The following is a 130,069-nucleotide window of genomic DNA, read 5'->3' as shown; positions in this document are numbered from 1 at the left end:
ATCCACCTCGCACACGATTCTTCAAAATCAAATGCATTCAGAGTTTCTGCATCTCTCTCCAATGAGCACAGATCATTGGCGTCCTCTCTCGAATGTGAGAGGCTACGTCAATGGCCAGGGGCCATTTTGTAGCATCAAACCCGTGCAGACATTCACGACCATCATCTGATCAACAAGATAAACTTGCACACAAAGTTGTGGGCATAAATGGATGAGCACCCAATTAAACAAGTATATCAGTTTGTGAGCATTTGCACTTAAACCTGACAGTCTGTAACAGGTGCAACAAAGGAGACACTGCATTTCGACCAACAAAAATGACATGTCATGAGACATTTGCATCACAAAGAAATGAACCGTAATCAATCTAAATCCATAAGTAGCATGGCTAATTAGCTTTTTCAGATATTCAAAGCTATAACTTCACCTTCTAGAGAGGACAATAAACTATCTACACAGCACATAAGCCAGCAAGCTTAATATATCTTCCAATGGAATGGACAGATACTGAAATGCGGATGCAGCTAGCATCTAGGCTTCAGCAATCAATAGGGCCGCTCACTGAAAGATCAGATGCTCGGCGGAAGCTCCAAGCGCAGCCTCCATTACAAGTAATGACACAACATCACAGCACAACAAAGCTTTACAAAGCACGGGCAGATCATGTTCCTTGATTGATCTCATTGAGTCCTGGCAGGTCCCCCAATGGGCAAAGTTTACTGTTTTGTTGGAAGTCTCCTGTGTCTATTGACTGCAATTGGAAGATCTGGTACAAACATAGGCACATAGCATACCAATGGTATTAAGTGCATACCAATATCAGTAAGTGTGAGGTCCCAAAATCAGTACAAGTCCCAGAGATGCTCGACTAATTTACAGATTAAGCACAGATAATTACCTTCAGAAAACAGAATAGACAGATGAAAAGCAATAGATAAATAAATACATGTTATCCACTTCATAATGATAAACATCCTGATGTATATTCATAATAAGAATCGAAATAATCCTCCAACATTATATTCTGCTTGAAGTATCACAGAAACAGTATGTATCAACATCACTGATAAGTGTGTGCAGTGCATTTTGGACCAAACACCATGGCTAGGTACTCTGACACAAAAATATCAGAACAGCAAACAAAACAGGGTCTTCCTGTCCAAGGCCAATACTAGGGCACAGATTCTACCTGACGAAATGTCATTATCTAAATAAGCTGGGGATTGAGGATTTCAGGATGCAGCAACATTAACACTAGCCAGTCTGTGTGGTGATTAGCATAACTTAGCAGCTGTACACAGGTCAGAATGAATGATTTTTTTTTAACATCTTAACTGTTGGCTATGCTGATGGGTGGCTTGGTTGAGCTGTATCAGGTGTACATGCAGATGGTTGTATGTTTCAAAACAAATTTGCCACCTGAGATCAATAGTAAATTGTTCTAGTAAGAATAATAAGGAAGTTAATATGTAACTGTGCCACTCAAAAGTTGACCATGACTGGGAAAACCAATGAAATTAATAAAGAGCAATTAACCGTTCACGCTTATATTTTTCATAACCACCGCCAAGGTTGTGGAAAAGAACTATATATAAATTCGAATAACTAAACTGGCCCATGCAAACATGGTTTCTGATGCTAACTATAAGCAAGGGCAAAGGCAGAAAAGAGCATGACCTTTTAAGACATGAGGCTGAATTTATAACTTTTGTGACGGGTATTTTATCAAAACTCAATGGGGCTCAGGAACTTCACCAAAAATGAGGTACTATAATGCTGAAATGATTAATTGATTATAGAATCACATATAAGTAGTAGTGTTGTATGACTGGCTTAACTATAATGCAGGGCGGCCATTACATGTAAAAGTTTCTGAGGTCTTTGAGAATACCTCCAGGTTCAGTAACCAAATGGATCAGTCTGCAACAAGTCAATGGCTCTCTGGAAGGACCATGCAGTCCCATCGAACCTCTCCACCACAACTGTAGCATCTGCAGACACACACCCTTCTGAAGATAAACGACTTAGTAGAACATCTCTCGAGCAACTACCATCCACTATGACACGCATATCCTCCAGCATTTGAGCTCTTTCCATGACAAACTTTGCAAACGCCAGTTCACTATGCTCGCCTCGCACAGCTTCTAACACCAGCTTCTTTAGATGTGAATAGACACATTCTGTGAAGCCAACTTGATCCCAGAATTCTATGTCAACATTGACTGATGCTTCAGAAGGAACCGACTACATGGCAAGCAAGTTATGGATTAACTCAAACAGGTAAAAGCTCGACCTACAACAAAATGATTAGTGTGGGGTTGTGTACCGTGATATACAAAGCCTCTAGGCATGGGAAGCATTTGAGCAAGGTGGGAACCAACTTCACTTGATCCTCGACTCCAAACTGCACCTTCAATGCCAATGTCCTGAGGGTCCTAACCATTGCGCTTGGCTTCACCTTTGTATCGATCTTCAATGAAAGGAAGAGAATGACACAATGAATATCATCCATCTCAGCAAATGGGGTAAGATGAAATACGCAGTAAACGAAAGGTACCTTGATGACAGTATTACCGATCTTGAGCTGATGCAGTCCAACATCAAAGTAACCAAGAATCTTCAGATTTGGTGCTTTAATGATCTTGATGTGTGTGGCAGCATCAGCAATCGGCTCCACCAGTAGCCGGTCCACGTTGGGGGCGTCATCAAGGTGCACTTCTCTGAGCATTGACTTCCAAATCACCACGCAGCGGAGGCTCTCCGACCAGATGTGGACGTATCTCGGGTAGTCCTGAGTGAGCGCGAACGCGAGGGTCTCGAGCACGGGGCAGCGTGGGATCACGGCGTGGAGGTCGCGGTCCGGCACGGAGGAGTGGAAAATGCCGAGTTCCTGCAGGCTCAGGAGGGCCGGAGCGACGCCGGACGTGTCCGGGAACTGGCAGAGGCCGATCCAGAGGCGGCCGAGGGCCGCGCAGGCCAGGACGTCGGAGGGGACGCGCCACTCGACGGGCCAGGAGGCGTTGACCACGACGAGGAGGTCCTCGACGCCTCTGGCGGCGAGGGAGGCGAACACGGAGGCGACGGCCTCGGGGTCCTGCGAGGCGGCGATGCGCGCGGAGCGGACGGGGCCCGGGTGGGAGGCGAGCGCCGCTGCGGCGGCGTCGGGGGCGAGCCCGCCGGCGCCGTCGTGGAGGACGAGAGGGATGGAGGTCCAGAGGTGGCGCCAGCGGGAGGAGAGCACGGCGGTGCGGGCGGCATCCTTGGTGGGGAGGCGGGAGACAATGTTGCGGAGGATCGCGTCGGGAAGGCGGCCGACGCGGTCCTCCTCCTCGCCGGCGGGGGAGGCCGCGGGGAAGGGGGAGGAGAGGTAGGCGGAGGACGAGACGGCAGGGGAGGGGAGGTAGGAGAGGGCGGCACCGAGGGTCTCGTCCATGGTGGCGGTGGCGGTTTGTGCGGCGGGCGGCGGAGGCGGTGGCCGGATGGGGAGACTTGGGGTTGTGGGGGTTTGCGGGTAGGCTGGGCCCGAGGGGGCGAGGACGAAATGGGCTGGATGCGATCTGGTTATTGGGCTGATAATCTGACGGGCTGACATCCGATTCTGGTCAAGCCAGCCATTGCGCATCTAAATCTAAATCCGTACGAACTCAGTCTCAACAGTAATACCTCAGTCACAAAATATAATAACTTTTTGACTTGGTCAAAATCAAACATTTTTATTTTTAACTAATAATATTTTGAAAATAATTAATGTTAAATAGAAAATATTAAATGTTGCGATAGTTGGTTTTATTATGAATAAATCGATATCAATTTTATGTCGACAACCTTTATAGTTTTTTTACCATCTAGGATCAAATTTTAAAAGAATTGACTAAAAAATCTAAAAATAGATATATTTTAGGACAGTGGTAGTACGAGTTCAGACACGGTAGCAAGCAGAGCACCACCGTTCAGCCAGGGCTTTTGTTCTTGACGAAAAAGAAAAGAACAATTGCAAAGCTGCTCTTATTTTGAGATCAATTACACGTTTGCCCTTTTAACTTTGCATATTTGTCTCTGTTTTTAGTCTTCCAATTACATGATTGTCCGATTTTGCGCGTTTTGAGGGGCAATCATGCAATTAAAAGTTAAAAACAGGGGCAAACCGCAAACATATAAAGTTAAAAAAAATTAGGACAAACGTGCAATTGAACCTCAATATAAGGGGGTCTTGCAAATGACTAAAAAAAGGAGATGCAATTTCAGCTGTCAGCCAGCAAGGGTACCCAGCCGGGCTCAAGTCAAGTAGTCAAGTCGACCCCGGTCGCCGCGCGTGAAGGACACTGGAGCTGGAGAAACCGGCGCCCTTCTAGGACGCAACGATCTAATATAGTTGCACTTGCCTCTCCATTTCTTTTTCTTGACCTGGCCAGGCGACCCGTTGTTCATTGGCACTAGTAAAATGCCGCTACACTACAACCGACAGGCAATTTTGCGATCTGCATCTCTGGTTCTACGGGTGTCGCTAGCTAGTTTACAGTTGTTTTCGTTATCCCCGAGCAGGAAATTGTCGTGAGATTTGGGAAACCGGCGAGCCTGCTGAAGTGGATGGGAAGTCTCCGTTTACTAATCAGTACCGGGGTTCACCTAACCGACCGGTCTTCGGTAACCGCGGGCTCCAGTTCCGGTTTACCGGACCGGTTGCACTGGTTACCGGTAGAAACCGGTCAAATTCAAATTTAAATTCAAAAAACTCAGTTCAACCGGTTCGTACCGGTATACCGACCGGTTAAACCGGTTTACCGGCAGGTTTGACCGGTTTGAATTCAAATCCAAATTTAAAATCGCATGTGTAATCGGTATACCGGCCGGTTAGACCGGTTTACCGGCCGGTTTGACCGGTTTACCAAGTGGGCCTTAATGGGCCGTCTCATTTTTTTTCTTTTCTTTTTTGTTTTAACTTTAAATGCCCGAAAAGTATATTTGAGAAAATTTGACACTATTAGATTCATTGCACCTTGAAGTATTTTTAGGAATTTTTTGGGAATTTTTTATTTTTTGAAATTCAAATTTAAATTTTGAATTTGGGCCGGTTTGGTACCGGAACCGGACCGGACCGGTTTGACCGGTTACCGGTCAAACCGGACCGGTTACTGACGGTTCGGTTAACCCTGATCAGTACTAGCTATCATCACTAGTCTCGGATGAGATGAGGCCGAACCTCTCCATTTAAAAGGAATTGGATCTCGAAAAGCTTAAACCTATATATCATGAACTAGCTAGTTAACAGTTTGGATCAAAGCGGAGAGTGTACGTGCCGATCATCTCTACCAAAACTACGAAATTGAACCCCAACCGGCTCATATGCAAAACGATAAGATCGCACACTTGGAGTTGTAGGAGTGGTTCCCACGAAATTTCACCGCAACCGTAACGGGTACAGTTGCCGTCTCACATGCACGAAGAGCGGCTTCGTCGTCAGCGCGCCCTGGTTGACTTGACGCGTCTTGACCGACCCATGATGCATGGCTCTTCCACGGACCAAGGGGGGAATGGACTGGGCTCCATACTTGCACCAGAAAAGGACAACAACATCAGCCATCTGCTGCGCTCCAGGCAGGTGGCCAACCTCCCGGCCCGCTCGCCGATCATCACCACGAGAGACGATGGCTGACGCGCCCGGCTTTAAACGAAAGTAACGGTAAAATCGGTACGAATATACATTTCTCAAACTCTCATCCGCGAGCTTAAATTCGCATCCGTACCCGTGCCCGTAATCCGCCACGAGCCTCGACTCCCGAACCCGCTATCCGCAGATACTCGCAAGCCCGCGGGCACGTCCATGTACCCGCAATATTTAGGAAATCAACTAATCAAGCACATAATTCCATTTTAACAGCAAGCAAACATATAAGTCCAAGCCAACAAATAAAATATTCTCATATATGATACTACCCACCATCATCTCAAATCCAAGTTGTCACATATTAATACAAATAAAAGCATACAATCATAAAAAGTCATTGTTCAACTCTATTATTAAATATATTTGCAGGTCTGGCGGGTTTCCAGATACAAGTATCGATTTCCAAATCTGTTGTAGACATCCGTTGAGTTTATAGTTGAACCCGCATCCATACCCGCGAACACAAATTTAGACCCATATCCGTGCTCGTTGGATTTGGTATCCGTGGGTACGCGGATATTTCATATCTGTTACCATCTTTAAACGAAACACCAGCAACCTGCAGTCATTCCCCTCACTCGCTGTCATGATGCAGCCCAAAAGCAAGCATGCATGCATGCACACCGGAACATCATGGTTGTGCCTATAGGCTGCCTTCACCGTCGGGGGAAAAGCGAGCGGTGCCGACGCGCACTCTCGGTCCCGAGATAGTTAGATTTGGCCGCATCATGACGTCGCGTACTCGTGCCGCGCACCGAAAGGAGGAGAGCCAACGGAACGGCACAACGTGCTCGGGCGCTCAGCCCGGCCGGTCAGCATTCCTGCATGCGCAAGCCACAAAGTCTAGCGCTTGTATGGAGAACTAGAAATATCGGCGCGCTAACGCCGCGCCTGCAGGTAATGTGCATGTGGTCGTATGACATGTGGGGGTTCGTTGCCTGTAGCGCACAGAGAATCAGACACGGCAAAGTGGTGCTGAGAGTCAGCAGCGGACCAAGGCGGCGGCAAAATTTTGTGCAGGTAGGCACGACATAATGAAGCCTCCGTGAGTGAAGTGTACTCCGTATGCGACTGGTTAGATTGGGCCCGCATTTTGGCATTTGTGGGAGGTCAGTAATAAAAGGCAGGAGCCCATAGGCGGTGCAGCGGAGAAAAATGGCGTACAGGTGGGAGCTGACGGCCATAACAGCACGGACATGCAGTGCACCGTCGTGGCGTAGGAGGCACGCAGCCTCCAAACAGGCCAAAATAATAACCGGACACGGACGACGCACTAGAAGGCCCACGAAACGGAACAGCCCAAAGAAAAATGGAAGAGCCATACAGCGGCAATGACCACACGCGTCGCCCAGGCAGGAACAACACTGAGCAGGCAGGGGACACGCATGCGAATGACGGCTGACACATGCCGCAGGGCCCACACGGTAACAGTAGCTCGGGCCTCCGGAGGGCATGGTTTGATTCAGCGATATAGATAGAGATATATGTTACATTGCAAAACAAAAGGAGAGACAAGTTACCTTGCTGGAAGTTGTAAATCTATGTTATGTAACGTACACATCTGAATAGATCCGCATGCCTCGCAACATTTGACATCCAATTCTCACGTCCTTGAGAATTAACACGTCCTTGAGAATTCACAGCCAGACATGCTAGTAGTTAGTTCCAGATCAATCGTCTCCTTTGTTTACTCCATTTGACTTTTATCTTGGATCGTTTTCTGTTTTTGGCATGGCCGGACGGACGTGATTCCGGGTAACCGGTTAAGTAGTTAAAGTAGTGATAAATCTTGTCAATAAAATAGATCCTATTGAAAGTCCATCGATCCCAATCTCCAGTGAAAATTCAAAATATCTATCCATTTAGAGTCTTCCTTTAATTGAATTAATAAACTGTTAATTCAACTAGCCAGCTACCGGCCTGGCTGACCAAGTCACGATTTACCTGCCTGTGACCAAAACATTAAAATTTCCCGTCTCTGTCACCCTCGCTCGCCGCCGCCCAAGCTCGGCGCGGCGCGGGTGAGAGCGGCGTCAGATCCGTGGCACCCAGGATCAGGGTTTACAAAACCGACCGGTCCGGTCAAACCGCCGACCTCCGGTAGCGGTTTACCGGACTCGTTTGACCGGAAACCGGTGGAAACCGGTTGAATTTAAATCCAAATTCAAAAGCACATGTGTAATCGGTTCCGACCGGTATACCGACCGGTTTGACCGGTTTACCGGTCCGGTCTGACCGGTTACCGGTGTTTTAATCAAAAAATCCGACGGTTTAAAAGTGGTTTCCTGGTTTGACCGGTTTACCGGTCGCCATATGCGGTGGGCCTTAATGGGCCGGCCTATTTTTTTTTTCTTTTTTGATTTAACTTCATATGCCCGCAAACTATACTAAATAAACGAATTTTTGGGAAAATTTGACACCATTAGATTCGTCGCACCTTAAAGTATTTTTAGGAATTTTTTGGGATTTTTCATTTTTTTGAATTCAAATTTGAATTTTGAATTTGGACCGTTTTGGTACCGGCACAAACCAAAACCGGGCCGGACCGGTTTGACCGGTTTGGTTAACCCTGGCCAGGATCGGGTGGTCCTCTTTCACGCGGCAGCAGCAGGCTGTCACTCATGGCGCTGTGCGCAGCAGTGCTTGCTCTTCTTGTGCCCAAAAAATCCAACTGTTTGGCGCCGACGGCGACTTCAGAAAGCCACACGCGATTATTAGATGGATTATTAGATGGTAGATGCAGTATTAGCCTAAACGTCAAACGATGAACGATCGGTCACCCGTCGTTTAGAAAAAAAATCAGTATAGCTATTTAGACGGCCTTTTAAATGGTAAAAAAAATTTGCATGGTCTTACAGGACTAATTGGCCAAAAGTTATTTACACGCTTGTGTAGGCCAAAAGGATTAGCGTTTACACGCCGTGCAAAGGGTGAAACAGCCGTGTAGGCGTACTTGAGTAGATGTTACATACCAGGCGGCAGGTGTACGTGTGTGTGGACTCGGCGGAGAATTCATTCTGAAATCTCTCATACAATATATATTTAAGGAAAAGTCCATTTTTAACCCCTCAACTATTGGGTTTGTCCAACATTAAACCCCAACTACAAAACCAGGCACAATAAACACCCTAAGTTGTAATACCGTGCCACTTTGGCACCTGGGTTCGTTTTCGGTGGTTTTGAGGTGACGTGGTGGCGGTTTTGCACACGTGGCGCTGAGGTGGCCGTCAGGTGGGGCCCGAGGCCCACATGCCATAGTGGGGGGAGAGAGGGAGAGACTCAAAGAGAGGGAGCAAAGCGTGCTGCCTCCTCGCGGGCGCCGCCCCTGTGGCCGACGAGGCCCCGCCGTGCTCGCCGAACGCCGCGCGCCGCCGATGATGGCCGCCGCCTCCCTCCTCGCGGATTTGAGGGCGCAGTGGCGGCGTGCGACGAAGGAGCGAGGCAGAGCAGCGTCTGGCGCGCCTCTTCCTCCCGCCCGGCACCCCGCGCGACAAGATCCATCGGCTCCTGCTCCTCCATGGGGCCGCCTCGTCCCCTGCTCCTCCACTCCTCCCATTCCTCCTGCGGGCATAGGAGCAGGTGGCGTCCGCTCTATCGGGCAGCTACGGTGGCAACAGTGGTGGATCCAAGTCACAGCTATAGGGGGGCTAAAGCCTTCTTCTTCCTCCTCCTCTTCTTCACCCTTCACTTTCTCCTCCTCTAGCTCCCCTTGTTCCAATGGAGGTTGCAGCCCGTAGGGGGGCTGGAACCCCCCAGCCCCCCTGTGGATCCGCCACTGGGTGGCAAGCGCGGCGGCGGTCAGCCGGAGCAGCGCCGGTAGCATGCAGGGGCCCAGCGGCGCGGGCAGCTGGTCCAACGGCAGCAGGGGCCTGGGGCCCAGCGGCGCGGTAGCCTGCAGCACTGCCAGGCGCGGTGGCGCACGGGCGTGTGCAGGACGCGTGGCGGCGGCGCGTACGACGGCGTGCAGGAGGAGGACCAGGTGCGGGCGCGCATGCCTGCACGGGGTTGGAGGCGCGCAACGCTCGGGAGCAGGAGCAGAGGCCGGGCAGACCGGGGAGGAGCTACAGGAGCCGGCCTCGACGGCGGTGGTGCGAGCGTGCGGGCGGCGAACGCGGCGGCGGCGGCAATGGCTCTGCTCTGCTCCTTCTCTCTCTGAGTCTCTCCCTCTGTCCGCCACGTCAGCGCCACGTGTCCAAAACCGCCGCCACGTCAGCGCAAAACCACTGAAAATGAGCACAGGTGCCAAAGTTGCACGGTATTACAACTTAGGGTGTCCATTGTGTCCGGTTTCGTAGTTGGGGGTTAAAGTTGGACAAACCCAATAACTAAGGGGTCAAAAAATGGACTTATTCCTATATTTAACACCCTTTTACAATTTACATGTAGCGCACCTCGCTGCTCATCATCTCCTCTGCCACCCTGCCGACGTCTCCGAGCACGCGGTCGAGTATCCCCAGCATCTCGTCGGGCGCGACGAGCTGCGGGAAGTGGCCCACCGAGTCGATGGTGACCATGGCCGCCGCGGCGCAGCGCGCCGCCAGCATGCGGGCCTGCATGTACCGCCCGACGCACGGCGGCGCGGCGAAGTCGCGGGAGACGTGCACCAGCGTGCACGGCGCGGCCACGTCGTCCAGCGCCCCGCGCTGGTCGCTCAGGAAGATCATGCGCGCCACCCCGTGCGCCGCGCGCGGGTCCATGGCGAAGAAGCTCCGCGCCAGCTGCTCCACCGCCGACGGGTCCGCGCTGCCCACGGCCAGCGGCACGAAGCCCTCCGCCCAGCCGCGGAAGTCCGCCGCGATGCTGCCCAGCATCGCCTCGATGTGGGACTGGTCGAACCCGCCCTCGTAGTCCTCCGAGTTCAGGTACCTGCAGGCAGGTTGATGAATGCCTGGTTATTAAGAAGCGTCCTTTCTTTCGGCGTTGTCGATAAGAATCTAACTAGAGTTTGACTTCTTCTTTCATTTTTTTTTGCCGGCGGCGAGGTTACCTCAAGAGTTGAAAAAACTCGAGATGTCTTTTTTCCAAAAAAAAGCAGAAGAAAAACTAAGCAAGCGGCGTACAACAGCGGTCGGCCGCCGGCGTGAACTGAAGGTCAGGCGAGCGAAGAAGATGGTCACCTCGGGGATGCGCCGACGAGGACGAGATGGGCGAAGAGGTCGGGGCGCTTGACGGACGCAATGCAGCCGACCATGCCGGCCATGGAGTGCCCCACGTACACCGCGCCGCTCAGCTTCATCTCGTCCATGAGCGCCACCAGCTCGTCGGCGAACCTCGAGAACGTGTAGCCCTCCTCGCCGGCGTCAGGGGCGCTCGAGAAGTCCCAGTCGAAGAGGAGCACCTGCACCGCCCTCACATGGTTGATGCATGCACAGATCAGATCGAGACCAATAAGCTTACAATAAGCAGGAGCTTCCTGCCATAGGTGTGGTGTGTGAGAGGCGTCGACGGACGAACCTTGTTCCTCCGTGCCAGGTGTGGTAGCACCATGTCCCAGATGGCCTGGCTACCTCCGTAGCCATGGGAGAGAACCAGGGTCCTCTCGCCAGAGCCTTCGATTCTTGGGTTCAGGTACATGGCCTCTGAACTTCAAAGAAGAGAAGGAGAAGGAGATGGTTGTGGCTATGCTGCCTCGCGTGTTGCTCTTGCTCCTTGCTGCAGTAGTACTCCACTGCCCATATTTATAGAGCGGCCGGCCGGCGCAGCTCTCCAAGTCGTTAAGTGTTAGGCTGTCCGCAGTGGATCCGCTACGCCGACCTCTATCCCATATGCAGTATGAGTTTGGCGCAAAAAACACTGCAGTGGATACGGTAAACACGAACGCTACTATCCCGGACGGCCTCTGACACGCCATATACCGCGTCGTACGGACGAGCCGCTACACTTTGGTGCGCGGGCCCCTCCATCCTTTCCGCGCCTGTCCCCAACCGCCGGTCCTCCTCCGCCACAGAGCTTGGCCACTGGCGCCATGGAGCCGCCGGCGCCATGGCCACGCACAGGAAGGGGCGAGGGAGGGGGAGGAGGGCCACAGCCAGCCCGCCGCCGTCCCAGGGCCCGCCGCACGCTCGCCGCGGCCGCGCCACTCGCTCACCGCTCGTCCCGCGGCCCCGCGACCGCCCCGCGCCGGATCTGGGAGGGAGGGTAGGGAGGGCGCCAAGGGCCGCCGCCGGCGGAGGAGCGCGGCATGGAGGAGCTGTGGGGCGGCGGAGGAGCAGTGGAGGGAGGGAGGAGGGGGGAGGGCTTGCCGCTGACGGCCCCGAGCTCCCCCGCGCCGGCCCGCCCCGCCGTCGAGGCCGAGCGGAGGGAGGAGGCCGCGCCCGCACGCCTAGCCTCCGTGTCGGCCTCCTCCGTGCCGAGGACGGGGAGGGTGGATCAGAGCCGACGCGCGCGCGCCGATGCCGTCCCGCGCGCCGACGTCCGCCCGGCCACGCGCCCAGAGTGGCGCGGTTGTGCCGCTGCGGCCCGCGCTCCATGGCCGCCGCCCCGCCCATGCGCCATGGCCGCCGTCGACGAGGGGGCCGCGGCCAAGCTTGCGGTGAGCTCGGAAGCCCGCCCGCCGCCGTCGTCCTACCCATCCTCCATGGCGCGTGCAAGGGAGGGAGTAGTCCGGCTGCGCACCGTCCGGCCAACGCGCGCAGGACGCCGCATCGGGGAGGGCCGCTGGCGGGGAGGCCTCCGCGCGCCGCCATGTCCACCGCGTCGCCACGCCACGCAAGTAGCGGGGCAGGCCGCCGCGCAGGCTACCGCGTGCCGTGGCCGCCCCGCCCCACCTCCGCCGCGTCGAGCAGGGGGGCGTGGATCCGGCCCACCTCACTGCTGCCTGCGCGCGGCAGCCGGAGGCCGGAGGCCTCTGCTCCTCCCTCCGCCGGTTGAGATCGAGAGAGAGGGGGTGGGGAGGAGGGGCGCAGAGAGAGAGGGTGTGTGGGGGGGGGGGGGCGCCTCCGCCGCCGGCCGTCTTCGGGAGGGCACGCCGCCAGGAGGGCGCAGGGGAGGGGGCAGCACGGGAAGGACGCCGCGGCCGCCGCTCGGAGGGGAGGGGGGCCGCTGGGGAAGAGAGGAGAATGGAGCAGAGAGGGAGGGAGAGGGAGGAGGGGGGGTCGACAGGTTGGTGGGGTGGATAGGATAAAATATGAAATAGTGTATGACATATGGGTCCCGTGTGGTGGTAGTTGGTATAGAGGGAGACATAGAGTATCGATGGGTGCGGAGAAACTGGATGTAAGGTAGAGAATTTCGATGACCAGGATGGAATATTCCTTTTAGAGGATGAATTTAAAGTATGATGAGTGCAGACAGCCTTAGGACATGTAGTGTGGGTCCGGTCCGGACTTAATTTTGGTATATTTATATATTGGCGTCAACAGCACAGAAATTCCAAAATCATTTAGTGATGCGCCATAGTTGTTTGTAACTTTTCTGTTTCAAATCTACTTAGAGCTAGCAGTTGTAACAAAGTGTTGTTTCAAATTGAGTTTAGTTAAAGCGAGAAAGTTCAAGAGCCAAGCTGAAATATTATCACAAGCGGTTCTAGATAAAAATGAACACCTATTATCATAGACAATGACAAATATATAGTTCCTGTCAATGACAATTATATCGGCGATTGGAGAAAAACAATAAAAACCATACACAGTACTATGTGCTAACTTTATTGATGAATTGTGGAAATAAAGCTCCCACAAGAAGTTTAGCACTTAATTAACGAGTGATAAGGCATCCAACTATGACATGCCATTAGTTTTCTGAAATCATGTGGTGGGAAGTTTACATACAGGTATTATGGCCGATAGTAAAGTTTGTGGGGCTCCAAAATTGCCTCCGACAGGACAAAACGAGAGGGGATGTCTGCATGGCCCAAGATGGGATAGTAAACAAACTCTTTTGAACGAACTCTTTCAAAGTGATTTTTTTCCCCTCCAGACAAAGAATGATCACTTCAACTTGCTACAACAACATCTGCTTTCGATCTAGGATCAAATACTTTCTAGCTACATGGAAGGAAATTTATTAGAAGAAAATGACAGATAAGTCTGCCGTGTGGAATTTGTCTAGCACAGCAAAGATGTACGCCTGACTGTCTCCTAGAAGTTTCAGAAGGAGAAACGAAAAAGGATCTGAATTCTTCAGTAGTACAAAATCTAGAATGATGGTGATGCACGAAGAAAATAGCAATATAAAACAATATATTAATAACAAATGAAGGACCATCATGGTTTATCAATACTACATGAATCATGCATGCATGACAAAAAAAAAGACGTATAGAGTTCAAAAAATGTATCCTACAATATCATTTGGTTCAACTAAAACAAGCGCAAGACAGATTTTGTTGAGCTGATATCGACACATTTCTTCTCCTTCAATACTAAAAATATTTCAAATGGCCTAATTAAAAAAGGATACTAATAACAAATGATGACACAAAAAATTATGCATGAATAAGTACTTTATCTTAGACTAACCAACCAAAATGAAAATGACTTTTTGTCACAAAAACCTGATTTGAACAATCTCTCCAGATGAAACCATAGAGATTCCCTGGGCCCATAATTCCTTCTGCAGAAGATATTGTTTATTATTTGTGTGGCTACCCGGCCGAGAGGATCATGGAAAAGTGGTGGTTTGTCGTTTGGCGGGGAAGGTGATGACTGAGGAGTCCAAGTACGATGAACTCATTATATGTTTGGAAAAGGAGTCCACATGGATCATATTCATTCATATATAGCTAACCTTGATTATGCTTAACAATCTCAACTCTCAACCAACAACCTTGCATGATTAATTGCAGCTCTCTCTGCCATGTGAGTTGAAGGATTATTTAACCGGCAACACCCTTAGTCTCGCATTTCAATAGTCATACATCATAGATGGAAATTTTGGGGTCAAATGTCGAGCATGTTACTGAGATTTGGTTGGGTGTAAACGCAATCCCAATGCTATAATTAAGACAGTTTTTATACTTTTTAATCTATACCATTAAAGAGGGGAGTGAGAGGGAAAATGTATGGAACCTGTTCGGATACATGGGATAATTTTTAGCCCCCACCCTAAATTAGCCCTCATGCATCCAAACATGTGGGCTAATTTTGGGCTAAAGTGAATTAGCCCCCCCCCCCCCCCCCCGCAAATCCTTAGCCATGGGCTCCACAAAAAAGATGAGTATGCACGCACACCCAGGCATGGGAATAGGAGAGAGAGGGTGGGCATTAACACATGGATCCAAACAGTCCACTTTGGGCTAATTCTTAGCCTACCAATTCAAAGCTAAATATTAGCCCTCAAAATTAGCCCTGAGCTAATGTTCCAAAGCTGCATATATAAAATCAACAGGATTATGGGAAAGAGACGAGAAAGATAACTGGAAGAGTTTATTTTATAGCCGTGATTAGATTTTTTTTTTGAAAGACAGCCGTAATTAGATATTGTACATTGGGAGTTATAGTTCCTTATGTGTTGTCTATGTGACATGACATGTCATGGGTACTACCATACACTGTTTTCATTGTGACTGCTCTAATGACATCATGAGACCTAAGTAATTTAGTAATCCACGCACACCATGCATGCTACATATATATACTACTTGTGGTACCCAGCTAAACTACCCTCTTACTAATCTTTTGGGTGAAATGTGGTGCATATATTTAATTAAGTTATCGGCTGGGTATCATCCAGAGTCAAAGTGGTACTGTTCCAATGTCAAGCAGGGCTCAGCTTCCATGACAATATTTGGCTCTACAACCTTTTATTTGTATGTTGCAAACATGGGATTGGGGTATAGGCATCCGCCCCATATTTTCTAGGAAGTGAGAATTCAGACTCGGATTGGAATAGCCACTAGAGTACCATAAATGTCCTACGTATGGTTCTACAATAATAGAAACCATATGTACTAGGCAATTATTATTAGAATCTATTGTCCTGGGTATGTACTAGCCCTCCACCAGTACATGTTTCAACTCTCTCGATATTAAGCTATCCATATATGTATAGATGTTTAAGAAAGCTCCTTATATGTAGCCGATATAAATTGTCTCCTCCAAAACTCATGGACTTTAGATATCTCTAGGCGCTATCAAGATCCTTTTTTTCTTATTAGTGTCAAAAGGTCATCAAATATTATTTTCATGGTGATCGAGCACCCTGCATATAACCCCTAGGGATAAATCCAAATATGAAAAGTCCGACAGCAAGAACCAGTGGTTTGTAGATGTGCTCTCCAACAACTTGGATGAATCCCTCTCCCTCCTCGACAATCCGTCCGCACGACATCTCCCTTCTCATCCTCATCATTCACAATGTCTAAGTCAGATGTCGATAACAACCTAACCTCAGTACAATCTCCAAACAAGATTTGCACCAACGACCTTTTGGGGGCATATCCGCATATGTTAACCACTGGCGTTTGCTAATGCAGAAGGTCGTCCAATCAACTGGAGCCGAAAAGGTCACGGATGTCACCACATACCTAATCCCCAAAAGTTAGCTCTAGCCACACACAAATCAAAGAGATTGGTCAGAGAAGTTGCAAGCGATCAGTCCTCTCTCACATGGGGACAGCCTGTTCCGATCAGTCCCTGGCAGATGCCTCCAAAACCCAACTTTTCGCGCATTAAACCGGGGCCGGCTTTCGGTGGTTGTCGCCGTCGGTCGTTGTGGCTCTCGTGACCCACGGGATGGCTTTAATTTTGTGCCACATCACAGTAGTCCCTCTCGATCTGCTGGCGCAGTAGGCCCGGTCTTTGTATGTGGCTCGATCACACATCCAGTGGCCATGGTGATATTTTACAAGAAGATATATGCTTGTGGAATTGTCAATTGTGGTAGCTAGAATGGTAATTAAAGACATCACCCATTAGGTGTCACTTGCATCCGGACGTCCTCCGGTTCTCTGCTTTTATGTGTGAGAACTTTTCTTTAGAAAAATAGCAATAAAATGTGCTCATGTGTTTTATTAGTTATTTGCATATGTCCGCTGATGAGATGAAGAACAACATAGCTGTGAGAGTATCTACGTATAGCTATGGGAGGGCACGGTGACCACGATAAAGACAGGGCCGTGCCGACATAAATCGGGGCCCTGTGCGAAAATCTAAAGCGAGGCTTACTAGACAGGCAACATTACTATCAAGTGCAGGGTTCTGATCAAGTATCTGATTATTAGAGGACACTTGCGATTCTTTTACAATAAATCTATCCATAGCTCCTTTTTGAGATTGAGTTAAATCATCTAGTCTTTGTTTGTTTTTACGTTTTTGGCTGCCGGAATCATATTTTCTAGACCGATTTGCAGATGTCATGATTTCAATCGATCGTTCTAACACAAAAGATTAAAGGACAAAATTATAATTAATCTGTTAAGATTTAAAGGATACAAGTACATGTAGATCAATACAGTTGGCGATTGGAAATTAAAAAGAAGACTATTTACCTTCTCCTTCATCTCTGATCGCCTGACGCCTGTGGGCTGTGGATTGCGGCTCCGCCGCTCCGGCTCTGGCGCTCTGCCTGCCGCGGCCTCGGTGGCGTTGGCGGCGGTGTTTGCAGGTAGGTTGCGGCGCGCCCTGGTCCTGCAGATTGCCGACTTGTCGTCTCCGTCTGCTTGGCCGGAGTCTCGGTCGGCGTCTCCGTCTCATCTGTCGAGCGAAACTGAAGATGAATCGGCAGAATCGCCAAAGTCGGAGCCTCGGAGGGCACTGAACAGGCGGCCGCCGGCCGGCCGAACTTTTTTTTTGTTTTGGGCTGCACGTCGATTGTGTTTGGGCTGGCCGAACCTTTCTTTTTTTTGGGCTGCGCGTCATTTGCGTTTGGGCTGCGCAGGTAGGACCAAAGCAGGTCAGAAGCTCAGAATAAGTTACCTCAACCCATAACTAGTTAATGGGCCATTTCAGATTCTGGGGCCCTAGAAAATTGGGGGCCCTGTGCGGGCGCACGGGCTGCACGCCCCATGGGCCCGGGCCTGGATAAAGATCACAGTGAGCACCACCACCACCAATATTTGAGTTGATGACACACCGCTAATAAGAAGGGCGACGACGAAATAGAGATGTCACAAGCAGGCGCGCGACCCATATCAAACTGCAGATGAATCCAACAATCACAAGCAATGCTTAGACAACATCGTTGGCAAATGTAGTCAAGAAATCTAAGAAACCTGACGCGGTACTGATCCGCCCGCGCATCGTACGTTGCACTTCGCGCGCTATGCAGTTCCAACATCTTCGCCAACAGTCGGGCACCAAGAGCGAAGACGGAGAAGTACTACTCCGATCCCAAATCAAAATGGGCATATCTAGCCATTAAGCTATTAGGTCGTGTTGACCCGAAAGCCCATAGAGTTGTCAGATCTCTTATGGAAACCAAGTTGGACCTCCACCATCCACCAGCACTGGCAGCTGAGGCCTACCCCTCGATTGCGCACGATCTAGTCCCATGGACGACCAACGAAGGGGGATTTGCTGGGGGCATTATTGGATGAAGATCCTTGGCGTGGAAGGAGAGGATGGGAAAGGGTGGAGAAAGGAGGGGATGAGCTGCGAACCACCACCGGTATCAATCATCTTGTTTGGCTTAGATGATTTAGATGGGCTTATAAGCTTATAAGGATCGTGGTTTAAGGAGGAGGTTGAATTGGAACTTTTTTCAAAATCTATTTGGTCCTTATCCTAATTCTAGTGCTGCCCAAACCTAGAATTCAAAACCTAGCTAACAACTAGAGCACACTAGCAAAGTAGTTCTAGGTGGGAAAACACACTAACATGCTCATTTTCCTAGTTGAGATCACATCAAGTATTTACCTAGACAAAAGAGCACACTAGCAAATTCATGTCTTAGTTCAACAAACAAGCAAGTAAAGAGCAATAAAGAGAACAAACTGAAATAAAAGCTTGAATGAAAGAGCAAGGACACAAGACAACCAGATTTTTTCCCGTGGTATCGAGGAGTTGACGCTCCCCCTAGTCCACATTAGAGCACCCATAAAGGGTTGAGCTCCCTTGCATCATGAAGAGCAAGTATCCACTAAGAATGCTCCTTCTCCATCTCCGGAACGGCAAGCTTCACACTGTGTACAAGTCCTTCCTTTTGGGGATCCCACAAACTCCAAGAGCTAACCAAGAGCCTCCAATCACCAAGACCGACTAGGTGCCGTCAAACACCAAGAGTAACAAGCTCCTAAGTCTTTACTTGACCCTGAAAGACCGGGATCGGGTGCTCTAGCCTAAGAGGGGGAGGGGGTGAATTAGGCAACTTAAAACTTCAACCTATGGCTCCAACTAGTTTGCACAATATTAAACTAAAACATACTATCTATATGTGCAACTAAGATTGTTCTAATGTGAAACCCCTATCCCAAAAGAGTTTAGCAACCTATAGCCTTTCCTATCAAGATTCTACTCTATGAAAATAAAGGCACACAAAGAATGCTAGTATGAAATGTGAAAGCTTAAAGAGTGGGATAGGAGGAAGCAAACTCTTGACGCGGGTGTTTATCCCGTGGTTCGGTTAGTCACTAAGGAATACTTACATTCACGTTGTTGAAGCACTCACTAAGAGTATTGCTTCTCGGCAATCAAGTCTCTTCCGGGGACACCGAGTCACCACGGTCACCTTGATCCCGGATTCCACTAAAGTGCTTCTCTACAAAAGATGGGGGTCTCCACGTCCCCCGCACAAAGTCGTCCAACGCCGCTCCACACCAAGTCAGAGGGTCGTTGACGTTGCCGGTGAGCCTCAAAGCTCCATGGGGCCGGCGCTCCAAGATCTTCTTGTGGTTCACTCTAGAACCAGCTCACAAGATACAACACCTTGCAATCTCACTCACTAAAGAGCTATTCTAGCACATACACTCTTAAAGCTAGTGCTAAACCTAAGAATACGATCAATATGAACTTGGGTTGGCTTGGAGATGTTCTTGGGTGTGTTTGAGGCTTGTAGCAACTCCAGCAAACTTCAAATGGCCGGGGGATGGCATATATATATTACTCCAAACCCACAAAGCCGTTTGTAGCCGTTGGGGCTTTCCTGCGCAAAGCACTGGTTAGACCGGTGATGGGGTACTGGTGCAACCGGTCAAACACGGCTTCTGCACTAGCCGTTGGCCTCTGACAGCTGACGTGGCTATCACCGGTTAGACCGGTCTGTTGCACCGGTGCTTCACCGGTTCAACCGGTCCTGAAGGAATCTTCAGCTTCTGCTGTGAATTGCACCGGTGCTTTGCTCTGGTGCACCACCGGTTCAACCGGTGCTGAAGAGACTTCTTCTCGACCACTTGACAGGCTCTCTGAAGGATGGCATGGTGAATGCACTGATGCCTTCAACTTGGAACCACCGGTTCAACCGGTGCAACTTGGGCTCCTTGACTTGGCTCATCTCTGCTTAGACCAATGCACTGGTGCCCTAGCGTCGGTTCATCCGGTGCCAACCGGTTAGACCGGTGCATGGTCACCGGTGCATCCGGTGCCACTGAATTCTGTAGAACTCGTCCAATTCAGCGTTTCTTTGAGTTTTTTCTTCGTGTTTTGCTTTGCTTGGCCTTTTTGCTTCATCCCTGAGATCTATAATTGTTCACTTGACAAACTTATTAGTCCCATTGATTACGTTGTCTCTCAAACACCAAAATCACAAAACTATGGCCTAATGGGGCCATGTTCCTTACAGACCCTCACAAAGCTGGCCCTAACCTCAAGCACACTTGCTACTCTCCATTTGGTTGAATTCTTCTTGATTTGGTTGAATTTCAAGCTCTAGATCTCTTCTCTTAGCACAAGGGTGGCCTCAGGTGTTCAATGTTGCAAAGGCATCTCAAATGACCCGGGGGATCATCTTATATAGGGTGGAGAGGCTCCCCTAGCCGTTACCATCTCGCTGCAAAAAGGAGTAGGAATTGGAACTTCCGGTCACTCTGAAAGCAAAAAGAAGCCGTTGCAGCTCTGACAAAGTAACCGGCTTGCCTCATTGCTTCGACGCGATGTTCCGATGGGGTGTCGGAACTTCCGGTGCTAAAGAGATTTTGAATCCCCAAAAATATGCTATTTGAGTGATGCTCCGGTGCTTTGTCCGATGGGCATCAAAACTTCTGGTGCTGAAGGCATTTTGAAACCCATGAAAACATGCTCTCTGTGTGACACTCCGATGCTGAGTCCGATGCTTGATGTTGGAGGCCATCGGAACTTCTGGTGGTACTGAGATTTTCAATTGTGTTCACAGTGCACTGAAAATTAGCACCATACTAGTGTGTCGAAACTTCCGGTGCAGGGTCATCAGAACTTCCAATGGCCACCGGAACTTCCGGTGCTACTAATACTTTTGATTTCTGCCTCGAATGATTTGGAGTTGATTTTTTCTTTGAGTTTTTCTTCTTCCAAGTGTTGTTTTGGCTTCTTTGGGCTATCTTGAGCTGAACTTGAGTAAGTGTGAAAGATTTCTAAGGCCACTCAATTTGGATCAAGCTACTAACTCATGAGCCCCTGTTAATAGTACGGTCACAAACTAAAAACTAGAAAAATCTGAACTAAATCAAGTGTCCTTCAAAATTTAATCCGTGGCACATTTGATCATGAAAATTGAGGGGTCTCCTTTCGTATTTCATATACGACTTTAACGGTAGATGATAATTCCTTCAAAATACAAGTTAGTCACATATAATTATTATTAATCACCGAAACTTACCATATTGCATCTATCAGCCTAGATGCTTTCAAAATAGTTGCCTGGCACTGTTTCTGTTGTCGCTACTGTATTTTACGAGGGAGAAACCACCACCAGCAGCCGCTTCGGCTGGCTTTCCAGCCCAGCCGATGAGGCGGAATAGGTTCACATCCCTCCCGACAGGTGACGTGGAGGGCATGTATGGAACCTTTTTTCACATTGATTTTGCAATCAAATAATATCATAAGAGGGTACAAATAATTAAATCCAGAACAAAATATTAGGCAATCGATTATCTTTCATACTGAACTGGCTGCTCCCATTCAGAGACATCTGTCGGCAGTGCCGTTAGGAACCCATGGACTACAGTACCACACGAGACACAACACCAGGAGCAGCAGCCAGAGCTAAGCAACGGGTGGAGTCTGTAGCTCTACGCAACGTGCGAACACTTATAGCGACATAGCCCGATGTCCGGTCCCTGCTGGTTGGCCGGTCGCGTGCATATGCATCCGGCCGGGACTCTGGCGCCGTACATGCCAGGCTATTTCAGGAGGCGAGGCGACCTGCGCATCCATCTGCCGTCGCTGTACCAGATGGCCACTGTGTCCTTATCCTCACGCCTGACGCATTCTCTATTGCGCTGCCCTGGCGCCTCTTGAAACAGAGTAGGAATAGCATAAACATATCAAACAAGTTGCGATCACATTTAATTTGTCTGCAAACAGTCTATTTTTTTAGCTTGGAAAAACATTGAATCAGATTCAACATGTGCCAAGTATTTGTGACTAAAAAAGTAATGCCCATGAAACACGACAATGATCATGACGGTTATGCGTTCTAGTCTTCTGGAGGATCCACCTGTCCTTAATTCTCCCGTTGCCCGTCCACAGTGATCAAATGCATTCCCGCACTTCGGAGTCACTCAAGGCCACAACCTATCCACATGCTGCCGCCCACGGATTGCACGGGTGTATAAATAAAAGAAGAGAAGGAAGTTGTATCAGTAGTGTCAATAACATGAATTTTTTTGGTATCTATGCTATTTATTTAAGTAATTTACTTCCAAATATTAATTGAAATTAAAATTTTATTTTTTTAATTTTTTTTCTATAATTTAGCTATTTGTTTGATATTTATCTGAGATGATTTTTACCATATTGCAGTGCCATATATTCACGCATGTGTTCCCGTGCATCACGTTTCGAAATATGATTGCACACTAACGTGTCAGAGTGCACGTAACATACACAACGAATCCATGTCTTCCAATCCAATTCCCTAGCACGCATCTCATATCTCTCGATGTCCTTCTTTCCACAAATTAGCCGGTCGGCGGAGCTGGCCTAAAATTTTAGCGAGGGCAGAGCATAATCGATTTGGCAGAGGCGCAGAGCTGATGCTCGCTCTCCTTCAGCTCGCCTACGACCGTGACCTGCGCCTATCATCTGCTCGCCAGCGTCATTGCGACCAACCTCTCCCACTAATTCCTCCTCCTCCATCAGAGCAGCCGGCGCGCCGTTGTCGCACTTGGGTCCAGACGCCTAGCGTGCCACGCATCTCGAGGCCCGTCGCCGGTCGGCCAGGGTGGTTGCAGAATGCAGCTGCAGCGAGAGACGCGGCGCGGCGTTAGCTGTTGGGGGTTAGGGCTCCGGTGTCCAGCGGAGGCGGTGGGCAGCACCACGGCGGAGCCGCGGATGCGAGTGGCCGAGTGAGAGGAGGCGAGGACCGAATAGTCTATTGGGATAGAGGGTTTGGGATACTGGGCTGACTCAGCTGGGCTTATTAGGCCTATTTTCTACTCTCCCTGTTTGTCCTGTCGTCACAGTCTCACGAAAATGACGGATGCTGCGCCACCGCCGCTCCATTGCTCGTCGGAAGTGAGAAAGATAGAAGGGTCCTAGTGGTGCTACTCTGGCGGTAGGTGGGGCAGCTGCCCCACCCTGCCGTATGGGGAGTTCCGCCTCAGGCACATTACATGCATCCCGCATAAAGCTAGGCATTGGTGCCATCTCCTCTGTTTATTGCTTGACATTGTCATATAGGTCTTCTAGAGGTAGTTATCTAGAACTGATGCTATTCCTTCTATCTAATAACAACAGTGAGCTGCAATCTTAATATCATGCGTGTCATCTTAATAATATCACTCCTCATCTTGGGTACCTAGAAATTTTTTATTTTTCTAATTCCAATAAATTTATTTATTTACTAACCATATTCTTTATGGACTCTTACGGGTCCGATTCTCTCGGCGAACATAGTGGTCTTTTTTAATATTTCTTTATTAATATAATAGATAGATGCGAAACCAAGTTAAGCCGAAGCCGGGTTGGAGCCATACCAACCCCGCAGTCGAGAGAGCAATCAACCAGCTTGAGGTGTTCCTTGGCTTGCTTGCGTTGTGTGAAATTACATAGAGCCACCGATGATGATGCTATGACGACGATTGTTTCACAGAAAAAAGGTTGAAATTAGTAAATTCCTTGTGTCGCATGCACCTCTCTACATGAGAATAAGTAGAATGTGGGGCTTTTTGCAAGAAACCAGCTCGGCCTGGGCTGTGGGCGCCATGTTCGACAGACCTTGACCCACACGTACGATCCCTGCCACTGGCTAGCTACCTGCCAGGTGCCGGTGGTGCTATTTTTAGTATCGACGCCGATCCCGCCTGATTGGGCAAGGGCAAAGTCGGCTCACGACCGCCTCCATCCTCCGCCCCGGTGACCGGCCGGGCCGGCACGGCGGCACCGCTGCCCACGCGGAGTCCACGCGCCCACGCAGCACTGCGCGGACCGCGCCACCGCGCCGATCGCGCTCGCCGGAAAAGGACTCTTTGATTCTCTGATGTTCACGTGCGCCGGGCGTCCATTCCGCGGCTGCGGGCTGCCTGCCCGCGGACGGCAAGCCGCTGGCCGCACGGCGGACCCGCGCATCGGTGGCGGCGTGGGCGCCGGGCGCGTGACGCGATCCTCCGGGCTGTCCAGTCCAGGGAGCCGCGGCAGCGACACGGCGAGAGGGAGTCGATCGACAGCGGCAGGCCAAGGTGCTTACGAGGCCCAGGGTTTACAAAACCGGTGGGAACCGGTCCGGTTTGACCGGTTGTTACCGGTCAAACCGGTCCGGTCCGGTTCTGGTTTGGGCCGGTACCAAACCGGCTCAAATTCAAAATTTAAATTTGAATTCAAAAAAATAAAAAATTTCTAAAAATACTTCAAGGTGCGACGAATCTAATGGTGTCAAATTTTCTCAAAAATTCATTCGTTTAACATACATTTCGGGCATTTAAAGTTAAACCAAAAAAGAAAAGTAAAAAAAATGAGACACCCATTAAGGCCCACTTGGTAAACCGGTCAAACCGGCCGGTAAACTGGTCAAACCGGCCGGTATACCGTTCCAAACCGGTTACACATGCGATTTTAAATTTAGATTTGAATTCAAACCGGTCAAACCGGCCAGTACGAACCGGTTGAACTGAGTTTTTTGAATTTAAATTTGAATTCGACCGGTACCGACCGGTTTCCGGCCAAACCGGACCGGTATACCGGTACCGGACCCCGGCGGTTTGGCCGGTCCGGTCAGTAAATGAAACCCTGGCCAGGCCAGGTGCGGTGATCCAGCCGGTCTGTGCTTGCATTGTCCGCTAGAAGGTAGGCCATGTATACGTGGGGACGAAAGTGAAAGAGAGAGGGAATATAATCGTCTGAGAATTGAGGTGCTACCATGACTAGATGACCTGCATACGCGTGTCGTCATTTCCGTCAAAGATCCATCAGAGTCGAGAGATTCAGAGGTACCTAAGGCTAAGAGGTCGTCTTCTCCGGTGGCCGCCAGTCCACCACCAGGATGGTGACGGCGGCAAGGCAGAGGACAAGAGAGGCTAATGTAGAGTTGTAGACATCACTACAGAAAGCATTTGTAAGAACAGGTAAAATCACATTTTAGAGGTAGATGGCGTACCTGCCTCTACTTTCCGTTGCTAAAAATAGCTGTTTATAAGGACGGATATGTTACCCACCCCCTGAAAATGCATTTACAAGGGCGGTTGAAATCGATTTCTAGAGGCTCCTCAAAATCGATTTCCAGCCTACCAAAAAATTCAACGATTTGAATGTAAATTATTCTAATATATTTTCCATTATTTTTAAAATTTGGATACCTGTAATTTTGTTCTATCAAGCTAGTTCGCGATCGAAATTTTCAGGGGTAGTCACCCCCACCCGTCCCTAGTAATGAGGTGAAGTGAATCGCTTCTACAAATGGATTTTTACGGGCGTCTCAATTGCTACAGTATCTCAGGTCCATTTGTAGAAACGGGTGAAATTTTGATCCGCCCATAAGAAAAAATAGAGACGTTGTTACAAATCAATTTTGTAGTAGTCTAAACTCGAGTTCATGGTTCGCGGGCAACCATAACATTCGCGGTCATTGGAGGGAAGGGGAGCATCGCCATGGCCGAGGGGAGTGAAAGTTCCCGTGTGAGCTTTTGGCCCGACGACCGGATGGGACCGATAGAATAAGTTGCTGACATGAATCGAGCAGTCATCACAGCCATAGAAATCTAGGTGGAAAAAACGCAACATATCATCCGAGGGACCGATAGAAATTCCGTAACTTTTCTCCCTTTTCCGGTTTGAGGTTGGGTCCGTTGCAAAAACTTCTTTTTCTTCTTAATAAAATACATAAAATACTTGCCCAGGCAAGTTCTCGAAAAAAAAAGATGGATGCTTGATGACGAAGCACGGATAAGCCTACCCATGCCCATCGCATAATAGATAGAGAATCAGAACGAAATGCTCGAGACCAAAACCGAAGCGTTCAAAACTAAAATTTTGGTCATAAATTCGATTCAGGTTGTAACTGACCAAATTAAACTGGAGTACAATGCACCACCGATCCTTAGAACGTAGCTCAGGATGTCATTCCGGTCCTCAAATTTTCAAAATGCATATTTATATCCTTAAACTTACAAATCATATCACGTGAGGTCCAAATCACAATTATTTATGCTGAATCAAAATTTATATTATTTATTTAAATTAATAAATAACTATGTATAAAAACAATTCAAACCAATTTCCTGTAAAAATATATTAAAATACAAAATATATGAGAAATAAAACATAAAACAAGAAACTCATATTATCAAATTTGTAATAAAAAAATAGGGACAAATTTTGGAGGAAATATTGGAAAAGGATTATTTTGCTTAAAGGTTTGAAACAAATTTTTGATAAAATAGAAAATATAAGAGTTGAGCGGAAAATTACAAAAATAAAACTTGGACCCACATGGAAGCTCCACATAAGTTAAGCATTTCCACTTTATATTTTAAAAATGATAATTTGAACTTCACATGATACATTAGTAAGTTAGGGCATAAATGTAAATTTAAAAATTTAGGGAACGGAATGATCGAATAAAGTTCGAGGATTGGTAGTGCATTTTACTCGTTAAACTTTAGGCCGTGTTTAGTTCATCGCGAGTGTAAATGCAAAATTTTTTTGCGAAGGAATCTTGCCAATTTGAAGTACTAAATGAAGTCTATTTACAAAATTTTTTGCACAGATGGGTTGTAAATCGCGAGACGAATCTAATGATGCTAATTAATCCATGATTAAGCAATAATTAGCGAATGGTTACTGTAGCATCACTATTGCAAATCATGGATTAAGTAGGTTCGTTAGATTCGTCTCGTGATTTACAGCCCATCCATGCAAAAAGTTTTGTAAATAGACTTCATTTAGTACTTCAAATTAGCAAGATTCATTCGCAAAATTTTGCGTTTTTTGCGTTTACGGGATGGGAACTAAACAGGGCCTTAACCCTTGAAAACTGAAATAGGAAAGTGGCCCATTAGCAAATGTCAGCTTGGGCTCGATAGGTATATAAATCTCACCAAAACTCTAGTGAGGTGAGGGTGTATCCGAGCAACCAATCCTAACAGAGCTGCTGCTGGCTCCTCCCCTCGTCCCCAACTTTTAAAAGAAAAAAAATTCAATTTACTTCTTTTAAATATAGTAAGTCTGAATAACTTTCTAAACTATAATTTGGTTCAATTTACCCACTAAACAATGTCACTTAATTAATTATATCCTATAATATAATTTGTCTTTTTTATTTCTTCATAGACGAGTTGAGTTTTAATTTTAAATTTTGCAGGGTAGTAATAGACATCATAATTTATATTAAAAAATTGTTACAATATTTTCATCATTATTTTTCATCTTATTATTGACTCCAACTATTAATTTTATTAAATATCCTAACCTATCAAAATAATAATATATTTTTCTAACATGTGTTATGGTTGTACTATCATCTTGTAAAATTGTAACTTAAAACTCCACCTATGCATAGAGAAATAAGGACAAATTGTATTATGTGGTAGTTTGAACCAAAAGGGCATAGTTTGGGGGAGGGGATGGGGGGTGTTAAAATGAACCAAACCATAGTTTAGGGGTTATCTGAAATTTAGCCAATATTGACGTGAGTAATTTAGACTTTTTCCTTCTTAAAACAATTCTCCAATGAAATTTGAGAAAATAATTTTGTTTGTGATGGGAATAATGTATTATTGTTAAGCAATTAAAAAGATTATTGGAACAGGCATAAACTTAAAATAACTTCTGATAGTAAGAAAGTGCACGTAACAATTGCTACGCTCGATTATGAAAATTCGTTGTAGTCATGGCATCACGTACCTGTCCATGTTTTAATTCCTCTCGCTATGAAGCTCCATATATGTACTAATATGAATTGTCCCTTCTTTACGGTGAAAAATCATGGGTCAGAGGAAACCTCTTTTTAATTTTATTGTTTGCAACTTAAAAAAAATTCTTGGTTGCAAAACTAGAAAGGTTTATTTTTGTGGTGGAATAAACATGGGTGGTTCGACGAGAAGCTTGATCTAGTGGTTAGTAGATATGCACTCGCCAGCTTGGATGAATGATGAAAATCTCCACCCTCAACAATCCGTTATGCACGGGACATCTCTCCTCACATACATCCTCATCTTTTGCTAGGGCTTCCATTTTTTCTGAGGAAGACACTAGAAATATATCTCATATCTGATTCATATAAAAAAACAATTGGTAGTACAATAAAAGAATAACTTGACGCAAGACGATATAAAGAAATTAAAATTACACTGAAGAGCTCTCTGGTCGCCTTCTTCGTCCGATTGTTCATCGTCCACCGGAGCTTGAATAACACAATGAAAAGTCAATAGGGAAAGGGACACCTGCAAAGCCATCACCACACAATGCTTTGACGACCGCAAAAACCGCTCGCTGCTTACAACAAGATCTAGCAACCGCTGAAAGAACATCGGCTAGAGAGCACCCCAAGCAACACATGCTTGCAATTCTTCACCACCAAAACAGAGGGTTGAAAAAACCGGATCTTGTCGCAGAACAGGTCAAAAAAAGAGGTCGAAGTCGCCACAATAAAAGACAGCCAACCGCAACTCCTGATTGACACACCAACTGCAAAGATCTGGAGAGAATTTTCAGATCTGGCAGAACTAACTCCCACTTGACCATTGTCGGCGCCGGAACGGATGTTGTCGAGGTAGGGAAAGGCCAGAGATACCTTATTTCAAAGCGTCATCGTCGCCACCACCTCGTCGATGTTGCTGGAGAACCGAACCCTAAAGAAATTGAACAAATCTATGAAAAGATGGATCCCTACTCCTCCACCTACCAGCGGCAAGGCCACTGGAGGGGCAAATGAGGGGGACCGAGGGGGGGGGGGGGGCGGTGGGAGGGCCTGCCGGTGACAGCGGAAGTTTTTTTTTGGTTGGGGGAGTTTGTGGGATAGCTCGGTTTTGGTTTTACGGCTTCCCTTTCAAATTGTAGGATGGTTTGGAAAATTTAGATAAATAATTTTTTTTATTATATATCTACTAGATATTGTGTTTATTTAGGTGTATAACAAAAATTATATATCTTGATTTGCCAAACCAACATACAATTTAGGACGGCCCTGCTCTTAAGGATTTTGCACCTCATGATCTCCAAACAAGATTCGCATAGCCAGTCCCAACCGCGAAACTACTCGGTCATTTCCATGGCTGCAATCTCAGCAAGAAACTCTGTTTAGAAGCTACAACATACAACGCATCGAGGCTTCATTTGCGTATGTAATCAATTCTGGCTATCCTTTTCTCTCCCCTTTCACATGCTCTTTCCAGGCTGCGACGACGAGTAGGCACGACAACTCCAGCAAGTGTTAGAAAACTAGGCAATTTTTGGTATATTTTAATTTCAAATGTTATTATCAATTTCATGGTATAAACGAGTGATATTGTGCGAACAAGATATGTGCTCGTGTTCATGTTATTCTCACTAATAAACATGAACAAAGTAATAATCCAGAATAGGTTTAAAATGTACCACAAGCCGGGACCAGTGCCGGTGGCACCGGGTGCGCCGTTCCCATGACTGGACATTGTGTCGGTTAGGGCTATTCGATGTAGCCGAACTTAGTCAATGCAGTGCAGATGACTGTCGGGAAGTAGTTGAGACGATCTTGATGTTCACTTGGGGAACACAAGTACGATCACCAGGAAGTAGAGGACATAGACGTTGGGCCACCAGGAAATAGAGGACGTAGACGTTTGGCCACCAGGAAGTAGAGGACATAGACGTTCAGGGAGCGGGCAGTCGCGTCAAGACACTCTCAAAAAATCTGATTGCCCCGCTATCCCGAGCAGGATCTCAGCGTTGCAGAGGTTTCGGAGGACTGCTCTCGCCAGAACTGTGCTCGCAGCGCTAGCGATGGGAATTGCAGAAAGCAGCTGAGGGAGAAGGGAGAGGTCTCCTAAGTAGGAATACCTGAAGCAAATGCTTGAGTGAGTGAGAATGAGAGGAGGGGCTGGCTTATATAGGTGTGGAGGTGCCTCAGGTTCAATGAACCTGGACGCTCTAATGGGCTTTGATGAGCGACAGTTACTGGTGCCATGAATCACATGAATCTCCATTAACAGCCATGGTTAATTTTGTGTCATCATTCACCTATAACTGTCAACGTTTTATTATCTCAGCATTCAACAGCAAAACATTCTCATCTCAACTCATCCTGTCGCACACGCACCCGCACCGCCCGTCCGGCCGCGCACCGTGCTCGGACGGACCGGTCAGACCGATCGGGCGGCGCCCGAACCCTAGATTGTGATTCTGAGCAATGTACTTGATGAAACCAGTTGATCTCTTAGAGGATAGTTCCTAGGCCTAGTAGAAACTACTTGACCATAGGAATTGAGAAGTTATGCATGGAGCTAAGCGATCGGGTGAAGTGAACTTTTGATACCTTGAGGGAGTGAGGAACTCGTGAAGAAATCCAAAACCGGTCACACCACAGGTCAATTCGCCCCTTTTAGCCTCACCGCAAGTGATGGAGCAATCAAATCGCGAGATAGAACTTCAAATCTCCAATGGAGTGGAGGACGGGAGAGAGAGGGAGCGCACGGGTGAAGGAAGAGTGGGAGAGGTGGTGTCGGTGGCAAAACTGTGAAAAGAATGAATAGTTTTGACAATTTGACCCCGGAGAGGGGTAAATGCTAGTTACTGCCCCAGACCGGTCAGACCGGTCGCACACTGAGTGCGAGAAAGGAAATTCAGAGTGTCCGGAAAAATTTCCAGAGAATCTAGACTCGGTCCAGAGAATCCGGGGAAATTCTCAGAAAATCCGGATTAGGTCCAGAGAATCTGGGCTGAAATCCAGAGTTTCCGGGGAATGATTACGATGAAATTTTCTAGAGATAGATCCTTGATAGAATGGCTAAGCACTTCCAAAATTTATATTTTCTAACCTCATGTGCTAACCATGAAATGAGATAGGAAGAAGAGAATTAATCGAGGAGCATTGTGATAAGGACATTTTCCAAGCATGAGCTCCTTGTTTTTTCCAAGAAAGAGAAGATGTTTCCAATAAATCATGTCCTTGGATGAGAGATGTGAGAAGGATAAAGATCTATGGACTTGGGAAAATCTCACCACATGTGACTAGCCATCAAACAATCAATGAGAACTATAGCCACAAGTAGATTGATATGGTCACGGAAGATCCAAATATTTCAAATTTGACACACAACCTATCATGCTAGTTGAGTTTTTCAAAACATCTATCCTACAACACTCATAGCGTGCAACAAGTCAAGCCACCAACACTAAGCATTTCAGCACCAACCTTAAACAATTTGCACAAGGATGACACTTAGTCACAATTTTGAAGGTTTTAGCTAAACATCTAGGTGGCAAGGTTTCTTGAGCTTGATGCACTCAAATGCACACATTAGCATGAAGATATGGCCTAGATGCTCAAAGGTAAATACATAGATAAGTAGAAATCATACCTTTGCCATTTAGCCACTTAAACTTGTGCATAAGGAATTTAAAAACAACACTAGCTCTCAAGGATGAGAAGTAGTGTGCAATATAGCACAAGTACTCATGATTATGCTTAGTCAATCAATATTTGATCCATGAGATGAATAAGCTCAAATTAACTCACATTGGATCCATAAAAAGCATAATTAGTCACCATGAGAGACTGCAAATTTACTTAAAAGAAAATGTTAATCCCAAAGACACAAATTGTAAAGTTATCTCCCCCTAACTAGGTGCATAAGAGTTTTGAATATCTTTTAGATGCACTTAATCTATATTAAGGGACTAGGAGAGACTACTTTGACAATTTGGTCACAAGACACATAAAAAGATATTTGAGTGGAAGTGTGCTAGATCCTTTTACTGCCTGTTGTACATGACCCCATGAGATGCTTCTTAAATATGTGCACTGAGAAAGAATTTTTGTGGACAACTTCTTCCTTTCTTCTTCTGACTTCATGCAGTTTTCTGGCATAGACCGGTCACACCAGTTAGAACTACAGCAAGTCTCAATTTGTCCATGTCTTGTCCCTTTGAATGATTGACTAGATGAATTTTCTTATCTGCACTAAAACAAGACATTGATCTACATAAGAGCCATTAAACGCATATCACGGCATATAGGGAGTAACTCAAAAGTAAAATGTCTTAGTCACTACCTAGAGTGTCACAAGCTCAACACAAGTGACACACTTGTACCCATAATGAGTCAAGTGACTAATACATATGGAATTTAGAAACGAGTTACCAAGATGACATTGGATGAAGATGTGCAAGATTTATCCTTGAACTTGGCCAATAACTTTAATGTACAACATTCTTTTATAAACCAAGCCCTCCAATGCATCTTCATGTACCTACAACCTTTTAAGCTTTCTTTGGTGCCCAACTCTTGTTGGGCCCTACAATGTTAGCCACAATGGACTTGGGGACCCAAATAGCCCTTATGCTAATATTTGGTGAATTAATCACCTTAGTAGCATAAGTATTCATCTTGTCCTTCCCAAGCTTAGCAAAATCATATTGAACAAGTTTTGAGTTAGGCAAGTTACCGTTTGGGCAATCCTTACTCATATGACCTTTTGCTCGACAAGTGTAGCAAATTTGGTGTTTAAGCTTGACGAAATTGCTCTTGGCTTTATTTTTATGCTTCGGAGCATCACAAGGCTTCTTGGGTGGAAGAGCAGCCTTTATCAGCTTCTTGGTGGTCCTACAGCAGCACTGGCCTGGACTGGTCTGATCGGTCGGGAGTAACCGGTCTGACCGGTCTGATCAGACCTGAACTGCTGAGGACAGCAGTGAACCATATGCGTCTTTTTCCTACAACTAAAGCACACTATGTTTTCTGGAAGCTTTCTTTGACTTCTTGAAAGTCGCTCTTCCTCATCGGGCTTGATTTGACTATTTCTTGCATAATGTCTTTCTCTAGGCATCTATAGTACTTGATGTGTCCTAGAGACTTCTTTCTTGGAATCTTGTGCTTGATGCTCTTTTGATCTTGGTGAGGAGTTGAGCTAGCGAAGTTTGAACCCGTCTCAAGCTTTTTTACCACGGAGTCGCGGTTATCTTGAGATGGTCTCACTTGCTTCTTGCCCTTCAACTTGATCACTTCTTCTTTGAGCCTTTTACTTCATGCACAAGTTCTTCATTTTCTTGTGTACTGATGTTATCACAAGATTCTACAAACACTAACTCAATGCTAGATTGGCTTGCTTGAGAACAACATGGTTCAGTGCAAGTCAAATCAATTTGAACTTGTGAGCATGTGCAAGTGTGAGTTAGAGGTTCATAGGACTTTACCATTGTAACCATAACCTCATGAGCAACTTCAAGTGAAGCATGTGAGTCCACAAGTTTCTCATAGGATTTTTCAAGTTCCGTATGAGTTTCTTGCAAAGCCACATGCTCTCTAGTGAGCTTCTCCAACTCTCCAATGAATCTATATGAGATAAGGAGTTAGTAGATAAGCTCTCTGATTTTCTTACCAAGAAGGCATAGATGATCTTGAGCCTATCAAGCTCTTCTTTGAATTTCATTTTTTGATTAACTCATTGGCTATCTTCTTTCTTGCTTTCGGTGGTCAAGCACTTGTGATCAACATCACTCGAAGATGTTGACTCAGCTGAAGCTTGTGCTTGTCTTGATCGCCTTCGAGAGCACTCCTTGCTCTCTTTGCGCCTTTCTCTGGTCAGACCGGTCTGACCGGTCACGCAGACCGGTCTGACCGGTTCCAACAGGGAACCAGAATACTTTCTCTCTTTTCTTCCTTGATCATCGGAAGTAGTCACAAGAGGATGATTATAGTTTTCTGAAGTAGTATACTCCTCCAGTGACCCTTCATCTTCTTCTTGATCCTCGTCATCACTATCTTCCTTGCATATTGTCTCGAGAAGCTTCCAAAGGCGATATGCATTAAGATGTATCTTTGAAAATTTCTTCTCCTCTTGTATAGAATATGTAAAATCTCTGTCCATATTCTCAAACAAGAGGTCAACAACACGACGATTACACAATAAGCATTCCTTTTCATTATTTGACAATTTTGACAAATTGTTGAAGTTCTTAGGTAGAATGATAGTTTTGATAGCTTGCTCAAAAGAAGGACCCATGGTCCTTAAAACATTAAGAATATGAACAGACCAAGAAAAATAGTTTGATCCATCCATACCAAGGCGCTCAAACGGTACCTCGCAAAATATCAACATCGCGATTCTCCAAGCGGTTAGGCTTCAATCCGGAGACCAAAGCTCTGATACCAATTGAAAGAATCTTGATCACACAATGTCGTAGCCTAGAGGGGGGTGAATAGACTTTTCTTTAAATTTCAACACTTAACCCTGCTGGCGCTGCCTGGACCGATCAGACCGGTCCACCAGACCGGTCAGACCGGTCTACTCATGCAGACAGACCACAATAAGGAAATATCCCCTTCTCGAGCTTGAACCTATACAAAACTTGGAGTGTATTTCTTGCAGAGTATTTCTATCAATTTAAATAGTTTCCTGCACACAAGTAGAGCACACTCAAGTAGATCAAGCAGAAGCACAATTCAAACTCAAGGACTATAATGCAAGGTATGTAAATCAAACCGAAGTAAAGATGATGCAAAGGAGACACGTTAATTTGTTTTACCGAAGTTCGGATTCACCCCGTGCACCCACGTGTGAATCCTACTCTCCGCTGAGGAAGCTTATGGTGACCGCAAAGTCAAACTATTTCCTCCTTCCACTATATGACCATGCGCCCTCGAGGCACACAATCGCTGCTTCAACAAACTTGCCGCTGCACACCACAATCTTGAGAGATAGCCGGCGACGCCTAGCCGTTTAGGAGCCAATGCTCCAAGAGTAACAAATGCTTCAATCGAGTTGGCCGACACAACCGCAAGTGCTCAAAGCTCGGGATGTTTCTCTCCTTCTCAAATGGCTCTCAAGTATTGGATTCACTCAACCCAACTCAAGGATTCAACTTGAATCAAACAACTCTCACAAAGAAATGTTGGGGAGGACTCTCCAAGTGCTCACAAGGCTCTCGAATATGTTCTGAATGGAATAGCATCAGCACTCACGAATGGGTGAAGTCATGGGGTATAAATATCCCTCTCACAAAAACTAGCTATTGCCCTGTCAGTACCAGACCGGCCAGACCGGTCGGTTCAAATAACTAGCCGTTGGGCATTTTCCTGCCTAGACCGGTCCCTCACTGAGTTTTTTTATTGTTAGTTTTCTCTCCGGCTAATCTCACTCGGGACTATTTTGAGCACTTTTGGTGTTTGTCTAAACCCACTGATGTTGCATCCCTCTTGATAGTACGGCAAATCTATACTCAAGTGCACAAATGAAATAAACAATTATCATAGTCATCACTATGAGCTTCACATTATGATCATGCCGACTCTTCTTCGATCAATACCGTGAGGGCATCAACATCTTCAATTCTTTGAGCATACCCGCTTTGAGCTAGTGACTTTGAATCTTCAATTGCATAGAAATGATATCCATCATTGATTCACAAGTCACCTTCTTAAATCAAATAATGACACTCCTCAACATAGAGCTCTCCATGACTCTAGGATCTCCGGCCTTTGGCCCATATCGGTTTCCTTGCTCCCCCCCAAGTTGTCACTTGCGTAGCCTCTTGAAACACGCCTCTCGGTCTTTTACCTTTAGCCTAGCCGTCCATCTTGAACTCATATTGATTTATGCCATGCATGAAATTTTCTTTATCAATTCGAATTCTCAATTCAATCTTATATGCAAGCTTTCCAATTTGAGATGTTATCTTTGCATAAACTCATGTCTAATTCACTTTTGCCTTGCTTGCTTCTCTTATTAATCAATATTTATCACAAATGACAAGTTCTTTCAAACTTGACACTATGCACAAGCATATCATGTATCATTCACAAAATCTTTACTTGTCATCTTGAATCCCATCATAATTTGATCAATCCTTAGCAAATATTAGAGCTTTTTTTATCACCCATGAATACCTTGCTCTATCTTTTCCTTTCTTGTTTTGCTTGTCATGAATATATAATGCCAATGGGATAAACACACTTGCTTGCAATACATAAGTTCTTATTTAATATCAATTTCTCAATTAAATTCCTGCTCATAATCTCATGCAAATAAGTTAGTCCTTTAATCGTGTTGTCAATCAATACTCCAAAATCCACTAGGGGCATAGATGCTTTCATGATTTTTTATGACAATTATGAATGCTACATCTGTACTCCCTCTATTTTTATTTACATATTGTATTAGATTATATTAAATCGAACTTAGCAAATTTTGATCAAATTTATAAAAAAATAATAACATTTATTGTATGATGATTTATTTCATCGAATCCACCATGAAATATATATTGATATTTGGGATGGTACAGTTGTTGCTATATTTTTTATAGATTGATCAAAGTTAGTCAAATATGAATTAGAACAAATTTAATATGATATGTAAATAAAAATGGAGGGAGTACAAGAGCGTGTCTGATCCAAAACGAATGTTGAAGGATTAAATTGACGAATATGAAAGTTGAAGATAAGCGTGACCCTCAAAGAAAAAACAAGAGATCAAATTGCCTAGTTTGCCCTTTAAAAACTACTCAAAAGTCAAAACAGACCCGTGCCTCAGGGCATGTACAACGGTCAGCCGATGCCGTCGTCCTGCATCAAACCCAGCAAAATATGCCTTCTGTCAGCTGATTGAATGCAAAGATAGAGCAGAGTTGTCGCCTCCTTCGTCGACAGCGGGGGCTCGTGCTCCGATGGAAGTCGACGGCACCGAGCGCATGCTGTAGCAATGGAGGCGAGTCGTTGACGGTCACTAGGATCCCGTGTGCAGGCGGGGGCGGGCGCACGCCGAATCTATTTTCGTGGCAAAATCGAGCGCGCGTCCATCTCCCTATATGCCCCTGCCTTCTTCCTCCTCAATCATGAATCATTCCCCACCCATCATGTGGTGCAGTGCAAACCTTAGCATGGGGAAGGATGAGAAATTGGCGGCGGCAATAGCGCAAGAGCTGCTGAAGGCGGTGGTGGCCCGAGAGCGGAGAGCTACTGTAGTGGCGACATGAAGAGGAGGCCCGGCACGGCGAAAGGAAGCGGCAGCAGTGGCTGGGAAGCGCGGCTCCGAGAAGTGATGACCTAGAAAACATTCTACAATAGAAGAGTCACAGGACTTTTCAAGCATGGTAAGAAGTATTGATAGTATGCATTGGCCGTGGAAGAATTGTCCAAAAGCTTGGGATGGCATGTTCACTCGTGGTGACAAAGGAAAACCTACTATGATCCTTGAAGAGGTTGCATCTCAGGATCTTCGTATATGGTATGCATTTTTTGTACCGCAGGGGTCAACAATGATATCAATATTTTGAACAAGAGCATCTCCAAGAGTTTGCCAAATTTTACTTGGCAAATCTTGTGATTTTCCAACTCCCAAAAATATATGCCAAGTAAAAAACAGCTCCTCTCAAATAGTTTCCTATTTTAGACTTGGCAAAAAGAAAAAAACTCATTCGCATCTAGAACCCTGCACTTTTCACAAAACAAGTAAGCCTAGATCTAAAAACTTCCCCTCTGTTCTTCTTGCATCAGGAACCCTGGGAGAGAAACGAAATTGCATTTTCATTCTTCCCAGTGCTGCTGCTCGATGCCGAGGCCCGTACCGCGGCACGCGCGGCAGCCGGGGGCCTGGGACACGCGAGCACGCACTGCAGCCTGGGACACGCGGGCACGCGCCGCAGCCTGGGACACGCGGACTGGGCCATCGATGGTCAGCGGGAAGGAGAAAGACTGCGGATGCGCGGCGGATGTCAGCGCACATATTTGCGCACTGAAGGCCGGTATTTGGCAACTTGCCAAAAGATGCCAAGTCAAATGCAAAACTGTTGGAGGCAAACTTTCTTCAATTTTACAAAAAACTAAAGATGCCAAACCAGTTTAGCAAACTCTTGGAGAACCACTATTCAATGATGCAATAAAAAGAGAAGACCCCTGAATTAATTATAATGTAAATGGAAACCACTATGACACGAGGTCCTATCTTGCCGATGGGATTTGCTCGGAGTGGGCAGTCTTTGTGAAGACAATATCAAAGCCTCAAAAAGAGAAACATAAATTATATGCACAATATCAAAAAGGGGTAAGGAAAGATGTTGAGATGGCATTTGGCATGTTGCAATCCCGTTTTGATATTGTCACCCGTCCGGCACAGTTATAGAAATGGGATGATGTCAACATCGTGCAAGCAGCAAGCTTGCATTATCCTCCATAATATGATAGTCGAAGAGGAAAAAGAGTTGATTAGGATTCCATTGAATTTGAATGAGAATCCAAGTGCAACCATTGTCCTACCACGGGAGTGAGGACAAATGACAACCCTAATCCAAGCTTTGTGGAGGTGCTTCAAAGAAACTCGGCTATTCGGGCTCGATCTACACATAGGCAACTCAAGATGATTTAGTTGAGCACATATGACATCGTTATGGGCGAAGGGAAAATTAGAGCAGCATGTCCAAGGCAGGCGATGGCTTTATTATTATATCATGTCATGTATTCCTATCCATATAAATGTATATTATATATATGATTATTCTAAGAGTCATACTAATTATTTGAAAATATGTGTATTCTTTCATGTATGCAACACAGTGGCTACAAGATCAAATTATGCACTAGATCACCATGATTCATCATATGTCAAAGAGTGAATTAAATACATAGCAGATAGCTAAACAGACAACCTATTATATAAACTGTATGTTTAGCTGTCTGTGTGTGACAAACAGACAGCAGTTGTCTGGACTCTTTACATGTACTTATCTTTGTGGCAATAAAGGTAAACAAGCGAGGGTAATATCGACATTTGATACTATGCGGCGGTGAATTCACTATTCACACGACACCAAAATCGAACTGCCATTATTATCAACAACAAAAAAATCAAACTGCGGCATGGATTTGGAAGAAGCCTTGGAAGTCCTGATCCGACAACCCTAGCCGTCACCGTGGACGGAGCCCTCTCCGCCGCGGATGGGGAGGCCGATGACGGCGTGTACCGCATCAGCGCCCTCCCCGACGACCTCCGCCGGTGCAACGTCTCCCGCCTCCCCGTCAAGGACGCCGTGCGCACCACCGCGCTCTCCACCCGCTGGCGCCGCGTCTGGCACTCCACGCCACTCGTCCTCTACGACACGCACCTCGACCCTGCAGACCCGCGTGCGCCACCGCCGTCGACCGTGTCCTGGTGGAGAAAATTGTTATTATAGGATCCCAAACAAGCAGCTTTGCTAAAATAGGACTCCTAACATTCGTTTTGCTAAAATAGGTCTTGAAACATTTACACTTCGGAATATATGACATCATGACTATTTTAATTCATTTGATAATCCTAAATACATGTATTTTTTCATAATACCCATATTGCCCCTCATCCTTTCGATCGATTCGCCGTCTTGTCGATCGATTCATCTTCCGCGCCGCCTCCCCGACGTCTCGTCTCGCGCGACAGAAACACCGCCCGCCGCCTCTCCTAAATACATGTGTGCATTCAGCAATATTCCCAATTACACGTTTAATAATCTCCTGCAACCAAACAAAAACGAAGCGAAATACGTAACACATCCAGCAGATTCCAAGAACGAACGAGAGCCCTGACCACCGGCCGGGTCGTGTCCATCTCCATCAGCGGCGGTTGACGGCCCTGCAGTGGCGGCGGATCTCCCCACGCTCGCCGGTGAGCACGCCGACGCGCCCCATCTTGCGGACGGCGATCCTAAACTCGCGTGCTATCCGGCTTCACCCTCACCGTGCTGCTGCTCGCCATGGCCTCCCGTGCGAGGCTGTGCGCCGACCAGGACAGGGGCTCCCTGCTCCGGTTTGTGGCAGGGCTATCACGGCCTCACGGGACGGCAACCAGGCAGTGCGCAGGCGGCCGGCCAGGCGGCCAGGCCACGGCCAGCGAGCCGGCCAGGCGCCCAGACCAAGGGCCTTTTAAGGTCAAGGGCAACAGTCATATGAGACCTCCAAACATATATTTAGAATTATCAAATTAATTAAAATAATCATAATGTCATGTATTCCGAAGCACAAATGTTTCAAGACCTATTTTAACGAAGCGAATGTTAGGAGTCCTATTTTAATGAAGCCACTTATTTAAGATTCTATAATAACAATTTTCTCGTCTGGTGGGCCACCCAGGTCCGTTGGATACCGCCCACCTCGCCATGTTTTTCTTCGAAAAACACAAATGTGAGCTCGGCCAGTGGTCTCGGCTCCTTGCCAACCGTGGCATCCGGGATCTCGCCCTCGTCAGTCTACCGGGGCCCACGGATCTGGTGCGCCTCCCCACCAACATCCTTCGATGTGCGGAGCTCGAGCGCCTCGACCTCGGCCTTGTTTGGTTCGCGTTAAGATTTTAGCGTGTTAATGAATAGTGACATTTTGACTTCTAATTACGGTGTCAAATAAAGTCAATTTACAAAACCAACTCCAGAACCCCGCGCTAGTGACTGAAGAATTTAATAAGGCCTTTGACGCGCGATTAGAGGATGGTTACTGTAGCATCACGGTAGCCAATCATCGATTAATTACCGTCATTAGATTTGTCGCGAAAAGTTATACTCATCTCTAAAAAAAATTTATAAATAAATTTCATTTAGTACATCATACATACGAGATTCTCTTGTGCGCTACTATCGTGGAATAGCCAAACAAGGCCCTCGGTTGCTGGATGTTACCGGAAACTGCCGACCTCCCCGACGGCGCGGGCGTCTTCCCCCACCTACGGGAGCTCGCCATGGTCTGACCTTGTTCGACGACCGCGACCTTGACCACATGCTCACCTCCAGCCCTGTCCTCGAGATCCTCAAGCTCTTTGTCAGCATGGTCAAGGCAAAGCATGTCCGCCTCCGCGGCCAAAAGCTCTTGCGTGCTCTTCTTGGAGTCCAAGGCATTCGAGCTCGCGGTGGTGGACGCACCCAACCTGGAGCGGCTCATCATGTGGGAGACGTCTGCTCCTCCTGATAGTGATGGGTCACTTATATATGGAGGTCAAGATTACTGAAGTCTGAAGGTGCTTGGGTACTTGGAGATGTGTGCCCACAATCTTCAAATTGGTAACACAGTTATCAAGGTGACGATCCGATTTTCATGCGAATGGGTCATCAGACTCATAAGCGTGCTTGTTTTTTATTTGTAAAATAAATATGCTTGATTCATGGATTGCATTGCAGGCTGGCACAAATGTGAGCCCAAGATCCTTGGTTCCAAGTGTCAAGATCTTAGCGTTAAAGGTCAATTTGGGTGTCTTCAATGAAATTCAGATGCTGGTCAACTTCCTCAGATGCTTTCCCAATATTGAGACCCTACACGTGGAGGTAACAATATGCATGCTAATTCAGTTATCTGGCAAGTTTCACCATTGCTTCTCACTAATTGAGCACTTTGCCAATTTTGTAGTCTGCTCGTGCTGATGAACCTACCGGAAATGGCTATATTGAGTTCTTTAAGGAGCTCAGTCCTATCGAATGTGTCCAGTCACGCATCAAAATGGTGGTTCTCCATGAAATCTATGGTGACCTAAGTGAGGTTACATTCATTAAGTACATAACCCAGAGGGCAAATGAGCTCAAAAAGATGACACTTGCGCTTCCTGATAAAAGAAGAACTACAGTAGGCAAGATGATATATGTAGTGAAAACTCTAGCTATTACACCATGGGCTAGTGAAACATGTATGGTTTTGCTTATGGCTCCTGAAGCGGAGCATGGTCTGAACTTCCACAGGGCAGCCGCTCTTTCTATTGAAGACCCTTTTCTTGAACATGGCAGGAGCTCTTCCGTTTCATCAATGAGGGAGAACAGAGAGTGCAAAGACCAGTACAAGCAATATGGTGAGGAAACCATTTGAATACACCATGGAAGGTGGCTATATGATATTTCAAGATCCAAGCTTGCTTTTCTGGGAACTAGCCATTGTCAAGCTAGAGAAGTTATCAGCCAAGATGTGTAGCGTAAGCGTTTGACTTTAGCACTGTGATGGTTCACTTAGAGGACCATTCACCATTGTTACTTGTTATGTTAGCTAGATTATCTTGGATATCTTTGTTAACTTTAACTATGTATCTGTGACAATGCTGAAAGATGTGGCATGCGAGACCATATAATTTATCTTCATTAGAATTTCCCTTCTAGATTTTTGTTCCATATGGTGACTGTTAGTCATCTGCAAATTATGCATCCTGATTGGTTATATGTACCTCTGAAGTCAATTCTATAGAAATTCTATTATACATGTGTAGGACAGAAGCTATGTTGTGGAAGAAGGCTCATAGTGATGGTGAGGAAAGTTATACTGGTGATATGATTTTGTTGAGTTCAATTGCATGAGCTTTAACAATTTCGTTAATAGTTAAAATGTAGTGTGTTTGCACCTGGAGGGTGATGAATGTTTGGTATTGTTCGCCTCTCTGTTGCTGTCACTTTATTTCGATATGATGTTTGAGTTTTCCTAATCATACTTTTAGAGAAGGTGCTGCTACCACTTCCACTTGGCAATACGTCTTCTACTGCTTCCAGAATTTTTAGCTAAGCACAGTTGCTGGTGTCTGCTTGATTTTATTTTCAACAAGACTTGGTTGCTGTTGGCTACCCTTTCGGCTGGCATCTGTTTCTACTTCGAGCTAATCTTATTATGTTAGAGAGTATAGGTCCTTGTAGTTTCTTGTGCTTGAACATGCATACTGGCTATTTCAGGTAATCTTTGCTCTGTGCTGCTACTCAAACACTGATGCTCCCCCATTTAGCTTCTCATTTTGTTTTTATTTGATGGACTATTGCCCTTATCCAAAGCTACCGTTTTTCTTGTGTGATCCGTTCACCGTTACGGCAATAGCACGTTAATAAAGTATTTTTGTGACGTGAAAGACTGTTTATGAATTTCTGAACGGAACTGCGACAAAGTTTGTTTTGGCTGCCAGCCTGTCACTGATTAGCAGTACAGCAAGTTGCGGAGAAACGAAATAAGATTATATGATGAGCAACAAGACGGCTAGCTCATAAGTGACGCAACACACACCTTTGTTCTTGAGTAAGCACAACAGGTACAATCTTCAATTGAACCACGGAAACTAGTCAAGTAGAATCACACAACAGGCTGAAAAGAAAAATACAGATAAACACAATCACACAACATGCAACAATACTTTTACTGAAGTTGTTGACATACACGTAACGTAACAATACAAAGCATTTCCGTACCAACTCTGCTCAGCGTACAGTAAATATCCACCGAGAAACTAGCTAGGGACAACACTAATAAGTACTCAACTCAGGAAGTCAGGAGTCACTATTGCAGATTACCAAGTGCAGTCTTTCCAGAGCCGTACCGGCAAATCTGGAGGCCCTGTGCGAAACTATGAACTGGGCTCTAGTGGACTAGTAATAACTACTATAAAAATAACATATACTCCCTCCTTCTCCGTTTATAAGGCATGGTGGAACATGACACGGTCTTCTAAACAACACTTTGACCATTTATTTATCATATATTATATCATTTTTGATTATAAGCTTATAATCATTGTAAACTATATTTGATTATGAATCCAATCATATGAAATTTGCATTATAAAAACAAAAATTTAATAGTCAAATTATTGGTCAAAGATGAGAAGGTTTGAATCTTGATATACGTGTATGCCTTATAAACTGGGAAGGAGGGAGTATGTTATAATATAGTGCATGTAAACAAGATATTTTAAGAATTATCATACCTATTCACTAGTATTTGGTGCAATGCCCTGATCAAGTGTCTGATTAAGAGGAGAAGAAACTTGTGGTTCCTTTCTAATAAATCTTTCCACTGCCCCTTTCTGAGATTGAATTAGTTCATCTACCCTTTGTTTCTTTTGACGCTTTTGATAACCAGATGGATATTTCTAGAAGACATGGCTAACAATAGAAACAACAAAATTAATAGATGCATTTGGAACTAGTAATTAAAAAGCAACATTGTGTCATAGATGTTGGGCGGAACCTAGTGCAGACGTGCAGGCCTGCAGACGAGAGATGTCTGGCCGTCTGGGCGCAGGGCGCCAGGCCACGCGATCGCAGAGCGCCGAGCGGGACGCCTAGGCGCAAGGCGCTGCGTCGCTCAATGCCTGCGACGTCGCCTGGGTGGAACCTGGCAGGGGCGGGCCCATTGAATTCAAAGGTATTCAACTGAATACCCATTATTTTTAGACAAAAATTTGGTATATATATAGAGTATACTCTATGTATATGATTCAAAAAAGCAAAAATAACCCAACAAACCAAACTACTATTGTCTCAATCTCTCTTTCGGCCCAAAAAACTTTAGCAGCCCAACTTCCCTCCACCACCGGCCCACATACCCCCAGAAGGCCCAAAAATAAGTTATCACACTGGTTTCCCCAAGGGCCAATCCCCCTTCCAGTCTCACGACGGAGCTCGATTGCTGGCCCCGTACCAAAGACACAATTACGAGGTCTTAGCACCAAGCATAATTAACAAGCTGCTGACTCCGATTCAATGTTCTAACCGGCAATTCCCATAGCGAGGAGACCGAAGGCAAGATTTTGCTGTTGGAGTCGTGAGCAATGCAAGCCAACCTGGGTGCCTTGTCGATGAGCTCCCTCGCGCCGTAGACGCCGCGGATGATGGACACCGGCTTGGTCTTGCTAACCGCCGTCATGCGCACAGACCCTGGTACGCGACCCACCTGCGCCGCAGCCTGCTGCGCGTGCGACAGCACCGAGTGGAGCGCCGCCGCCGCCACAAACGCTATCTCCGCCCCCGCCACAGCCAACCACGCGGCCTCGACACCTCTGCCTCCGGCGCCACCGCCGCCGTGAGGGGTTGGTAGTGGCCTGGTGCGAGCTGCGCTGCAGCCCGTACAAGAGCCACGTGTCCACCGCCTCCCTAGCCGGTGACGAAGCGCGGGGCATGCACGTTGTCCTCAGTAATGTGTTCGTGGGAGGGCAGGGGCCAGCGGGTAGAGGCGGCAACCTAGCGCGGTGTAGGGCGGCCCGGCGTAGCTGCGTAGGCGGCGCACATCTGCGTAGTGGCATACCAGTATACCGGGTGCCAAAAAAATTTGGCCCTTTAAAAATTTTGAATACCCAAAGCCCAAATCTTGGGCCCGCCCCTGGAACCTGGTGGCTGGTGCAGACGTCGCGACAGGCCTGTGTCGCCACTCGTGTCGGTCCCCGGCGAGCGGTGACGGCGGGGAAGCGGAAAGGACACAGTTTTCTCTTCTGTGATATATTTGGGGCACAGTTTGTTTTCTATTGGGCCAATTTACAACTAAAATAAAGCCTACTATATAACTATACTTGGTATACACGTTATATTTTTGGGACCCTGTGCGGTCGCACGGGCCCAAAAACAGGCCCGAGTCTTTCTAATTGTGACATGTCAAGAAGCATTTAGTCATTGCATGAACTATACACCTCTTCTGATCGACTTAGAACTGTACTCACACTTGTCAGAGTGACACAACATCATACAACATTCTAAGGTGCGCATAGCTAGAATACTGACAAAAAGCAACCGATCAGCTCCACAATATGCTAGAATTAATCATGGGCCATGTCATCACCTTGAGCTTCATCACCAATCAAAGGGATCACTTAAAGACAGATCTGATGCTCTCTGAAAGCACCAAGCACTGTCTCCATCACGGGCGACTGCCAAGAGAGTAGGGCATTCGCTAGCGCGTTGCGCCGTGGTTAGAGATTTCAGCTTGCTGAGCATCTCATCCACTGAGGCTTGATCTCCATTGGCCAACACAACCACTAGCTTCAGCAGCGATTGCGCTCTCTCTAGGACGAACTTGAGGAACGCGAGTTCATAGCGCTCCCCTCTGAACCTGTCAAACACCACCTTGGTGATGTGTGTCTCTAGGCAATCGATGGGGCCAACCTCCTGCCAGAACTTCAAATTGAGCTTGCCAGCAGGTTCATCAGCTTCATGAGACTGCAAAATGAACGTGTGTGTATATGTGGTTCGATTAACAACTGTCATACCAGAGATATCAAAATTACTGAATGAGGATAGGGAGTGAATGGAATCTCACCAGAACATGCAATGTCTCCACATTGGGGAAGCATCTCAGGAAGGCGGGCAGCATCTTGGCTTCCTTTCGGACTCCAAATCGCACCTTCAGGGCCAAGACCTTAACACTTGGAATCATGGTAGATGGGACCATCTTCGTTCCACTCTACCACACAATTATTGAGAACGCAATGCCATGGATTAAATTTCAAGCCAACAATCAAATTGATGTCACAGATGGATAGTGATATGTTATGTAACTACGTATTGGAGGAAGAAACGGAGAAAGAGATACCTCAATTACGGTGCCGCCGATCTGGAGCTGGTGGAGGCCTGGTTCAAGGTAGCCGAGCACCTTGAGCACGGTGGCGTAGCCAATCCTAACCCTGGTGCTGAAGACAGAGTCCGCCGGTTTGCACGGGAACTCCGGCCACAGGATTAAGCGCTGGAGGCACGGGGCGACGACCACGGCGAGCTCATTCGTCAGAGACCTCCACAGGACCAGGCACTGCAGGCTGCGGCTGCGGATCCGGACGTGGCTGGGCACGAAGAAGCTGGCGACGATGGCAAGCTTCTCAAGCACGGGGCTGCAGTCGAGCAGGTGGTCGATGCCCCTGGCGTGGATTCCGACGCTGCAGAGGCCGATCTCCTGGAGGCGGGGGAACACGGCGGGGCCGCACGGGAGGCCGGCGGCGTCCGGGAAGCCCCAGAAGGCGAGGTAGAGGGTCCGGAGGGAGGCGATGCGGAAAACGTCGGGCGGGAGGTGCAGGGCGGGGGGCATGGGGCGGTTGACGAGGACGAGGTCCTCGGCCCCGCCATCGGCGAGGCGGCGGAGCCAGTAGTCGAGCACGCCCAGGCGCGCGGCGAGCTCCATGCTGCAGCAGGTGAGGCGCACGCAGCGAATGGGGCCGCGGTGGGCGCCGATGGCGCGGGAGACGGCGTCGGTGGTGCCGAACCAGTCGAAGCCGCCGCCGCCGGGGAGGGCGCGGAGGAGATCGGAGTCGTCGAGGACGAGCGGCGCGGAGGCCCAGACGCGGCGCCAGCGCCTGGAGAGCGCGGCGGTGCGCGCGGCGTCCTTGGCGGGGAGGCGCGACACGATGTCGGCGAGCACCGCGTCCGGGAGCCGGCTGATGCGGTCCTCGGTGCCGCCGCCGCCGTGGCCGCCGGGGGAGGGGCGGGAGCCACCGGCGGTCGGGTAGGGCGGGGCGGGGAGGCAGGTGAGGACGGCACGCATGACCTCCTCCACCTTGATGAGCGCCATTGCCAAGAGGCAGAGGGGACGGGAGGCGAGCACGGCCGCGGAGAGGAAAGGAGGAGGGTTTTCTGGGGGCAGTGGCAGGTGGGCGCCCGAGTCGGGATCGGAGCTCGCGTGCTGGGGCTGGGGCTGGGGCTGGGCGGCGGTGGCTTCGGCTCGGCCGCTCGGGGCCCTGCCTGGTGGCCGAAATCAAATGGGGAAAGCCAGGTTTCCTCGCAGGCCCACCTGCCAGTTAGACGGAAGACTATGGACACTGATTCGAGTACGGTAGCCAACTGCTAACACTACGACCGTTCGGAATAATCTGATGTCCCCAACAAGAATTTGTAATTTAAACAAAAGCCTAGGGAGTACTAATCTATACTGCTGGCAGTGGCGGAGGTAGAATGAGGGACAGGGGGCTAAATCAATGGAGTTGTTAATTTGCATGAAAATGTAATGATGATTTAAAATTTTTGCTACAGTATTTTAAATGTGATTAGTTGCTCTTAGGGGGCTGGAGCCCCCCAGCCCCCTGTGGATCCGCCGCCGACTGGCGGCACATGTTGATTGTTGCGCACATTTTCGCTCACACCTCGCAGGCACGTTCAGCGGGAAGTGCAGCAAAAGCAGGAATGAGAATCAACCAATGGTAATGCTTGGTAAGTGATAACAATTGTCGGCACATGGTTGATGAGCTTTTTGCCATTTTGCCAGTTCAAAGAACTGGCTTCGCCAGTTTGCCACGTCAAAGAACGGCTTCTCCGATTCACCATGTGAAATGTTGTAACTTTGATTGTCTTGCCATTTTGCTCTAATACTCAGCAAGGCTTACCCGACCAGTGGGTATATCTTAGCCCACACATCTAGACATGCAAGGCTTTTGGCTCGTGGTTAGCTTGCAGAAAACAGCGACTAAAGTAATTCCTCACTTTCCTTATTTTAGCCCAAGTTCTATATAAATTAACATAGTCTAGTGTTTGCATCACCAAATCTAGAGCAAACAAAGTGGAACAATAAGCGATAATTCATATGTCGTCAACATAGGTATAACTATTTTTCCATCACCACACTATGCTGCGACGCAGTGACCAAGGTGCTCATATCCGAGAGCGACTGACGGCGAATCGATTCGATTTAACCTTGCAAGGTGGACCTAACCAACACGGCACACATTAGCCCCGTCGGACCACGCGCACCAACTTTTCCCCTCCCTGTCTCGAACTACAGAACCGCCCCACCTGCATATAGTCAGCCGAGCCCTACGAGAGAACACCAAAAGTAAACTCATGCATCCCAATTCTCCGCGGCCACTCGACTCGCCCTAAGGGGTGGGTAGAAGTTTTGTACTTCTGAAGCAAGGCAGTACTCGGCTTACCGGTTTCGACTACCTCCTACTCTCGGCATGCGGTTAGTATAGTTCAAACATGATCAGCAGGGCCAACAACGGCTCGGTTCTTAACCGACACAAGCGGAACTACACCTCTCCCGCTCTGTCTCAGATTCTATTCTTTCTTTCATTTCAAGACTTTCTGTAAGCATCTAGGCCCTCTAGGTATGTTTCGGTGATTAATGACAACTATTATTGTGACTAATGAGTTTGTGCAGCTTAATGAAACATTATCGCTCATTTGGTCATATGTTAAAGAGGCCCCTCAATTTTATTATTCAAAAAGACGATCTCGGTATTGAACTCAAATATACAACAAGACTAAGGATCTTTCTAGTCCTAAGTGTCGCAAGGTTGAGCAGGACACTTAGATTAGTATAGGTTTTATAGTTTTGTAGAGATCGCACTATTAAGAGGGGTTAAGACCAAGTAACTTGAGCATGGACATGGTTAATCAAAAATGGATGCACACTATGGTCACTCAGGTTCTAAGAAGTTCAAATAAGTGGTTTTCAACTTATATCTAAATAATATTTGGATTTCATTCAAGACTCAAATCAGAAAAGGCAAAATCAGAAAAAGTCTATACACCGGTTTAACCGACGCCTCCAATTTTCTATACGTCGGTTAAACGCAGTTATCAGAGTCTGGACAAGTACTTTCACCGGTTAAACCGACGTTATGGAAGTTGAATACGTCGGTGTAATGGAGCAAAAGCTGAGGCAAAGTCTATACACCGGTTAAACCGACGATGTTTGAAATTAACGTCGGTGCATTAGTCCAGAGAGTTGGTTTTCCCAGGGATTTCAGAAGTTATACTCACCGGTTAAACCAACGTTGGATTTGAGTTAACGTCGGTGCAGTTGTCCAGAGAGTTGATTTTTCAGTTGATCAGTGGACAACTACACTCACTGGTTAAACCGATGATACGTCGGTTATCTGCCCAAGTTGTAACGGCTAGTTTTCCAAATGGGCAGTTTACATTCATCGGTTAAACCGACGCTAGCTATTGGAGGTTCGTCGGATTAACCGGCGTTAAGTACTTTTCTGGCAGCTTTTCTCCAACGGCTCTATTCGTGTGAGCTGCCTATATATACCCCTCCAATGGGTCATTTTGAGCTCTCTTGACACCAGGCAACATTCATACACTCATACTATTGTTGAGAGCCACCTTGAGCTTCATCTTCCATACATTTGTTCATTCAATCATTCAAGAAGCAAGACTAAGGACTTGAGTAGAGAGAAGCTTGTGTGCATCCGTTCTTTGTGATCGGTTCTTGCTCAAGTGAAGGCCCTAGCTTGTTACTCTTGGTGATTGGCAGCACCTAGGCGATCTTGGTGATTGAAGGTATTTCTTCCGGAGCTTGCCAAGGATTGTGGGAGCCTGAAGAAGTTTGTACGTGGCTTGAGCTCCACCACGCCGGGATGGTGAACGGAGACTCTTAGTGAGCGCCCTCGTCTCGGTGACATGGGAGGTGACAAGACTCTTAGTGAGTGTCACAACGTGGATTAGGGGTGTGTGCCAACACATCGACACCACGGGAAAAAAATCCGGTTGTCTCTTGCCCACTCTTTACTTTCAAGCACTTACTTTCATGCAATTATTCATGTGCTTGAACTTAGAGATCATAACTTAGCTCTACCTTACTTAGTTTCATACCTTGTTATATCTTTGGTAGCTTGTGTAGTGTGCTTAGTTAGCCGGTTGGTGAATTGAGCCTTACTAGTATTGCATAGGTTAAGGTTGCTTTATTTTGTCTTAGAAATTTGAAAAAGACCCAATTCACCCCCCTCTTGGTCCATCAATCCTTACAATTGGTATCAGAGCCTCGTTGTTCATTTGGATAATTAGGCTTCACCGCCTAGAGCTATGGCCAAGATGGGTGGTTCGCCGCCTCACTTCGAGGGCAAGAACTTTGCCTATTGGAAAGTTCGCATGGCCGCATATATTGATGCGATTGCCCCCGAAGTATGGTTAGCGACTAAGACTGGGTTCATCGGAAATCCTACTCTCGAACAATTAAAGTGGAATGCAAAAGCTAGAAATGCAATTTTTGAAGCCATTAGTGATGAAGTCTTTGCTAAAGTAAATGGCATGGACTTAGCAAGTGATATTTGGAAAGAGCTAATTGAAATTCATGAAGGCTCCACAAAAGTTCATGAACAAAAATATCACTTGTTTAGAGCTAAGTATGATTCTTTTAAAATGCTAGCTCATGAAAATTGCAATGATATGTATTCCCGCTTGAATGTCATTGTCAAGGACATTAATGCTCTTGAAGTATCTAAAATTGATAGTGGCTCCATCAACCGCAAGATTCTCAAGCTCCTTCTGAAGCCCAAGTACAACATCATCAATGCTATGCTTCAAAAGGAGAATCTTGATACGATAGAAGTGGGAGAGCTTATGGGCGAAATTCGCGCTCATGAAATGGGTATCCTTGGTATGTCCGAAGAGCCAACTACAAGTAAAACAATCGCTCTCAAAACCAAGGCCAACAAGCCTCGCAAGCTCAAGATGATCAAGCAAGAATCAAGCTCAAGCAATGAAGAGGATGATCATCATAAAAGTTAATCCGATGATGAAGATGATGGAGAACTTGCTCTCATGATGAGAAAGTTCACCCGCTTGAGTGACAAGATCAATAAGAAGGGTTACAACTTTGACCCTAAAAGAAGAATGTTCCGGCCAAGGGAAGATGTCAAGTACAAAACATGCTACAATTGTGGAGAAAAAGGCCACATCTCTCCCGATTGCCCCAAGCCGGATAAGAGAAAGAAGGACAACAAGAGCAAGCATCGCCATGATTCAAGCGATGATGATGAAGATGAAAAGAAGAACAAGAACAAGAAACTTAGGAAGAATAAGAGCCATGACAAGAAGACCAAGCTCTTCCCAAAGAAGAAAGGCCACACCAAGAGAAGCTTCTTGGTGGAAAAATAAGAATGGGTGACCGATGTCTCATCAAGTGAAGATTCAAGTGATGAAGAAGACATCGTCACCATCGCTCTCACGAATGAAGAACCATCGCTACCTCCACCTCCCATGTGCCTCATGGCAAAAGGTAACACAAATGTATGTGAGGTGGATAGTGATAGTGATAGTGATGATGAGCTTGACCCTTATGAGTTTACTAACCTCATTAATGAGTATACATCCGTTATCAAGAGGGAAAAGAGCAAAGCCAAGATTCTTGAGAGCACTCATGCCAAGTTAGAGCATGCCCACTCCGACTTGCATGGCAAGTACAATGACTTGCTCAAAAATCACAATGAGTCACTTGTACTTGCTAAGCAAGTTGAAGAGTGCCACAAAAAGCTTAAACAAGAGCATAGGGAGTTGGCTCACAAATATCAAGAACTTGAATTTGCCCATGAAGCTATTGACCCAATTCTTGAAAACTCTTTCAATGAAAATATTGAAAAGGTCAATGCTTCTACTTCATGTGATGACCTACTCATTGATGCAAGTGCTACTAATGTTGTGCCCGAGCTTGCTCCTTCTAGGGAAAAGGAATTGATGGATCAAGTGGCAAGCCTCAAGCGTAGTGTGGAGAAGCTCTCACGAGGAGAATACATCCACAAGGAAATTCTCTTCAACAATGCTCGGGACTATGGCAAGAGAGGTCTTGGTTCATTTCTGGAGCCAAATCAAGGCACTACTCCTTCTCCGGAGATCAAGACTAGCTTCATCAAGGAAGTTGGTTCATATTGCCAACATTGCCAAGTCACCGGGCACCACACTAGGGACTGCACCTTACCATCACGCCCTCTTCCCACTTTACCAAAGAATTACTCATCAATGTTTCAAAATAACTATTTTCTTTTGAGTAAAGTGAAGGGCAAGGTGAAGGCCAAATTCATTGGCAAAATCACTAAGGAGTCAAAGAAGAAGCTCCCCCAAGCAACTTTGAGTCCCAAAAGCTCTTGTCACACATGTGCAAGGCCCAAAGCTTGTTTGGGTTCCAAAAACTCAAAAGTGAATTCTCATGTGTGTAGGTGAACTACAAAGCCGGTGGAAAATATTTTGTACTTGATAGCGGTTGCTCTCAACACATGACCGGCAATGATAGCATGTTCACCTCTCTTGAAAACCCCGGCGATCATGAACATATCACCTATGGTGATAACTCAAGGGGAAAAGTTTTAGGTTTGGGTAGAATAGCAATTTCAAAAGATTTATCTTTTTCTAATGTCTTGTTTGTAGAAGCACTTAGTTTTAATCTTATTTCAATTGCTCAATTATGTGATCTTGGACTAACGTGTACCTTTGACAAGAATGGTGTTGTAGTAACTCTTGAAGAAGACAAGTCATTGGTATTCACGGGGTTTAGGCATGGCAACATTTACTTGGTGGATTTCTCTTCAAAGCAAATAAGCTCCATGACATGCCTCTTCACCAAGTCGTCTCTTGGGTGGCTTTGGCATAGAAGAATTGCTCATATTGGCATGAGCAACCTCAAGAAAGCCCACAAGAGAGGGATGATCACCGGCTTGAAGGATGTCACATTTGACAAGAACAAACTATGTAAAGCATGTCAAGCCAGAAAGCAAGTTGCAACACATCATCCTATCAAGACGATGTTGTCTACCTCCAAGCCGCTCGAGCTACTTCACATGGATCTTTTTGGTCCAACCACATACAAGAGCATTAGTGGTAACCTCTATTGCCTAGTAATCGTTGATGAGTTTTCACGTTATACTTGGGTCATGTTTCTAGGCGATAAGGGTGAAACTCCGGAAGTCTTCAAGACATTTGCAAGAAGAGCTCAAAGGGAGTACAACTCCCCAATTGTGAAGATCCGGAGTGACAACGGCACCGAGTTCAAGAATATGAGGATTGAAGAATGGTACGATGAAGAGGGCATCAAGCATGAGTTCTCTGCCACCTACACGCCTCAACCAAATGGAGTGGTGGAAAAAAAGAACAAGACACTAATCACTCTAACAAGAGCAATGTTGGATGATTATGGCACGTCCGAAAAGTTTTGGGCGGAAGCAATCAATACGGCTTGCCATGCATCCAACCGAGTGTATCCCCACCGACTCCTCAAGAAAACACCATATGAGCTCATCACCGGGAAGAAACCAAATATATCCTACTTTCGAGTCTTTGGTTGCAAATGCTTCATTTATAAGAAGAAAATGCTCGGTAAGTTTGAGAGTAGATGTGATGAAGGATTCTTTCTTGGTTATGCATCAAACTCCAAAGCATATAGAGTATTCAATCAAACCTCCGGGTTAGTTGAAGAAACATGTGATGTGGAGTTTGATGAATCTAATGGCTCCCAAGAGGAGATTGTTGGCTATGACAATGTAGGTGATGAGGAGATTGATGAAGCTTTGAAGAAGATGTCCATTGGGGATATCAAGCCAGAAGAGGTGCATGAAGGCAATGATCAAGGGGGAGGACCTTCCTCATCTACACCAAGCACCTCCATGGCACCCCAAGTGAATGAAGATAAAGAAAAAGATGATCCACAATCTCAAGAAAATGTTCCAACGCCAACACCCCAAGTCCAAGAACAAGAAGAGCAAAATATTCCACCACAAGCACAAGTCACTCATGATCCACCCCAACAAACATCCACGCATGTACCGCTAGTGAAGCATGGTCGTATCTCCAAGGATCATCCAATTGGTCAAATCATTGGTAGTCCTTCCAAGGGAGTAAGAACTCGCTCTAAGCATGCTTCATTTTGCGAACATTACTCGTTTGTTTCTTGTATTGAATCCACTAGCATAGAGGAAGCACTTGAGGACTCGGATTGGGTGATGGCCATGCAAGAAGAATTGAACAACTTCACCCGCAATGAAGTTTGGGTCCTCGAAGCTACTCCGAAAGATAAGAACATCATCAGCACTAAGTGGGTCTTCCGAAACAAGCAAGATGAACATGGGGTGGTGGTACGCAACAAAGCAAGACTTGTGGCAAAAGAGTTTTCTCAAGTCGAAGGTTTGGATTTTGGTGAAACTTTTGCTCCGGTCGCAAGACTTGAAGCTATCCGCATCCTTCTTGCTTACTCTTCACATCATAATATCAAATTGTATCAAATGGATGTGAAAAGTGCATTCTTAAATGGCGTTATTAATGAACTTGTTTATGTTGAGCAACCTCCCGGGTTTGAAGATCTGAGGAATCCTAACCATGTTTATAGGTTGCACAAGGCACTCTATGGGCTCAAACAGGCTCCAAGGGCTTGGTATGAGAGGCTTCGTGACTTCCTAATCATGCAAGGCTTCAAGATCGGGAGGGTGGACACCACATTGTTCACAATAGACGTCAACGGGGATCTTTTCATTTGTCAAATCTATGTTGACGATATTATCTTTGGCTCAACTAATGATTTACTAAGCCATGAGTTTGCTACCATGATGTCTAGGGAATTCGAGATGTCCATGATCGGCGAATTAACCTTCTTCCTTGGTTTTCAAGTCAAACAATTGAAGGAAGGGACATTCATCCATCAAGAAAAATATACTAAAGATATCATGAAGAAGTTCAAGATGGATGAATGCAAGCCGATCAAGACACCCATGGCAACCAATGGGCATCTCGACTTGGATGTGGATGGTAAACCGGTTGATCAATCCATCTATCGTTCTATGATAGGGTCTTTGCTTTACCTTACCGCATCTAGGCCTGATATAATGTTTAGTGTGTGCTTGTGTGCCCGCTTTCAAGCAAACCCAAAGGAATCACACCTCTCGGCTGTGAATAGGATCCTTCGGTATCTCAAGCACACCCCAAGCATAGGCTTGTGGTACCCCAAAGGCGCTAGCTTAGATCTCTTGGGATACTCAGATTCGGATTTTGCCGGAAGCCGTGTGGATCGCAAGAGTACATCCGGGGGTTGCCACTTGCTTGGGTGTTCTCTAGTTTCTTGGTCGAGTATGAAGCAAAATTCCGTGGTTTTGTCCACCGCGGAAGCGGAATATATAGCGGCCGGTGCATGTTGTGCCCAAATCCTATATATGAAGCAAACTCTTTTGGACTTTGGTGTGAAACTAGATAGGATACCACTCCTTTGTGACAATGAAAGTGCCGTAAAAATTGCCAAAAATCCGGTTCAACACTCTCGCACAAAGCACATTGATATTCGCCATCACTTCTTGCGTGATCACGAAGCTAAAGGAGACATATCTCTTCAAGGTGTGAGATCCGAGGAGCAATTGGCGGATATTTTCACAAAACCATTAGACGAGAGTACATTTGTTAGGCTAAGGAATGAGCATAATGTATTAGATGCGGCAAACGTCATGTAAGTTGCCATGTCATATAGAAAAATGCATACATATAGGACACTTGTCTAACCATGGTAAGATAGTGATGAGCATGGGTTTAGCTAGAGGTGGTGGTCCACTTGTTTTCCTCTAGGCTTGTAGAAAGGCTCATCATGAAGAAGCTTCCCGTGGGTTCAAACTTGACAAGTAGAACTTAAATTTTTGTTATGCATTTCTTGTCATATAGATGTGCACTTCATGTTTACTATTCTTTCGCATGTAGTTTTAGCTTGCACCATCATTGCATGCGTAAGGGTCACAAAGGAGATCACTTGATGAAAATGAGACTTGTTTCATATGCAAGATCTTAATTCATGAAAAGTGAAAAGAGCAAAGTGTTAGGTGCGTTATTGCCTAGTGAGCAATGTCATGATGAGTTTGAAGCTCTCTATCTTCAATATTCCTATGACAAGGCTCATACATTTTATTTGGCGCTGTCTCGCTTTGCGGCTTTTCCTTGTGTTCGAAAAGAAAAATTACTAAGCTCTATGCTGTCCTAAATATTTTGAGAGGTAAAGTCGCCTATGCAAGTCCATTAACTTGAGTTTAGTTGAATTTTATAAGTTTATTGGACTTAGCATAGAAGAGTGAGCTGAGTGAAGGTTTTTCGGGCTCACCGGTTAAACCGACGCTTAATGGATCTATACCCATCGGTTTAACCGGCGTTACTAAGTTTCTATCTCAGCTCAGCCAAACCAGGCGTTCAACCGGCGTATGCAAAAGTCATATCATCGGAACAACCGGTGAACACAACTCAGTTCTGACCTAGCAATCAACCGCCGATTTAAGTGTTCAACCGGCGAGTTCAAAATGCATATCCGGAGCTGAGAGACATGGAAAATATTATGAACCGCGGATATTTGAGCAGGAAGTTTCAGGCGATATGCCACCAGCCCACACCGCTCAATGATAGGAAAAGGCCTAACATAGCGAGGGGGCGAGCTTTCCCTTCACTCCGAATCGCTGGACTCCTTTCATTGGAGATACCTGCAAATAGACATGGTCTCCCACTTGGAATGTGATGGATTGACGTTTCTTGTCCGCATAACTTTTCTGTCGAGACTGGGCTATTTTCAAATTCTCCTGTATGAATCGGACTTGTTCTTCTGCCTCACTGACCATCTCAGGGCCGAACACACTTCTTTCTCCGGCTTCTGACCAATTCACTGGAGTTCTACACCTTCGCCCATACAATGCCTCAAAAGGAGCCATTTTGATGCTTTCCTGATAACTGTTGTTATAAGAGAATTCCGCTAGAGGTAGGCATTCATCCTATTTCTTGCTATAAGAGAGTGTAGCGAAAATGGCCTCTCATGCCATATTTCGATATAATGTTTTGGCGATTGATGACACACACAACACTTGCACTAATATATGTGTTAAGATGATCATTATCAGGTTTATAGGTCCAAGGGATGAAAAGATCAAAGACCCTAAAGAAACCAAGTCAAAAAGATCAGAACAGAGACAATTTACTATCACCGATTGAACCGACGATAGGCAAATTGTACTCACCGGTGCAATGGGCTCAGTGGAGACCAAGTCAGCAGAGTGCACCGGTGGAACCGACGACGGGAAAAATGAAGGCGTCGGTGCAATGGACCCAGAAGCTGAGGCTAGGGTTTAGCACCGGTTAAACAGACGATGCTCAAAATTGAGCGTCGGTGCAGTTGTCCAGAGACTCCATTTTTCGGGGGTTTCTGAGCTTGCACTCACCGGTTAAACCGACGGTGATTTAAAGAGCGTCGGTCGATTGATCAAGTAGCCGTTGGAAGACTAACGGCTAGAAGAAGGGAAAGTACACTCACCGGTTGAACCGGTGTTGACAAAACTAGAGCGTCGGTTTAACCGGCGTTAAGGAATTTTGTCAGCCTATCCCAACGGCTCTTTTGGGGTGTGTGGGCTATATATACCCCCAAGGTCAGGTCATTTGAGTGTGCTGGAGTTGCTAAAAGCTTACTACACTTGAAGAACACCTCCAACCACCATAGAGCTTCATTGTACATCATATAGGCTTAAGCACACTTGTGAGAGTGCTTAGTGCTTGATTAGGCTTAGTTCTTGAGAGAACTAGCTTGAGAGAAAGTCTTGCTACGGCAAGCATCTTGTGTACTCGTCGTGTGACCCTCCAACTTGGTGTGGAGCAGCAACGACACTTTGTGCGGGGAAGGAGACCCCTCTTGGTGAGAAGCTCTGATAGTGAAGACGGTGTCGTTGGTGACGCTTTGAGAGAGATGGTGGCAGTGGCCTTGTCTTGGTGACTTGGGGTCACATAGCCTTTGCTTGCCGGGAGCCTTGGTGGCGAACGCAAGACGGTGATCAAGCGAAGAGACTCGGCATCACACTTGTTCGTGTTGGACAAGTGGCCGTGGACGTAGGGAGGGACTTGGTGTCCTAACCGAACCACGTTAAATCGTGTGTCTTGGTGTCTTCACGGGAGTTTGCATACTCTTTCCCTTACCTCTTTACTTACCGTATTATGTTTTTGCATTTACTCTATCTTGCGTGCCTTTACTTTCCTAGTTAGTTTGATTAGGATTGGCTATAGGTTGCAAGTCTTTTAGGGGTAAGTAGAGAGTAGCATAGATAAACCTTAGTCATAACTAGCATGTGTAGGACGTATTAGGTTTATCTCATGCAAATAGATTGAGCCCTAGGATAGAAAGCGATTAGCGACCCTATTCACCCCTCCCCCTAGGGTCGGACACCTTAGTGATCCTTACAGAGAGCACACAGGCTCTAAGCATATCCTCCAGAATTTGATTGATTCGCTCAGTTTGACCATCGGTCTGAGGATGACAGGCTGAGCTGCGAATAAACTGAGTACCCAGAGATGCATGCAACTGTTCCCAGAAACGGGCAACAAACTGTGGGCCTTTGTCAGAAATAATTGTCTTGGGTACACCATGAAGACTCACAATCCGCGCCATATATATCTCAGCATATTGATGAGATGAATAACGTGTCTTGACTGGAAGAAAATGAGCGGACTTAGTGAGGCGGTCAACGATAACCCAAATAGAATCATATCCCTTTGACATGGGAGGCAAACCAACAATGAAGTCCATACTAATATCCTCCCACTTCCACGAAGGAATATCCAAAGGCTGTAGCATACCCACAGGTTTGAGATGACTTGCTTTGACTCTTCGACAGATATCGCACTCGGACACATATTTGGCGACCTCACGCTTCATCCTGGTCCACCAGGACCGCTGCCTGAGATCGTGATACATTTTGTTACTGCCCGGGTGAATGGAATACCTAGAAATGTGAGCCTCATCAAGAATTTGTTTCCGGAGCTCAAAGTTCTTAGGCACTACTAACCGATCTTTGAACCAAAGAACCCCCTCACTATCTCGATGGAAGCATTGCACCTGAGGATCATCCTCACTGAGTCGTTGCCTGATCTTATCCATGCCCACATCATTCCTCTGAGCAGCGATAATCTGATCTCGAAGTGTAGGTGTGAGGGTAATATTAGCAAGTGTGCCCTCAGACACAATAGCCAAGTTCATCTTCTCCATCTCTTGGCACAAGGTTTCATGCAGAACTGTAGCGGACACACAGCTACAACTTGCCTTGCGACTTAAGGCATCGGCTACAACGTTAGCCTTGCCCGGGTGATAATGAATCTCCAAATCATAGTCTTTGATCAATTCTAACCACTGTCTCTGGCGCAAATTTAGCTCGCTCTGTGTAAAAATATACTTGAGACTCTTGTGGTCTGAGTATATATGCACTGGATTGCCCAGAAGGTAATGGTGCCAGATCTTTAATGCATGCACCACTGCTGCTAATTCCAGATCATGAGTAGCATAATTCTCTTCATGCCGTCTGAGGGCTCTGGAGGCATAGGCAATCACTCGCTGATCCTGCATAAGGACGCAGCCTAGGCCCGTACCTGGTGCATTACAACAAGTATTAATGGCCGAATAATATCCGGCGAAGGCAAACAGGGATGAGAACACAGCCGAGACCCGTACCTGATGCATCACAATACACATCAAAAGGCTGGGTGATATCTGGCTGAGCGAGGACAGGGGCAGACGTCAGAAGCCTTCTCAAAGTCCGAAAGGCCTGCTCACATTTGTCGTCCCAACTAAATCTCACCCCTTTCTTGAGTAACTCGGTCATGGGCCTAGCAATTTTAGAGAACTCCGGTACAAACCGGCGATAATAGCCTGCTAGCCCAAGAAAACTCCGGATCTCTGAAATAGACTCTGGAGTCTTCCAACCTAGGACATCCTGAATCTTCCTAGGATCAACAGAAATCCCCTTGTCTGAGATGATGTGGCTCAAGAACTGGACTTCCTTGAGCCAGAAATCACATTTACTGAATTTGGCATATAGCTTGTGTTCCCGCAGGCGCTGAGGCACAATGCGAAGATGTTCTGCATACTCTTCTTCATGCTTGGAAAATATCAGAATGTCGTCAATGAAAATCATGACAAATTTATCTAGCTCAGGCATGAACACCGAGTTCATGAGATACATGAAATGAGAAGGGGCATTGGTTAGCCCGAAAGACATGACCAGATATTCATAAAGCCCATATCTGGTGGAGAAGGCCGTCTTGGGAATATCTTCAGCTCTAATCTTTATCTGATAATAACCCGAGCGGAGATCAATTTTTGAAAATACTCGGGCCCCGAATAGCTAATCAAACAGGATATCAATTCGGGGGAAGTGGATACTTATTCTTTTTCAAAAGTCTATAATCCACACACAACCGGAGGCTTTCGTCTTTCTTTTTCACAAAGAGTGCAGGACAGCCCCAAGGTGACGTGCTAGGACGGATATAACCTTTATCAAGCTGTTCTCGTAATTGTTTCTTTAACTCTGCTAATTCATTAGGTCCGATATGGCCTCCTGGAGATTGGCGCCGTGCCCGGTTGCAGTTCAATAGCAAACTCCACAGCACGGTCAGGTGGCATGCCCGGCAATTCATCCGAAAAAACATCCGGGTATTCACATACCACTAGTATATCCTCTAGCTTCTTGCCCTCGGCGTGGTACACCACATGGGCCAATGGGGTGGAGTTCATAAGACTTAAGGTCATCGAACCATGAATAGGAGAGTTGATGTGCACAGATTGAAAAACTGTGTTAAGAACGACTCTGTGAACTCCCATCCAATTCCTGCCAAGAATAATATCCACCTTCTGGGATGGCAACACTATAAGCTGGGTGGCAAAAATCCTTCCCTGTAACTGCAAGGGTACTTGTCTAACAAGTTGATTAGTAATCAAGTGTCCCCCGGGTGAGTGAATATTATATGGCCTGGATATGCTCTCCACTTCTAATCCCAGTCTGCTTACACATTCCTTGCTAATAAATGTGTGAGATGCCCCAGAATCAAATAGTACAGTAATGGGATGTCCGTTAATAGAAAACGTACCCGACATCACTGGTGCTCCCTCAGGAATATCCTCAAGGGTGGTGTAGTGCACCTGCCCCAGCTTGAAGTGAGCCACTTGCTGTTTCTGGTTCTGCTGGTTCGACTGCTGGCCTTGCTTAGGTGGCATTGGGCAGTTACGGGCGAAGTGTCCCGATTGCCCACAGTTGTAACAAGGGAACAAATTGGGGCGCAACCTCGGCTGCTGCACCTAGACCTTCTGCTCATTCTGCTGAGGGGCAGGAGGCCTGACTGTCCCCTGTGGCTGAGTGTACTGAGGGGGCATGTATCCCCACTATTGCGGTGGCTGGTGCTGAAAGGGGGCACGCTGGGGGCCCGACTGCACCAGGCGGAACCTCTAAGGAGCACTGCTAGAAGACCCCATAGCCGGTGACTTTATCTTCTTTTCCGCTTTATGAGCTAGATGGGCATCCTCCTGAACGGTAGCCCCATTGACTAGCTCACTAAAAGTGTTGAACTTGAACATCGCCAGGCGATCCTGGAGCCTGCTGCTAAGCCCCTGCCTGAAACATGTCTGCTTCTTTTCATCAGTATCCACGTGATAACCGGCGTACATTGAGAGCGTGTTTAAGTTCTGGGCATATTGCATCATATTGTTGTTACCCTGCTTTAGGGCCAGGAACTCGGTGAGCTTCCTGCGGATGACCCCTGCAGGAATATGGTGTGCTCTAAAAGCTTCCTTGAACTCATTCCAAGAAAACCGAGTGCCAGCAGTAAACATAGCCACGTGGTTGTCCCACCACGTACGTGCGGGACTTCTGAGCTGTTGTGCTGCAAAAGATGCCTTGTCGTTGTCATTGTAGGGGTACAGCGTGAACTTGGACTCTATGGTCTTAAGCCAGCTGTCGGCCTCCAACGGCTCATCGGCCTTGTGAAACAGCGGCGGCTGGGTCCCCAAGAACTCCTGGTATTCAGGAACAGGTGGCTGGTGGTGAGGCTCAGGCCGCGGCGCTCTGTCCTGCTGCACGAGCTCATGGAGGAGTGCGATCTGCTCGTCGCGCCAGGTGAGCATGTCCGCAATGGCCTGGGCCAACTCAGGAGGGTTCGGTGGTTCTCCCATTCTGCATTCAACCATGACGAGGTTAGTTCCATCATTCAGATAAATTAAAATAAAACCGATAGTAACTAATCCTTTCTAGTCATGGCACAATACAGAATGTAGGGCTTCAAACAATTCTGAATGATGCTTGCAGGCGGGGCCAGGCGAGCGATCGGCGCAACCAGTTGGTCTGACCGAGCTGCCCTGGTCCTGCCGAAAATGGTATGGCGAACCGTCCGCAGTACATGGGCGGACCGTCCGCTTTACCAAAAATCCAGCTAACCGGACCGTCCGCTGAGATTCTGCGGACCGTCCGCTGTACACAATGTCAACCTAACTCAGTTTCAACTGGTTCTGGGAAATTTTCCTTAATGTCCGGCGGACCGTCCGCTTGTCACAACCGGACTGTCCGCGCAACACATTTGAACTGCCTGACGGTGTTCTCCGGTCCAACCGACATGCTTTCACAACCCATTTGCGCCGCGCCTATAAAACCTTACGACCCGAACGTCACCTACAAAGGTCCTTAAGACCTTAAACTCACCCCCATCAACTTTTACGGAAAAATCTCAAAATCACTATAAAATGAGATGCATGCTCGCCCTACGTTCTTTCTAATAATTTTTTTTTATACTTTTGAAAAACTTTGAAACTAGTCATGCCCGTACCACCCTCGGTGCGTTTCGGCTCTGATACCAGCTGTGACGGAACCGCCAAATTAAAACTCTAATTAAGCATAATGGTCGTCATTTGAACACATCGGGCTCTTTAGCTTAACGGCTTAATTTGGCGATCCTTTCTCAACCCACGTCTCGATCGAAACATCACCGATAGTCCCACGCGAAAGTGGGCGCAGATTTTACAAGCACGACACAAATTTGAAAATACAACAAATATACATAAGACTTCACCTTAAGTTTTACAAACCAAGTTTGAATAAATACAAAATTTACAAACTTTGAATTACTAAAATCCGGGTTCAACTAGAGGAAAGGGCCTACAACTACCAAAAGTGTGCCATAGGGAGATCCCTAACTAAACATCTGGCTCCACCACCTCCCATCCCTCGGCATCCCGGCGGATGAACTTGACGCACCAGGGACAGAAGTCTATGTCTGCGTGTCCTGAAATAATTGTGGCAACAAACCCTGAGTATACTAATACTCAGCAAGGCTTATCCGACCAGTGGGTATATCTTAGCCCACATATCTAGACATACAAAGCTTTTGGCTGGTGGTTAGCTTGCAGAAAATAACGACTAAAGTAATTCCTCACTTTCCTTATTTTAGCCCAAGTTCTATATAAATTAACATAGTTTAGTGTTTGCATCACCAAATCTAGAGCAAAAATTAACATAGTCTAGTGTTTGCATCACCAAATCTAGAGCAAACAAAGTGGATCAATAAGCGATAATTCATATGTCGTCAACATAGGTATAACTATTTTTCCATCACCACACTACGCTGCGACGCAGTGACCAAGGTGCTCATATCCAAGAGCGACTGACGGCGAATCGATTCGATTTAACATTGCAAGGTGGACCTAACCAACACGGCATTAGCCCCGTCGGACCACGCGCACCAACTTTTCCCCTCCCTGTCTCGAACTACAAAACCGCCCCACCTGCATATAGTCAGCCGAGCCCTACGAGAGACCACCAAAAGTAAACTCATGCATCCCAATTCTCCGCAGCCACTCGACTCGCCCTAAGGGGTGGGTAGAAGTTCTGTACTTCCAAAGTAAGACAGTACTCGGCTTACCGGTTTCGACTACCTCCTACTCCCGGCATGCGGTTAGTACAGTTCAAACATGATCAGCAGGGCCAACAATGGCTCGGTCCTTAACCGACACAGGCGGAACTACACCTCTCCCGCCCGGTCTCAGATTCTATTCTTTCTTTCATTTCAAGACTTTCATCCATAAATTAGTAACTCATATCTGGAAACATAAAACTATTCTACATCTCACGAGTAACCAAGAATTACTCGACTTCTACCGAACCCTATCTAGCATAGCATTTCTATCGGCCTATACATACTAGTACAACTCAAGGACATCTAGGGTTCATGCAACTAGAGTTTCAAACAACTCCTAAACGTAATGCATAAGTAATAAATACATATATAGGTGTCATAATTTAAAATTAATAGGATGTGCACCGGGGCTTGCCTTCGGGCTGCTGCACAGAGCTAGGGTCAGACAGGCCTTGGGCCGGGTGCTAATACCTCTCCTCCTGGGCTTGTGCCGGTTGCTCCTGCGGTGCCGCAATCACCTCAAATACGGCGCCCTCAGCTGCGTATGCTACACGTATGCATATGAAATAAATGAGTGCAGCTCAATGATGTAACTATTTTTACTTCAACTGGAATGCCCTACGGACTGTCCGCGCCCAAGTGGTGGACCGCCCGCCGTACCATTCTACCGATCCACCAGAGACAACAACGTCTCTGGAACAATTTCTAATCCTACCTGCGGACTGTCCGGCCCCCCTTGGCGGACCGTCCGTAGTTCACGTATTCAATCCACCAGAGACGGTAACCTCTGGACAAAATCCTAGACTCTACTGCGGACTGTCCGCACCCAAGTGACGGACCATCCGCAGTTCAATCCTGCGCACCCCACCAGAGACATCGTCTCTGGACAAACTTCAAGTTTCAACGGCGGACTGTCCGCTCCCCTATAGCGGACTATCCGTAGTCAATTCTGCTAAACCACCAGAGACAACATCGTCTCTGGACGAAACCTAATCTAACCGGCGGACTGTCCGCGCCTCCCAAGCGGACCGTCCGCGATGCATAACTTTTGACCCGCGCCGCAGGCGGCAGCAAGTGCGGCGGCGACGGCGGCGGCTGTTCACCGGCGCCGGTGACACACCATGAAAGGGGAAAAAGACCTGGGAGCACAAGGAACTCACTACGAATCCATTCCCACGGTCGGTTCGAGCGGAGGACGACCGGAGAAGCGGATCGACGTGGAGCAAAGCTTCAAGCACCTCCATTGGCAACCGGCGGTGGCGGGGGATGATTCCGGCCGTAAGAAGCCGGTCTAGGGGTTGGGGAAGGTGGAGGAGGTGCCGAAGAAGGTTTCCGCGCGAGGAATCGAGGTTTGGTGGCCAGAGTAGGGAGATCGATAGAAGGGGGCGACGACGGCGTGAGCGCTCGAGCTCCGCTCGGCTTTGGACGAAGTGAGGAGGAAGAGAGGAATGACAGGTGGGTCCCACATCCATCCAGATAAATATCTGGGCGATGCCTGGCGGACTGTATGCCAACCCCGAGCGGACTGTCCGCGAGGCAGGTGTTACATTCAACTAGCTAGCTACCGGCCTGCCTGACCAAAACATTAAAATTTCCCCGTCTCTGTCACCCTCGCTCGCCGCCGCCCAAGCTCGGCGCGGCGCGGGCGAGAGCGGCGTCAGACGGCTCATGATCCGTGGCACCCAGGATTATCGGGCGGTCTTCTTTCACGCGGCAGCAGCAGGCTGTCACTCACGCTCTTCTTGTGCCCAAGAAATCTACCTGTTTGGCGCCGACGGCGACTTCAGAAAGCCACACGCGATTATTAGATGGTAGTAGATGCAGTGTTAGCCTAATTAAACGTCAAACGATGAACATTTAGCAAAAAGTAGGTATACACACGACCTTTTAAACGGTCAAAAGAATTTTGCACTGCCTTACACGGCTCTACACGGCTACCTATCGCGTTTACACGCCGTGTAAACGGTGAAATGGCCGTGTAGACGAACAGCGTGTGTGGACTCGGTGGAGAATTCATATATTCTGAAATCTTTCATACAGTATATATTTAACACCCTTTTACAATTTACATGTAGCCCACGTTAATTAGTCTAAAGATCATGCATGCTCACAGCTACATGTACTACAACAATGCTTTGACAATCAGTGCCCCGTTTGCTAGCTTCAGTTGACCAAACCGGCCAATGCAGCAAGTTGGATGACACGAAAGCCAAATGCCCCAAACCAAACACACTAATGTTGTTTCTACGAATTACCAAAGCTGAATGCGCAAAGTAAATGTCGACAGAGACGAAGAAGGCAACCAAACACACACACAAACCGAGGCGAATGGTGGAGCGGCGTAAATATATGGCCTATATATATATATCAAGCGAGGCGAAGCGAACGTCGTGCACGTACACGCACTGTGGCGGCACCGGCGGCTCGCCGGCCATGGGCGTCAAGTCGCCACGTCGATATCGCCCTGCACCTCCGGCGCCGCCTCCTCGAGCCCACGGGAGCGCACCTCGCTGCTCATCATCTCCTCTGCCACCCAGCCGACGTCTCCGAGCACGCGGTCGAGTATCCCCAGCATCTCGTCGGGCGCGACGAGCTGCGGGAAGTGACCCACCGAGTCGATGGTGACCATGGCCGCCGCGGCGCAGCGCGCCCCCAGCATGCGGGCCTGCATGTACCGCCCGACGCACGGCGGCGCGGCGAAGTCGCGGGAGGCATGCACCAGCGTGCACGGCGCGGCCACGTCGTCCAGCACCCCGCGCTGGTCGCTCAGGAAGATCATGCGCGCCAGCCCGTGCGCCGCGCGCGGGTCCATGGCGAAGAAGCTCCGCGCCAGCAGCTCCGCCGCCGACGGGTCCGCGTCGCCGACGATCAGCGGCACGAAGCCCTCCGCCCAGCCGCGGAAGTCCGAGGCGATGCTGGCCAGCAACGCCTCGATGTCGGGCTGGTCGAACCCGCCCTCGTAGTCCTCGGAGTTCATGTACCTGCAGGTTGATTTGAATATGATGCGTCCAAATGTATATTCAAACGGTGTGCCTAGCTAGTTAATTTAGAGCCCGTTTAGTTCCCAAAAATTTTCACCCAAAAATTTTCAACTCCTCTTTGAACACATGTATGAAGCACTAAATGTAATTAAATAACAAAACTAATTACACAGTTTGGATGTACACTACGAGACGAATCTTTTGAGCCTAATTAGGGCATGATTAGCCATAAGTGCTACAGTAACCCACATGTGCTAATGATGCGGTCAAAGGTCTCAAAAGATTCGTATTGCGGTTTCCAAGTGAGTTCTGAAATTAGTTTTTTAATTAGTGTTCGAAAAACCCTCCCGACATCTGGTCAAACACTGATGTGACACCCAAAAATTTTTGTTTTTGGGAACTAAACGCCCCCTTATGCAGCAGAGATGGCTATATAATTGTTTTCTTTTTCATTTTTATAGAACCAGTTGGTCAGTTGGATGTTGACTGAAAAAAGAGTACCCCCCGTGTTAACTTCTAACTTTGAAAATTCAGAAAAAATACATTATATTGATGTCTACAGAGTCAAATTATATTAGCCTCATTAGATCGACCGTGAAATACATCTTGTTAGTGCATTTATTTGGTATTGTAGGTGTTAATATATTTTTCAATAAACTTGATCAAAGTTAGATAAATTTGACTAATTGTGATAAAATTAAAATAATCTAAATTTTTAGAATTAATTAGTATGGAGCATTGTGGTACAAAACATTTTACAAACACAAGTGATAAATACGGAAGACAAAACATTTTTACATACTCGTCCCTAGAAAAGAAAGGACACTAAGATTAATATTAATGACTCATGTTATAAAAGAAACTAAAACATTTATTTATAGAAGAAACGAAATATAACTACTCTGTATAGTAGTAGACATAGAAAAGAGTGTAGTTTTAGGAATAGGCACTAATAATTATCAGTGCACATTTCACACTAACTGCTAGTGTAAAATTTATGCAAAAAACAATCACTATCATGAAACTATGTTATAGACGAGTCCATTATTTAACAAAAATTTATTCGAAGGGTTACAAAAGATACCAGTGGTCAAAGCTAAAGCACTCTGATTTAAGGCAACGTAAAATGATTCTTGATGAAGTATCATAAATGGTTTCTATTATGCTAGGAAATCAACACTTTGACCGCTAATTAGGGTGTCAAACTAAGTCAGTTTACAAAATCAACTTCAGAACCCTTGCGCTAGGAACCCTGAAGAATCTAATGAGGCCTTTGACCGCGTAATTAGAGGATGTTTACTGTAGCATCACTGTAGCCAATCATCGATTAATTACCGTAATTAGATTCGTCGCGAAAAGTTACACCCATCTCTGAAAAGGTTTTGCAAATAAACTTTATTTAGTACTCTATGCATGTAAGATTTTTTTCTCGGCTTGCGTGTGCTAGAATTCCTAAAAGGAATCCAAATAAGACCATAATTCCCATCCGTTGAATGATGCGAGCGCTTTGTTTTCTATATTTACCCCTGTTTAGATTTAGATGCCCATGGCAATGAAATAGGCAGTTTTTTTCATCTAAATTATTGATCATAGGTGACGAGGGTAAGCTTTAATTTTTTTGTTGGTTTCTATGATTGATCAAAACCTTTCTCTACTCCATATACCAGTTGCGGAAATGTTATGATGTGTGAATAGAAGTATAGAACCGGCCGTAGCTATATACGACCAAGAAGAGCCAATCATGTGCGCTCTTCATCTGCTCTTCTTGGTCCTCATTTGCGTTTATAATCCACACATGATCCCAATTCCCATCAATTTCAGGATGATGACTGCTACATTTTTGGATTTATTACGACAGAGAACCGGCAACTAATCCTCACTAATATAAAAAGTTGATGATGACGATGGAAACACAAACAATAAAGAATGACAAAAAATACCTTTCAAAACAACAGAACGGATACTAAATACTAAATATTACCACACGCGTTTCACCTATATATATAGGAACTGTAATAAATCGTAGTATGTACTTCTTGATTTGTTGATACAAAAATAGCAGAACATACAAATGGACCCATCAAAGTCTGAGAGAATGCTTGAGCATCTCCAGTAGATTAATTATCTCTCATACCCTATATATTTTCTCTCTCCATCACCAATAATACTTTTTTCATTTTTGCAGCCAGTGTTGTAGCAAATTACTCAAATGATAGGATATGATGAAGGGAAGAATAATCTACATTTACGCAAGAGGGAGGTGTGTTTTAGCTATCACCAAAAATATTTTGGTATTGATGATAGTGTTGGTAATCTTCTAGAGCACCTTCCGTTACTAAAGGATATGTTTTTGGTATTGGAAGAGCGATTAGTAATCTGCTAGAGATGCTCAACCACGTAACATGGTAAGGCTACCTCAATCCTTAAAAAACAGAGATAAAATAGTACAAAAAAAGGCTAGTTAAAAGCATATTGAAAATTGCATTTATTTGTTACCTGGATTATGAACGCAAGGTGAACAATAAAGTGATTTAGGTTGTTTGAAATTTTCAACGCTCTCTGGATCTTTCTTCTAAGTGGTATATGCTCTTTTCCGGACAAGAGCCTTTGCTAATGGCAATATTACCAAAGACTTCTTTATCAACCATGCATCCCAAAATGTTTTGAAATTTAACTCTTGTGGACAGAGACATGACTGTCAGAAGCCTCCTTTTTTCCGCGTTGTCAATAAGAATCTAAGGCCTCGTTTAGATGCAGGTGTAAAGTTTTTTAAAAGAAATCTTTTCACATTTGAAATATTAAATATAGAATACTTACAAAACTAATTACATAACTCGTCTGTAAACTACGAGACGAATTTATTAAAATTAATTAATCCGTCATTAGTACATATTTACTATAGCAACGGTAGCAATTTAGTATCTAATCATGGCCTAATTAGTCTCATTAGATTCATCTCGTAATTTACAAGGCAAATTGCAATTAATTTTTTATTTCGTCTAGATTTAATACTCTATACATGTGATGCACACATTCAATGTGATAGTTTTGAAATTTTGAATTTTACATCTAAATCAGGACTAACTAGAGTTTGACTTCGAAACCATTTCTTCCTCTTTCCTTTTTTTTTTTGCCTGCGACGTTACCTCAAGAGTTGAACAAACTCGAGATGTTTTTATAAAAAACAAAAAACAAAAACAAAGTAAAAACTAAACAAGCGGCGTACAACAGCGGTCGGCCGCCGGCGTGAACTGAAGGTCAGTCGAAGAAGATGGTCACCTCGGGGATGCGGCGACGAGGACGAGATGCGCGAAGAGGTCGGGGCGCTTGACGGACGCAATGCAGCCGACCATGCCGGCCATGGAGTGCCCTACGTACACCGCGCCGCTCAGCTTCATCTCGTCCATGAGCGCCACCAGCTCGTCGGCGAACCTCGAGAACGTGTAGCAGCTCTCCCCCTCGTCGCCGGCGTCAGGGGCGCTCGACATGTCCCAGTCGAAGAGGAGCACCTGCACCGACCTCACATGGTTGATGCATGCATGCACAGATCAGATCGAGACCAATTAAGCTTACAATAAGCAGCTAGGTAGATGGATCGAACCTTGTTCCTCCGTGCCAGGTGTGGTAGCACCATGTCCCAGATGGCCTGGCTCCCTCCATAGCCATGGGAGAGAACCAGGGTCCTCTCGCCAGAGCCTACGATTCTTGGGTTCAGGTACATGGCCTCTGAAACTTCGAAGAAGAGAGAGGAGATGATTGTGGCTACGCTGCTTCGCGTTGCTCTTGCTCCTTGCTCCTTGCTCCAGCAGTACTCGTCCACTGCCCAGCATTTATAGAGCGGCAGGCGCAGCTCTCCAAGCGTTAGGACATGTAGAGTGGGTCCGGACTTATCTTATTTTTGTTATATTTTATATATTGGCGTCAACAGCACAAAAATTTCAAATAAATCATTTACTGATGCGCCATAGTTGTTTGTAAATTTTCTGTTTCAAATCTACTGGTAGAGCTTGCAGTTGTAACAAAGTGTTGTTTCAAATTGAGTTTAGTTAAAGCGAGAAAGTTCAAGGGCCAAGCTGAAATATTATCACAAGTGGCTCTAGATAAAAATGAACACCTATTATCATAGACAACGAAAAATATATAGTTCCTGTCAACGACAATTGTATCGTTGATTGGCCACAAACAATAAATTTAGTACTTAATTAACGGTGTGATAAGGTCAGTCTCAATGGAGAGTGTCATCGTATAGTTACCAAGACTGTGAACTAGTTAACCGAGGCAGAGAAGTGTCATGCTGATAACACTCCTCTCACATCCATAACACTTCTCCTTCTATCTCTTCTGTCATGTCAGCAAATTTAATGATGATGACACTCCCATTAAAATTGGCCTAAGACATCCAACTATGACATGCCGATGTACTTATATTGATTTCTGTAATCATGTGGTGGGAAGTTTACATACAGTTATTATGGCTGATAGTAAAGTTTGTGGGGCTCCAAAATTGCCTCCAACAGAGGACAACACACGAGAGGGATGTCTGCATGGCCCAAGATGGGCGGGATGGTAAACAACTCTTTTGAACGAACTCTTTCAAAGTGTCCCCCCCCCCCCCACTCCAGTCAAAGAATGATCACTTCAACTCGCTACAATTACATCTGCTTTCGATCTAGGATCAAATAGTTTCTAGCTACATGGAAGGAAATTTGTTATAGAAGAAAATGACAGATAAGTCTGCCGTGCGGAATTTGTCTAGCATGGCAAGGATGTAAGCCTAACTGTCTCCTAGAAATTTCAAAAGGAGAAACGGAAAAGGATCTGAATTCTTCAGTAGTACAAAATCTAGAATGATGGTGATGCACGAAGAAAATAGCAATATAAAACAATATATTAATAAAAAATGAAGGACCATCATGGTTTATCAATACTACATGACTCATGCATGCATGACAACAATAACAAAAAAAAGAGATTTTGTTGAGCTGATATGGACACAAATCTTCTCCTTCAATTAAAAACATTTCAAATGGCCTAATTAAACAAAAAGGATACTAATGACAAATGATGACACCAAAAAGTATGCATGAACAAGTACTTTTATCTTAGACTAATTAACCAACCAAAATGAAAATGACTTTTGTCACACAAAAAAAATCTGATTTGGACAATCTCTCCAGATGAAACCAGAGAGATTCCCTGGGCCCATAATTCCTTTTTCAAAAGAAATTGTTTATTTGTGTGGCTACCGGCTGAGAGGATCATGGTAAAGTGGTGGTTTCTCGTTTAGCGGGGAAGGTGATGAACTCATTATGTGTTTGGAAAAGGAGTCCACATGGATCATTCATTCGTATATTTAGATGGTAAGCTGGATTATGCTTAACAATCTCAACTCTCAGCCAACAACATGATTAATTGCAGTTCTCTCCGCCATGTGAGTTGAAGGATTATTTAACCGGCAACACCCTTTCAATAGTCATATCATAGATGGAAAATTTGGGGTCAAATGTCTACCATGTTACCGAGATTTGGTTGGGTGTAAATGCAATCCCAATGCTATAATTAATTAAGACAGTTTTTATACTTTTTTATGTAATGACACGTAAGACTTTTTGTTGATGTGGCCATACCATTAAAGTGGAGAGTGAGAGGAATAATGTATGGAGTTAGGTCTAAAGTTCAAAAATCTACACATATAAAATCAAGAGGATTATGGGATTAGAGAAAGAGAAGAGAAAGATGACTGGAGGAGTTTATTTTATAGCCGTAATTAGATATTGTACATTGGGAGTTATAGTTGTTTCTTATGTGTTGTCTATGTGATGTCATGGATACTACCGTGCACTGTCTTCATTGTGACCGCTCCTGCTCTAATGACATCATGACCTAAGTAACCTAGTAATCCACGCACCATGCATGCTATATATATATATATATATATATATATATATATATATATATATATATATATATATATATATATATATACACACACACACACACACACACTACATGTGGTACCCAGCTAAACTACCCTGTACTAATCTTTTCGATGAAATGTGCACATATTTATTAAGTTATCGGCTGGGTATCATTCAGAGTCAAAGTGGTACTGTTCCAATGTCAAGCAGGGCTCAGCTTCAATGACAATATTGGTTCTACAACCTTTTGTTTGTATGTTGCAAACATGAGATTGGGGTATAGGCATCCGCCCCATATTTTCTAGGAAGTGAGAATTCAACTCGGATGGGAATAGCACACGGGCTGTGTATGCACTAATTAATTAAGTGGCCACTAGAGAACCATAAATGTTCTACATATTGGTTCTATACAATAATAGAAACCATATCTACTAGGCAATTGTTAGAATATATTGTCATGGCTAACAATGTACTAGCCCTCCACTAGTACATGTTTCAACTCTCTCGATACTAAGCTATCCATATATGTATATATGTTTAAGATAAGAAAGCTCCATATATGTAGCCTATATAAATTGTCCCCTCCAAAACTTATGGACTTCAGATATTTCTAGGCGCCATCAAGATCCTTTTTCTCTTATTAGTGTCGATCAAAAGACCACCAAATATTATTTTCATGGTGATCGATCGACCACACTGCATATGACCCCTAGGGATAAATCCAAATATGAAAAAGTCCGACAGCAAGAACCAGTGGCTTGTAGATGTGCTCTCCAACAACTTGGATGAATCCCTCTCCCTCCTTGACAATCCGTCCGCAGACCTCATCTTTCACAATGTCTAAGTCAGATGTCGATAACAACCTAACCTTAGTATAATCTCCAAACAAGATTTGCACCAACGACCTTTTGGGGCATATGTTAACCACTGGCGTTTGCTAATGCGCAGAAGGTCGTCTAATCAACTGGAGCCGAAAAGGTCACGGATGTCACCACATACCTAATCCCCAAAAGTAAGCTCTAGCCACACACAAATCAAAGAGATTGGTCAGAGAGCTTGCAACCGACCAGTCCTCTTTCACATGGGGACAGCCTGTTCCGATCAGTCCCTGGCAAATGCCTCCAAAACCCAACTTTTCGCGCATTAAATCGGGGCCGGCTTTCGGTCGTTGTCGCCGTCGATCTTTGTGGCTCTCGTGACCCACGGGATGGCGGGTAGTATGTAGCGGCACTGTTCTCTGAACTTGGCTAATTTTTGTGCCACATCACAGTAGTCCCTCTCGATCTGCTGGAGCAGTAGGCCCGGTCTTTGCATGTGGCTCGATCACACATCCAGTGGCCATGGTGATATTGTACAAGAAGATATGCTTGTGGAATTGTCGATTGTGGTAGCTACAACGATATACAAAGAGAGAGGATGAGAAGTTTTATGGGATGTGAGAGTGTTATTACCATGACACTCCTCCGATTCGGTTAACAAGTTCATAGTTTTCGTAACTGTGCGATGACACTCCCCACACGGAGACTAGCCTAAGAGGTATCATGAATGTTTGATTGCTCAAGCGTAATTAGGGATGTGATTGAAGAAGGCGCGCAGATGCTGGATTGAGGTAGAAGTCGTCAATTTGCTTCCTTTCTTTAGTTCATTCATAATTGCTAGTTTTCTTATTTCGGTGCCTGTAGGTCATTTTTCTTTTTCGTCTCTATGTAATTCCCCCCTTTCCGATTTGAGGTCGGATCCGTTGTAAAAACTTCTTTTTTCTTCTTAATGAAATACTTTCCTAGGCAAGATCTAAAAAAAAGGGGATGGATGCTTGATGACGAAGCACAGATAAAAACCTGTCCATGCGCATTGCATAATAGATAGAGAAATTGAACCTGTTGGAGTAATGGGCTTGGCCCATTACTTCTAAAGCATTAAAAGAATTTAAAGCCCACTATTAATGCTAGGGAATCAATGCTTAATTCCGTACCGGGAATTGAGGAGGATCTCAACCGACTTAAAAGGTGGACTTCGTGTACACCACTTGTGAAGCCGGTAAGAGGAGGACGGTGAACCACACGCGCGCGCGCGCTCGCCTCGCCGGGCCTGGCCGTGGCCGAGGCGCGGCGCGGCCGGCCGGACGGGCGGTGCGCGTGCGCGGCCGGACGTGACGTGCAGGTGCCGGTGCGGTGCGACGTGCTGAGAAGGATGTTTTGCAGTAAAGAGTATTAAAACAGAGGGTTAATGTCGTCACTAATGACCGGACATTGAAGGCTCTTTACGACGTCCAGGTTCGTTGAACCTGAGGCACATTAACTGCCGCTCATCAAAGCCATTCATGATGTCCAGGTTCGTTGAACCTGAGGCATATCGTGCCTATATAAACCAGCACCCTCTCCTCTCATCCTCACTCATCTCAAACACTCATCCATGTACTCCTCTTCAGGAGACTTCCCCACCGCTAGCACTGCGCGCACAGGTCTAGCGAGAGCAGGGACTCCGGAACCTCTGCTCGCTGAAGGTCCTGCACGGGACGCGGGCAATTAGGTTTTTGGGGAGCGTCTTGACGCGACTGCTCGCTCCCTGAACGATTCCTTCGTCTACTTCCCGGCGTAACCGCTCGTGCGAACGACTACTTCGTCTACTTCCCGGCGTAACCATTCGTGGGACTGCACTGCGAACATCTTCCTGCATCGACATAGTTCGGCTACTTCGAGCAAGACCAGTCGAATAGCATGTCTATTCCAGCTGGTAACGGCGCAACCGGTGCCTCCGGCACTGGTCCCGCCTTGGGGTACTTACTAAACCTACTCTGGTTTAATTCTTTGTTCATGCTTATTAGTGAGAATAACATGAACACATACACATATCTTGTACACACATTATCACTCATCTATATCATGAAATTGATATTAATATTTGGAATTAAAATATACCGAAAATTGCCTAGATATCTAACAATCCAAAAACCTAATTGTGTTAATAGGCTTTCGGTATCTAGCTTTGCTGCATCAATCAAACCTCCACCTTTTGATGGTTCAAATTACAAACGTTGGCAAGAGCGGCTTATACTGTGGTTAACACTATCGAGAGTGATCCATGTGAAACAGGGTAAGCCTGAACAATTCTCTCCAGAGGAAGGGAGTGCGTTCGATGAGGCTGATATTCTCTTTCGAGGCTTGATCATTAGTGTTCTCGGTGATAACCTGGTGGATTCTTATATCCGGCTGCCAACTGGCAAAGCATTGTGGGATGCTCTTGAGGCTCAATATGGAGTATCTGACGCCGGTGTAAGCATCTAGGCCCTCAAGGTATGTTTCGGTGATTAATGACAACCATTATTGTGACTAATGAGTTTGTGCAACTTAATAGATCATTATCGCTCATTTGGTCATATGTCAAAAGAGGCCCCTCAAATTTCGATCATTCAAAAAGGCGATCTCGGCTTTTAACTTATATTTGTCAAGGCTAAGGATCTTTCTAGTCCTAAGTGTCACAAGGTTGAGAAGGACACTTAGGTTAGTATAGGTTTTATAGTTTTGTAGTGATCGCACTATTAAGAGGGGTTCATGAGTTTGTAGCTTGATCAATCTTAAGTTGGCCCTAGAAATATTACACACTCACTCAAAAACAGCAAAAGATGGTCAACAGAAGTCAACACAACTCTTGGAAGAAGAAACAATCAAAGTCACATTCGAATCCAAGTCAAAACAGCTGAAAACAAAGAAAATCAGTAGCACCGGTTGAACCGGTGCACTAGCATCGGAGCATCCGATGCATGGCGGAAGGACCGATGCCCTGTCGGTCTATCTTCTCTGGATGAAGGCAGACATCAAGTAAAGCACCGGTTGAACCGATGGTCAAGAAGATAAGCACCGGTGCAATGAAAGCCCTTTGTTCCAGAGAGCATGTTTTGATGGATTTCAACCCCCTTTCAGCACCGGTTGAACCGACGGTTCAGAATCAAAGCACCGGTGCAATGAAAGTCCTTTGTTCCAGAGAGCATGTTTGGTGGACTCCAACTTCTCTTCAGCACCGGTTGAACCGACGGTTCAGAATCAAAGCACCGGTGCATTGGATGTACTTTGTTCCAGAACGCTTGTTTGAGTTGATCAGCGAACCTCTTCAGCACCGGTTGAACCGATGCCCCTACGGAGCATGCACCGGTGCAATGACGCAAGCGTGGATACTGTGTCAGAACTTCAACGGCTACTTCTTTGACACAGAGAGACCGGTTGAACCGACGAACACATTTTCTATACCGTCGGTTCTTCCGGTGGTCACGGTTTTTGTGCAGAAAACCTCCAACGGCTATGTGACCTCCTCCACTCTATATAAGGGTACCCCCTGGTTCATTTCAGTTGCCTTTGACACCTTGAAAACCTGAGGCCACCCTTGAGAAGAAGAGATAGAGCTTTGAGCAAAAGAGAGAAGATCTAGTGCTTAGTTTGTGCTTCAACCTTGAAAAACTCATCCATTGCAAGTGTAGCAAGTGTGCTTGAGCTAGGGCCAACTGAGTGTAGGTCAAGTGAAGGCTTAGGAACTTGTTACTCTTGGTGTTTGGCAGCACCTAGACGATCTTGGTGATCGAAGTGTTTCTCGCGGAGCTTGCCAAGGATTGTGGGAGCCCGGAGAAGAAGATTGTACGTGGCTTGAGCTCCACCACGCCGGGATGGTGAACGGAGACTCTTAGTGAGCGCCCAAGTCTCGGTGACATGGGAGGTGACAAGACTCTTAGTGAGTGTCACAACGTGGATTAGGGGTGTGTGCCAACACATCGACACCACGGGAAAAATCCGGTTGTCTCTTGCACTCTCTTTCATTTCAAGCACTTACTTTCATGCTTTCTTTCATGTGCTTGACCTTAGAGATCATAGCTTAGCTCTACCTTGCTTAGTTTCATATCTTTGTTAGCTTGTGTAGTTTGCCTTGTTTAGCCGGTTGGTGAATTGAGCCTTACTAGCCTTGCATAGGTTAAGGTTGTTTTATTGCTTTAGAATTTTGAAAAAGGCCCAATTCACCCCCCCTCTTGGTCCATCGATCCTTACAATTGGTATCAGAGCCTCGTTGCTCATTTGGATCATTAGGCTTCACCGCCTAGAGCTATGGCCAAGATGGGAGGTTCGCCGCCTCACTTCGAGGGCAAGAACTTTGCCTATTGGAAAGTTCGTATGGCCGCATACCTTGATGCGATTGCCCCCGAAGTGTGGTTGGCAACAAAGACCGGGTTCACCGGAACTCCCACCACGGAGCAATTAAAATGGAATGCAAAGGCTAGAAATGCAATTTTCGAAGCCATTAGTGAGGAAGTCTTTGCTAGAGTAAATGGCATGGACTTAGCAAGTGATATATGGAAAGAGCTAATTGAAATTCATGAAGGCTCCACAAAAGTCCGTGAACAAAAATATCACTTGTTTAGAGCAAAATATGATTCTTTTAAAATGCTTGCTCATGAAAATTGCAATGATATGTATTCCCGCTTGAATGTCATTGTCAAGGACATTAATGCTCTTGAAGTTTCCAAAATTGACAGTGGCTCCATCAACCGCAAGATTCTCATGCTCCTTCCGAAGCCCAAGTACAACATTATCAATGCTATGCTTCAAAAGGAGAATCTTGATACAATGGAAGTGGGAGAGCTTGTGGGCGAAATTCGCGCTCATGAAATGAGTATCCTTGGTATGACCGAAGAGCCAACAACAAGCAAGTCAATTGCTCTCAAAACCAAGGCTAACAAATCCCGCAAGCTCAAGATGGTCAAGCAAGAATCAAGCTCAAGCAATGAAGAAGAGGATAATCATGAGAGCTCATCCGATGAAGAAGATGATGGAGAACTTGCTCTCATGATGAGAAAGTTCACACGCTTGAATGACAAGATCAACAAGAAGGGTTTCAACTTTGACCCCAAAAGAAGAATGTTCCGGCCATGGGGAGATGTCAAGAACAAAACTTGCTATAATTGTGGAGAAAAAGGCCACATCTCTCCCGATTGCCCCAAGCCGGACAAAAGGAAGAAGGACAACAAAGTCAAACATCGCCATGATTCAAGTGATGATGAAGAAGATGAGAAGAAGAACAAGAACAAGAAGCTTGGGAAGAAGAAGAGCCATGACAAGAAGACCAAGCTCTTCCCAAAGAAGAAAGGGCACACCAAGAGAAGCTTCTTGGTGGAAAAGCAAGAGTGGGTGACCGATGTCTCATCAAGCGAAGAATCAAGTGATGAAGAAGACATAGTCACCATCGCCCTCACAAATGAAGAACCATCACTACCTCCACCTCCAATGTGCCTCATGGCCAAAGGTAACTCTAAGGTATGTGAGAGTGAAAATGATAGTGATGATGAGCTTGACCCTAATGAGTTTGCTAACCTCATTAATGAGTATACATCCGTCATCAAGAGGGAAAAGGGCAAAGTCAAGATTCTTGAGAGCACTCATGCCAAGTTAGAGCTTGCCCACTCCGACTTGCTTGGCAAGTACAATGACTTGCTCAAAAAGCACAATGAGTCACTTGTACTTGCTAAGCAAGTTGAAGAGAGCCACAAAAAACTTAAACAAGAGCATAGGGAGTTGGCTCACAAATATCAAGAACTTGAATTTGCCTATGAAGCAATTGACCCAAGTCTTGAGAACTTTGCTCATGAAACTATTGAGAAGGTCAATGCTTCTACTTCATGTGATGACCTACTCATTAATGCAAATGCTACTAATGCTTTGCCCAAGCTTGCACCTTCTAGGGAAAAGGAATTGATGGATCAAGTTGCAAGCCTCAAGAGTAGTGTGGAGAAGCTCTCAAGAGGAGAATACATCCACAAGGAGATTCTCTTCAACAATGCCCGTGACTATGGCAAGAGAGGTCTTGGTTCATTTCCGGAGCCAAACATAGCTACTACTCCTTCTCCGGAGATCAAGATTAGCTTCATCAAGGAAGTTGGATCATATTGCCAACATTGCCAAGTCACCGGGCACCACACTAGGGAGTGCACTTTACCATCACGTCCTCTTCCTAAATTACCCAAGAATTACTCTTCAATGTTTGAAAATAACCATTTTCTCTTGAGTAAAGTGAAGGGCAAGGTGAAGGCCAAATTCATTGGCAAACTCACTAAGGAGTCAAAGAAGAAGCTCCCCAAGCAACTTTGGGTCCCAAAAGCTCTTGTCACACATGTGCAAGGCCCAAAGCTTGATTGGGTTCCTAAAACTCAAAAGTGAATTCTCATGTGTGTAGGTGAACTACAAAGCCGGTGGAAAACATTGGGTACTAGATAGCGGTTGCTCTCAACACATGACCGGCAATGATAGCATGTTCACCTCTCTTGAAGACCCCGGCGATCATGAACATGTCACCTATGGTGATAACTCAAGGGGGAAAGTCTTAGGTTTGGGTAGAATAGCTATCTCTAAAGATTTATCTATTTCAAATGTTTTGTTTGTAGAAGCACTTAGTTTTAATCTCATTTCTATTGCTCAATTATGTGATCTTGGACTAACGTGTACCTTTGACAAGAATGGTGTTGTAGTAACTCTTGAAGAAGACAAGTCAATGGTATTCACGGGGTTTAGGCATGGCAACATCTATTTAGTGGACTTTTCTTCAAAGCAAACAAGCACCATGACATGCCTCTTCACCAAGTCTTCTCTTGGGTGGCTTTGGCATAGAAGAATTGCTCATATTGGCATGAGCAACCTCAAGAAAGCCCACAAGAGAGGGATGATCACCGGCTTGAAGGACGTCACCTTTGACAAGAACAAGCTATGTAAAGCATGTCAAGCCGGAAAGCAAGTTGCAACACATCATCCCATCAAGACGATGTTGTCTACCTCCAAGCCGCTCGAGCTACTTCACATGGATCTCTTTGGTCCAACTACATACAAGAGCATTGGTGGTAACCTCTATTGCCTAGTAATCGTTGATGATTTTTCACGTTACACTTGGGTTATGTTTCTAGGCGATAAGGGTGAAACTCCGGAAATCTTCAAGACTTTTGCAAGAAGAGCTCAAAGGGAGTACAACTCCCCAATTGTGAAGATCCGTAGTGACAACGGCACCGAGTTCAAGAACATGAAGATTGAAGAATGGTGCGATGAAGAGGGCATCAAGCATGAGTTTTCCGCCACCTACACGCCTCAACAAAATGGAGTGGTGGAAAGAAAGAACAAGACACTCATCACCCTAGCAAGAGCAATGTTGGATGACTATGGCACGTCCGAGAAGTTTTGGGCGGAAGCAATCAACACGGCGTGTCATGCATCCAACCGAGTGTATCCCCACCGACTCCTCAAGAAAACTCCATATGAGCTCATCACCGGGAAGAAACCAAATATATCATACTTTCGAGTCTTTGGTTGCAAATGCTTCATCTACAAGAAGAAAAGGCTCGGTAAGTTTGAAAGTAGATGTGATGAAGGTTTCTTTCTTGGTTATGCATCAAACTCCAAAGCATATAGAGTATTCAATCAAACCTCCGGGTTAGTTGAAGAAACATGTGATGTGGAGTTTGATGAATCTAATGGCTCCCAAGAGGAGGTTGTTGGCTATGAAAATGTAGGTGATGAAGAGATTGATGAAGCTTTGAAGAATATGTCCATTGGGGATATCAAGCCGGAAGAGGTGCATAAAGGCAATGATCAAGGGGGAGGACCTTCGTCATCTACACCAAGCACCTCCAAGGCACCCCAAGTGGATAAAGATCAAGAAAAAGATGATCCACTACCTCAAGAAGATGTGCCAACACCAACACCCCAAGTCCAAGAACAAGAAGAGCAAAGTGTTCCACAACAAGTACAAGTCACACAAGATCCACCCCAACAACCATCCAAGCAAATACCGCTAGTGAAGCATGGTCGCATCTCCAAGGATCATCCAATTGGTCAAATCATTGGTAGTCCTTCCAAGGGAATAAGAACTCGCTCTAAGCATGCTTCATTTTGTGAACATCACTCGTTTGTTTCTTGTATTGAACCCACTAGCATAGAGGAAGCGCTTGAGGACTCGGATTGGGTGATGGCCATGCAAGAAGAATTGAACAACTTCACCCGCAATGAAGTTTGGGTCCTCGAAGCTCCTCCAAAAGACAAGAACATCATCGGCACCAAGTGGGTCTTTCGAAACAAGCAAGATGAACATGGGGTGGTGATACGCAACAAAGCAAGACTTGTGGCAAAAGGGTTTTCTCAAGTCGAAGGTTTGGATTTTGGTGAAACCTTTGCTCCGGTCGCAAGACTTGAAGCTATCCGTATCCTTCTTGCTTACTCTTCACATCATAACATTAAGTTGTATCAAATGGATGTGAAAAGTGCATTCTTAAATGGCGTTATTAACGAACTTGTTTATGTTGAGCAACCTCCCGGGTTTGAAGATCCGAGGAATCCTAACCATGTTTATAGGTTGCACAAGGCACTCTATGGGCTAAAACAAGCTCCAAGGGCTTGGTATGAGAGGCTTCGTGACTTCCTAATCATGCAAGGCTTCAAGATCGGGAGGGTGGACACCACGTTGTTCACAAAAGACGTCAACGGGGATCTTTTCATTTGTCAAATTTACGTTGACGATATTATCTTTGGCTCAACTAATGATTTACTAAGCCATGAGTTTGCTACCATGATGTCTAGGGAATTCGAGATGTCCATGATTGGCGAATTGACCTTCTTCCTTGGTTTTCAAGTCAAACAAATGAAGGAAGGGACATTCATCCATCAAGAAAAGTATACTAAAGATATCTTGAAGAAGTTCAAGATGGATGAGTGCAAGCCAATCAAGACACCCATGGCAACCAATGGGCATCTCGACTTGGATGTGGACGGTAAACCGGTTGATCAATCCCTCTATCGTTCAATGATAGGGTCTTTGCTTTACCTTACCGCATCTAGGCCCGATATAATGTTTAGTGTGTGCTTGTGTGCCCGCTTTCAAGCTAACCCAAAGGAGTCACACCTTTCGGCTGTGAATAGGATCCTTCGGTATCTCAAGCACACCCCTAGCATAGGCTTGTGGTACCCCAAAGGCGCTAGTTTAGATCTCTTGGGATACTCGGATTCGGATTTTGCCGGAAGCCGTGTGGATCGCAAGAGTACCTCCGGGGGTTGCCACTTGCTTGGGCGTTCTCTAGTTTCTTGGTCAAGTAAGAAGCAAAATTCCGTGGCTTTGTCCACCGCGGAAGCGGAATATATAGCGGCCGGTGCATGTTGTGCCCAAATCCTATATATGAAGCAAACCCTTTTGGACTTTGGTGTGAAACTAGATAGGATCCCGCTCCTTTGTGATAATGAAAGTGCCGTAAAAATTGCCAAAAATCTGGTTCAACACTCTCGCACAAAGCACATTGATATTCGCCATCACTTCTTGCGTGATCACGAAGCCAAAGGAGATATATCTCTACAAGGTGTGAGATCCGAGGAGCAATTGGCGGATATATTCACAAAACCTTTAGACGAGAGTACTTTTGTTAGGCTAAGGAGTGAGCTTAACGTTCTAGATGCTTCTAACGTCATATAAACTGCCTTGTCATATAGATGCATTTCATATGTACATGAGCTAGGGGCTTGTCTAACCTTGTCAAGATAGTGATGAACATGGGTCTTGCATGAGCCGGTGGTCTTGGTTTTGCTCATGGCATGAAGAATGGTTCATCATGAAGAAGCTTGACGAGGGTTCAAACTTGACAAGATAGATTCAAATTTTGCAATGCATGTGCTTGTCATATAGAATGCATCCATGTTTAATTTCACGCTTTGCATTGGCATTGCATCTCGTTAATAGCATCACAAGGGAGCAAATCACACTTCGAGAAAGATATTCATGCTAAATATGATATATCATCTCTACAAGGGTGATAAGATCAATGTTGTGCTTTCATGCCTATTGAGTCACGTTCTATCGAACTTAAAGTTTCTATCTCTAAGTTCATAGGCAAAATGGCTCATACATTTGTTTTTTTTGTGTTTAAACCTCGCTTGGATCTTAATTTGCCTAAGTTAACATAAAAGCTTGCGAGCATTTAGTTTGAGTGTTTGAGGGGTGAGGTTGTCTCTCGAAAATGATCCAAAACTGAGTGTTTATGGCTTTGGCTTTAAGTTTTTGGATCAGAAGTAAAGTTTGTAGTTCAGCAGAAAATTTCTTTAACCACCGGTTAAACCGACGCCTTGCTTTTCATCTCATCGGTTCAACCGGTGCTTAAGTCTTCGTGGCTAGGTTTCTGCAACGCCTCTGGAACATCCTCCGGCCGTTACTCCGATGCATCACCGGTGCTTCCGATGTATGGCGGATGAACCGACGCTTCAGCATCGGTTCAACCGGTGCTACTGCGTGGAGTAAATGGGCCTTGCATAGCCTCTGGACCTTACTCCTGCAGATACACCGACGCCCATCGGGTGTTCCGGTGCCTCAGTGGCGGATCTTCCGATGCCCTTCTGACCACGTTTCAATCTCGTTCAAATCTGGTCAAACTTACACCGGTGATTACACCGACGTTCTTTTCTCCATACCATCGGACCTTCCGGTGCTTAGGGTTGGCGGGCCCGCTCGTTCTGTTTCCTCTTAACTCTTTCCGCGGGCCCACGCGTCAGTCTCACTCACTGTTCTTCTTCCTTCACGCGAAACCGCCGCCCTCACACACGCCCGTACGCCTCTCCGCCGCCGCCACTCCTGCGCCGCCCCTCTGCTGCCGCACGCGCGCCGCACCTGCACCGCTTCGCCGCCGCGCCACAAACCTCGCGCCCGTTCACCGCCTCTCGCGCGCGCCCGAGCCACGCTCGCGCCGTCCTGCTCCGCACCTGCGCCGCCTGTGCGCCGCTGACCCAGCGCCGCCGCCTGTAAAGCCAGCACGCCTTCTCCGCGCGCCGTGCATCCTCCTCTGAATCTCCTCACGAGCAGGGAACCGAGCTCCCGTGCCCCTCCCACCTTGTGCTCATCTGCACTCAAGGTGTTCGACAGTTTGTCTCTAAGACAACTTGTGTTGTTTTTGTCGGTTTTTCCTCATTTGATCTATCAGGGTATGATCTTAACCTCCTCGTCATGTGTTGTGTCACTTCAGTTACACACATGCTCACATATATTACTTATCTTGCACAAATCACACTCTTGCTCAAACACTTCAAGATCTTTATTAGTGTGTTCTTTCCGAGGATATCCACTAGAATTCTTGTTTTAGGCTCATATCCCATCATACTACTTCTATGACAGATGGCAGGAGACAAGAAAGGCAAGAGCAAGATGGTTGTGCAGAAAAAGAAGAAGCGCACCCGTGAGGACCGCGAGCGAGAGCAGGCCGAGGCAGTGGCAGATGCAGCTGACAGGCAGGGCTCACTCAGGATCAGAGAGCCTCAGGCTCAGGGGGAGCCACAGCAGCAGTTACGTCGCTCAGGACGTGCTCAGACAGCTCAGGCCACACCTGAGTCCCGCTCACGTCCACGGACTCGAGGTGGTGGCACTCAGAGGGGAGCAAGTCATGCACCGCAGCAGCACACCGACAGTCAGACTCAGACAGGTGGTCAGGACAGTGGTGAGGAGCTGCCCGAGGTTGAGTTGTTCGATCTCAGGGGTATTCCAGGACCTAGGGTCAAGAGATTGCGTTATGTGACCCCAGAGCAGTGGTTTCCCGAGCAGAGGGATGTCGGAGTTGATCGTCGTTTTTACACTCTGCTTCAGGAGTCTTTTTACCACACCTACTGCCAGTTGGACATCAAGATTAGTGAGCACAAGATGCTCCACTGGGTAGCTATGCGTGTAGCAGCAGGTGGGACTCCAGTGCTTCCTCTCTTTGAGAGATATGTTGGATTGCCTGCTCTACTCAGTGAGAGGTCCAGGTATATTCGAGAGTGGGTTCGAGTCTTCTACGCCACTCTGTTTATTGAGGAGGACCGGCAGTTTATAGACTTCATGTTCCAGGAAAGGCACTATCGTCTGACCCGAGCACGACTGGCTACCTATCTTGGAGTTCAGATTGCCGAGGAGCCACACTTCATACACTATCAGGCTTATGGCAGCACGGTACCTCCTCGACGTCCTCACGAGTCTCACGTTCCATCTGATGAGGAGATCAGTGTTCTGTTTCAGCAGCCTTTCCTGCCTGGCACACCGAGGACTCCGGACAGGCTGACTCCCATGGCACACACTATCCATCTAGCCTTGAGGAAGAGCTTGTTGTTTCGGATTGGATACAACGAGGGGATCACAGCTCTGCAGCAGTGGCTTCTACTTTATATCATGACAGGTCGTGACTTTGACCTAGTCGACTTCTTTATCTGCGAGCTAGAGGATGTGATTCTGGATGGCATGACAGTTCACCGTCGGCATCCGTTTGCTCATTGGATCTGTTGGATTCTGGCTCAGCTAAGTCAGAATGAGCATATGGATGAGCTGGAGCACTCGAGGACACAGTTCAGTTTTTACTCACCAGCTACTCCTCGAGACGGTCGTCGTGGCTCGAGAGGCCAGCGCCGAGCACAGCGGGTTCTGGATGAGCGTTTCTTGGCTGAGGGCAGAGTTGCAGATGATCCGACAGCAGCCGAGGACGCTTCACTAGCAGCTGCAGAAGCCCAGCTCCCACACTACCTGATCACTGACTCAGAGGACTCGGAGGATGACGAGGACTTCATTCCCACTGTTACCGTCCCTCGAGGAGCTCATGATGATGAGGCAGGATCTTCTGGTGCAGCACGAGCCCCCGCTCCTCCAGTCTCCACCGCTCAGGTCACTCAGCCAGATGCACTCGCTGCTATTCTTACTCGGCTCTCAGATCAGCAGGACAGATTTGCAGCAGCTCAGCTGAACATGCAGGCCGAGCAGGCTCGCCAGCAGGAGGCCCAGACTCTAGTACTTGAGGGGATTCGGCAGCAGCAGGAGGCCATGAGGTTACAGCTTCAGCAGCAGTCCCAGATCCAGCAGCAGATGTTTACCTTCTTCTCGGGATGCTTCGGTCAGCTGTACCGACACACTGGACTGCCAGAGCCTCAGCTCCCTACACCCCAGCAGCTCCAGTTCGACCCCACTGCTCCTCCTCCACCTGCTGGCGGATTCATGCAGACACCCTTGTCATCTTTCCCGGTGTCACCACTTCTACCGACCGGGTTGTTTGCCAGTCCTGTTCCTACTGCTGCCCCGGCTCCTGCTCCACAGCCTAGTGTCTGGACAGCCGAGCAGCGTGCAGAGTTTCATAGACAGCAGCAGATCCTACACCAGCTCCAGCACCCCTCGGCTCAGTCACTCACGTTCGACTCTCCTTCTCAGCCCGAGGTGCTCCGTCCGTCCGTCGTGCGCCCCACTCAGCCAGACCTGACTCCCGTCACGTCTGCTCCTCCGACGGACTCCACGATCGTCGCCGCACCAGCTCCTACCGCTACTCCAGCTACTTCTGCTGCTCCGACGACTCCGGTCGAGCAGAAGTCTTCTTCGGTCGACGACGACTGGACAGACGACGACGCCGACGACTCCGCCGCTCAGTTCTCCACCGGACCCAGCCGGAAGACCCCGCCTTCTCCAGCTCAGGATTAGATCGCCTTCCTTTTTGGTGCTTTGTTGCCAAAGGGGGAGAGGTGTTAGGGGGAGGGTAGAGAGTTAGGGGGAGGGTAGAGCTAGAGAGAGAGCTCGTAGTTATCAGGACTTTGATTCTTTGTATCACATTTGGTGTTAATTCATGGATATGTACATTTGTCGCTTGAGTATGCCGCTCTTTGAGACATATCTATGGATTTCGTTTGAGCCGTTGAGCTCTTTGGTCCTGCTTTTGGTTTGCTCGTGTTTTTCCTGCTTTATCTTCTCGCTCTCTCGTTATTTATGGTTGTGTTGTCATCAATCACCAAAAAGGGGGAGATTGTAAGCATCTAGGCCCTCAAGGTATGTTTCGGTGATTAATGACAACCATTATTGTGACTAATGAGTTTGTGCAACTTAATAGATCATTATCGCTCATTTGGTCATATGTCAAAAGAGGCCCCTCAAATTTCGATCATTCAAAAAGGCGATCTCGGCTTTTAACTTATATTTGTCAAGGCTAAGGATCTTTCTAGTCCTAAGTGTCACAAGGTTGAGAAGGACACTTAGGTTAGTATAGGTTTTATAGTTTTGTAGTGATCGCACTATTAAGAGGGGTTCATGAGTTTGTAGCTTGATCAATCTTAAGTTGGCCCTAGAAATATTACACACTCACTCAAAAACAGCAAAAGATGGTCAACAGAAGTCAACACAACTCTTGGAAGAAGAAACAATCAAAGTCACATTCGAATCCAAGTCAAAACAGCTGAAAACAAAGAAAATCAGTAGCACCGGTTGAACCGGTGCACTAGCATCGGAGCATCCGATGCATGGCGGAAGGACCGATGCCCTGTCGGTCTATCTTCTCTGGATGAAGGCAGACATCAAGTAAAGCACCGGTTGAACCGATGGTCAAGAAGATAAGCACCGGTGCAATGAAAGCCCTTTGTTCCAGAGAGCATGTTTTGATGGATTTCAACCCCCTTTCAGCACCGGTTGAACCGACGGTTCAGAATCAAAGCACCGGTGCATTGGATGTACTTTGTTCCAGAACGCTTGTTTGAGTTGATCAGCGAACCTCTTCAGCACCGGTTGAACCGATGCCCCTACGGAGCATGCACCGGTGCAATGACGCAAGCGTGGATACTGTGTCAGAACTTCAACGGCTACTTCTTTGACACAGAGAGACCGGTTGAACCGACGAACACATTTTCTATACCGTCGGTTCTTCCGGTGGTCACGGTTTTTGTGCAGAAAACCTCCAACGGCTATGTGACCTCCTCCACTCTATATAAGGGTACCCCCTGGTTCATTTCAGTTGCCTTTGACACCTTGAAAACCTGAGGCCACCCTTGAGAAGAAGAGATAGAGCTTTGAGCAAAAGAGAGAAGATCTAGTGCTTAGTTTGTGCTTCAACCTTGAAAAACTCATCCATTGCAAGTGTAGCAAGTGTGCTTGAGCTAGGGCCAACTGAGTGTAGGTCAAGTGAAGGCTTAGGAACTTGTTACTCTTGGTGTTTGGCAGCACCTAGACGATCTTGGTGATCGAAGTGTTTCTCGCGGAGCTTGCCAAGGATTGTGGGAGCCCGGAGAAGAAGATTGTACGTGGCTTGAGCTCCACCACGCCGGGATGGTGAACGGAGACTCTTAGTGAGCGCCCAAGTCTCGGTGACATGGGAGGTGACAAGACTCTTAGTGAGTGTCACAACGTGGATTAGGGGTGTGTGCCAACACATCGACACCACGGGAAAAATCCGGTTGTCTCTTGCACTCTCTTTCATTTCAAGCACTTACTTTCATGCTTTCTTTCATGTGCTTGACCTTAGAGATCATAGCTTAGCTCTACCTTGCTTAGTTTCATATCTTTGTTAGCTTGTGTAGTTTGCCTTGTTTAGCCGGTTGGTGAATTGAGCCTTACTAGCCTTGCATAGGTTAAGGTTGTTTTATTGCTTTAGAATTTTGAAAAAGGCCCAATTCACCCCCCCTCTTGGTCCATCGATCCTTACAGCTGGGAGTGAGTTGTATATCATGGAGCAGTTCCTTGAGTACAGGATGGTCGAAGACCGTTCTGTAGTGGAATAGGCTCATGAAATACATACTTTGGCAAAAGATCTCAAAAATTGCAGCAAACAGTCCCCATGTGTGTTACCCAATAAGTTTGTGGCCGGAGGTATAATATCTAAGCTGCCACCTTCTTGGAGGGACTTTGCTACTTCTCTAAAACACAAGAGACAGGAGTTCACAATAGATGGACTCATAGGGACTCTTGATGTTGAGGAGAAGGCGAGAGCAAAGGACATACGTGGGAAAGGAGTTGTTGGTGCTTCAAGTGCCAATCTTGTTCAGAAGAACAACTCCCACAAGAACAAGAAAAAGCCACCGCAGAACCAACCAAAGACTAAGAAGACAACCACTTTTAAGAAGAAGAAGAAGACGGGAGCTTGCTATGTGTGCGCTAGTACGGATCACTTTGCTGCAAAGTGTCCGAACCGCAAAGGCAACGACTCCGCCAACATGGTTATTAGCGAGCTTGGAGGAACTTCGGGGTACGGTAATTTATTACCTACTGTTCTTTCAGTTTTTAGTTCACCCGAGTGGTGGGTTGACACTGGTGCTAATATTCATGTTTGTGCTGATGCTTCTTTGCTCTCTTCTTACCAGACCGGCGGGACTTCCTCCTTGCTGATGGGGAACGGATCACATGCGCGTGTTCTTGGTGTTGGTACGGTAAATCTGAAGTTTACTTCGGGGAAGACCGTGCAGCTGAAGAACGTGCAGCATGTCCCCACCATCAAGAAAAAATTTAGTCAGCGACTCTCTACTGTGTAGAGATGGTTTCAAATTAGTCTTTGAGTCCAATAAATGTATCTTGTCTAAGTTTGGTACTTTTGTTGGAAAAGGTTATGAAAGCGGAGGCTTGTTCCGTCTTTCTTTGTCAGATGTTTGTAATAAAATTGCATATAATGTTATTAACGTTGATGAAACAAATGTTTGGCATTCGAGGCTTTGTCACGTTAATTTTGGTTGTATGATGCGCTTAGCTAATTTGAGCTTAATTCCAAAGTTCACTTTTGTCAAAAATTTTAAGTGTCATGTATGTGTTGAATCAAAACAAACTCGTAAGCCTCATAAGACCGCGGAGGCAAGGAGCTTGGCACCCTTAGAATTAATTCATTCCGATTTGTGCGAAATGAATGGAGTGTTGACAAAAGGTGGTAAAAAATATTTCATGACTTTGATTGATGATAGTACTAGATTTTGTTACATCTATTTGTTGAAGTCAAAAGATGAAGCTTTACACTACTTTAAAATCTATAAAGCTGAAGTAGAAAACCAACTTGAGAGAAAGATCAAAATAGTTAGGTCAGATCGTGGTGGCGAGTATTTCTCAAATTTATTTACTTTATTCTGCGAGGAACATGGTATTATTCATGAAAGGACGCCTCCCTATTCACCTCAGTCAAATGGGGTTGCCGAAAGAAAGAACCGCACTCTAACGGATTTGGTTAACGCCATGTTAGATACAGCGGGACTTTCCAAGGAATGGTGGGGTGAGGCTATATTGACTGCATGTCATGTCCTAAACCGTGTTCCTACAAAGAATAAAGAGATAACTCCATTCGAGGAATGGGAGAAGAAAAGGCCAACACTGTCATACTTACGTACATGGGGTTGTTTGGCAAAAGTGAGTGTGCCAATAACCAAGAAACGTAAGCTTGGACCTAAAACTGTGGATTGTATCTTTCTAGGTTATGCTATTCACAGCGTTGGATATAGATTTTTAATAGTGAAATCTAGAGTACCTGACATGCATGTTGGTACTATAATGGAGTCCAGAGATGCTACATTTTTTGAAAATATTTTCCCCATAAGAGATGAAACAAGTTCATCTAGGCAAGAGTTCATCGAGGATGATGGCTCTGCTGAGCCGATAGAACACAATGAACATACACTTGTAGAAAATCCTGAGGAGGATAACAATGATGCTCCGAGAAAGAGCAAGAGACAAAGGAATGTAAAGTCTTTTGGTGATGATTTCATTGTATACCTCATAGATGATACACCCAGAACCATTGAAGAGGCATATTCATCTCCTGATGCTGACTATTGGAAGGAAGCAGTAAGGAGTGAGATGGATTCTATTATGTCTAATGGAACCTGAGAGGTCGTTGAACGTCCTTATGGATGTAAACCGGTTGGATGCAAGTGGGTGTTCAAGAAAAAGCTTAGGCCTAGATGGTACTATTGAAAAGTACAAGGCTAGGCTTGTGGCCAAGGGTTATACCCAAAAAGAAGGAGAAGATTTCTTTGACACTTATTCACCAGTTGCCCGATTGACCACAATTCGAGTGTTACTTTCCCTGGCAGCCTCTTATGGTCTTCTCGTTCATCAGATGGACGTTAAGACGGCTTTCCTCAATGGAGAGTTAGAAGAGGAGATCTATATGGATCAGCCGGATGTGTTTGTATCAAAGGGTCAAGAAGGAATGGTTTGTAAGTTGTTAAAATCTTTATATGGTCTCAAGCAAGCGCCTAAGCAGTGGCATGAAAAGTTTGATAGAACTTTGACCTCTGCCGGCTTTGTTGTGAACGAAGCTGACAGATGTGTGTACTATCGCTATGGTGGGGCTGAAGGAGTGATTTTGTGCTTGTATGTGGATGACATACTGATCTTTGGCACTAGCCTTAATGTGATTAAGGAAGTCAAAGAGTTTTTATCTCAAAATTTTGAGATGAAGGATCTGGGAGAAGCTGATGTTATCCTTAATATAAAACTGGTAAAAGAGATCAATGGTGGGGTGATTCTTACACAGTCTCACTATGTGGAGAAGGTGTTAAATCGCTTTGGTTATAGCGACTATAAACCTGTCTCAACACCATATGATGCCAGTTTAATTCTTAGAAAGAACAAAAGGATAATGCGAGATCAGCTGAGATATTCTCAGATCATTGGTTCATTAATGTATTTAGCGAGCGCTACAAGACCTGACATCTCGTTTGCTGTAAGCAAACTGAGCCGGTTTGTTTCAAACCCGGGAGATGATCATTGGAAGGCTCTTGAAAGAGTAATGCGCTATCTGAAGGGGACAATGAACTATGGAATTCACTACACCGGGTACCCAAGGGTACTAGAAGGGTATAGTGATTCAAATTGGATTTCTGATGCTGATGAGATAAAGGCCACAAGTGGATATGTGTTTACACTTGGTGGTGGAGCTGTTTCCTGGAAGTCTTGCAAGCAGACCATCTTAACGAGGTCAACTATGAAAGCAGAACTCACAGCATTAGATACCGCCACTGTTGAGGCTGAGTGGCTTCGTGAGCTCCTTATGGACTTGCCGATAGTTGAAAAACCGTTACCGGCAATCCTAATGAACTGTGACAATCAAACAGTAATTGTCAAGGTGAATAGTTCAAAGGATAACATGAAGTCATCTAGACATGTGAAAAGGCGGTTGAAATCTGTCAGAAAATTGAGAAACTCCGGAGTTATAGCCTTGGACTATGTTCAGACAGCTAAAAATCTGGCAGATCAGTTTACAAAGGGTCTTTCACGAAATGTGATAGACAATGCATCTATGGAATTGGGCTTGAAACCCACGTGAGTCATTCTATAGTGGAAACATGTCCTATGTGATCGGAGATCCCGTGAATTAGGATGGTGAAACAAACTAAAGTCTGACTGTGAGAAGAGAACCTTTGTGAAAAGGGCTCATTCCGTGTATAAGGTGCATTTCTCTTCTAATCTGTATGGCAGGTTGGTCTATACCTTAATGTGTGCCAGGTGGTTTCTTTTAAACAAATGAGTTGTTTTCTTGAAACAAAGATGTTGTCCTACAGAACATCTGAAAGAAACACACCTATATGAGTTTGACCACTGGTCATGGTCTATGAGAATTGGGTATTCTCTAGAAACTCATGAAGGGCCTGGAGTATGACTTATAAGCTCCAAACCGCGGGGATGCTTTTGCAGCCTAGTACCAGTGTAGGGCTCTGGTCAAACTTGTTTGCACAAAACTGGCAATTCAAGGCATAGTCCATTGCACAGTTGTGAATAAGTGTAGCCTTTGTCCTAGATGGAAGTTCAACTTAACAGTCTCTGTCGAATACTGGTATATCAATGAGGGAATGAGGGTATTTCTAGTGTGGCTTGAATTTCTTGGTGGGGATTGTTGGAGTAATGGCTTGGCCCATTACTTCTAAAGCATTAAAAGAATTTAAAGCCCACTATTAATGCTAGGGAATCAATGCTTAATTCCGTACCGGGAATTGAGGAGGATCTCAACCGACTTAAAAGGTGGACTTCGTGTACACCACTTGTGAAGCCGGTAAGAGGAGGACGGTGAACCACACGCGCGCGCGCTCGCTCGCCTCGCCGAGCCGGGCCGTGGCCGTGGCCGTGGCCGAGGCCGAGACGAGGCGCGGCGCGGCGCGGCGCGGCCGGCCAGACGGGCGGTGCGGTGCGCGGCCGGACGTGACGTGCAGGTGCCGGTGCGGTGCGGTGCGGTGCGACGTGATGTGCTGAGATGAGAAGGATGTTTTGCAGTAAAGAGTATTAAAACAGAGGGTTAATGTCGTCACTAATGACCGGACATTGAATGCTCTTTACGACGTCCAGGTTCGTTGAACCTGAGGCACATTAACTGCCGCTCATCAAAGCCATTCATGATGTCCAGGTTCGTTGAACCTGAGGCATATCGTGCCTATATAAACCAGCACCCTCTCCTCTCATCCTCACTCATCTCAAGCACTCATCCAGGTACTCCTCTTCAGGAGACCTCTCCCTTCTCCCTCAGCTGCTTTTTGCCTTCCCCACCGCTAGCACTGCGCGCACAGGTCTAGCGAGAGCAGGGCCTCCGGAACCTCTGCTCGCTGAAGGTCCTGCACGGGACGCGGGCAATTAGGTTTTTGGGGAGCGTCTTGACGCGACTGCTCGCTCCCTGAACGACTCCTTCGTCTACTTCCCGGCGTAACCGCTCGTGCGAACGACTACTTCGTCTACTTCCCGGCGTAACCGTTCGTGGGACTGCACTGCGAACATCTTCCTGCATCGACATAGTTCGGCTACTTCGAGCAAGACCAGTCGAATATCATGTCTATTCCAGCTGGTAACGGCGCAACCGGTGCCTCCGGCACTGGTCCCGCCTTGGGGTACTTACTAAACCTACTCTGGTTTAATTCTTTGTTCATGCTTATTAGTGAGAATAACATGAACACATGCACATATCTTGTACACACATTATCACTCATCTATATCATGAAATTGATATTAATATTTGGAATTAAAATATACCGAAAATTGCCTAGATATCTAACAGAACCAAAATGCTGGAGATCAAAACCGAAGTGTTTGGAACCGCAAATTTTGGTCATAAATGCGATCTCAGGTTGTAACTAACCAAATCAAACTTGGTCTTAACCGTGGGAAACCGAAGTGACCGATATATAGGAAAGTGACCCATTAGCAAATGTCAGCTTGCATTGGCTCCGATTGGTATATAATCCCACCAAAACTCCTCCCTTCATCCCCAATTCTTAAAACAATTCTCCAATGAAATTTGAGAAAATAATTTGGTTTGTGGTGGGAATAATGTATTATTATTAAGAAGTTAAAAAGATTATTGGAACAGTGCATAAACTTAAAATAAATTCTGATAGTAAGAAAGTGCATGTAACAATTGTTATGCTAGATTACGAAAATTCGTAGTAGTCATGGCATCATGTACTAGCTCTCTACCGGTCCATGTTTTAGTTTCTCTCACTATTAAGCTCCATATATGTACTAGTATGAACCGTCCCTTCTTTATGTGCAAACCTCTTTTTAATTTTATTGGTTGGAACTTAAAAAAATTCTTGGTTGCAAAACTATAAGGTTTATTCATGGTTGGATAAACATGGATGGTCCGACGAGAAGCTTCTAGTAGTGGTTAGTAGGTATGCACTCGCCAGCTTAGATGAAGAATGAAAATCTCCACCCTCAACAATCCGTCATGCACGGTCTCTCCTCACATACATCCTCATCTTTCGCAGTGCCTACTACTTCTATTTCGAATTGTAGATCGCTTTGAAAAATTTAGATAAATAATTTTTATTATATATGTAGATATAGTATTTATATTTAGGTGTATAACAAAAGTTATGTATCTTGATTTGACGAACCGACCTTCAATTTAGAAAGGAAGGGGTACAACACACCCCTTCGTTCTCTCCTGTTCTTAAGGAGTTTGCACCACATGATCTCCAAACAATATCTGCATGAACGACTTTGCGGCATGAGGTCTAATTACGGCCATGGGAGCCGAAAAGGTCACGGATGGCACTGCATTACCTAATCCCCAAAATAAGCTCTAGCCACACACAGAGAACTTGCCATCGACCAGTCCTCTTTCACGTATGGACAACCTGTTCCTATCAGTCCCTGCCTCCCTGGCGCCTGGCGGATGCCGCGAAATCCCAACTTTTCGCGCAATTAAACAGAGGCCGTCCATGGTCCTTCGGTTGTTTGTCACCGTCGGTCCTTGTGTGGCTCCGCGTGACTGACGTGAGGGGATGGCAAGTAGTAATAGCATTGCTCTCTGGATTCTTTTCTGTGCCACATCACAATTCGCGAGGGAATTCGCGATCCCTCTGGATCTGCTGGATGTGGTACTGGGATACGGGACAGAGTACGCTTGTCGAATTGTGGTGCCTAGAGATGGGCATCGCTAGCATCCGAACGTCCTCGAAGAGCTTGATTAAGAATCTCACACAACACAGGGCACCCACAACAGTTAGCCAGTTTTTGAGGAGTATCATCACCATGATACTCCTCTCACATGTAGCAGAATCGCTTAAATTAAACCGATTTAAGTACACTAACTATCATTTTAATAGCTGAACCGGTCAACACGCATTTAAAATGGTGTAATCTGACAGTTTGTCGGGTCAAGCCCGATTCAACCACTAAATCTCGATCGAAACAATACACCATAAGTATCGCACGATGACGAGCGCAGATGGTACAAGTATGAAACAATTTTACAAGAATACAGAACAATATTAAGATACATTTACATAATAACTTCCAAATTAGGTGCAACTTAGGAAGTAATAGCAGCGGAGAAGAATCTAACATGAGAAAAAATTTATTCAAGAACAAAAAAAAGTCGATATCTGCGAAGACGTGAGGACGTCACATCGAACCCACCAGAAAAAGATATACCTAAAACAAGATCAACAACAAACCTGAGTATACTAATACTTAGTAAGATTTACCTGACTAGTTGTATATACTTAACCGACTTCTAGTATGCAAGACTTTTGACTTTTGACTTTGGAAATTTTTTTTGCTGAAAAGATACTAGCAGTGGATACCAATTAATCATCCAAGAGTATCATAAATATATCTCATATCATCACCATTTCATTATCATTCCAATTCCCTACTACGATGTGACTAAGAGATCAAGATTCTCATATCCGTGAGTTACGGCGAATCAATCCGATTTTATTCCTTGCAAGGTAACCCCAATACACACGACATACGCATGCCCTGTCGAACTGTTCCCTTCGCGAACGCTAACATTTGAACTACCCCGCGACTCTCAAGTACTAGTTCCACCTATACCTCCCAGGGTCGGTCATGAGTTACAGGCTAGCACACGAATAAGACAACAGTATCAAGCTCAATCTACTTTCGCGCACGAAGGTATGTAGGCTTACCGGTTTTGACCACTTCCTACTCCTGGCATGTGGTTAGTACCGTTCGATCTTCGATCAGCACAGCCAACAACGAACGGACCTTAAGCGACATAGGCGGAGCTTTACTTCGGATCCACTTTATATCCTTAACCAAACTCATCTCCACCGGGTTTCCATTTTTGTTTCCTCATTGAATTATTCTCCATCAACTTTGTCATACAAAAATTCAGGTGGTCCTATATCTTACAAGTGAGAGAAAATCACTCGACTTCTACCGGATCCTATTTAAGCATAAAGTACTAACGGGATACACATACTAGTGTATTTAGGGAACCTTTATGGATCATGCATCTAGATTTCATACAACTCCTATAACATAAATGTATCAAGTACATAATAAAATATCAAGTGCATAGATTGAAATAAAGGTCATGCTCCGAGGCTTGCCTTGCTGAAAAGAGTAAGGATGGAAACAGATCAGATACGTATTGAAACGGATTCGGATATCTCGAATACCTATTTTCCTATTTTCTTACCATTTCCATTCCTAGAAAAGAGTTAGTATTTATCTTGGCCTTGGACCACATCTTCACGAGTTCGAATTGTAGTTCGTTTTGAAAAATTTAGATAAATAATTTTTTATTATATATCTACTACACATAGTGTTTATTTAGGTGTATAACAAAAGTTATATATCTTGATTTGCCAAACCAACCTACAACTCCTCTGTTCTTAACGATTTTGCACCTCCAAACAAGATTTGCATGAACGACTTTACGGCATACTAATGATTCGCGTTTGCTCACGGCTCGCCCACACGTACAGACGTACAGTCTAAGGCCACGGGAGCCCAAAAGGTCACGGGATGGTTTGGGATCCGCGAAATTTTTTACACCTTTTACCACTAATTAGTAGTATTAAATAAAATCTAATTACAAAATTACTTCTAGAACCCCTGAATAAATTCGCGAGACGAATCTAATGAGGTCTTTGACCGCATGGTTAGAATAAGGTTACTATAGAATTACTGTAGCAAATCATGAATTAATTAGACTCATTAGATTCGGCTCGTAAAGTTGCACCCATATGTGAAAAAGTTTTGCAGATAGACTTCATTTAATACTTCATGCATACAAAATTATTTTTTCGCAAAAAAAAAAATTTCACGTGTAACCAAACGCGGCCATTACTTACAATCCCCAAAATAAGCTCTAGCCACACACAGAGATTCGTCAGAGAACATGCCATCGACAACCTGTTCCAATCGGTCCCTGCCTCCCTAGCGGATGCCGCCAAATCCCAACTTTTTGCTCAATTAAACAGGGGACGTCCACCGTCCTTCGGTTTTTTTGTCACCGTCTGTCCTTGTGTAGCTGGCTCCTCGTGACGGGCGGGATGGCAAGTAGCCTAGTAATCGCACTGCTCTCCTGGGCTCTTTTCTGTGCCACATCACAATTCGCAATCCCTCGCGATACGCTGGATATGGTAATGGGATACGGGACACGTCGAATTGTGGTGCCTAGAGATGGGCGTCGCTAGCATCGAACGTCCTCCAAAATAAGTAAGGATGGGAAACGGATAGTAGAAATCCGAATTATTCGATATCCGTATTTGTTTAAATATCAATATGAATATTCGTATTCGAATTTAATGTGGTAGTAAAGTGCATACATCCGAATTCGATTTTCATTGATTTTCTCTATCCGATTCCAGATTCGTATTCGACAACATCCGATACTATCCATATCCGTTTTCATTTAAAAACTATTTAAGAAATTATATTTATTTCTTACCACCCATATTATTAATTTTATAATAAATATATAATATAAAAAATTAAATTTACTTTTAAATATTCTTATTTTATCTCAAAATTACTTCTATATTTTTTATTTATATATAATAAAATTATTTATATATTTATTGTAATATATTTTGAGTTCTAATTTTATTTTTATGTATTTATTTATTAATGATAAATAGATTATTTTTAACTAGATATCTTTATTATATTATACTTTAGTTTGGACATGTATAACGATTTTATAATATAAAACTACTAATAAAGAAATTAACTAAACGTTAGCTCATATATTAAGTCAATATCCGAATTCGAATCCGAGTCATCCGTTTTGCATTCGTATCCGAGAATATCCGAATCTGTATCCGTATTCAATTTAAAATGTGGCAAAAAGTGCTATCCGAATCCGATTCCATGAGAATCCGATCCATTTCCATCCTTAAAAATAAGTGTATACCCTGGGTCGAAAAGAATATACAGTGAAAAACGGGGCTTCTATGTATCTTCTGGAAGATGGTTAAGCAACTTAACTATAAAGTTCACCAAGATCTAACAGATGGTCCATTCAATATTTTACTAAATAATATTAAACTAGCATTTCAAAAATGTTGAACTAATATTGTGAAAATATTGAACCAGCATTTTCATATGTTAAACCTCAACAATTTTTTCCATCTTCTCTAGCGCTGACGGCTGGCGGCGGCGCGGGGGCTGGCACGAGTGGTAGCGTGTAGGCCCGGCATGGGCGCAGCGGCGCTGCGGGGCACGTTGGCCGGCTGGCCGTGGGAGAGGCTGTGGCGCTTAGCTGGCCGCGGGAGTGGCGGCACACTTTGGGGAGGGTCGGAGGCGGTGTGGTGCGATGGCGGTGCAGTGCGACGGTAGGGCAGCCGCGCCGACCGTGCGCGGCGCTGGCACGAGCATGGGAGGAAGGTGCAGGTGAGAGAGGGCGAGAGTTAGGGCTTGAGTGTGTTGATCCAATAGTTTTACATGATTCCACGAATCTCAAACACTGGAAGGTGGACATAAAAAATCTTTTGAAAGATGTATAAGATTGGGGGACTCCTATATATCTTGTGAAAGATGGCTAATCAATGTGACTATAAAGCCTATCAAGACTGGGCTAATGGTTCATTCAATATTTTACTGAAAAAATGTTGAACCAGCATTTGGAAAATGGTGAACCAACATTTTTCATATGTTGAACCTCAACATTTTCCCCCATCTTCGTCTCCAACACTGTGGGGTGTGCTAGCCGGCCGGCCGCGGGAGAGGCGGTGTGGTGCGGGTACGGGAGGAAGGTGTAGGCGAGAGAGGGTGAGGGTTAAGATTTGAGTGTGTTGATCCAATGGTTGTACATGATTGTACAAATCTTAAAACAGAATGTGGGGAAGAAAAAATCTTCTGAAAAACGGTGAAATGTGCTCATAGAACCAGTACATTATTAGTTGCAGTCTAAGCATTTGTCTCAAGCCGACCATAGCTCTTCTGAAACGGATCACCGGGGGAGCATGACCAGGACATGTTTGCTCGGTTGAAGAGTCATGCGGTCGTGCAGGTCACCAGTTAAATTTTTCCTTATTGCAAATATAGTAGATCCTTATTGCAAATATAGTAGATGATGTAATTTGGACCTGCCGCTGTTAATGCGTATGAACCGGGCCAGAAGTCTAGAGGCCTGGATTTTCTTTCAGGTGGGCCATTTGGGTTGAGGTCGTCAAATAAGAAATTTACCCGGCCCAGTAGTCCAGCAGAATGCAAATAAAGATAAGTTGGATTCACGGCCCGGTAGTTCCCTCATCACCGTCCTCCTCCCCAAGTGCCGAGTCCCCGGCCCCAACCAAACCAAACTAAACGGCTTTCTCACCGACGCGGCGAGCGCAGGACAAGGTCCCCAGTTCCCCACTGCCACGGTGCCGCCCAACATCGCCAGCCATGCCAACCCGGCGCCACCTCGTTCTCTCGAGTCCCTGCTGCTACAGTTGGCCTGGAGACCGGCTTCCAAGCTGTTATAATTCACGTTAGTGAAGTGAAGGACATCTTCTTATGTGTGCTCCCTACCGATGAGCAGAATTCCTACTCCCTAGTGCAGCAGAGTTCTATAGTTGCCTAGCTAGTTGGATTGTTGAAATGAGAAGCAAAGGGCAAGCACTCCTGCATCATCATTCATCAGAACAAACGGAGCCTGACTGCTGCCATTCTGAATTTTCGGATCACTCCGCCAGCGCCAGGGCTTGCTTTCCTGCTTTGCTCTGCGAACAGTAAATTCAAATGCCACACCGTCCACCGATATCAGCAGTGAAATCTCTGCAGTCAAGCTCAGTCAGCAACTAGATCTCACTGGTGCATGTGTGCTACATCAGAACAAATCATCTTGTGCTGCCTAGCTAGATTTTGAGATTTGCAACATTTATTAGATTAAGGAGATTCCGGCCTTGAACACTCACAAATGAACGTCTACAGCCAAACTACAAAAGCTCTTAGGCTCCAAACCTCAAAATAAGAGATTAAAATACACAAGAAAGAAAGCTCTAAAACAAAGAAACAAAACTAGAAGACTATGCTTCAATCTTCTTCTTCAAATACGTTTCAATCTTGCAATATCTTTGCTCAACACCAATCCAACACATCTCTAGTCCACTTAGAAACTTGATGTTTGAATCTTTGGTTGCTTGTGAAATCCTTCCACTTAGAAACCACATAAATAAACTCCGCTCAGGCATTGAGTTTAGGTATACAGAACTCCAGGATGATGCTTCCAAAGAACGCGAGCCATTTGACAAGCCGGAGTTAGCTTTTCACTCGGAGAACTGTCGACCTTTGCAGAATGTATCACAACAACACCTCAAAGGAGGAAAAATGATGCCTAGACAGCTCCGCCGGCGTTAGCCCGACGCAATGTCAGTAGAGCTTTCACCCGAAAGTCCTGCATGAAAACATTATTACCATCACGTGCAATCAAGCCATATGACGACCATCGAAGTCGCACGGGAAGATTGGAGTTGGGGATGTCCATGGACAACGTGGCCATCTTGCACCTGCAAGCTGGACGGACTACGGCTTGAGGACTTAGCCCCACACATCGCAATCCGATGGTAGCCCTGCGCTCGGGTAAGTGCGGCGGCACCCAAGCAAGAACTATGCCGCTTCATCGCGCAGTCGGGGCATGCGCCCACGCTCCGCGGCCCTTGTCACAGTCGGGTGACTAGGGCCATGGCTTCTAGAGAGCTCAATATGCGGAGGAGGGGAAACTGGGGAGGAGGCGCCAGATCCGATCTGGTATGGTGTGGATCTGGACCCATCGGTGCAACGCCGACCGCCGACACTGGAGTTCACCAGACTGTTGGGCTTGCCTTCGAGTTAAATGGAGGAAAACAGTGCGGACAAGATGTCATGGGAGGAGGCCTCTCCGCCGCCATCCTTGAGCCCGGGTGGACTTCCGCGTAGGGACTCTCCGGCGATGGCGAGGTGGAGGGAGGGAGGGACGAGGGCCTATGGGGGCGGGGGCGGGGGCGGGGGCTGCGGTGGTCCGCCCAGGTCACCGCTTGGCGATGCGAAGGGGAAAAGTTCAGACACTGTTCGCCGAGATTTGTAGCATGAAGATAATAAACAAATAAAGGCATGCATCATGGCTACCTTGACATTGTTCAGACACTGGCTGGCTTTGGATGTTCACAATTTTTTTTGGAGGGGCCATGCCAAAAGAGCAAAATACACATTGACATGGCTTTGTATGTAACATACATAAAAAAAATAAAGAAAAAAACATGGCACGGTGCAGCGTGTGTGCCAGGGGAAATAGATGTGATGGTAAGATCTTAGTAACAATCACAGGCTGAAGAATAATGTTGTCAATGATGTTTTTGTCCAAATTTTGGATTTCTCCTAAATTCCAAATTTGAGAATTATGGCACCATATTTTGTATGCCAACATTATCGCTTTGGATTTTCTACTACACCATGTTTTGTGTTTCTCAGCTAGGTTGACAAGTTTAAATTGTCAGTGTCGCATGGAACAAAGATAAACAAACAAAAACATGCATGATCACTACCTTGACAATTTCCAGACACATGCATGACTATGTGTATTCACACATCTGGAGTGGGCCATGTCAAAAGGCTACCAAAAGGAAACGGCACTAGTCCCTCTTTGAGTCCTCATACTAAGTAGCAAGTGCTCCAACTACTGCTTTTCTTCTCACTTGCATTTACCCCCTATAACATCTCACACCATAAGTTACTTTTCTTTATCTTTCTTTTGTTGCTTTTCTATTGTTTGCACTATGTTGGTTTTGGCCATCATAGATGGCAATCACATGATTCTGCTGGCACTTGCGTCTCATTGGCTGCCTAAGGACTGAGGAGTCCAAGATTGCAGCTCCTAGAACCCTAGTGGGTAGAGGTGCCTTTCGTCAAGATGAGATTCATGGAGCCCACAAGCATGCAATTCTCCAGTTTCAATCATTGAGAGGTTCAATGAGTGTCATCTCAATGGGCTCCATGCAGATCATGCACTTACATTCTAATGTTCATTGCAGAATACAGCTCTAATGCACTTACTCCTGCATGCCTGAAATTTACACTGATGAATATCAGTGGTAAGAAACAGGCGTGGTTGAATTGATTTTGACTTCTTCATGAAGATCTGGACCCTGCATTTAGCAGTTCAGCACAAATTTTTTTTGACCCATTTTGTATACATCATGAAAATGGGTGCATATTATCATTGAAGTGTGAGCTTATATTCGATTGTTTCCTCCTTTAGGTTATATACTTGTGCATGGTACATAGTCTTACAAAAAGGGTCATGTAAGAATACAAAGGAAGAAAAATAAAGAAGGCGTCGAATGTGCAACCACACACACACACACAAAAAGACACTAAGAAGGTAGCATAGAAGAAGCTAAAGCTAAAATGCTATGTGCTAAGTACCCAATCATCCTGGCAATTCATGTGCAATGAGAAGCCGCAAAGGTCATTTCATTTGTCTAGGGCTTTAGCCTTTAGGCACACTAGTCCTAGTGTCCTACCAAAGATTGAGGGACATTGGGCTCCTCATGTGTTCAGAACTACAGACTTGTATTTCAGTCTAGTTCTTTAAGACCAGTAATTCAATCAATTTCTTTACCACTGATAAAAATGTGATGTTCCTACAACTTTCTGTTGTGGATGTAGTGACATTCTGCCCAAACTAGTATACATCCTTGTGCCTACTTTGCACACCATCCGGGCCAGACACGCAATCACAAATTTACTAGTCGGCGAATCCAGACACCGACAGAAGCCAAAAACCTCTGTTTTCACCCTATGCTGCAAATGCGTGCATTGAGTTGTTGCTCCAATATGGGATTGAACTAATGGGAAAGCATGTGACTGTGATCGGAAGAAGCAAAGTTGTTGGATGCCCCATTTCCTTACTTTTACAGGTTAAGTTGTCACAATTGAGTCACATCTATTATTCTTCCCCGCTATTTACCATATGAGAAAGTATATTGACATTATTTTTTCCAGAGGCATCACGGCACTGTCGGTGTTATCCATGCCTTCACAACAAATCCATAGGCGAGTACCTGAGAATCTAACATTGTGATATCACCTGCTAGAGTGGCCAATCTTGTAAGAGGAAGTTGGTTAAAGCAAGGTGCACTTGTGATTGATGTGGGGACAAATCCAATCAAGGTAAAGACTGTAGTTTTCTACTGTACTTCCGCTCAATAAGGTTGATATGTTTTTTTCTGTGTTGCACATAACACTACAAGAGAAATGACCTTACATCCCTATATGTTAGTACCGCTCATAGTTTGGTCCGGTACTAAAGTTGTGCCGACGCCATTTTAGTACCGGGTCCAAATTTGAAAGCCTCTAGAGCCATTTTAGTACCAGACGAAGACATCGGCTGGTATTAAATGTCACATTTTAGTACTGGCTGGTGTTTTGGCTAGGTACTAAAATGGCGCAGCCATTTAGCATCAATCAATGACACCAGCTGGTACTAAATGGCGACATTTAGTACCGACTGGGTGTCTTGGTCCAGTACTAAACGATCCTCCATGGGTTATTTCAAAAGGAATGTATTTCCCACCCAATCACATATGATGCATAGGTGGGATGGTAAGAAAGGGTTGTGTGAGGCCGGAGGTCGTGAGTTCGAATGCATCATAATTTACTACTCATATTTGTACCAATTCGTATCATTATCATATACTACTATGCCACTTGGTGTCTAACGTAATCTCATTGTTGTACATGCCACTTGGTGTCAAACATAATCTCATTGTTGTATATGTATTGTATTTTAGAGTGTGCTGCATAATGAAAAGGAATATGACATACATGTGCTATTAATTGAACAATGTGATTGAAAACAAACTTCCTGAAGATGAAAATGAATTATGAAAGACAATAACACCTTGGCCTGCCGAAAAATAGGTGTCAATTGGAGCAAGCATGTCTTATTGATCCGATGGAGATCAAGGCCCAAATAAGCCCATGGTGACCCAATCTTTTCTCTATGAAAAAGGCATTGAAGTTATTTAGTTATTATAAAATATGGGATGAAATATCTAGATAAGGAAGCTAGCATCTTGATATCCTTTCATATGTCTTCTACTGTTGTGACGTGGTTATGCTCTCATCTATCTAAAAATCTAGGTTAGACTATTCAATGTGTTCTCCCATATGTCTATTCAATAGGTGTTGGCTGGTATGTGCTACAATATTGTCTTTTTTTGTCTTGTATACACGGTGTCTTGAAGAACTAAATGCTCACTTAACATTATTTGTTCAATGACCGCATTTTGGACTATTAGTTTAGTTCATATGCTTCTAATCTTCTATTTTAGTGTACCACTCTTCATGTATGTATGATGTATGATTTTAATTTGGTTCAAATAATTCTGATCATAGTATGCTAATCTTTATGCATGGACGATGTATAATTCTATTGCCGTACAATGCAAATCATATAGCCAAGGGTGCATAAGAAATTATTATAATGCAAGTCCATCGCACAAATGCAAATTCAAACATGCATCACATCATAGATTCCATGTTTTTCAACCACCTAACATCCCAAATTTGCATATAGTAGAACTGTCCTTCTCCTAGTCCTCCTTCTCCCCTATCTCCTCCAAACCACCATCGTATCCCATGCCACAGCTCCCCTACCAACTGTAAGAGCTCCCCTACCAACGATCTCAGTCGGCCAAGCAACCACATCTTTAGCGTTCTGGCAAAAATAACTGAATATAGAGTTCATACTATTAGTTATTATCTTGTTCATTAGATTAGTTACTATCTCATCTGTCTTCTCATCCTTGGTCAAATTCACCATCTTCTCATATGGCTTCTTCAACGCAAGTGGATGCCGTAAATCAAAGCCAAAAGGGCGATGACTATCAGCTCTAATAGCATAATGAAGCCAGTTTGATAAGTCTACGTGTTCTGGTGGTCATTAGTTCTCTTCCTGCATTGTTTAATCATGTTATGTTGATGCATTAATGAAGCAAATGACACAGATAACACAACATAGCATAAGAGATAAATACTTCAACTCAACCAGCATTTTCTGGAGACCATCTTTCTTGGCATTGTCGGCTTGCACATAGCGAGACCTGCTTGCGGGGTCAGAGGTCCCAACCTCCAGCTTTCCACCAACCTAATGGGACAGGGTGTAAAAAAAGAAGAGGGAGACGAGTGGGGTTGGCGCGTGCGGTGAGATGCAACGCAACAGTTGTCTCATATGAACAATGCAATGTAATGCTGATGAGTTATGCTGTGATCTTGCACTGCTTGGCTTGGATGACCTGACCTACTTTTAACTCGATCGATCTGTAATGCATGCAATGTCAGTTTAGTTTGTTTACAGCAACAATGACATGTTAATAGGCTTGTGTTTTGAATTACCATACTACCATATACTCCCGATAAGTAAGTTCTAGTACTCATTACCATTTCTAAAGACTATAGCATCAGAAAAACTTCATTGGAGCGGGAACCTGCGCTGGAGGGATTGGAGCGGGATTCGGATGCCGCTCTTGACTGACCACAGCTTCCGGGGGAAGTTACAGAAGGGGGCAGTGAAGGCTCGCCAAGTAGAAAGCAAGCCCCCACCCCGTCAGTCCTGTGTTGCCGGCCATAACTAGTGAGATACTAGTACTAGCTATAGCTAAGCTACTAGCAGTAGAGAAAGTGGTAAAAATTAAGCAAGCTGATAAAACAAGGTCTGGTCTGATCGTATGTATAGGAGGTGAGCAGAGAGTAATGTTCACTTTTGGCTATCGTCCAAATTAGAGTAGATCAATTGAGCTTGCTGGCTGGCTGCTTTACACCCGGCCAGCACAGGAGGTCGTTGCGCTGTCTCATGTTTCACAACATACAACCGTATCCACCATAAAATTTATTTTAGTAGTGCATTTGTTTCGATTCGATTAAAGTTAGAATAGTTTGATCAGAGAATGAAGCAAGATCTTCAAAATGAGCTTAAAACCCTAGACTCTCATGTGTGCCTAACGTAAGATATGTGGACATCCATACAGAACTTAGGTTATATGGTTATTCATGAGGGGATAAAGAAGATTCGGGAGCTTTTGAGGCATATTTACTCTTCACCCTCACGAATTCAAGCTTTCAATCAAATTGTAATGGTGAATGGTTGTCGGATACCACGATTAGGGACACCCTAATCGGGGTACTAAGATCACTCTAAAAAACGCAAACACATGTTAAGGCAACCGGGCCCACGAAGGCCCATGGCCTCCTTCCAATCTGGAAGAAAGGAAATGACTCAAAGAAACCCAGCATACGGCCCATTCGCACCCCACTCGGGCCCACGGGACGATCTCCGCTTCGCTCGAGGGCTCCCATCGGGACCCTCAAACTGCGCCCCTCATCTCCGCCTCGCTCGAGGGTAGCGAATCTACCCTCGAGTGGGCAAATCATCTCCGCCTCGCTCGAGGGCAGCGAATCTCCCTCGAGCAGGTAACTCATCTCCGCCTCGCTTGAGGCCACCCCTCGGCATAAGTGACAAACGGCCTTGTCGCTCAACCGCCCGCCGTACGGAGGCATTGAATGCCAATAACTCCTCCACAGTGCTCAAGACAGACGGCGTCAGACCGCCATTCCCCACAGTGGCTGTGACCGGAGTCCCATCCGCCAACTCCGATCACTGCTCCGCCATCCCGGGCGCTGTGGCAGCACTGTGAGACCTGCAACGCGGGACGAGACGCGCTCGACACTGCTCCCGTTACTATTCTGCCAACTCCGGCCATCCGGACTCCGCCTCATCACACGCATGGCCCCGGACCCGCCTCCTGCTTAGGAAAGGGTCCGGCGACGCCACATTCGCCTCCAGGGGGACGCTCAGCACATGCGGCCGAAGTCCCGGACCTGCCTCCTCGAGGGGTCCGGGACCTCCACGCAACCCTTGGACCTCCTTAGTGCGCTTACCGACACTTTATCCAAGGAGGACCGGGACCGCCGCGTGCCCCGCCACCACTGGAGCACGCAGGACACTGACTTGCAGGACCCACGAAATGCCACATCGGGAGGACTGAACATCCTACCACGACGACCACGCCGCCTGCTGGGGTTGGCAGGACGCCGGCGCGATCTCCGCAAGACCACGGACGACATCCAGGACGACTGCCACGCCCGACGCCATGCCCCACAGTGTACTTCCTACAACGTTCGACCACTGCACCCCCGCGATTCGGGGGAAAATGACGACTTCTGCGATCCCCTGCACATGTACCCGTCCCTCCTTGTGACTATAAAAAGAGGAGGCGGGCTTCCTTTAAAGGGGTCGTGCTGGACGTTAGCGGCCATCGCCATCTAGGTCGGTGGGCTCTCTAGGCATCACAAAACTCTCAGAGCACACACTTGCTCCTAGCCCTAACATCGCTACTCGCCACGCTCAACTCCTCTTCTAGTAGAGACTTGGGAGCCTCCCTCCCTCTCTCGCCTCACTTGTACCCCCTACTATAAGCTCTCCGGGTGCAAGATAATACAGTGCTCTCGCACACCCCCTTTGCTGGACGTACGGCCCCGCGGCCGGAACTAGGATAAACCGTGCGTTACTGTGTTGCCTCTTGCATCAACATCTAGGACAAGGAAACACACAGCATTTACTAGTTGGGATCCGGACCCTCGGGTCAGGACGCCAACAGTTGGCGCGCCAGGTAGGGGCTCGCTGCGTGACATTTTCTCTCTTATCCCCAATTGATTTCCAGGGATGGCGGGCAGATCCAACCCATACCCCATGGGCATCTCGGATCCGCTCCTAGCAGGATTCGTGATCTGGTTCGGGAGTCTCGAGTTCAAAGCAACCGACAACGGTTACCTCATGCAGCTCCTCTCGCCTAGACGTAACCCCGTCGCTCCGACTTCACCAGCCCAGCGCAATAGGTGCTCGGGCCACCGATCGCGACAAGCACGCGCGGAGCGGCGCCGTGCGGCACGCCACACCTCCCCCACATGGGTTGAGGCTGGCATGTCGCAACTCAGCATCGCAGCCAACGGGGCCACCGCTTCGTCATCACGTGCCTCGGCGTCGTCTGCGCCGGCACCATCATCTGCCGCAGCACCAGTGCCTCCCAAGGGGGGCTCGACTTCGCTGTCGCCCTTTCCCTTTGGGATGCGCAACGCCGCCACCTACGCCTCTTCAATCAGCACTAACTTCACCGAATATGAGGATCTGTAGGGTCATCATCTTCTGTCGATCCGCAACCTCATCGCGTCCTCTCCTGACGAATCCTACCCCGAAACGGCGAGCTCGATCGCCGACGATGTCAACTTCTTCATGGACAACTTCACGGGTGAGGAGGCCAATGACTACACTGGGGTCCGCGACCCCAACGCTTTCTGCTCGTTCCAGCTGGCGACGGCTTATTGCCTCACCTGCTCCGAAGACTCTAGCGAGGGGGAGTACGACCCTGCCCGGGAGTGCTTCATGGTCCAGCTGGCGGACGGGCAAAACGACAAGGCTCCAGGTGATGACGGGAACGGCGGGGCAAATGCGCAGGCGAACCAGCTGGTGGAACCGCCTGCAGCCCCCTCTTCTTCGTCAAGCTCGGCGGCGCGGCTCAAGGAGCTTCAAGCCAAGCTCGACGAGCAGCGTCGGTAGACTCAGGAGCTGCGCACCGCACTTGTGACGGCCCAGTTTTTTTTAAATAGCCAATTTAGGGTAATTAGAACCAAATTATGCATCATATGCTTAAATTGCTTGAAAAAGGATCTTTTTGTAAATATAAAGGTTATATGTGTAATTATGATTTTATGCAAGGTCCTTTCTATAGTTAATTTGAATAGGGTGTGCAATTATAGCTTTTGTGGAGGGTGTTTTTGTAAAATTCAGTGCATTTATTACATGGCAGCAAATTTTGCTTTTAAGTTAAAATTTAAAGTGAAATTGCTTTGAAAAAGACAAAATTCCTGGAATTCAAAATCCCTCTTATGTTTTAAAAATTAGCTCTTGAATCTTTGATCAAATAAATTTTTGCACAACATCAAAGTTGTAGATCTTGAAAAATTAAACAACTTTCATGTTGGGCACTTTTTCATTTGAGCCCTAGATTAATAGTTATACTTGTTTTACAGATATGTCCCTGAAATTTTTTGGAAATAGCGTTTAGGTCCCTGTCTTCTTCCCCAGCCTGCCTGCTCTGCTTCCCGCGCCGCCGAACCACGCCGCGCCGCCCGCCGCCTCCCCGGCCAACTCCAACTTCGCCTTTGCTTCGCGCTGGCACCCACGAGTCGCCCCGGAGCCGACCCACCGCCCTCCTTGCTCGCGCTGGTGCTCCCCGACCGTGCCACGCTCCCCCGCCACTTCCAGAGCCGCCCAGGCGGCCGCCACCGTGACGCCGCCGTGGAGAGCTCGCTGCAGAGCCCCGGCCCTCGATTCCTCGTGCGCAGCCGCACTACGAGTACCCCAGAAAGCTTCTCCACTCGCCTTTTCACTTACTCCCCACTCCCACACTATAGAACACGCCGCCGCTCCGCCCCGAACGCCGGCGAGCCTAGGCCGCCGTCGAACCCCCTCCTCCGCCCTTCCCCTCCCTCAATCGACCCCACCAGTAGCTTTGCCTTGACCTCGCGCAGCTCTCAGGCCTAATCCCGCCCTCCGACCTCCACCGGAGCCCCCTCGCCGTCGTGGCCGAGCTCCGCCGCTGCTCTGGCCGCCGCGGACAGCCCGCTATGGGCTAACCCTACCCCGATTTCGGGCACCTTCTGGTGCGCCTGGAGCCTCTCTACCTCCCTAGCCCCATCTCCCCCTCTACGCCTCATCGGAGCGCCGCCTCCGCCATCTCCGACCACCATCGCCCACCGGAGCACGCGGACCCGCCGCCATAGGCCACCCCGAGCCATCCCGAAGCCACCTAGAGGTGCGCCGTGGTCCCCTCTAGCTCCCTGGCCCCCTTCCCCTCGCCGCCGGCGACACACGCCACCGGGATCCGGCGCTCCCTTCCCTGTTCCCCTTCCCAAACCGGGCCAAGGACCTCGGGGTGGAAGAAACAAAACCCCAGGGGGTTTTCTGCATAGCCCAAGACTCATTTGAATAGTGCTTCAGGGACCTCTTTGTTATTTCTAGCAGTGAACTTTGAAATTCAATCTCAATTCGTAGAAAATTCATAAAATAGCAAATCTTGATGTTTTGAAATCCTCTTGAAGAGATCTATGCAGTAGAATCATAATATGTTAGGCTTTAGTTGTAAGTTTTTGCTTTAGAATTTGATTTGTGTTACTAGTGCATAAATATTAGTTGATTTTATCTTTTTCTTAACTACTGTATAAAGTCATGTCTTGCACTGAAACTTTTATGGTAGTTTACTCATGTAACACTAGTTTTTCTATAAAACTTTTGTGATCAGGTCTCATGTGTAACTTTTTTTTTTGATTTATTGTTTGTTTAGTATATTTGAATTATGGTAAATAGTTTCTGATCATAATAAATCATGAAAATATTTCTGCATGTTCTTATTCAGTAGCTTAGCTTGTCCATTAAGTTTGAGCCTCAGTTCATGACTAGAATAGGAGCTAAAAATGAATCTTTCTAATCTATTGTTCTGTTTTGTTTATTTTCTCATAATTATTTATATGTAGATAAAATCGTGAGAAATTCAAAGTAGCTAGTTTATTTCTGTGTTGACCTCCTGTTAAATTTTGAGCTTCTGATATGCTCTATTTTGACCTGTATAATTCAAGCTTGTTCTAGGTGTAGTCTGAATGAATAAATTGTTATGATTAAATGGTACATGTCTTGGCATGATTTTTACAGGGTAACCTACTCTGTTCATGTTCTGTTTAGGATAATATTTTCTGATTTTATTGCTGAATGTGCTCTGAGTGTTTATTTATTTGCAAACCATGATTTATTTGTTATAGGAAATCACCCCCACTTGTTTGTAAAGTTAGCAGACTTCTTTTGTGCTGTTAATCATGATGCCTTGTGTAGTTAAATTTGTTATTTAACTACTCTATAAACGATTGCCCATGTGTGTTTTTAATGTTGTTCTTGCATTACATATAGACACGACTGCCTTATCGGACGGGACGTACGAGCTGATCCCGGAGTCTGACGGAGGTGATCTCGAAGCTCAAGCAAACACCGCCGTACTAACTGAAGCCCCGGACCAAAGTTCGGAAGAGCCTAGAGCTGAAATAGTTAGCGACTACCGAGAAGGCAAGCCCCGGACATAACCCATATTTCAAATTATGATCATTTACTGTTGTTACTTACTTGTGCATTTACAGTTCTTAGGATTTGAATTGAAACCCTAGATGCATGATCCTAGGAACCTATGTACTGAACACTAGACTTGAGTTCGACTACTTGCTAAGCTTATAGGACCGGTAAAAGTCGAGTGATTGCCTGTCACTCGCGAACTTTATAGGAATTATTTGTTTACCTTCTGTTATCAATATAAGGACGACGGACGGGGTCGTGTTCGATATCATGACCTTTGGTGAGACCCCGTCTGTATTGATGAACTTGCTAAGGTCGCGGTGTGTGGTAGCGGTGGTTAAGTTTTTGAAAGTACTAGCCACATGCCGTAAATATGGTACGCGGCAAGCCTAGTAGCCGATTGGACCGGGGAGTGGATATACCTGACACTCTCTCTTGGGGATAGGTTTTATTTTTATGTTGCGCAACACTACGACTTCAAGGGACAAGGGTGGACCGGGCACGGGTGGACCTTGGAGCCCTGTAGTCGGGGAGAGTGTTCCTATCCACAAGCCGGAAAGAAAGGTCAACGGTTGTTTGAGAATGACCCGACGGTGTTCCAGACGTGTGTGCTAGGTTTACCCTTGCAAGGTTGAATTTCGATTCAGAATCGTCCGCCTCTCACGATGAAATGAGACTGCTTGATCCCTTTGCCACACAAAGTAATAAGAGCAATAATGTTATTTATCAATATTGATGTTTGCTTAGTTTTCTACCATGATTGGTTAGTAGTTGCTTACATAGAATGGTTAATCTACTAGAATCTTGAAAGCTAAAACTTGAAAGTAAGGATCTACTCTTTATTGCTTTTCAGCAAAAAGGAAAACCAGAGCCTCACAAACCTTGCATAGTCTAGCTATAGTGGGCTACTTATACCCGTTGACGGTTAAGTCTTGCGGAGTATTAGAATACTCAGCCTTGCTGTTGAACCCCTTTTTCAGGTTTGAGTTCGAAGAGCAGATCGCTAGTTTGATCTATCCATGCTCTTTGCCTCCTGGCTGGTCCGTAGAGTGGGATACGTCTTCGGCCGGCAATGACCCTGGCGAGTGATACCTTGCTTGGGCTAGCTTGGTATCATTTTTGCGACGTGTTGTAGCCGTCGTGTTTTATCTTCCGCTGTATTTATACTCTGAACTTATGGTTATGGCTTGGATAACTGTTTTACTAAGGTTGGTCTTGTAATAATGCTTTAGAACTGGTTTGTAATAACTTTTATGCCTGTGATGCAAAACTTGTGGTTGTAATATCTCTGGACTCGCCTTCGTGCCGGGTATGCTTGTTCGATCCGAGAACCGGTGGTTGTATCGGGACGTTACCCGACAGACCAAGAATTGTTCCGTTTGAAGTGCGTTTGTGCCAGTGTTGCCTTTATGATGATGGCCTGCGCACTTGAGCAGGGATAATTCAGCTGGTTCTGCCACAGCACTCGAGCAGCAGCGTACCGCGCGTGGTGCACATGCCCAGGCGGCGGGACGCGTTGCCCGAGAGTAGATCCTTGCCGACGACAACATCGACAAACATCCGGAACTGAAGACGGCCGGCGAAAAACTCGTCGCTGCGGCGTACCTACTCCAAGCCATGCCCGAGCCATCGACGCCTTCGGGCCGCAACTTGCGCCGCGAGGCACAGGTGCTCATCGAGCAAGCTGCCGTGCAGCATGCCGAGAGCTCTGCGTCTCGGATGCGCTCGAAAGCCCCGGAGCCACCCGGTTGGATTGCATGCCAGGACCGCGAGGCTTCGGTGCACACTCCACCAGTACAGAAGGGCAAGGCAGCCGTAGCGCCCGGTGCGAAGGCACCCTCGGTGCACGACTGCAACGGAAGGCCTCCCGTGAGGAAGTGGCTCCATGACACACGCGGGCACGCCGAAGACGGCGACGCCCGCTACATCGTCGGCGGCAGGAAGTACACCCCTCGACGGGGTGGACGTTTTGACCCCGAGCACGATAGGGGAGAGTCACCGGAGCCTCCGGGCACCCGGGTGTTCAGCCGGGAGATTCAAACCGCTTCTTTTCCCCCGCGCTTTCGACCCGCGCACGGCGATCCCCTCTATCTTTATGTAGCCGCAACGACCCAAGTGGTCAGCGCGGTGCTCATTGTCGAAAGACAAGAGGAGGGCCATGCCCTGTCCGTCCAACGGCCGGTGTACTACATCAGCGAGGTGTTGTCTGAAGCTAGGACATGCTATCCGCAGATTTAGAAGCTGCTCTACATAGTGGTTTTGGCTCGGCGCAAGCTACGCCACTACTTCGAGGCCCATCCCGTCACCATGGTCTCGTCTTTCCCTTTGGGAGAGATAGTCCGCAACCGGGAAACCGAGGGTAGAATTGCCAAATGGTCTGTGGAGCTGATGGGCGAAACTCTTACCTACGCCCCCTCGCAAAGCGATCAAGTCCCAAATCTTGGCTGACTTCATAGCTGAGTGGACGGACACTCAGCTACCTCCACCACAAATCCAGGCCGAATGCTGGACCATGTACTTCGATGGGTCGGTGATGAAAACCGACGCCGGTGCCGGCCTCCTCTTCATCTCACCCCTCGGAGACCACATGCGTTACGTGATACGCTTGCACTTCCCTGCGTCTAACAATATGGCAGAGTACGAGGCCCTCCTCAGTGGCCTCCGCATCGCCATCAAGCTCGGCGTCAAACGCCTCGACGTGCGCGGTGACTCTCAACTCGTCATCGACCAAGTGATGAAGGAGTCTAGCTGCCACGACCCGAAGATGGAGGCATATTGCAATGCAATGCGCCGCCTCGAAGACAAATTCGACGGCCTAGAACTCAACCATGTCCCGCGCAAGTACAACGAGGACGCCGACGAACTAGCCAAGATTGCGTCGGGGCAGACCACCGTCCCCCCGAACGTCTTCGCTCGTGACATCGCCAAGCCCTCCGTCGAATTCAAGGATCTAGCAGAGCCGGGCCCCTCGACCACCGGGCCCTCCGACGGGAACTCCCCGGCGGACGAGGCCGAGCCCATGGACATTGACTTCGGGACCACCTCCGCGGATGAGGCCGAAGCAATGGAAGTCGACGAGGCCCCCACTTCGCAAGATTGGCGCGTCCAGTACCTTGACTGGATGATTCGAGGGATACTACCCTCAAACCGCGCTCAGGCACGGCGCCTCGCTAGGCGGGCCAAGTCCTTCGTCCTAATCGACAATGAGCTATACAAGCGCAGTCCCTCGGGTGTCTTGCAGCGATGCATCCCCACCCCCGAGGGCTTGGAGCTGATCCGCGACATCCACGCTGGCTCCTGCGGTCATCACGCCGCGCCGCGAATCCTCGTGGGTAACGCATTTCAGCAAGGTTTCTACTGGCCCACCGCAATCGCCGACGCCACCGACATCGTGCGGACCTGCGAGGGTTGCCAGTTCTACGCTCGAAAAATGCACCTCCCCGCGCACGTTCTGCAGACCATCCCCGTCACATGTCCTTTCGCTGTGTGGGGACTGGACCTCGTCGGTCCACTGCAGAGGGCGCCTGGGGGCTTCACCCACTTGCTGGTGGCAGTCGACAAATTCTCCAAGTGGATCGAGGCTCGACCCATCGGCAAGATCAAATCCGAGCAAGCCGTTTTGTTCTTCACTGACATCGTCTTCAGGTTCGGGATCCTGAATTTGATCATCACCGACAACGGCACCCAGTTCACAGGCAAGAAGTTCTTGGCGTTCTGTGATAGTTTCCGCATACGTGTGGACTGGTCGGCTGTGGCGCACCCACAGACGAACGGGCAAGTGGAACATGCCAATGGCATGATCCTCCAAGGACTGAAGCCGAGAATCTTCAACAAGTTGAACAAGTTTGGCCGGAGGTGGCTCACGGAGCTACCCTCGGTTATCTGGAGCCTAAGGACGACCCCAAGCAGAGCCACGGACTTTACCCCGTTTTTCCTCGTCTATGGCGCCGAGGCCATACTCCCCACGGACTTGGAGTACGGGTCGCCAAGGCTCAAAGCATACCAAGAGCAGCAGAACCAGCGAGCTCGCGAAGACTCGCTGGATCAAGTGGACGAGGCTCGAGACGTGGCACTCCTGCACTCTGCGTGCTACCAGCAGTCTTTACGAAGATATCAAGCGCAGAGGGTCCGGCGCCGAGACCTCAACAAAGGGGACTTGGTGCTGAGGCTTCGACAAGACAGCAAGGGCCGCCACAAGTTCTCACCACCATGGGAAGGCCCATACATAATCGCCAAGGTGCTCAAACCCGGCACGTACAAGCTGGCGAATGAAAACAACGAAGTCCTCACCAACGCTTGGAACATACAACAGCTACGTCGCTTCTATCCTTAGAATTCCGAGCTATTTGTACATCGTTTGTACTCGCATTTTCGATTTCCCGAAATAATAAAGAAGTACGCTTTACTTGTTTATTTTTTTTGGGAACCTTCCGGACCCTCGAAGGCTCGGATGCGCATGAACACTGAGGTAAGCCTAGCTTTACCCTCGGCAAAGCCAAGCCTCCCTCGGGGGCAACTACGGGGGGAACCCCCGTACGTCCCTAAAAATCGCCAACGTTTTATCGAAATATTTCCGTCTCGCCCCTAAGCTTCTCGTATCCTTGGAAAAAACAGACGCGAGGCGTAAGCAACTATGGTACAGGGCCGGCCGAGTCATGGGGCCGCCTATGCCTCCGGGATACGGCACCCCCCTCACCACCCCACGCCTACGTTGCTTATGAACGCAAAATTCCTCGCAGAAGTTTATCTAAGTCGCATACGAGAACACGGAAATATAGTAAAGAAAATGAAGGCTCGAACGCACAAGGCCTCGATGGGCGACACAGTCGATTTAACGAAAACGAGTTTCTTATATTCATAAGCACGATTGCAAAGTACGATTACAACAAACGCTAATCTATTACATGGGCTTCGAGGCCCAGATTTCCTACAGGCTACCATCCCCCCTTCCGGGTCTTCAGTGGCGTCGAATTCGGCGATGGGAGGGATGTCTGCTTCGAGCTTCCCAGCGAGGACTGTGGCGAACTCCTCTGCGGCTGCGTCAGCATCGTCCATAATGGCCGACGCGGCATCCGCATCAGCGTCATCGGGAACGACGTACCCCGACGCCACCCTCTGGAGATCCATGAGGTAGTGCGTCGAGGCGGAAGGTGCTCTTGGCGTGTTCGGCAATCCGACCACCTAGCGCTCGCTGGCGGCTGATCACCGAACTGCCCGAGACGGCACCCTCCCCCTCGAGCCCTTGGCACACGCTCACGATGGTTTGCTCCAGCTCATCGAATTCCACCTACGCCGCCGTGAGTGCGGTGTGAACTGCTTCCTTCGCCGCGGACTCATCCGCCACCTTCTGCATCAGCTCTAAGCAAAGGAAATCAACGTAAGTTGCGAAAAGAAACAAACCAACGAAAACTCGAAGGTACTTACCCATGATGCGCTTCTGAGCCTCCTCCCTCTGGACTCGGGCGGCCTCTTCGAGTGAGGACAAGGAGTTTTCCTTCTCCTTAAGGGCGGTCCCCACGTTCTGGAGGGCCACCTCCTTCTCCTCGAGGGCCTCACCCTTTTCCCGGAGGGTCCCGGTGAGCGTAACAACAGTTACCTCCTTGTGGAGGAGCTCGGTCTCCTGCTGCTCGAGCGCTGCTCTGAGGCGCCGCAGCTCGGCGTTTTGCGCCTCGGCTTCTCGAGCCTTCTCCTCGAGCGCCGTCCGGAGGCGTTGCAGCTCACCAGCCTGCGCCTCGGCCTCCCGAGCCTTCTGCTCTGCTGCGGCCCTCTGAACGTCCTGCTCACCGGCAACCCGCGCCAAATCCTCCTCAAGCGCCTGCTGACGGGCTCCCAGATCCGCCATTTTAGTGTTGGCTTCGATATTCTTGAGCACTAGCTCGGCGTTGTGCTGCCCAAGCTGGCTCATCTGGGAGTACATCCGGGTCATCTCGGCGCTCTTTTCGCGCGAGATTTCCCTCAGCCGCTGCAAGTGGGAGGGCGTGGGTAAAAGCACGTTAAAGCCAAACCTAATCCGAGCAATTTTCAGGGGAAAGTATTTACCTGGCTGACCTGGTAATCCATCTTGTGATGGAGCTGGAAGGCGCGATCGAGAGCTTGCAGGATCTCATGACCGACGTCGAGCTGCGCATTCCAGGCCTCCTCCTCCTCTTGCTCTTTGCGGAGAAACTCCGAGGGGAGCCCGAAAGGGATGATCGCCCCGTGGTGAGGCCCCTCGGACGTCCCCGCCTCGAGCACATCCGCGCTGGCCGATGCGAACTCGGCGATGTGCGCGGCGGCACTTGCCGCAGTAGCAGGGTCGATGTCCATCGAATCCCCGTATTCCTCACTGCTGTCCGGCAGCTGCACCACCGGCACCATGCTCCCTTGCGCCGTTGGCACCGGCACCACCGTGACGATACCCTCGTCCCGGGCCTCGGTGGGCTCCGAGACGGGGGCTCCTTCCACCCCCGGCGCCCCTAGCGCCGTCTCCTCCTCTGCGACGCTCTCGACCTCAGCCCTCGGGGGCTCGTGGACGAGGGTCTCCACCTCCACATGGTCGGTGGGGCGCTCCTGCGCACCCCCACCAGTTTCTCCTTCTGTAACCGGCCAGGCGGTGCTATCCGCACCGCCCCGGTCGGTCTCCTCGACGTCGTCAGCCTGAGCGGCTGCTTCGGCATTGCTTTGGCCGACGTCGCCCTCCTCCTCCTGTGCTCGAGCTTGCTGGGCCGCCTGGGCCCCTCGAGCCATTGCCTCCCGTACCTTCGCGGCCTCCGCCACGAGGTCCACGGCAGGCAGGGGCTGCGGCGCCGTGTGCGGCGTACTGCGTGCCCCGGTCTTGAGGGTCTTAGTTGGGGCGAGCTGGACCGCATCCTTGGCAACGGCCTCAGGCCTGGAAATTGGGGAACAATAGTTGAGGACAGCAGGATCGAGAAATCGATCAAACAGACAACACAAACAAAATCCAAGTCCACTTACCCGGATTGAGCGCTCATACTTCGCTTGCACGTACCACTTCTTCGGGCCCGCGGCACCGCGCCACCCCTCAAAGACTGTCCCAAGGGCGCCGCCCTCGGGTCGGCCTGGTGCCTCGAGGCTGTCACCACGGGCGTCTCCGCGCCCGCCGCAGACTCGTCGCCACGAATCAGCACCCGGGGCACGGGTGTCTCCTCACCCGCCGCCGGAGGGGACGACTCCCGCTCCGCCCCCTCGAGGGATGGATCCACCGACGACTCTGCCGTGATTCTTGTTTCCTCCGGCGCTGCCGGTGCCCCCTCATCGACATCCCACTGATAGGTCGGCGGGGAACTCACACGCACCGCCGCCCCGTCGTCCCCCAGACGGTGGCCCTCGGCATCCGAGGCGTCCTCCTCCTCCTCATTCGTGGACTCGGGCGTGGCAGGCCGCGGCTTCCCCTCCGCGCGAGCGATCTTGCACGCCTTATCATGCTTCGCTTTCCTCTTCCTTTTCCTCTCGGCCTTCACCTCCGCCGCGTCCTTCCGCTTCTTCAACTTCTCTGCGTGCAGGCGGTTGATCTGGCATTCTTCAGGGACCGGAGGCTTCGACGGGTGGCACTTCAACCCCTGCAAGGCACAACCGAGTTGAAGTTAGGGGCGAGGAAAGGGGCCGCACGATACACACAACGAATTCGGAATCAAAACTCACCAGAGAAATGTACCCCGGCTCGGGGCGCATCTTGATCCTTTAAAGATCCTCGGGGTCATTGGGGAACTCCGCCACCGCGTACCTCGCCCTCCGGGCGGCGGTGTTGTGGGGAAGCAGTTTGACCGCCGTCCTCGAGCCCAAAACCTGAGTCCCGGGGGTAAGCTTGAAGATTGGCAGGGCCCTCTCCACGAGAGGAATCACCCTCTGCCGATGAAAGTTTGCGATGACGGCCGCCGCCGTCAACCCCTTCTTCACCAGATGCGCCAGCGCGTCGGTGAGGACTCCGAGCTTGGCCTGTTGTGCTGGGGGCGACACCCCCCAGTCCCACTTCGGTGGTCGCTCCCGGAGTACCCAGTTGGTGAACGCCGGGAGCGCGCCGCTGAAGTTCCGAAGGTAGAACCACCCTCGACTCTACCTGGCGTTGTTCATCGTCATCTTGCTGGGGATGTATAAATTCTTCCGGTACGGACGCACGTGGAGCGTTAGGACACCAGCGCGCGTGAACCGCTTCGGTTGGCCCCGCGCGTTCTCGATGAAGAGTTCGCCGCGGAACAGATGGATCCATAGATCCCAATGGGCTTCGATGCCGAGGTACCCCTCATAGACGGCGACGAAGACCGCCGCCTGCGAGATGGAGTTGGGGCTGAAGTTATGCAGCTCCGCTCCGTAGTACTCGCATAACGCCCGCATGAACCTGCAAACGGGGAAGCCGAAGCCTCGCTCATGAAGACGCACGAAGCTCACAACGTAGCCCTGGCGAGGCTTCGGCTTGGTCTCCTCTGGCAGCGGGGAGATCCACACCGGCGCTCCCGAGTCGGGGTTCCGCGGCAACAGCCGGTCGGCGACCAACTGCTCCAGAACCGCCACGGTGGCGGAGGACTTCCCCCACGGAAATGGCTCCTGGACGTCCGATATCCCCTCTAGTTGCGGGAGGATGCGGGAATGAAGGCTGAGGAATGGTTAAGGTGCGCTCTCACTCCTTCTTCCTCTTTTCGCTCTTGGCTGCGCGCTCAGGATGCAGGGGAGGCGGAGAAGGCAAAGTGAGACGAAGGCGAATAGCCAGGTGAGCCCAAACAACCCTTTCCTCTTCGTTTTTATTCACCGCGATGGGCGGGTCCACAGCCACAGCCCGAATCTACCACATTGAATGCAGTAGATTTTGCTGTCGCTGACGGCTGGGGCCCCACGACCGCAGAGTCTCCCACGCGCGCACGCAGCAATAACTGCGGCACGTTAACCGGCAGGCGCGGCACGACTGTTGCACTGTCCCATCTGTCAGCCGCCGCCCACGCCGCTTCGTCTGCCCGATGCTGCCGCCTGAAAAGGCGCGCCCGCACCGCACCGCACGAATCGGGCCACGTCACTAACAATCAGCGGAAGACCCGCGCGCGTGACCGGCGACTCCGCGCCGTTTCTCGAATCATGACGGAATATTCCTTCCGGGGTCTCTTTACCCTCGAAGGAATCGCATTCCGAGGCCTTACTGATCAGGTGTTCGAAGCCTGGCCCGTCGGGGGTTCGACAGGCACCCCAGACCGCCAGAGTCAGGGACTGCATGGATGTGCCATACAAGCTACCCTCGAACGCGGAGTTCGAGACATCCTACGCAGTGTTCAAGGCCAGTCGAGGGTGCCTAGAAGGGGGATCCCATCGAGGGAGAGCATCGAGCCCTCAGATCCTATCGAACGGATCTGAGCCCCACCTAGCGAACCCTCGCGAGCGCTCTATGAGATGTGTCCATGGACAATGAGCCGACCCTTATCGAACGGGGCACGGACGTCCGCTTAAACTACCCGCTAACAGCTCACTGAAGTAGCCATAGCTCGCGGCCCGGGCATGGGTAGCATGGTGCGCTTCACCCCTCCTCCCTGCGGAAGGGCGACGAGGGTCGTAATCAAAGACTAGGGTTCCCCTGAACGCCTTCACATGGGCTCAGGCAGCACCCTCGAATAAGTCAACAATCGTCGATTGTGAAGTTCCGCGTGTCTAACCAAATCCCCCACTGTTAACGCGCGCCCGCCTGATGGTTAAGCTGAACGCCGGGTCGTTGTACCAGCACTGAGAATGCCGAGGGCGGCTAAAAGAGTGCCGTTGCCGGCTGAAAAAAACGCTGGACGGCCACCCCAGTGAGGCAACCTAGCGGGGCGACGTTTATAGCCCTTGGACGAGTACAAACACTCCTCCAAGGCCTTGGGGGCTACACCCACGGGTGCGCTGACGCGCCCCCACGAAGGAAACTTCACACATATTCGAGGGTTGTAACCCTCTGTACATCCCTATACCCTCGGTCATCCTCCCCATGAAGGAGAAAGGGACTTTATTGCTCGATGCAAATAAAGATTACAAAGGGTTACCGGCGCGAAGCCGTCGAAAAATACAAACACATTGCCACCTGCGTGGCAATTTTCCCTGTCTTGGGGAGGAGCGAGCGACGAAGAAAGGCACCGACCCTTGGCTAGCGCAACGGCCAGGCTGCTAGGGATGCGAGGAACAGCCCCCAGACCTCACGGGTCCAGCGGGATGTGCTCCTCACAAGCTTTCTTCTAGCATCTCCTCCACCGAAGACTATGCGCGGGGTCGAGCTGGCGGACAGCACCCTCCGCACCGTCTCCCCGAGAGCAACCTTGTTGCCGGGGGGGACGATGCGAAGAACAGCCACCAAACCTGGCACTAACGCCATGGTCAGGCGTCTCCATCCCCCTTCAGGCTAGGGGACATCACAGGAGTAGGACCCCACGGGCCCAATGCTCTTCTGCTGATCCCACTGAAGCTGAGGGATGGTGCGCACGCCCTCTCCGGTCTTCCCCCGCTGCTCGCAAGCATTCTTCTAGCACCAAAGCCTAAAAAGGCCAGGCCACCCCATCTGGGGGCCGGTCACGAAAGGAAAAGGAAAACATTACAAGACTTAGGCGATGCTGGAAGAAAAAGCAGGGAAGTTGGAGAAGAAAGGGAACCCCACGACCCCTATTTATAGCTGCGTCGGGCGCCAAGCTTCAAGCCTGTCAAAGGACAAGGGCTTGGGCCGCCCGTGATGGCGCGGCACTTCGCGAGCAAAGGACGCCTTCGGGTACCACGCCGAGACACGACCGAACGAAATAAAGCGAAGCTGAGCCCCTGGACGCTAAGCGGCACAGCATCGGCTCTAGCCGACCGCCCTCGAACGGCGCGACGCAAGGCAACCAGGGAAAGCCGGGCCAAGGCCCTGAGCGCGGGACAGCACGACGAAAGCACCAGCTGCCGAGCAGCAGGCGCCATCGTCGCCCTGGCCCCCTCAGCGCACGGATACGTCTCGTCCCCAGAACAAACCAAAAAAGGCACGCGCCTCGAAGAACTTACCTCGCAGGCGCACTACCCCGACCGACGAGTTGTCGCATCCGCTGGGTGCATTTGGTGGGTGCGCAGCACCGACCGATCACATCAAGGGGGAAAAATGCCGAAATACCCTTTGGCCGAATCCCTTGACTCGACCAAAGCCTCGGGGGCTACTGTCGGATACCACGATTAGGGACACCCTAATCGGGGTACTAAGATCACTCTAAAAAATGCAAACACATGTTAAGGCAACTGGGCCCACGAAGGCCCACGGCCTCCTTCCAATCTGGAAGAGAGGAAGGGACTTAAAGAAGCCCAGCATACGGCCCATTCGCACCCCACTCGTGCCCGCGGGATGATCTCCGCTTCGCTCGAGGGCTCCCATCGGGACCCTCGAACTGCACCCCTCATCTCCGCCTCGCTCAAGGGTAGAGAATCTACCCTCGAGCGGGCAAATCATCTCCGCCTCGCTCGAGGGCAGCGAATCTCCCTCGAGCAGGTAACTCATCTCCGCCTCGCTCGAGGCCACCCCTCGGCATAAGCGACAAATGGCCTTGTCACTCAACCGCCCGCCGTACGGAGGCATTGAATGCCAATAACTCCTCCATAGTGCTCAGGACAGATGGCATCAGACCGCCATTCCCCACAGTGGCTGTGACCGGAGTCCCATCCGCCAACTCCGATCACTGCTCCGCCATCCCGGGCGCTGTGGCAGCACTGTGAGACCTACAACACGGGACGAGACGCGCTCGGCACTGCTCCCGTTACTATTCTGCCAACTCCGGCCGTCCGGACTCCGCCTCATCACACGCATGGCCCCGGACCCGCCTCCTCCTGCTTAGGAAGGGGTCCGGCGACGCCGCATTCCCCTTCAGGGGGGACGCTCAGCACACGCGGCCGAAGTCCCGGACCAGCCTCCTCGAGGGGTCCGGGACCTCCACGCAACCCTCGAACCTCCTTAGTGCGCGCACCGGCACTTTTCCAAGGAGGACCGGGACCGCCGCGTGCCCCGCCACCGCTGGAGCACGCAGGACACTGACCTGCAGGACCCACGGAACGCCACATCGGGAGGACTGAACATCCTACAACGACGACCATGCCACCTGCTGGGGTTGTCAGGACGCCGGCGCGATCTCCGCAAGACCACGGACGACTGCCATGCCCCGCAGTGTACTTCCTACAGCGTTCGACCACTGCACCCCCGCGATTCGGGGGAAAACGACGACTTCCGCGATCCCCTGCACATGTACCCGTCCCTCCTTGTGACTATAAAAAGAGGAGGCGGGCTTCCTTTAAAGGGGACGTGCTGGACGTTAGCGGCCATCGCCATCTAGGTCAGTGGGCTCTCTAGGCATCACATCACTCTCAGAGCACACACTTGCTCCTAGCCCTAACAACGCTACTCGCCACGCTCAACTCCTCTTCTAGCAGAGACTTGGGAGCCTCCCTCCCTCTCTCGCCTCGCTTGTACCCCCTACTACAAGCTCTCCGAGTGCAAGATAATACAGTGCTCTCACACACCCCCTTTGCTGGACGTACGGCCCTGCGGCCGGAACCAGGATAAACCGTGCATTACTGTGTTGCCTCTTGCATCAACATCTGGGATGAGGAAATATGCAGCATTTACTAGTTGGGATCCGGACCCCCGGGCCAGGACACCGACAATGGTCTTCCTTCAAAACGCGGTATTGCTCTTGACATACCCAACCGTTGGAATTCCACCTTCAAAATAGTTAGACAAGCACTCAAATACAAGGTTGTCCTCAATAGCTATGCAAATCAAAATGCTGAAATTTCCTCCAATGAACAAGAATGGATAAGAGCTGAATCAATTTGTGGGTTTCTTAAAACCTTTGAGGAGGCTACAAAGGCTGTATCGGCTGATAGGAAACCAACTTCATATATATTCTTGCCTTTGATTCTTTTGATTAAGGATGCCTTGGATAACCCTGCATGGCAAACAAGTGTAGTGCTAGAAGAGTTGGCAGCAGCCTTGAAGATCAAGTTTTAGAAGTATTGGGGGTCGGATGTTGATGATCCTAATCAGCACAATGCTCGAAGAAAGAAAAAGGACTATGATATAAACCTTGGTATAGTTATTGCTACACTGTTAGACCCAAGAGGAAAAGGAGAATATGTGGAGTTCTTCTATCAGAAGATTTGTAGGAATATGGATCAGATTCATACATGTGTCAATGCTACTCTTGTTTGGATGAAGAAATATTTTGTAGAGTATGAGCAGCGTGTGAGGAGGGCTGATGCATACTCTACGGCATATTCATGTGAGGCCAGCAGCACCGTGGGCTCACCGGTGCTTACTAAACGACAGCTGGGACAAGAGTTTGCAAATTTCAAGTCAAGTCGGAGGAAGACACGTGCGCCAAAATATAAAATTGACATGTACTTTGAAGAGGACTGTGTTGAGGATATTGAAAATTTTGACATTTTGGTTTATTGGAATGCACATGCCGAGAAACTGTGCAAGAGACAGCAAGGTATATATCACCGGTTGATCCGACGCACAGCAGATGAGTACGTCGGTCTAACCGATGACACAGAGCCTGCAGTGAAGAAAAACAGTCACCGGTTAAACCGATGCCCCGGTTTGAACAACGTCGGTTCAACCGGTGATAGTGCACCAGATGATCCGACAAAATCCAACACCAACGTCGGTGCAGTTGTCCAGAGGGACTACAAAACCGACAAGCCAAGCACCGGATGAACCGACGTCCACTACCACAAAGCACCGGTGCAGTAGTCCAGAGAGTCTGCAAGACCGATCACCCAGAGCACCGGTTAAACCGACGTCTAGAAAAATCTCTACGCCGGTTGAACGAGCAAAACCACAGCAGGAAAGGCTTCACCGGTTGAACCGATGCATGTAGAATTCATGCACCGGTGCAACGAAACAGAACAGCCAAAAACCCTAACTCAGTGAAAACCACACATCGGTTGATCCGACGCAAAAGAAGACAAGCGTCGGTTCAACCAACGATAGCGAAAAACTTGCCCGAGCAGAACATAGTTTTTCCAGCCCGCGGACTTTTGAAAACTCGATGATTTGCGGATCAAATCAAGTCCAAAGGGGGACAAAATTTGGGGAGATGATGATGATGACTTCAAGAACACATCCCCAAAAGATCTCAATGAAAATCCTCACGAATTAAGAGGAATTGAAAGAAATCGGAGCAAGAGCGGGTTTTTCTCTAGAAACGCAAAAAGCACAAGAACTCCGATCCTAAAGAGCTCATGATTCCTAGAAGTTTTGCACTAGGCAAGAGGGATTAGAATCACGTCAAAGACCTCAAAGAACCACACCAATCTCGTGCTTCATGATCAAACAAACGAAATAAAAAATCGTCACAAACAAAGGCACGAAATGTATGAGATTGAACACGAATTCAAAGCCCGGAGGGCACAAGGAGGATTGGGCCTCCTTTCCCACACAATCTCAGTACAAAGTCTTCAAGAATCCATCCCTAAAATCCTAAGCCTAGAGAGGAAGGAGGGAGGAGGAAGAACAGAGAGAGAGAGAGCCACGGGAGAGGCAGGGAGGCGCGCGCTCTATCCAGGCAAAAAGAGAGAGGTGAGGGGTATTTATAGTGCCCACGCAGGGGTCCAAAATACCCTCGGACTTAACTAGACACTAAAACGCCCGTAGGGGCAAAACCGGAAATATATACATAATCTCGTCCAGCGGCGGAGTTTCTTTCTTCGACTCAAAGCCTTCTCTGCGATGCCGCCATGTCGATGAAGATCTGGTTCGCGGTTTTTGAGGGGTCCGCGAAACCCGGGTAGGTGGCCGGTTTTGAGAAAACTACCAAAACTCCACGCGCGGGAAGATTCCCGCCTCCACGCCGTGGCCCTAGACGCCGTTCTCGCCTCGGCCTTCTGGCGGCCCTAGACGCCGCCCGATGCCCGTCACCTCCTCGCCCGCAGCGAGGCCCTAGACACCGTCGACGCCCGTCGCCTCCATCAGTCCCGAGACCGACGCCCGTACCTCCACGACTTGGCGTCTTCAACCGCCGTCTGCCTGCTTGGTTTTGTGGCGCAAACCAAGAAACCCGCCTTCCGTCGTCGCTTGCGCCCTCGATCCAGGAGTGGACGCCACAGCTGTCGCCCGGCCTGAGCTCCTCCACGGCAACTCTCCGTCGACACTCGACGCCCGTGTACCTGCAATCCAAAGACCAAGCGCACGGTCACACCGCACGGTTGACAATTCACTCATCACAAGCAGGATAGAGTACTCAGCATTCCTCAATCTCCCCCTTGATGAGTGCATTGTCAACACACCACCTGAAAACAGAGAAGTGATAAAATATAAGCAAGAAAGTGAAGAACTCAAGCAAGTGACAAAAAGCTCAGAAAGTCAAGAATAGTCACTTACTCAAGCACAGATCGATTCCCTAAGACAAGGGCAACGGCTCGACGCAATCGATCAAAAGCCAAAAACATGACTCCTCAAAGACAGATGTAATGCTCGACGCAGTCATGCTGGAGGCAAGATTATCAAAAATCAAAACAAGTCTCCCAAAAATTCTCCCCCTTGTTGGCACATGCACACATCAAGCCTAAATAGACCTAAAGCTCCCCCTGAAGCTGAGACTCCCCCTGAACAGATGCTATGCAATGAATGCAATGCAGGAGGTGTAAGTGAAATCATTCAGGGATACAAGGATATGAGCAACATCTAGTCACAAGCACGTGTGCATCCATAAACAAGACCTGCATCTAGCTCAACAGGGTATATCAAATCAGTCTAGAGCTAGGCAAGTTCAGTTTAGGAGAAATAAAAGCATCACCCATGATCTAGCACTAACAAGTAGGGAAAGGAAAGCAGTGCTAATCATACTCATACAGGTGAGCCAAAACAGCCAAAGCATGTTGCAAACATTCATTTTTCAAACAAATTATATCAAGCAATTCTTAATGCCAGGGGTTGAAAGCTTGTCATGCTTTACTTAGCAACGAGGCCAAGCCTATGCCAAAGACAATCAGAAGTTTAAGACACTCGTTTCAGTCATGCACATCCTTGCCCGGGTTCTCACAAGTGCAACGTGAGCCGTCCCGAAAACTCGATCAGTGCGACAAGCAATCCCACCTGGATCTTTTCAATCCATTTCAAGAACAGTTCAAGCAATTTTATCAAATTTAGATCATTTCAAGTATGAATTGCTGAACGAAAGGCTACACTAGCATGAATAAGATAGCAAAGTATATCAACACGCCCTAACATGCTAGTAGCCAAGACAGGGTGATCATGTTTTCAGATTTTCAAATCAAAATAGCTTAACTCAGATGAGGTCATATACACAGTGGAGCAAGCTATACATGATCAAATTTATCAATTCACACTAGCAGGCACTAGAAGATCATAGCAATGTATACAAGTATGCTAGTGCAAGTGAGGCAATGCAAAATGCAGAAATGTACAATGCATATGCACAATGCAACTACCAAACCTAGAAAACAAAGAGAAAAGCAAACAATACCTACAGAGCTAACCAAGGAAAAGTCAGCGATCAAAAGGGGTAACAAACCCCAAGCTCCCCTCGCAAGCAAGCAAAGGTGTCCTGCTCAAGAGGTTTGGTTAGGATATCTGCGGTTTGCCTCTCTGAAGGGACATGGTTCAAGTCTATGTGGCCTCTCTCATGGTTATCTCTCAGGAAATGGAATCGGATATCTATGTGTTTGGTTCTGGAGTGTAGGACAGGGTTCTTTGCAATGCTAATAGCGGACATGTTGTCTACAAAGATGGGAACCCTACCAAAACTCAATCCATAATCCTGCAAGGTTTGTTTCATCCATAGGATCTGGGAGCAACAGCTAGCAGCGGCAACATACTCAGCTTCTGTGGAAGAAAGCGCTACACTAGCCTGCTTGCGAGAGGACCAAGACACCAAAGATTTACCGAGAAATTGACAAGTGCCGGATGTCGACTTGCGATCCAACCGACAAACACCGAAATCGGCATCAGAAAAGCCCACCAAAACCAGAGAAGAATCCGCAGAGTACCAAAGACCAAATTCAGGGGTGAATTTCAAATACCTGAAGATGCGTTTCACCACCTGCCTGTGGGAGGTGCACGGAGAAGCCTGGTACCGCGCACAGAGGCCGACGCCGAACTGAATGTCCGATCGCGTCGCCGTCAGGTACAGGAGGGAGCCGATCATGCTCCTGTACTCCTTCTGGTCCACCGCCTCACCGTC

At 47.3% G+C, this 130,069-nt stretch overlaps 3 protein-coding genes across 6 annotated transcripts; all 3 read right to left on the bottom strand.

Moving 5' to 3' along the window:
* Positions 1 to 223: 223 nt before the first annotated feature.
* Positions 224 to 3,504, bottom strand: LOC120672784 (F-box/FBD/LRR-repeat protein At1g13570-like). 2 transcript variants are annotated; one of them, XM_039953372.1, is made up of 4 exons: positions 2,558 to 3,503; positions 2,327 to 2,470; positions 1,892 to 2,244; positions 224 to 766 (listed from the first exon to the last, which is right to left on the bottom strand). In XM_039953372.1, exons 1-3 carry the CDS (start codon positions 3,431 to 3,433, stop codon positions 1,900 to 1,902), a joined length of 1,365 nt encoding a protein of 454 aa, XP_039809306.1. In that variant the 5' UTR covers positions 3,434 to 3,503; the 3' UTR covers positions 224 to 766; positions 1,892 to 1,899. The 2 variants fall into 2 exon arrangements, with proteins under 2 accessions (XP_039809306.1, XP_039809305.1); XM_039953371.1 differs by having other exon boundaries at positions 224 to 2,244; positions 2,558 to 3,504.
* Positions 3,505 to 8,526: 5,022 nt separating this feature from the next.
* Positions 8,527 to 71,207, bottom strand: LOC120672785 (strigolactone esterase D14-like). 3 transcript variants are annotated; one of them, XM_039953374.1, is made up of 3 exons: positions 11,120 to 11,341; positions 10,783 to 11,003; positions 8,527 to 10,531 (listed from the first exon to the last, which is right to left on the bottom strand). In XM_039953374.1, exons 1-3 carry the CDS (start codon positions 11,237 to 11,239, stop codon positions 10,042 to 10,044), a joined length of 831 nt encoding a protein of 276 aa, XP_039809308.1. In that variant the 5' UTR covers positions 11,240 to 11,341; the 3' UTR covers positions 8,527 to 10,041. The 3 variants fall into 3 exon arrangements, with proteins under 3 accessions (XP_039809308.1, XP_039809309.1, XP_039809307.1); XM_039953375.1 differs by lacking the exon at positions 11,120 to 11,341 and adding an exon at positions 70,981 to 71,207 and having other exon boundaries at positions 9,905 to 10,531; XM_039953373.1 differs by lacking the exons at positions 8,527 to 10,531; positions 10,783 to 11,003; positions 11,120 to 11,341 and adding exons at positions 66,397 to 67,379; positions 70,659 to 70,888; positions 70,981 to 71,195.
* On the bottom strand, positions 45,650 to 47,656 carry LOC120672781 (F-box/LRR-repeat protein At3g26922-like). The gene is made up of 3 exons (XM_039953368.1): positions 46,574 to 47,656; positions 46,301 to 46,444; positions 45,650 to 46,200 (listed from the first exon to the last, which is right to left on the bottom strand). Exons 1-3 carry the CDS (start codon positions 47,537 to 47,539, stop codon positions 45,835 to 45,837), a joined length of 1,476 nt encoding a protein of 491 aa, XP_039809302.1. The 5' UTR covers positions 47,540 to 47,656; the 3' UTR covers positions 45,650 to 45,834.
* Positions 71,208 to 130,069: the final 58,862 nt, after the last annotated feature.

The sequence above is a fragment of the Panicum virgatum genome, chromosome 5N (genome assembly GCF_016808335.1).
Source record: "Panicum virgatum strain AP13 chromosome 5N, P.virgatum_v5, whole genome shotgun sequence".
In the NCBI taxonomy this organism is placed as follows: Eukaryota; Viridiplantae; Streptophyta; class Magnoliopsida; order Poales; family Poaceae; genus Panicum; species Panicum virgatum.
Note: the sequence above shows the minus strand (reverse complement) of the source record. Positions and strands in the feature narration are given on the sequence as shown.

Coding starts and splice junctions, on each gene's coding strand:
- LOC120672784 (XM_039953371.1), bottom strand. CDS start 3,433: ATGGACGAGACCCTCGGTGCCGCCCTCTCCTACCTCCCCTCCCCTGCC. Junction 2,471..2,557: donor TCGGTAATACTGTCATCAAG/GTACCTTTCGTT, acceptor CTTTCATTGAAG/ATCGATACAAAGGTGAAGCC. Junction 2,245..2,326: donor TAGAGGCTTTGTATATCACG/GTACACAACCCC, acceptor CTTGCCATGTAG/TCGGTTCCTTCTGAAGCATC.
- LOC120672781 (XM_039953368.1), bottom strand. CDS start 47,539: ATGGCGCTCATCAAGGTGGAGGAGGTCATGCGTGCCGTCCTCACCTGC. Junction 46,445..46,573: donor TCGGCGGCACCGTAATTGAG/GTATCTCTTTCT, acceptor ATTGTGTGGTAG/AGTGGAACGAAGATGGTCCC. Junction 46,201..46,300: donor TGGAGACATTGCATGTTCTG/GTGAGATTCCAT, acceptor TTCATTTTGCAG/TCTCATGAAGCTGATGAACC.
- LOC120672785 (XM_039953373.1), bottom strand. CDS start 71,100: ATGTACCTGAACCCAAGAATCGTAGGCTCTGGCGAGAGGACCCTGGTT. Junction 70,889..70,980: donor ACCTGGCACGGAGGAACAAG/GTTCGATCCATC, acceptor AGGTCGGTGCAG/GTGCTCCTCTTCGACTGGGA. Junction 67,380..70,658: donor CTCGTCGCCGCATCCCCGAG/GTGACCATCTTC, acceptor ATCAACCTGCAG/GTACATGAACTCCGAGGACT.